This window comes from Tenrec ecaudatus, chromosome 15, assembly GCF_050624435.1.
Source record: "Tenrec ecaudatus isolate mTenEca1 chromosome 15, mTenEca1.hap1, whole genome shotgun sequence".
Taxonomy (NCBI): Eukaryota; Metazoa; Chordata; class Mammalia; order Afrosoricida; family Tenrecidae; genus Tenrec; species Tenrec ecaudatus.
The window spans coordinates 116053079-116157238 of record NC_134544.1 but is presented as its reverse complement, the minus strand read 5'-3'; the positions used below and the strand labels follow the sequence as shown (position 1 = coordinate 116157238).

At 39.5% G+C, this 104160-nt stretch overlaps 1 protein-coding gene across 2 annotated transcripts; it reads right to left on the bottom strand.

The window, feature by feature from the left end:
- Nucleotides 1-33909: 33909 nt before the first annotated feature.
- Nucleotides 33910-102776, bottom strand: VAPA (VAMP associated protein A). Of its 2 annotated transcripts, XM_075533158.1 has the most exons (7): nucleotides 102458-102776; nucleotides 71302-71454; nucleotides 69853-69956; nucleotides 69446-69526; nucleotides 48198-48332; nucleotides 43797-43970; nucleotides 33910-35622 (listed from the first exon to the last, which is right to left on the bottom strand). In XM_075533158.1, the coding sequence occupies exons 1-7, from the start codon at nucleotides 102534-102536 to the stop codon at nucleotides 35464-35466; spliced, it is 885 nt and encodes a 294-aa protein (XP_075389273.1). In that variant the 5' UTR covers nucleotides 102537-102776; the 3' UTR covers nucleotides 33910-35463. The 2 variants fall into 2 exon arrangements, with proteins under 2 accessions (XP_075389273.1, XP_075389274.1); XM_075533159.1 differs by lacking the exon at nucleotides 48198-48332 and having other exon boundaries at nucleotides 102458-102772.
- Nucleotides 102777-104160: the final 1384 nt, after the last annotated feature.

Genomic DNA, 104160 nt, shown 5'->3' with positions numbered 1-104160 from the left:
CATATTCATTCTTCAGTAACAGTAATCTATGGGTAAATGCATGACTAGACACATAGGCTTAACTAGTTTGGGAGAGAGAGTGGTTGTACACAATGAATATATATAGATTTGACAGAGGATACTTTTATGTAGGTATTTACCTTTGCTACAACATATCCATGAATGTGGTGATAGAGGGGAAAAGTTATGAAAATTTTTTAGACAGAATCAAACACCTGAAGGAAATGAGTCACTGGGCCAGGGGGCTCAGGACCATATTCAATAGACACCAAAGTCAATGGTTATAACATAATCCACAAACATAGTCGTACTTTGGTACAACTTCAGTAAATCAGACGCATGGAAACAATTAGTCAAATGACCCCAAGACCAGAACTACAGGGTGCCCAAATGTTCTAACAGGGACCACATTCAAAGTTCTTGGATAGAGTAGGCGAGAAATATGGACCAAAAGACAAAATCATGACAGAGACCTGGATTGCTGGTCAGGCAGTGACTGGTAGAACTCTCACACATGGCCTTTGGTCAGTCGTTGGGTCTGGAGCTGAACTAATCCCTATGGCACACATTTACACCAAACAACAGACAAGTCTATTAGGGGAAAGCAAAAGGACTGAGGTGTGTACATCTTAGAAGAATCTGGGATAAATTTGGCAGCATTTTGCAAAAGTCAGTAATAACGGTTAGAATAGAGACCTGAAACAGAAAGATGGTGGGATGGGTAATTAAACATATGTACAAATGTGCTTGATACAATGGATGTATGTATGGATTGTGGTAAGAGCTGTAGGAGCCCCCAATAAATGATTAAAAAACAAACTGTGTTGTGTACGGCTTCTGCCAAAGATGCAGGTCAGATTTTATTTTGAAGTTCATTGGCTATTCTGAGCTGATTTCCAAAGTTATCTAGGGAGCATACCTCTGGAAGTCTGCAGGTGATCTCTTCTCTTCCTCCTACTTCTTACAGTATGCTTCCAGAAGAAGCATTTATCCAGACTGCTCTTGGAAATATCCATATTTTAAGCTGTTCAATGACTCAAAGTTTATGATTAGCCAAACGTTTAAGGAGTCTTGTATTGTCTTGTAACTGTTAAAGAATGGTTTTTACAAATGTCAATCAGAAATTTTTTGTAAGTTCCTAGATCCTCTATATTTAAGTTCAGAAAAGCTTTCTGCTTGCTGTAGTACTTTGGTGAATCCACGCAAGGTACTGCCTGATCCTGGATTGTTTTGTTCAACAAATACTTTCACTTTAACAGAAGCTCCTGTATGTGCATTGATAAAGGACAGGGTAAAGATGCAATTTTAATACATGATTATTATATACCAGATGTTATGCTAGATTCTTTAAGATATCCCACATGTATTCCTCACTACAACCCTAATAATGTTATAAAAGAGAAGTTTTAAAATTTGGGCTATGCAAATGTTGACCACTGGAGATTCCCCTAATAGAGGGGTTTGGGAGAGGAGATGGGTCGGTCAGGGTGTAATGTAGTACCGATGAAGAACACAGCTTTCCCCGGGATCCTGGATGCTTTCTCCCCCAACAACCATGATCCAAATTCTACCTTGCAGGACTGGATGGGGCAGAGGTTGTATACTGGTACATATGGGAGCTGGAGGCACAGGGAATCCAGGGTGGATGATACCTTCAGGACCAGGGTGTGAGGGGCAAGGCTGGGAGAGTGGAGGGTCAGTGGGTTGGAAAGAGGGAACTGATTACAGGGATCCACATGTGACCTCCTCCCTGGGAGAGGGACAGCAGGGAAGGGGGGGAAGGGAGACTCCGGATAGGGCAAGATATGACAAAATAACAATCTATAAATTAACAAGGGCTCGTGAGGGAGAGGGGAGCGGGGAGGGAGGGGAAAAAAAAGAGGACCTGATGCAAAGGGCTTAAGTGGAGAGCAAATGCTTTGAAAATGATTAGGTAAAAGAATGTATGGATATGCTTTACACAATTGATGTATGTATATGTATGGACTGTGATAAGAGTTGTATGAGCCCCTAATAAAATATAATAAATAAATAAATATTTTTTAAAAAGAAATGATGACACAAGAGTTGAACAGAAAATTTCAAAGGACAACATATGAAGACAAAATAAAGTACTAGAGTGAAATGTGCAAATAGCTGGAGTTGGAAAGCCCAACATGAAGAATATGCACACCATTCATCAACCTGAAAAAATGAAAAAAGTAGTGAAAGCCTCACGTTTCAATATTGAAAGCTTTTCAGGGGCAAAATTCTACTGGCAAAGTCTCTGGTGGGAATCAGATCAGGGACAAAAAATGTTGGTTCAACATTTGAAAAATAATTAATGTAATACACCAAAGAAAAAGACAATGTGTAAGAATTCATGATAATAACAATAAATACCAAAAAAGCATTTGAAAATATGCAATAGGCGTTTCTGTTATAAAAACACTCTGGGAAATAGGAATAGAAAGAAATTCATGAACATAATAAAGCATAAAGCCATATATATACTAAGAAATAAAGGTCAAAATCATGCACAAAGAGAAAAATATTGAAAACATTTCCCTTCAGAACCAAACAAGACTATCCCGATCACTACTCTTATTTAACACTACTCTTTTGGCTAGAAGTCTTAGCCAGAACAATTAAAAAAGAATTAAGCCATTAAAAATCAAGGGAAAATAACTGGGCCAAAAAAATGAAGTAAAACTCTTAACTATTTATAGATTATATGCTTCCATATATAAAAAATAACATGAATTCTCCAAAAAGATTGTTGGAATGAATGGAGGTATTTTGGAAAACCTGTGAGATTAATAAGTAAAAATATATTGGATTTCTGTATACAAGTCAATAGAGCCCTGAAAAAGTTATTAAAAAGCAATACCATTTATCAAAGTTATACAAAGATGAATTACTTAGTGATAAACCCAATTAAAGAAACAAATGACTATCCAAAGTAAACTAGGTGACTTTATTACAAGAAACCAAGAGACCTACACAAATGCAAAAGCATCCAATGTTCATGGATATGATGACTTATCATTGTGAAAATATCAATGCTACCCAAAGATTTTTATAAATACAATGCAATTGCAATGCAAATCCCAATTTCATTCTTTATGAAATTGAAAAAATAATTACCGACTTCATTTGGAGATATTAGAGACCTAGGATAAGCAAAGAACTCCTTAGAGAGAACAACACAGAAAGTCTTACGCTACCTACCTCAACACCTATGACAACCACATTACTCAAAACAGGCTTGTAATGGTGTAATGATAGATGTATAGACTAATGCACGAGGGGGAAAAAATGCCCAGAGAAGTAAACCCATCCAAATACAGGCCAGTGATCTTTGACAAAGGACCAAATCCATGAAAGTGTTACGTGACAGCCTCTTCAACAAATGGGGCTGGAGAAATTGGATCTCCATCTCCATGTACCAGAGGACCCCTCCCTAATCCAAGGCACACAAATGAACTCAAGATGGATTAAAGACATGAGTTCAAACCCCAGAGCTATGTGGATCATCAATGAGAACACTGGGAAAACCTTCACAGTTCTATTGCAGGGCATACACAGACTACCAAATATAATATAAAGGAAAGCGCACAAAGTGGGAGACAAAATAGATAACTGAGACCTACTGAAAATAAGTTGCACACATTAAGACTTTACCAAAAGAGTAAAATGAGAGCCCAATGTACTGGGAATAAATCTTGAGCAAAGACACAACAAACAAGGCCCAGATTACTAAAATCTATACAATTGTGTAACACCTCAATAAGGGGGAAATCCCATTCAAAAGTGGGCAAAAGACATAGTACACCAAAGATGACACTCACGTGGCTCACAAACACATGTAAGAAGGCTAATAGTGATCACTAATTATCTGAGAGATGTAAATTAAAATAAAGATGAGATCTCACCGTGAACCCATGATGATAGCCAAATAATGTTCAGTTTTGATAGTGTCCCAGGGTGTCCTTTAGACAGCGTCAGCCATGGAACAAATATCTCAGCAGTCAGCAATCGCCATTCTCAGGAATCTGCCAGATCTCCTTGACGTTTTGGATAACTTCCGTAACAGGACAGGGTCGCATCACATATCAGCTTCTCTCCTTTCTTCTGGGCCTTGCTCTCAGAAGAGAAATCTACCTTTCTCCTTTGCCTGTGAAAATATAAACAAATAGCCCCTCTCTCTGGGGAGTCATTAACCTGAAAAAGGAATTATGATGAGTAGTGGGTGGCTTCTCCATATCTTCCCTGTCCATCTTTCTCCAAACATGGTTGCATCCTTCTAAGGAGAGGCCCACAGCTTTCTTCTGTAAAAACATAATTGCATAGCCTTTTCTCCAGGTGAATGGACCTGGATCCCAAACGCGGTTTCCATCGTCTTCGGATTTCTTAGGATTAATTTTCTCTGTAGAATTGAAAACGTGTTTATCTGCACTCATTTTGTTACGCACTTTTAGTAAGGAGAAAAAAATTTTGGTTAAAATCACTAAATGAAATTTGTCACACATGAGATTCCTCTTTCCCCCCTTCTGTTTTAACAATGCAAATATTATAATATTGCTAGCAGTCTCAGTTACCTGGCTAGGTCTTGAACCAGTGAAACTACTTGTTAGATAGCCTCCATTGTTAAGTGAATCTTGGCTTTCGGCTCTCAGAGAATTAAGAGAGCTAAATTGAGAGAACTTCTTACCATACTTTGAAAGACTGAAAAAATTCTTAAGAAATTTTGTTCAGCTGTTCTTTAAGTAACTTACCAAACAGACTTTTTTTTTCTCTCTCTCCAAGTTTACCAATAAGGTTGTAGGCTCAATTAAACCTCTTTGCCCTTCAGGCTTCTTACACAGTATGATTTTACAATCTTGCAATCGTCTCTCTTGGTTAACTTCACTCATTCCTTCCATGCTGGATTTAGAGGAAGTTAATGGGAGGGTCTTAGGCCCTCCTGAATGCCCTAAAGAAATGACCCTGTATCCAAAGTTTAAAACCATTTTCCCTTCAATCTCTAATTCCGTGGGGGGTTGGGGGGTGGGCAGCGCTGTCATTTCCCCCCAACAGCATTCCAAAAGACCCCTTGATTTAAAGGGTTGTAAGACTTCTCAAGTACTCTTTCCTGATAGACATACAATTTTACTCTAGGAACGCAAGGAAGCCAAAATTAGCTTAAGCGATCTTCTTTTATAAACCGTGATACATCAGAATTCATCACTGCCTTAACTTTTTCATAATCTCGTTCAATAATTCCAGCAACAATCAGAACACCTTGAGGATTTACATTAGACTTTCCTAATCGACATCCTATAGTTCTTTTAGATAGTGAACCCCAATTACTGCTCTTAATAATTTCTGATATAATCACAGCTTTTGGCTTTACTTCACAACTCTGATCGACTCCAGTATCAATTTGAATTTCTTGAGTACTTAGGTTAAAACTTCCTGATAAAAACTATTACTCTTTCAATAAGAGGCTCCTGTTCTTTAGCATCAGCAAACTGCTGTGAGGGCTCCTGAGCCTTCTCTTGGTTAATCAAGGTTATAGCAGCCAGAACAGGGGCTGGGGTTCTGCAAGTTTGGCTAGGTCTGGTCTCCTGCTGTGAGATTGGGGGATGCCTGCAGCTTCTCTTGAAGATCTTTGCTCGGGCCGGCAGACACCTTGCCTCCCATGTTCTGCTGGGTGGGGTCTGTATCAAGCTCCTTCCTCTATTACCTGCGCCCCGCTGCCCGTTTCTTGGCTTGGCGTTACTTCCAGGTAAATGGCCTCAATTGCTAATCTTTGAATGACCACCCTCTGCCCAGTGACTACCTCTCTCGCAGCAGGGGCAGAGTCCAGTTGCCTCAGACTCTCTCCCTGGATCTTCTCCGCTGTGAATCGTCCTGTTCTTTGGCGACATCCGCCTGCAGGCTCTCTGGTAATGTCCCTCAGCTCCAGGTGGGCGTGGTCACGTGCGCAGGTTGGCGTTGTCAGGTTCGCCGGTTGGCGTGGTCACGTGCGGAGGTGTCTGCGGGCATTGCTCAGGCGAGCGTGATAACGTGCGCAGGTGGGCGTGGTCACGTGTGCAGGCGAGCGTGGTCGTGTGCAGGTGTGCGTAGTCACGTGGGCAGGTGGATGTGGTAACGTGTGGAGGTTGGCGTGGTCACGTGCACAGGCGAGAGTGGTCAAGTGCGCAGGTGCGCATAGTCACCTGCACAGGTTGGCGCCTTGAGCAGGTTGGCTTGGTCCCGTGTGCAGGTGGGTGTGGTCACGTGCGGAGGTGGGCATGGTCACGTGTATAGGTGGACGTGGTCACTTGAACTGGTTGGTGTGTTCACCAGCGCAAGCCAGCGTGGTCACGTGCGCAGTTGCACGTAATCACGTGCGGAGGTTAGCATAGTCACGTGCGTATGTGGACGTGGTCACGTTCGCGTGCTGGTGTGGTCACGGCCCCCTTTCCCTTGAACCCTTAATAGTTTATAAATAATTATTTTGTCTTACCTTACACTGCCCGGCGTCTCCCCTCACCCACCTCCCCATTGCCCATCTCCCAGAGAGGAGGTTCCCCATACATCCCCAAGACCGGTTCTCTCTTTCTACACCCCCTTGCCTCCCGGTGTCGCCACTCCCACCGCTGGTCCTGAGGGGTTCATCCGTCGCAGGGAGTGACCAAGGCCAAGGTAACTGAGAGGAATTAGTGAAACCAGAATGAAGGCTGAACATGGTATAGGTTGTAACTCTTAATGGGAGCAGAAAGCCTCATTTTTCTTTCATGAAGGGTTGGTGAGTTTGAACTGATGACCTTGTGATTAACAGTGCAATATGCTAAATCAGCTAATGAAAATTTTATGGTTCATAATAATCTGATCTGCAATTACTTGTTGGAATAGAAAAAAAGAAAGAGGATAAAGCTGGGACAGAATGAATGTGGTTAAAATAACCAAAACAAAGCAACAAAAAAAAATCCCTCCTACAAATTCACAGCCATCAAGTTGATTCAGACTCATAGTGATCGTGTAGAACAGAGCAGGACCTCCCTCTTTTTCCCAGACTATAAATCTTCAGAGGGACTGAGGTCTCTCTCCATTTCCATCCCACTGGGATTGAGTAGTGGATTCAAACTGCTGCCTGTGGGGTTTGTGGCTCAAATCAGAAAGTATTGTCTAAAAGTTTTAGTCTACTGGGAAAATATTTTAATGTAAAATAAATAAATAAAATTGATAAAACAGATAAAAGGAAAAATTACAAATAAAACAATTCTGGGCCTAACCAATTTAATCAAAGTGAGCAGCAATTTGAAATACATATAAGGAAAAGACCTTCAGATATTATTCATTAAGGTATGCCGTATGAGAATTTTCACTGAAAATAATTCCATAAGTTACTTTCTATGAACAGTAATAAGTAAGATCTTCTCTCAGAATATACCTGAAGTTATAATGCAATCAAATGACTTGAAGGAAAATGAAATGTATGTCACCTGGAAATAATTCTCAGAGAATTCTAAGATGGAGCAATCCAAAAATCAGAGCGAGAACCCTCATAAAAGTTTTGTTGCATATATATAAATATATTTTATTGATGGGTCATATTACACATCTCATTTGTATGATAGTATAATTACTTTATCATAAATTGCATATAATTCCCCTTGCCTAGAGTAGCATATGTCATTTTCAAATAATCCCTTTCTGGGTCAAGGAATCGTAAAAAATTCACAAAGAGCCTTGTAAAGAATGATTTTTGGATAGACACGTGGAGAGTGCACAGCTTAAACTTTTTTTCACTAAACAGAAAAAGCAAGGTAGGGATATTGTTTTACAAATGTTTCATTGAAAGAAGTATATCTTTTTGAGCCTGAAATACATTAAATTTATATATTTTGGGAATAATATACAAGGCTAAACAGAATAAATATGAAAAGTTAAGAAGCTCTACAAAAAAGATGAAAGTGAGTGTGTTAGGCCAGGTTGACTAGAGAAACAAACCCAGTAACACTCATGTATGTATAAGAAAGAGCTTTCTATCGAGAAGCATTATATATCAAGAAAACATCCCAGCCAAGGCAAACTCAAGTTCCTAAGTCCTACACTAGTCCATAAGTTCCTCTTTAGACTCACAAAGCCACATGAAACAATGCCGGATGCAGGAATATCACAGGCCAGTGGGTGCAAAGTCGTGTGGATCCGATGGCTGTGTACACATCACCGGAGCTCTTGCATCCATCGGGGTCAGGCAGCAGGAATGAAGGCAGAGAGATAGGAAGAGGTTCCCAGGGCCTTCCTGATGAGAAGGCCATGCCCACAAGGAGGTACCACTATGCTGTGACCTGATTGACAAGCTAGACTCCACTCCTGTCCTTTTAGAAATCTTCAAGTTGACACGAACTTATGTAACTAGCACAGACCACCCCTTATGAACGCCTTTCCACAACTCTTTGACCATATATAATTATAAAACAAAACAATCACAAAATCATAGTTGTATCTAACAGTATCAAACTAAAATGCATACTACTCAAAATGTGCCAGCCTCATTTAAATACTATAAGTAAACAAAACAATTTAAATACTGTAAGCAGACCATTTAAATTCTATAAGTAAACAAGACAAAAATATTCTATGCCTAACATTGCAATTATGGGAACACCTCCATCATCATTCTATAATCCTATCAACATTTCCCCCCACCCATCCACGTTGGTAAGCCACCTTCTTCATGCCTTTGTCTTCCACATTCCGGGTGTCCAATGTCTCTACTGCACCTTCTATCAACCCAGTACTCTGAGGATACAAGCATTTTCATTGATGTGAAGAATCTCATTCTAGTTGGCACCTGTGTGTCTGCATCCATCATTAAAGTCAAACCAGGATAGGCCATCCATAAAGTCAGCAGGGAGATGCACCAATTCACAAGCTCAAAAATCTTTTCTTCATTTGGTCAACTCATTGTGGGCCACCTCACTTGGCCTCACTCAGGTGCCCATGGGCTGTCTTGACTTTTGACCAAGAGTCCCTGTCACAAATACTCACCCACCTTAGTCCCCTTGTGCTAAGTCATGTCATAGGCTCAGGTTCCCACAGCTCTTTCAACTTGAGACCAGGCAATCTGCTCTTGTTTGCAACTCTACTCCCTGTGAACCAGGTCCACAGGTGTCAGTGGCCAGATGCTCTATTCATATTTCCCACGAATCATTTCTATGATGCGTTATAGCAATAAAAATAGATAGAAAAGATCGATGTAATCCTAACACAGTCAGCTACTAAACACATTCTGAAAACATTCCAATTGAATCCTTTATTATCTCAACTATCCCATTCACATGCATTATGGTCTTAGGCCTCTGGTGGCACCAAGCTAGGACCAGGCCTTTGGTCACCCAGTTTGACTAACCAGTATGGCCTCAGAGAAGTTTGAAGGATATTTTTGCCCCCTGAACTCAAAATTTATACCTGTCACATTCATTTTTACACTTTCACACAGAAATAACCAAATACAACTTCTGGGCATCAGAACCTTCACTTCCCATGTCCTTCCCAGAAGAGAACAAGTAAGATACATGACTATATTTGACCTCCAACTAGTCAAAGAGAAAAGACTATCAGAAAGCAGAGGTCAGGCAAGCATCCTCTCTCCGCCTTCATGATTTGTTTCTCTAGTATTCCACTCCCTAGGTACCATATGGTGTAAGGCCAGGTTGACTAGAGAAACAAATCCAGTGACATTCATATATGTGGAAGAAAAAGCTTTATATGAAGAAGGAATTTTGAATCAGGAAAACATCCCAGCCCAGTCCAACTGAAGTCCATAAGTCTAATACAGGGATCCACATGTGACCTACTCCCTGGGAGATGGACAGCAGAGAAGAGGGGGAAGGGAGACTCCGGATAGGGCAAGATATGACAAAATAACTATCTGTGGATTATCAAGGGCTCATGAGGGAGGGGGGAGGGGGAAGGGAGGGGGGGGGAAAGAGGACCTGATGCAGAGGGCTTAAGTGGAGATCAAATGCTTTGAGAGTGATTGGGGCAAAGAATGTTTGGATGTGCTTTATACAATTGATGTATGTATATGTGTGGATTGTGATAAGAGTTGTAGGAGCCCCTAATAAAATTTTTAAAAAAGAAAAAAAATTGGGCTATGTTAAAGATGAGAAATTTGAGACACTGAAAATAATTAAACTCAAATAATTTGTTCAAATAATTTGTTCAAAGTCACGTATCTAGTTAAGGGCAGAATGAGTTTCAAATAACAATTTGTTCCCTAAATCACACACACACACACACACACACACACACGCCTGTTTTAGGCTGTTTTCTAGAGAAACAAAATCAGTGATATTCATGTATGTATAAGAAGGAACTTCACTTCAAGAAAAAATTTATACCAAAGAAGTGGCCTAACTTAGTCCAACTCAAGTTTATGCGTCAGATGCTAGTTGGAGACCCCTTAAACTCTGACAGATGCTGGCGAGTGAAGCAGAGAGGCGAAGCAGGAAGCTGAGAGTTAGTCAGCTGGTGGGCGAAGAGTTACATGGATCTAAGATTGGCAGGGTGCCAACAGCTCCCAAGGTCAGCCAGCCACATGAGCTGCCAGTCCCAGAAGCCAGACACAGGACCCCAGCAAGCACAAAAAGTGCCAAGAGAGACCACTTCTTCAGTCTCTTATAGGTAGGACAAGCTCCAAGGAGATGTCATTAGGCTGCCTTCTGATTAAGATGTTGGATTTCACCCAAAGCTTCCCACAGGAGTAACTAAGTTGACACAAAACCTAATCATCACAATGCCTGCACAGCAAATGGTGTTGAACTGACAGGTAGTGAATGCCGTGAACTGCAGAACTGGATATCTCATATAAATTTTTTATAAATCATTTTATTGGAGGCTCGTACAACTCTTATCACAATCCATACATCCATCCATTGTGTCAAGCACGTTTGTACATTTGTTGCCCTCATCATTCTCAAAACATTTGCTTTCTACTTGAGCTCTTGGTATCAGCTCCTCATTTTCCCCTCTCTCCCCACTCACCCCTCCCCCATGAATCCATGATAATTTATAAATTATTATTTTGTCATATCTTACACCATGCGATGTCTCCCTTCACTCACTTCTCCGCTGTCTGTCCCCCAGGGAAGAGGTTCTATGTAGATCCTTGTAATCAGTTCCCCCTTTCTACTCCACCCTCAGTATCGCCACTCTCACCACTGGTCCTCAGGGGGTTCATCTGTCCTGGATTCCCTATGTTTCCAGTTCTGATCTTCACCAGTGTACATCCTCCGGTCCAGATGGATTTGTAAGGTAGAATTGGGATCATGATAGTGTGGGGTAGGAAGCATTCAAGAACTAGAGGAAAATTGTATGTTTCATCATTGCTGCACTGCACCTTGACTGGCTGGTCTCCTCCCCGTTGCCCTTATGCAAGGGGATGTCGAATTTCCCACAGATGGGCCCTGGGTCCCCAATCCGAACTCCCCCTTATTCACAATGAATTTTTTTTTTTAGTCTTTGATGCCCGATATCTGATCCCTTCGATGTCTCGTGATTTCACAGGCTGGTGTGCTTCTTCCAAGTGGGCTTTATTGTTTCTCAGTTAGATGGCCGCTTGTTTATCTTTAAGCATATAGAACCCCAGACTCTATATCTTTTGATAGCCGGGCACCATCAGCTTTCTTCACCATATTTGCTTATGCACCCTCTTTGTCTTCAGCGATCATGCCGGCATAGGCTGGTGTGCTTCTTCCTCATATAAATGTTTAACCCAAGCAGATAACTGCCTAATTTTCCACTCCCACGTGCATTTGTGGAGCATTTGTTTTGGGGCAAGTTCTGCTCTAAGAGTTATACCTACCGTATATACTCGTGTATAAACCGAGGTTTTTCCAGCACATATTTTTTATTTTTTTAAATCATTTTATTGGGGCTCATACAATTCTTATCACAATCCATACATCCATCCATTGTGCAAGAACATATGTACGTTTGTTGCCATCATCATTCTCAAAAACATTTGCCTTCTACTTGACCCCCTTAATATCGGCTACTCATTTTCTCCTTCCCGCCCCACTCTCCCCAACCTCATGAACCCTTCATAATTCATAAATTATTATTATTTTGTCATATATTACACTGTCCAATGTCTCCTCCTGCCCTCTTCTCTGCTGTCCATCCCCCAGGGAGGAGGCTATACGTAGATTCTTGTAATCAGTTCCCCCTTTCTACCCCACATTCCCTCCACCCTCCAGGCATCGCCACTCTCACCACTAGTCCTGAAGGAGTCATCTGTCCTGGATTCTCTATGTTTCCAGTTGCTATCTGTACCAATGTACATCCTCTGGTCTAGCCAGATTTGTAAGGTAGAATTGGGATCATGATAGTGGGGGGAGGAAGCATTTAAGAACTAGAGGAAAGTTATATGTTTCATCGTTGCTACCCTGCACCCTGACTGGCTCATCTGCTCCCCACAACCCTTCAGTAAGGGGTGTCCAGTTGGCTACTGATCCAGTACTTTTTTTAATGCAGTTTTTGTGGTAAAATTAGGTGCCTCCGCTGATATTTGGGTCGGCTTATACTTGAGTATATACGGTATTTATCTCTTTTATGTCCAACGAAGAAGTTAGGTTATCAGTGTAGAGTAAGAAAATGGAGGAGAAAAGTAAACTGCCCACAATCAAACAGTAAACAAGTCAGATTTCAATGACCTCTTGCTAGGTTTAATAATAGAAATTACAATACCAAATACATCTATATTGTTTTAAATTATGGCTATATGATTAACATTCTAGCAGTAGTTTGGAATTCAATGTATGAGAATTTTTTAATGTATTTATTTTTATTATGTTTTTAAAAAATAGATCATTTTATTGGGGCTCATACAACTCTTATCACAATCCATACATACATCAATTGAGTAAAGCACCCTTATACATTCTTTGCCCTCATCATTCTCAAAATTCGCCTTCCACTTGGGTTCCTGGAATCAGCTCATTTTTCTTTTTTTCCCTCCCCTTCCCTCCCCGTTCCCCGCTCCCTCACAAACCCTTAATAACTTATAAATTATTACTCTATCTTATCTTACACTGCCCGGCGTCTCCCCTCACCCACTTTCCTGTTGCCCATCCCCCAGAGAGGAGGTTACATGTAGATCCCCGAGATCGGTTCCCCCAGTGTGAGAATTTAAAACTAATTTGCTTACACTGCAACTTCTAACCACTAATAGTGTGTAATCAGTTTTAGATACTTGATTTCTTGATTTAACATTTTTCCAGAAGTATGAACAACTCTTAAAAACATACAGTAAGCTCTCGATTTAATCAAGTTGAATCCATTAAGTCATTTTCTCTAATTCTTGACAGTGAAGGGTAACAAGTGTGAGACAAGACTTGTCTCTGCCTGGGTACATTGCTCTCCCAGGACATTTCTCATCTAAGGCCAACATTTGAAACATTACTCACACAAAGGGACTCCATGTTTTTGCTTCTGTTTCAATTTGACATGTTTTGGATATTCTGAACTTTATCTTTCATTTACAATTGTATACCTAAAGATATCCTTAGATCACCATATCTGGAACTAAATTCTAGTCTAGTCTTACTCCACCTTCATTCCTTACAGTGCCCCGCTAAGGTGAACTATTCAATATTTATGAAGACAAATAAAAAGCTATTGCAACAAAACCATAGAAACCTGTATTAAATATAAAAACACAAAGCTTTAATTTCTTAACATACTCGCTATCTAGGTCTACATACTTCTGAAGGTAGTATTTTCCTGTGTAAACCTTTTTTAAAGAATTAGATATTCCTTGATTCATATCAAGACAGTAGTTTTGGCATCCTCAAAGGATTTAAACTGTGTAATTTTAAAATCTTCTTTGCAGATTAGGAACAAAAGAATGTGAAGTGGAAATAATGGGGTTTAGCGTGCATGAGGCAGTTTCCCAATGGAATGTTTACAGGATAGCCCTTGCTACCTACCCTCAAGGAATTAGCAGGTCAATTAGCACAGTGGAAACTCCAGCGCCAATCTCAAAGCATTTTTCAAACCAATGCAATTTTCAATTTTCTTAGAACTTCTTCCTAAATTCCTATAGTCACCCTGGGTCCTCAGTGCAATCTATCAGTACCCTTGGGAGTCTCAGCTGAGTTCCACTCTGATGCATTTTACTGCCCAGCATATCCCCTTAAAAGTCAGTTTTGAGTTAAAAAAATTTTTAAAGTAAGTTTTGATTGAACTTTTGTTTCAATTTTATTTTTGAAGGTACTCTGAAAAGTGTATTCCAGAGAAAATTTGTTTGTAGCCATCACTAATAATGCTGTCTGGAATAAACCTATGCGTATATGAACTGGAAACCTAGTAGCTATGCCTTTTTATTTATCCTCAGACTAACACATGATCTTATTCAAATGAATACAGGGGTTATCCAGGCACGAGGTAAGTCAAGTGGTGTGTGATGAGGAGTTGTGGGTTCCACTGTTGCTCAGTTTCCATAAATACTTGCCATGTGGCAATACAACCACTGTGTTCCAAATCTTTCATTTCCATTATGAATTCCAAATTTCTGCAACATGTATCCACTTTCAAAACATGCTACAACACCCACACCAAAAACATAAAAATTTAGAACCAGATTTAAAAAACCACACACCACAGCCCATGAGTACAGAAATAGAAAAGATGAGCAATGTAAAGATTTCACATATTATATGTATACCTCATCTTTTTTCCTTCGTATTACTTATTCATGTCTGAAATTTTGTGTGTGTACCTATACACACACAATGACAACAGTTGATTTTTAGGGCCAACCAATTGTCCTCTGACCAGCTTTCTTGAGTTCTAAAGATTCAATAAAAACAGAACTAAGGCATTTCTGCTTAATGTCAACTCCATCGGTAACAGAAGTATTGAAAAGTGCCACTTTCAACGGGCCCTAAGGACTGAATTCATAGGATTCGGCAATAGTGGCAAGAGCTTTTACTCGATACTGTTGTCGTCATCCCAAGTTTAGCATTAGCAACAGGAAACATTAATACGATGAGTCCAAAATGATACAGCAGAGAAAAATCAAGCACTTATTAACGACGTACACAAGAAATCCCAAGAGAATACTTGCAAGGTCGAAAAGCTGCTATGGGTGAGAGCACAATGAATGAACACTGCTATGGCCCTGGCTCATGGGGACCCTGTGTTAGTCCAGGTAGACTACCTAAACAAACCCAGGGACCCCTGTGTTAGTCCAGGTAGACTACCGAAACAAACCCAGGGGGACTCAGATGTGAATAAGAAAGCGCCTTTCCATCTGTTTTAGATATCGCCAGATCGATTTCCATAGTGGTCATACATACAAGTTCACCAGCAGTGGATGAGAGTTCCTGTCTCCCCACAGCCCCTCCAACACTTGTTACTCTCTGATTTTTTGCATTAGCATTACCTTTGAGGGTGTTAGGTGGTACCTCATTGTTGTTTTAATTTGCATTTATCTTATGACGAAAGATGGGGATCATTTTCTTTTTTTATTTATTTTTTATTTATTTTAACAATTTATTGGGGCTCATACAATTCTTTTCACAGTTCATACATATACATACATCAATTGTATAAAGCACATCTGTACAGTCTTTGCCCTAATCATTTTTTTCTCTTTTCTTCTTTTACATTTTATTAGGGACTCATACAACTCTTACCACAATCCATACATATACATACATCAATTGTATAAAGCACATCCAAAAAATAAAAAATAAAAAAAATAAATAAAGCACATCCATACATTCCCTGCCCCAATCATTCTCAAGGCATTTGCTCTCCACTTAAGCCCCTTGCATCAGGTCCTCTTTTTTTTTCCCCCTCCCTCCCCATTCCCCCCTCCCTCATATGCCCTTGGTAATTTATACATCATTATTTTGTCATATCTTGCCCTATCCGGAGTCTCCCTTCCCCCCTTCTCTGCTGTCCCTCTCCCAGGGAAGAGGTCACATGTGGATCCTTGTAATCAGTTCCCCATTTCCAACCCACTCACCCTCCACTCTCCCAGCATCGTCCCTCACACCCTTGGTCCTGAAGGTATCATCCACCCTGGATTCCCTGTACCTCCAACCCTCATATGCACCAGTGTACAGCCTCTGTCCTATCCAGCCCTGCAAGGTAGAATTCGGATCATGGTAGTTGGGGGGAGGAAGCATCCAGGATCTGGGGGAAAGCTGTGTTCTTCATCGATACTACCTCACACCCTAATTAACCCATCTCCTCTCCTAAACCCCTCTATGATGGGGATCATTTTCTCATGTTTGTTGGCTATTCAGATTTCTGCCCCTGTGAAACTTCTGTTCAGGTCCTTTGAGGAGGTGTCCTCAGTGGGCAATTAGTGTTTTTCTTTTTGGAAGCTGGCAGAGTATTGTAGATTTTAGTAATAAGGTCTTTGTCTCATGTGTCATTGCTAAAGATGTTTTCCCAGTCCATGAACTCTTTTATTACTCTCTTGATGAATTCTTTCTATGTACATAAGTGTTTTATCTTCAGTATATCCCATTTGTCAATTTGGGCCTCCTCTGTGTTTGTGTCCTTCCCTATTTCTGATAGCCTATGTATTCCCTGTGCCAAAGTTCTCAAGTTGGTCCCAATTCCCTCGTTGATGGCCTTAATAGTTAGGCGTTTAACTTCAAGGTCTGTGATCCACCTTGAGTGTATTCTTGTGCATGGAGACAAGGATCTTACTTCATTTTTCTTCAGTAAATATCCATTTTTTTTTCCAGCACCACTTGTTAAAGAAGGCATCTGCTTTCCATTGGATATTTTTGGGGCCCTTATCAAAGATCAGTTGTCTGTATGCTGATCACTTTATTTCTGGATTTTCAGTTCTTTTTCCTTGGTCTGAGTATCTGTCAGTGTACCAATACCATGCGGGTTTGACAACTGTGGCTATATAGTATGTGGTAAAGTCAGGTAAAGCAACCCCTCCCACTGTGTCCTTCTCCTTGAGGAGTGCTCTGTTAATTCTGGGCTTCTTCCCTCTCCATATGAAGTTGGTAATCAATTTTTCCATTTCCTTGAAGAAAGATGAGGGCAATTGTATCAGGATTGTATTAAATTTATATAGTGCCTTTGGCTTAACTGACATCTTGACTATATTGAGTCTTCCAATCCAAGAGCATGGGATATTCTTCCATTTGTTGAGATCGCTCTTGGTTTCTTATAATAGTGTTCTGTAGTTTTCCCTATATAGATATTTTGTTCTTTTAGTCAGGTATATGCCTAGATATTTCAGCTTGTGCTTGGCTATTTTGAAGGATACTGCCTTCTTGATCTCCTCTTCTGTGGTCTTATCTGATGTGAGGAACAGGTAATATGGCAGGGACCAGACCAAATACAGGGATACACATGGTAGACAACTAAAAAGGAGGTGGGGAAAGGAAAAAATAATAATAACAAAGAAATGGGTAGCAGGGGCACAGGACACTAATCTCCACAGGGAAAGAGGGACCAGACTTCAACCCAGTGCTCCAAGATATGAATACAACATGCAGGCGTGGAGTAGGGAACCAGTGGAGAGGTCTGGGGGACCGGCCCCAATCCCAACTACTAAGTGGACACCTGCTCCCACCCCGAAGAATTTACTTCAAAGGACGACATTGACTCTGAAGCTCCGGAAGAGGGACATGTCTGATCAGAGGAACAAGGGAACAGATGAAGGGGAAGGAGGAGAGAGTGGAGCACATCCTGGCCCACCAGGCTGTGAAGATGATATTCCCAATTAGAGCAGCCAGTCGACAGAGAGGACCACATGGCCAGCCCCACTATGAGACATGACACCCCTCACTGACCCATAACCCTAAAGGGGACAACACCAGAGACAGTGTGAGAATTGTACCCGATCTGATCCCACCACACTGAGGCAAAACACCAAGGGGGTGCAACAGAACAGCAAGGGAATGGAGCGGTGAGGTCTCCAGGGAATACTGAAGGTGGACTTTGGGGCCAGGGTGTGGTGAACCAACAGACTGGACTGGAAAATACTCCTAAAGGCCAACAAACAATCCTTGAACTAACTACAAGCTTTTCTTTCTTGTTGTGGTTTTTTTGTTGTTGTTGTTCATTGGTTTGTTGTTGTTGTTTTGCTGTACATTGTTGCTTGGTTTTGCTCTGTCTTGTTTTTGTGCATGTTATTATCTCTGCAGGTCTGTCTAAATAAGATAGGCTGGATGAAAAATCTGGAGGAGAAAACAACGGACCGACAGTTCTGGGGAGACATGGGAGAGGGGGACGTGGGGGGAAAGGTAGTGGTGTTAACAAACCCAGGGACAAGGGAACAATACGTGACCCAAATTGGTGGTGTTGGAGGCTTGGTAGGGCATGATCAAGGTTAATGTAACCAAGAGGAATTGCTAAAACCCTGGTGGGGACTGAGCATGATAGTGGTTTAGGAGGAAAATCAAAGGAAAAAGAGGAAAGAGCTGGGAGTCAAAGGGCATTTATAGAGGTCTAGATAGACATGTACATATGTATATATATTTCTATATTAGGATGGGGAAATAGATCTATGTGCATATATTTATAGGTTTAGTATTAAAGCAGCAGAAGGATTGGGCCTTGACTCAAGCACTCCCTCAATGCAAGAATATTTTATTCTATTAAATTGGCATTCTATGATGCTCACCTTCCCAACACAACCGCTGAAGACAAAGCAGGTGAATAAGCAAATGTGGTGAAGAAAGCTGACGGTGCCCGGCTATCATAAGAGATAGCATCTGGGGTCTTAAAGGCTTGAAGGTAAAGAAGTGGCCATCTAGCTCAGAAGCAACAAAGCCCACATGGAAGAAGCACACCAGCCGGTGCGATCACGAGGTGTTAAAGGGATCAGGTATCATGCATCATCAGAAAAAAAAATCTTACCATAGTGAATGAGGGGTGGGGGGAGTGTGGAGTGGGGACCCAAAGCCCATTTGTCGGCCACTGGATACTCCCTTACAGAAGGTTCTTGGGGAAGAGATCAGCCAATCAGGGTGGGATGTAGCAATGATGAAAAATACAACTTTCCTCTAGTTCCTAAATGCTTCCTCTTCCCCCTCACCCCCATCATAATCCCAATTCTACCTTGCAAGTCTGGCTAGACCAGAGGATGTACACTGGTGCAGATAGGAGATGGAAGTGTAGGGAATCCTGGGCGGATGGTCCCTTCAGGACCAGTGGTGTAAGTGGCGATACTGGGAGAGTAGAGGGAGGGTGGGTTGGAAAGGGGGAACCGATTACAAGGATCTGCGTGTGACCTTCTCCCTGGGGGACAGACAACAGAAAAGTGGGTGAAGGGAGACATCAGATTGGGCAAGATAGGACAAAATAACAATTTATAAATTATTACGGGGTCATGAGGGAGGGGGGATGTTGGGAGGGGAAAAATGAGGACCTGATGGGGCTTAAAGTGGAGAGCAAATGTTTTGAGAATGATGAGGGCAACAAATGTACAAATGTGCTTTACACAATTGATGTATGTATGAATTGTGATAAAAGTTGTAGGAGCCCCTAATAAAAAAGAAAGCGCTCATTCACTATGGTAAGTTTAAAAAGCGCTTTATATAAAGCATAATTTTATATTAAGAAAAACATCAGCCCAGTTCAGATCAAGTCCATAAGTCTAATATTAGATAAGATATCCAATACCAGTCTATAAATTCCTCTTCAGATTTATGCAACACATGCAATGATGCCGGACGCAGGAAGATCACAGGCCAGTGAGTAGTAAGTCTTGTGCATCCTGTGGCAGTGGCAGCATCTCACTGCTGGCGGGGGTCTCCATGTGGCTCCTCCAGCTCCAGGGCTCTGGCTCCATCAGCATAGCTCCATGCAACCTGTCAACAGGAATGTGCAGCAGAGGGTGAGGGTGTCTGGCCTCCAGTGAGCTATTTATCTCCATTGTGCCTCCAAACGAGGTCATCAAGCTGCAACCTGAGCGACAGGCTAGACTCTACCCTTTCCTCAAGTTGACAGTAGATTATGTAACTGCCACACCCACTTATGTTCCATTGGAGCTGAACGCCGTGGTTTTCTTTCTTTTTTTTTTTTTAACAATTTATTGGGGCTGATACAATTCTTTTCACAGTTCATACATATACATACATCAATTGTATAAAGCACATCTGTACAGTCTTTGCCCTAATCATTTTTTTCTCTTTTCTTCTTTTACATTTTATTAGGGACTCCAACAACTTTTACCGCAATCCATACATATACATACATCAATTGTATAAAGCACATCCATACATTCCCTGCCCCAATCATTCTCAAGGCATTTGCTCTCCACTTAAGCCCCTTGCATCAGGTCCTTTTTTTTCCCCCCCTCCCTCCCCTTTCCCCCCTCCCTCATATGCCCTTGGTAATTTATACCTCGTTATTTTGTCATATCTTGCCCTATTCGGGGTCTCCCTTCCCCCCTTCTCTGCTGTCCCTCTCCCAGGGAAAAGGTCACATGTGGCTCCTTGTAATCAGTTCCTTTCCAACCCACTCACCCTCCACTCTCCCAGCATCGTCCCTCACGCCCTTGGTCCTGAAGGTATCATCCACCCTGGATTCCCTGTACCTCCAACCCTCATATGTACCAGTGTACAGCCTCTGTCCTATCCAGCCCTGCAAGGTAAAATTCGGATCATGGTAGTTGGGGGGAGGAAGCATCCAGGATCTGGGGGAAAGCTGTGTTCTTCAACGATACTACCTCACACCCTAATTAACCCATCTCCTCTCCTAAACCCCTCTATGAGGGGATCTCCATTAGCCGACACTTGGGCCTTGGGTCTCCACTCTGCACTTCCCCCTTCATTTAATATAATATATATATACACATACATATATACATATACACATATATACACATACATACACACACTTATATCTTTTTTTTTTTTGCATGATGCCTTATATCTGGTCCCTTGGGCACCTCGTGATCGCATTGGCCGGTGTGCTTCTTCCATGTGGGCTTATTTGTTTCTGAGCGAGATGGCCGCTTGTTCACCTTCAAGCCTTTAAGACCCCAGACACTATCTCTTTTGATAGCCGGGCACCATCAGCTTTCTTCACCACATTTGCTTGTGCACCCATTTGTCTTCAGCGATCCTATCATGGAGGTGTGCAGTCAATGATATGATTTTTTGTTCTTTGATGCCTGGTAACTGATCCCTTTGGGACCACTCGATCACACAGGCTGGTGTGTTCTTCCATGTGGACTTTGTTGCCTTTGAGCTAGATGGCCGCTTGTTTATCTTCAAGCCTTTAAGACCCCAGTCACTATCTCTTTTGATAGCCGGGCACCATCAGCTTTCTTCACCACATTTACTTGTTCACCCACTTTGGCTCCAGCCGTTGTGTCGGGAGAGTGAGCATCATAGAGTTCCAATTTAATAAAAGAAGGTATTCATGCATAGAGGGAGTGTTTGAGTAGAGGCCCAAGGTCCTTCCGCCACCTTAATACTTGACCTATAAATATCGACACAAAGATCTATTTCCCCAACCTCCTATATATATTTGCATGTACATGTCTTTGTCTAGACCTCCATGAATGCCCTTTGACTCCTAGCTCTTTCCTCCATCTCCCTTGACCTTCCTCCTGCCCTACTACCATGCTTCATCACCACCTGGGCTAGAGTATACCTCTTCTCTAAGCAACCTTACCCTTGATCATTTCCCATCAGGCCTGCCACTCCCCCTTCTCTACCCTTTGGGTTCCCATGTTTTTCCCTTGTCCCTGGGTTTGTTAACACCACTTCCTTACCCCCCCTACCCCCCACCCCAAGTCCCCCCGGAACTGTCGGTCCCGTTGTTTTTCATCCAGATAGTTCATCCAGCCTGTCCTATTCAGACAGACCTGTGGAGTCACTAACATGCACGAAAACTAGACAGAGGAACACAAAGCAACAGTATACAACCAGACAACAAAACAACCAAAACAAACCACTGAAAAAGAACAGAACAAAACAGTTCACAAGAGAAAAGCTTGTAGTTAGTTCAGGGATCTTTGCTGGCCCTTAGGAGCGTTTTCCAGTCCAGTCTGTTGGGGCACCACGCCCTGGCCCCAAAGTCCACTTTCAGCATTCCCTGGGGACCTTGCCACTCCATTCCCTTGCTGTTCCGCTGCACTCCCCCAGTGATTTGCCTCGGTGTGGTGGGATCAGGTCAGGTGCAATTCCCACACTGTGTCTCCGGTGCTGTCCCCGGTATCGCCCTTAGTCACTGAGGGGCATCATGTCTCATAGTAGGGCCAGCCATGTTGTTCTCTCTTGAACGCCGTGGTTTTCAATGATCATCTTCTCAGAAGTCCATCAACTATCTTCTATATGATCTCTAGACAGACTCAAATCCTTAACGTTTCTGTCAGCGGCCAAATTCTTAACCATTGGCACCACCCAGAGCTGAGGGCAGAGAACAAGAGGATAAAATTCTAAGTAGGGAACTGATTGGCCACATGTGAAGGGGTCAAGCACCATAAATTGTGATGACATGCATTTTAAAGAGATTGCAATATGTATGTACTTCTGGCTATAGCGTTTACATGAGAAATGTGGTCTGTGGAGAGTGGGTATAAAGAGGGCTTCAATTACACATTTTTGGAATTACATATCTATGAGAGCACTTCATAAAGTCCTTGGGACTAATGGAATTAAATAATTTTAAAAATTGAACTTTCTCAACATCAGCTTGACCAAGGCCAAGACAATTTCATAAGCAATACCAGCCACCTAGTCCCTCCCTGAAGAACTGAGACCTTAGAATTTAACCAGGTAAATACAATTTAAAGGTAAAAATCATCAATGGAAGAAAAATAGGTGCCTTTTAAATATCGTTTAGATTAGGATGCTTAAAGAAGTCTGAAGAAGCCAAGTCAGTTCTAACGGTGGATGCCAAGTGATTTCCTGAGAAATGCTAACTTGCCCTTCTTTGAGGAAGTATTCAACAGGAGCATTGTAGCTAAAGACACGCTAATCCTTTCCCAGGCATTTTTTTTCTGTAAAGCTTTGACTGATTGTCCCCAAACACTCTCCTAATAAGCAGATGCTATTATTCTTTGCCCTCCCCACTCAGGAAGCCAACAAGAAAAATGCCTCGAGTATCCCAAGAAACCATTGCTATGACCTTTGCTCATGCCTAGTCTTTTGCTTTGTCTTCAGGATCATATTGGTAAAATCATGTTCATCTTTAGTTACAATTATTCCAAGAAATGCTTTGGAATCTTTATTCCACTTATTTAGGTGCCCATTAGACACAAAATTTTCACAAATCTTTCCATCAGAATTGTGAAAGTGTGAAAGTATTGGCTTGAGATGACGATGAGGTGTTGTACTCCCCATAAAGATTTAGTCTCAGAAAACCACACGAGTAGTTTTGCCTCGTACACGATTGCTGTCAGACTACACCTGGTGGCAGTAAGATGGTGTTGGCTATTGTTTTTGTTTTCCATGCTTAACTCCAGCACTGCCAAGTTTGTCTCTTTATAAATCACAATAGATGACATACCATTATGTGCTTCCTCTTCAACATAATTTTCTCTTCTTAAAATGAATTATGCACTTACAAACTCATGGTTTCTTTAGGGGGCAGCTATCGGTTTCACCCATCTTTCTAAAAGGAACTGCTTTACCCAATTATAAAATTTCAAGATTTTTATTAAAGCATTTCTCCATTATAAAATGTACATTCCTAGTAGGAAACTGATTTGTTGAAACATATTAATAAATTTCTCAGTTGATAAATTTGATCAAGAGCTCAAAATGTTAAGAGCATTTTCCTTTTGGGGAGATGAGAATTCACGGATAGTACATTATATATGATCATTAAACTTAGAAAAAGAAATTCCAAACTTTAATAATTACATCAATTTACTTGCACAAAACATCCAAAGAACTGGGAGAGTAGAGGGATGGTGGGTTGGAAAGGGGGAACAGATTCCAAGGATCTACATGTGACCTCCTCCCTAGGGAATGGACAACAGAAAAGTGGGTGAAGGGAGACGTCAGACAGGGCAAGATATGATAAAATAATAATTTATAAATTTCCAAGGGTTCATGAGGGAGGGGAAGCGGTGAGGGAGGGGAAAAATGAGGACCTGATGCCATGGGCTTAAGTGGAGAGAGCAAATGTTTTGAGAATAATAAGGGCAATGAATGAACAAATGTGCTTTATACAATTGATGAATGTACGGATTGTGATGAGTTGTATGTGGCCCTAATAAAACGATTAAAAAAATCCAAAGAAATACTGTGAACAAAAAATTTCTTTGATTCAACTTTTTAAAAAAGTGAAATATTTCCCCAGTTGTAACTCAAAGTAGCTTAATACAAACCATTATTTACTCATCTCCATATCATTTTTATTATATTTTTGATGAAATAGCACACAACAAAAAATAAACTTTGCTTGCCCCACATCTTTCCAATATATTAAAATTCTAAAGTATAATTCCTACAAAGATTATAAATTACTTACCAGAAAAGCTGAAAAAAATTTCCATAGTCATTTTAGATGCTGCAAAGTGTTAAAATAGAATCCTTTAAAACACATTCTGATTTTTTTTACTTGCACCCAACATATATGAGTTAAAAAACCTTTGTGTTCTGGCAATCAATAGATAATAGATTTTACTGAATTTCTTTTTTAAAACCACTAAAACGGGTTATGAGATTATAATTTTTGTATATTAAATGATTTTTTAAAAAAACCATTTCAGATCTGGCCATGGTATTTAAGAGCCCATAAAATCAGTGATACTGGCTGTCAATGAAAATGACCACAGCATCAGAAGAAACTTTGTGACCTGAGGTCACCACATTGGCTACGTGAATTGTCACTAGCGTGTAAAGTTGCTCAGAGTATGTTCTTCCATAGTTGAATACCACCACTGAAAACAAACAAAATGGAGTTCTCCTACTAGCTTATTTTATTTCAAGAGGGGTATAATACATACAAACGGAAACATACTTTAGGGCAAAATAAACGTCAAGTAGATATACCAAAATCAACTCACTGCCAGTAAGTCAAGGTCAGCTCAGACAGGGGAGGGTAGAACTGGCCTTTTGAGTTTTCAAGAACGTAACTTAAAAAAAAATTATTGACATTTAATTTACATATCTCAAAATAGTGTAAAGATATTTATACATTCATCACTACAATTTTCTAACTTTCTACTTTCTTGTACTCATTGCTATTAGTTTCCTTTTTATCCCCACCCCCAATAAACTATCAATCCATTTACTAGCTCCATAGATGTGCCTATCCTGAATTTCAAATAAAGGAAAACATTTGATAAAAACAAAAAAAAAAAACCAATAGCAAAATAAAAGATAACTCTCAGTTGAAAAGTATATATCTAAATTTCCGAGGCGTTTCCAAGAAACCGTTTTTAACTTAAATTTACCGTAGATACTTGAGTATAAACCAACATGAATATCAGCTGAGGCACCTAATTTTACCACAAAACTGCATTAAAAAATGTGCTGAAGGGGCCAGCCCCAATCCTAACTATGTGGACAACCCTCCCCCCACCCCCAGAAGAATGCATTTCAGAGAACAGCACTGGGCCTACAGCTTGGGGTGAGGGGCACATCAGATTAAAGCACATGGGGGAACACAAAGGGATGGAGAGGGAGGAGATGACATCCTGACCCACCAAGCCCGCTCAGAGCAGACACAGGGAGGACCGTAGGACTGGCCCCACCATGGGGCACGGTGTCCCTCACTGAACCATGGCACTGCAGGGGACAGTACTGGAGATATAGTGTGGGAATAGTGCACAGTGTGGCCCCATCATGCTGGGGTGAGGCACTGAGGGCATGTAGAAGAGCAGCAGGGGGAGCAGACTGATGAAAACCCCAGGGAATACAAAAAATAGGCTTTGGAGACAGAGTGTGGCACCCTATCAGACTCGACTGGAAAACACTCATAAAGGTCAACAAACAGACCTTGAACTATTTATAGGCTTTTCCTTTTTTTATCAGTGGCTGTTATTTTATTGTTGTAGCTCTTGTTTTGTTGGTTTTGATTTCCCTCGCTGTTTTATTTGTCTTTCCCTGGTTTGCACATATTAATGTATCTTCATGTCTATCTAGATGATAGGTGGGAGAAATAATTCGGAGATAAAAAGAATGGGACCAATGGTTCAGGGTGGGGGGATAGGGTACGGGTGGGAGAAAGGAAATGGGTAGGAGGAAACAACCCAGGGACAAGGGAACAACAAATGAACTAAAATCAATGGAAGGAAGGTTATAGGATGCCTAGTGGGGCTTAATCAAGGGCAATAGCAGTGAGGAATTACTAAATCTGAATGAAGGCTGAACATGATGTGGGGCAAGAGGAAAGTAAAAGGAATTAGAAGAAAGAGCCAGGAGGCATAGGACATTTATAGAGGCCTAAATACAGGCATGTACATATGTAAATATATATATATATATATAACAAGAGGGGAATAGAACTATGTACTCATATCTATATGTTAAGAATTAAGGTTGCAGATGGTCATTGGACCTCGACTCAAGTACTCTCTCAACACAAGAATACTTTGTTCTAACAATCCGGCATTCTGTGATGCTCATCTTCCCGATACAATCACTGAAGACAAATGGGTGCATAAACAAATGAGAAAAAAGCTGATGGTGCCCGGCTACCAAAAGATACAGCGTCTTGGGTCCTAAAGGCTTGAAGATAGACAAGTGGCCATCTAGATGAGAACCAACAAAGCCCACATGGAGGAAGCACACCAGCCTGTGTGATCATTAGGTGACGATGGAATCAGGTATCAGGCGTCTAAGACCCAGAACAAAATCATATCCAATGTGAAGGGGGTGGAGACGGCATGAGTGGAGACCCAATGCCCATCTGTAGACAATTGGACATCCCCTTACAGAGGGGTCACAGAGAAGAGATGAACCAGTTAGGGTGCAGCATAGCACTGATGAAACACACGTTCCTCTACTATCATGACCTCCATTCTACCTTACAAATTGGATTAGACTAGAGCATGCACAATGCTACAGATAAGAGCCCTCACCACAGAGAATCCAGGATAGCTAAACCTCTCAGGGCCAACAATGTGAGTAGAGATACCAGTAGAATTAGGGGATGGTGAGGTGAGAAAGGGGGTATCTATCACAAGGAACAACCTATAACCTATCTGACCCCTGGGGGATGAATAATGGAAAAGTGGGTGAGGGGCAACCGAGGACGATGTAAGATACGGAAACAGTAATCTGTAACTTATCAAGGGCTCGTGAGGGAGGGCAGGTGGGGGAGGGTGGGGAAGAAATGGGGAGCTGATATCAGGGCCTCAAGTAGGAAGAGAATGCTTTGAAAATGATGGCAGCATATGTGCAAATGTGCTTGACACACTGGATGAATGTATGGATTATGATGAGATGTAAGAGCCCCCAATAAAAGTATTTGGAAAAAAATGTGCTGAAAAACTCAGCTTATACACAAGTATATATGGTGCATATACATAATCAATGGGAAAAGAGTTGCAATTCTCCCTCCCCCACTTTTTGCCAACACTTGTTATTGTCTGTTTTATTAGTTTTGAAGTGATGGCTCAGTGTCCCCACCCCCCACATACTATTTAATTATGCCATCATATTAAGATTTGTGCAATTTAGGAACATTTTCTTCACAGTCATTGTAGTTAATTCCTCATTTCTCCCATCTTTCCCTGCCATGCTCCTATCCAATTACTGCCTCTATACATTGGTCTATCTAGGATTTCTTACACAGAAAACCATACAAAACATAACACGATCATACAAATTCATACAAAGCAAAACCAAAAACCAGTAAATACTAAACAAAAGAAAACCTCAAAGAAAGCAGAGAATATTAAAAACTTAGGTAACTTTCAAATGGTATAAAAAGATCAAATGATAGGCTATTAACATTTCAACCTAAGTATACTTCCAGTTGGCTGTACCGTGGCCTTTAATAGCAGGGTTATTCGTATCCATTGACTAAGGGCAGAGGGGATTCAACAGAGACTAAGTCTATGTGCGGATCCTCTGAATGGATTTTAGAGTGCTACTGCCGTTCATAGCCTTCTGTAAACTGGGTGCTCACAATTTGAAGTTCAGATTTGGACTTGATTATTTACAACCCTTGGATCACACAGGCTGACGTGCTTTTTCCCTGTGGACTCAGTTGATACCTCAATTACACGGCTGCTTGTTTGAAGACAAGTCTTTAAGATCCCTGAAGCTAGTCTGATAGCCAGAAAGTATCTGGTTTCACCACCACTCTGCGGCTATAGCACTCATACTTTTAGTGATCTCTTTGAGGGCGAGCATCAAGCAGGGTCATGTCTTAAGAACTAATTGTTTATAAATTAAGTCTAGTATTAGCTGTGAGCCCTAAATCCATTCCTTTTTCTATGATTCACATATGAGGGGGTACCCCCCTAAAAACAATTTTTTCAAAGCTATATATTTAAATTTTTTTAAATTTAATTTTAAATTTTTTTTATTTTAACAATTTATTGGGGCTGATACAATTCTTTTCACAGGTCATACATATACATACATCAGTTGTATAAAGCATATCTGTACAGTCTTTGCCTTAATCATTTTTTTCTTATATTTAAATTTTTTTACAAAACAACCTTATCACTTTCCATTAAGTACTCTCCATTACCCTTTTTACATTTCTCAAATCTGAGATTCTATTCTCGGAAACATTTTCCAAAATCATTTGTTTGGGTGGCTAACAGCATCCCCCTTTATCCTTCACCTCTTCTACATAGCCAAATTACTCTTTTCTCATTTCTCTTCATTTGTGGTAAAAAAAAAAAAAAAAAAGATGTTGCATGGAGCAAGGTTAGGTGCATGGGGCAAGAGAAGCATGCTGTCTTTTGCCAAAAACTGGTGCCCTGAGATAGCTGTGAGCAGGCGCATTGTTGTGGTGGCAAAGCCAGTCCCCCATCTGCCACGAATCAGGCCTTTTCTTGTTGCACACTGTTGTGCAATCATTTCAGAAGCTCTAACTAGAAAGCTTGATTAATAGTCTGACTTGGTGGAACAAACTCTAAATGCACTACAAGTTGACATTTTGTCTGTTTGGAAAGTTGACGGACATCTAGTATGAGGTTTGTCATCAATCGACTTTTCACCTCTTGAGACAAGAAAACCACTCGTACACTTGTTTCCCCCATAGTGCTGTTCTTGCAAGCTGTGTTCAACCTCATAACCTACTATTCCACTACCAAAGTTCTGCTCAACCCTGAGCAATTCCAGTTCTTTTTTTGGATCTCCTCCTATCAGGAAGAATAGCATCTGGGGTCTTATTAAAGACTTATTTCCAAACAAGCAGCAGCTAAGTGAGACGTCAATTAAATCCACATGAAGAAACACACAAACTTCTGTGATCCCAGAATTGTAAATTATATAATCCAGATCCAGAGGGAATATGAAAGTATGCCCATGGTTCAGTTTAGAGATATCATTATCATTTTCTGATAAGAAACATTATAAACCATGCTCCTCGGGCTTAAGGTAATTCAACTGATAGTCTCATTAGCCAAAGGCATAGAATTTGAAACATTGTCGAGAAACTATACAAGTATAGGCCAAGTTCAGAATGCAATACATGAATTGTTGACATATAAAATAGGGGTTGGTGATAGGGCAAAACTTTCAGCAACATTCACAATGGCAGAATCATGCTGACCAGCTTTGTCACAAGGATGGAGGGCTCATCAAATGGTAAATATATGAGAGTCTGGGCTAGCACTCATTGGGAATCCTCAAAGCAAAGGATTCAAACCACAGTCCAACCTCCGCTTCCATAACCGTGGGACAGCAGTCATTATCTCACACTAGGCATTTCACCATCAAGTCCAAGGAAGTGTGTTAGTTTGGTTAATTTGCTATAGTTGAGTTTGAGGTAAGCCCAGTTTAGTGCCGCTTTCACACCAAATCTTTCGAGTGGCCTATGATGTGTGGCCCAAAGACAGTCTAAAGTCCAATCCATAGCACACAGCCCAGGTCACCAAGGGCTGGATACAGCTAGGTCGTGTCCAATTAGGAATATACCAGGCATACTCTCCCTGTGGGTTCTATGTGTTTTTCTTATGGAAGGTGCTTTTCTGCTGGCTTACCCACTCTCAGTAACGTGACTGACTTCTCCAAAATGCACATACCCACCCCTACCCCCTGGATTTCCAGTAAGGTTTGTGATCACTCATGTCTATTGATTTGGGGTGGGTGACCTTAGCACAATGTTGTATGGCAGCAACTGAATGATTTTCTCCCTGCCCCCATCTTGAGAAACTCCTCCAAGTTTTTAAAGATATATGATACTCTACCATATTGGTTGGGAGACAAGATACAGTTATAAGAACTGAGAGCAGAAGCCTGCCTTTTTCTTAGTGACAATGAACACATACATTAATCCTTCTGGTTGAATAATTTCACTCAGCCTGTTTCCAGGTCCCCTCCATGTTGGTTTCATTGCTTTGTAGGGATGCATAGTATTCCAGATATATATATGCTTTTCTTAGCTATTCCTTGATTAATGGGCATTTGAGCTGTTCCCAGTATGTTCTATTTCTTTGGTGTCTACACCCAGAAGAGGTATTTACTGGGTCTTAGGGTATTTATAGTCCCTTGTTTTAGGTGGCACCATAGCTTGTGCTTCCACACTTATGGGCTATCAGTTTTGATTTGCATCTCCTGGTGGCTAGTGATTATGAGCCTCTCCTAATATATTTTAACCACCTACTGTCCTTTGTGAACTGCCTATTCATGTCATTTGCCCAACTTGTAGTTGGACTACATTTTTCTTATTGGAGTGGTAGTTTGTCTGTTGTGTCATTGCTGAAGATTATTTCCCAGTTAATTCAAGGGCTGTAATTTTAGTCTTCCAATGAAGTCTTTGGAATGTGCACGTGCTTTAAAAGGCCCCATTTTGTCTTCCACTGTATCTGCTTCATTATATTTGGTAGTTTGTGTATGCCCTGCAATAGGGCCTTTGTCTCGATTTTCTTAGCTCTGGGGTTTCCAATTAGGTCTTGAAACCATTTTAAATTCATTTTTGTGCATGAGGCATGGTGTATTGGTTAATTCTTCTGCTGATGAAGAGCCAATTTTCCTAGCACCATTTGTTGAAGAGGGGAGACTGCAACTCCAGGAGTAGAAAGCCCAGTGTTTCTTGCTGGAGCAGGTGGTTTTGACCTGACTTTGCAATTAACAGCCCAACGTATCAGGAGCCCCGACATAAGTGGGCATAGGTACTTATAATGGGAATTACCAGCAGAAAGAGCAATAATGCTTTGTCAGCTAAACAAGAAACAAAATAGTAGGCATATAAAGTGATTAAGACCACCAGGGAGGTATGCGCTTAGACCAGTGAACCATTTGAGAGCAAAAGAGCACTATTAACAGCAGGCAGGGTTAGGCGAGGAGGAATGGAAATGGAAACCATGGCTGAAGATGAGTGATGTTGAGGGAATCACAACCAGTGACATGAAACAAAATGTGTAATAGCTTAAAGGAAAAACGGAAGGACCCTGTAAACCTTCCTTCCACACAAAGTAAATACCAAAAAGGTTCAAAACCATCCTTTTTATATTCTTCTGTAAAGGGAAGTCAGGATGGATGGGTTTATGAAGACAGCAACTGGATTAATAATTACCTGGGGACGTGAATGGAGAGGTTGAGGAAAGGGAGTCAACAGCAACGGACACATTAGAAAATGTTGATTGTGGTGATGAATACACAGTCCGTTATGACTGAACTATTGAATTGTATGACATGCTATCTATATATCAATATAACTATTTTAAAAATCATAAAAACAAAAATATTTTCAGGCACTAGGTTCTTAATATGACAACTGATAAAAATACAAGATTTATATATATTTTGTGATAATTAGTATTAATATACAAATTAACATATGGACCAAATGTTCATAGCACAAGGTAAAACCGAAGATTTTTTTGTAACATTTTAAAAATGAATGCTTTCATTTCTATAATCAGTAATGTGGGAAGGGTAAAAAATGTCCTATCCTTAAAAGGGTATATTTAAACTTATCTATACGAAACCTAGTGGGCTGCTCTACATTTCTGCATGTATCAGGCTGTCCTCATTACCCACTAAACAAATATTCCTTGTTAAAGTCAAGATCACTACGCATGTGAGACTGTACTATTAGAATTCAGGTTTCTGTTGAAATTTAGCTATTAATGCTTGTCAGAAACACAGATAGGCAAGCCATCATATTCTGAAGCAAAATAGTTTTGTATTTTGAAAACAAAAATGACACATCACCACATTTTTAACAGTTTATTTATTCACGCAATATTTTATTTTCCCTAACTGCTATAAAATAAAGACCATTTAAATTTATTTTGTTGTTTTTCCATATGGTAAGCATTGCTCTTTCCTTAACTCCTTATATTAATTAAAAAACAAAAAAACTATGCACACACCAAAACCATTAAATAGGAATGTGCAAAGCTCTAGGAAAATGATTACTTATGTTTCTAAAGTAGCACACAATTTGGGGATATGCTCTCTAATAATGGTTTTCTTTTTAACTCTATTAATAAAAATGTTTAAGTTGTATATTTTGAAAGATAATCCAAAAGTAATTTCCAGATAATACTAACTTTAGGTTTTGTAAGCAAAGATACTTAAAGGAGAATATGATTTTTTTGACCAGAATTCCTGATTTTGGTATTTTCATTTCTTAAAAAAGAAAAGTTAACATACTATACACTCAGAATAAAATTCTTAAACTTGTTTCTTGTAAATACAAGAAAAAGTTAAGGTACATTAGTTATAGAAAGAAAGAAGGAAGGTAGGTAGTGCATTTAGCGTCACATATAAACTTAAGGCCTTAGTTATTTGATTGTGATTAGTATTAGTAACAATATTATTTCCCTCATGCTTACATACACAAGTAAGCAGGCAACGCAAAAATTTCTAAACATATAAGGAATGAAGGCAAACAATTTAAATCTATATATTATCACTCAATACAGTTATACTGTACTCTTTTAAAGTAACTGCTGGTTGTAAAACTTGATTGATCACATTTCATACGGCTATAAAAAATAATAGAAATTAAAAGCTGCTATACAATCAGAATATCTTCTGGTATGTAAAACAGTTAAGCCCATGTACACTTTTATTTTGCTACTGAGACTTAATATATCTCAAAGCCAACCATTGCATGATACATTAAAAAAACAAATAACACCTAAAAATACACTGTATGGGCAACATTCCTAGCCTAAACACTAACCATACACACACATGATACTAATTAACCATTATCCTGTAAGGAAATCTCATGATAAGCAAACTTCACATATATTAAATAGTATCTTGTATTATATTTCTGTCAAATTAGGCCTTTCTCTAGAAATTATCAGTAAAGACACTAGAGACAGGATAGCATATTCTAGTTCCAGCACTGCCTCTCTACCTACCTGTGAGGCAAGGGGAAAGTTTTCTCAATCCTCATTAAGGCCTCATTCCACAACTATTAAACAAAATTAATTTGAAGGATCATTCCCATAAAACGGGATTTGGCTAAATTCTTGAGAACTTAGTGAAAAGGAAAAAAAAAGATGGCTATGAAATATCAAGTTTGATACACACCACCAATGTTGATTACAGAGAGCTGTATGCCAAAGAATTACTAACTCTGCATTTACAGGGTGAAAATGCCAGGCATTTGTTAGCATGCGTTTCCAGTTATCCGAAAGGTAAGGAACTTTTACAATGGTAGTACAGCACCCGACAATGGAAACCTTAGCCACCCAATAGCGGGTAGGCATTACTTGTGTTTTAGTAACTTTCGCACACAAGGGAGATTTTATAAAAGTTACCACCACAGAGCACAATGACACGATACATGTGATCTCACGAATTCAAAACACACTTGAAATGAAAAGGCAACCAAAATACAGAATTTCACTTTTTGGTAAAATGTGCATGCACATAAATTTGGGCCTAACATACTTCACTGCACCACATCAAGTCCAACGTTCAATTTGACTTTCAGGTAAAAGTGTTCCTTTTATGAAAACAAACTTCAGAGAATAAAAACTTATTTTTATTAGTTTGAACTCAGTTAAAGAAACTGAGTATGTTTACTCTGGTTATGAAATGTCTTTTCCTAGTACAAGTGGAGTACATACAGACAAAAAGACTAAGTGCAGGAAGGTATCAGACCCTACAATGCATATTTATTCTGAAAATGTGCTTCATGAGGTTAACAGAAGGGTTTCAAAGGACATTTCACACACTCACACACACACACACACACACACACACACACACACACACTCACATACTCTCTCTCTCTCTGGCTTGCTCAATAATAAAACATTTCCATCATGGAAATTTGAGTGTCAAATTAGACAGAAAACAACAAAATCTAATTTTAACTTTTATCATGAAATCTTTCATTATAGAAGTAATTCATAAAATTAAAAACTAGGCTGGTTAAATACTTGGCTAGAACAAAGGAGAATTAGTCTTCTTTAAGAAGATACTAAAACAATCAGATAAGAATGTGGTAAATTAAATGTAACATAGCCAAATGGTGTATATACATAAGTGGACTACAATATACTATATTTTTATGTTGATGGCATTAGCTTATTTTGCACTAACTTGAAGACAAAAGGATTATGATCTCCAAAAATACCATTAACTGGAAATGTTATCAATTCTTTTCCTTAATACATGAAGATTTTTGAATTACAAATATGTAATAGCTGTTACGTTTCAATGTGAGAAAGATGATATGCCTGATAAATTTCAAGTGACCATATTGTAGTTTCCCTGGTATCCCCATCTAATATACAACAAACACAAGCTATTGAGCAAGAATCTGTTAACAGTTTTATTAATTTTTTTAATGTTAAATACCATGGGATAGGATTGTAAGGATGAAAAACTCAAGTCAACAACTGCCTCACAAGGGATAAGAAAAATTCTGCCATGATATTAGCAAAGGTAAAGGAGAAAATTTACACTGTAAGAGGCACCATTTCCCCCACAAAATACCTCTTGACATTTCCTGAATGAGTGGGATTAGCAATCTAAATAAATCATATTTCAAGAGGTAACTGCAACAGGTAAAATTTAAAGGGATTAATTAAAATAACATTTACAAGACTGAACAATTCTTCAACTCTTATTAAAACCACAAAGAAAGAACAATTCTTTATTTATGAATTTCATAAAGGATTGAACTGACATCTGCTATTGATGATCCCGTTATATACAATTTGTCCAGTAGCCGAACAGTTTATTTTTATTGTTTTCTAAACATAAGAGATCATTAAAGGCAAAGCCTACATGACGCCACACACACACACACTCACGCACACATGCACACACGCACACGCACACAAACATGGTCACCATGGGCCATACTACCAATGAAATGGTAGGTAAACAAATCTTTTTCTGGTCAAGAGAGAGGAAAAAGAAAAAGTAATAGCACTTTGCATGCTTCACTCTACAAGATGAATTTCCCTAGAAAGAATCCAATAAAAATGGCTGCAATCACAACAAGAAGTGAGGGAAGAGGGCTGGTGACGTTATCTCTGAAAGATGCAACCGAGGTCGATCCAGGTTTATCCGAATGTGCCACCTTTCTGAGCCTCAATCCTTCATCCTAGGAAACACAAAAAAATAAAAATAAAGGTTTTAAAACAATATTCATATACATACAGAGACGACTAGAACCTTTGGTTAAAATTGGAGCTGAAAATCTATAGACACAAAGTGGTTGTCCAGGGCTGGAAATGGAAAAAGGCAGTAACTATTAATCAGCGTAAGAAAACTTCCTTCCTGGAGTCATTTAAATATTTTAAAACTGCAATGTGGTGGTTACACAACTGTGTAAATTTGTTTAAAATGACTGAATCATACATTTACAAAGCATTCATTTACTTTGTAGTACATAAGCTATACCCTAATAAAGCTGATGCAAAACACAAACAATACACTTCTATAACCCAGCAAATATGACATGGCTATACTTACAAGGATAAGCAAACAGTGCAGTTAACTCTAATAAGTCACTAGTAACACAGTAAAAGTTCCAGTTCATACCTGCATGGGTTATTCTCCCCCAAAATGTGATCAGGGAATGGTTGTACGTAAGTTGTCTCAGTAAAACACTTATTAGGATGCCTTCAAAAAAAAAATTAGTACTTTGGGGCCATGGGGTGGCAGGCAATTTTGGTCAGAGCTATTATCAATTTAAAAGAAACCGCATGTAGGCAGCTTTCCAAATCATGGCTTCTTTCTAACAAGTTTATTTGAATGCTGTCTCATGATCAGAAGTTTAAAGGAAGATAGGAAGATCTCCAAAGTGAGTTATGAGGGGAGATTGTAAAGTTCAGTGAAGAAAATAATTGGAAGAAACTGATAACTATCTCAGAATCAGCATGGATACAATAGCTATTAAAATCGGGTTCTCTGAAGATTCAGCAGTTCTCAATTTTAAGCAAGCACATTGGCTTCAGCAAGCTTTTGGCTGGGTAGGCATCAAAAGCCTATGAAGCAACTACCTCGAAGAGTTGATTTCTCCATGGACCCTTTAAGCCAGTAGTTCTCAACCTTCCTAATGCCGCAACCCTTTAAATACATTCCTCATGTTGTGGTGACCCCAAACAAAACCAGTTTCGTTGCTACTTCATAACTGTAATTTTGCTACTGTTATGAATTGTAAGTATCTGATATGCAGGATGGATTTTCATTGTTACAAAAAAAAACAAAGCATAGTGATTAATCACAAACACAGTATGTAATTATATATTGTGAAATATTTGTTTTCTGATAGTCTTAGGCGACCCCTGTGAAAGGGTAGTTTGACCCCTCCCAAAGGGGTCACGACCCCCAGGTTGAGAACCACTGCGTTAAGCAATGTGGGAGTTAATGATGACAATTTTATGGAATGAATCATAATTGAGGATGAATCTTGAATTTACAAATACAATTCCGAGATCAAGGTCCAAATGCTAGGCCACTTAAATTCAAGACAGAGGTTAAGGTTAACTGTTTGGGGGGATTGCAAAGTGGTAATATTGACAGATTTTCTCAATGGGCACAGGACATTACAACAATGCACCAGCTCATACTTGGACAGTAAGAATTGTTAGATGCTCTGTCACTTGACAGATTGCTGAACTGTGGTGGCCCGCATGTTTCTGTGATGCTGAAAGCTATGTCACTGGTATTTCAAATGTCTGTGGTGTGACCCAAAGTTAACAGGTTCAGCGGGGCTTTTAGATTCAAAACAGACAACAAAGAAGGACTTGGCTCCCCACTTTGCAGGAATAAGCCCACTGGAAATGTTATGCATAGCTTTGAACAGAAAAGGGGGTGAAGGGAGACACCGGATAGGGCAAGATATGACAAAATAATAATTTATAAATCATCAAGGGCTCATGAGGGAGGGGGAGTAGGGAGGGAGGGGAAAAAGAGGACCTGGTGCAAAGGGCTTAAGTGGAGAGCAAATGCTTTGAAAATGATGAGGGCAAAGAATGCACAGATGTGCTTTATATAATTGATGTATGTATATGTATGGATTGTGATGAGTTGTATGAGTCCCTAATAAAATGTTTAGGAAAAAAAAAAGCCTAAACAAACAGAACACTGTCAGAGATAGTGCCAGAGGACTTGGTTATTAGGAGTGGAGTTGAGACTAGTGATGTGAGTTGGGTCAAGCTTGTGGAGTGGAACATTTGGGATCTTCATTTGCTGATGGAGCATGACTCACGTTAAGGAGAGGCAGCTGCAAATATTTGCTTATGATAGGACTTGGAATGTAGGGAAACTGGATGCCGTCAAAAATGAAATAGGCTGCACAGAGATTAATATCATAGGCATTAGTGAGCAGAAATGTGGACTGGTATTGGCCATTCTGAATCAGAAAGTTGTATGATTTACTATGCCAGGAATAACACAACTTAGAAAAATGGCATGACATTCACTGTCAAAAAAAAACATTGTAAAGTCAATCTTGAGTATACTCCTTCTGTGATACGATTGTCTTCATCCACCTTTAAGGAAATCCCATAAACGCAATTATTATCAAAACCACAAATGCTCAGACACACGGAGATCTCCGAGGGATGCAGGCACCTCAGATGTTGAAGAGACCAATACTTTCTATAGCCAACCTGTTGAACCTTATTTTTTTAAACAGCCACGTCTACATTTCTTTGTCCTGTACCTCAAGGAAGACAGAATAACGTTCTCTTTGTAAAGCCAAAAAAAAAACCAAAAACCCCACAAAAGCTAGTGATGAAGAAATTTGAAGAATTCTGCCAAAGCATTCATTCTGAAAGGATCAAACATGCCATCAAAATACGTTGATAATTATTGGTCATTAGAGTCTAGACTACAAAAGTCGGAAACAAAAAGGAACAGTAGTTGGAAATAGGGTCTTGGAGATAAATGAAGCTGGAGTTTGCATAATAGATTTTTGCAAAACCAATGACTTATTCAGAGCAAATGCTGGTTTTGAACAACATGAAGGCAATACTTATACACTTTCTTTATACAGAGACTTCCCCAGATGGAGTTTAGTATCACTGGCAGAATGTGGAACAGATCAACAGTTCATATGTAAGTTTAGGATAAAAGCTGAAGAAAAATTTTACAAGTCCAGGAGAGCCAAAATATGACCATGAGTTGTAGTTTGAGTTAAAGCATTGAACACACATGACAGAAGACCTGATGAGCTAGGGGAAGACAAGACCATCATTGATGAAGAAAGTCAAAGGTCACGAAGAAGACTGTAAACAAAGAGAAGATCAAAGTGGGTGTCATAAGAGACGCTGAAACTGGTTCTTAATTGGAGTGTAGCTAAAGTAAATGGAGTAAAGGATGAAGTCAACGAGCTTAAGAGAAAATTCCAAAGTGCAGCTTGAGAGGATAAAGTCAAATATTATAATGGAATGTACCAAGACTGAAAATTAGAAACCCAAAAGGGAAAAAGATGTTCGGCATATCTGAAAGAGAACTCAAGAAAAAGATTCAAGCCTCGAGTTGAAATCTTAAAAAGATCCTATGAACAAAAATACTGAGCGATGCTGGAAGCATGGAGACACAATGGAAAGGACACAGTCATTGTACAAAAAAACCACACCCTAGTCCACATTCCACTAAATCAGGAGGTAGCATATGAGTAAGAATCAATGGTGCAGAAGAAAGAAGTTCAAACCGTGCTGAAAATATTAGCCAAAAGCAAGGCGTTACTTATAGGACTAAGGTGTGCCTGACCCAAACCACAGTATTTTCCATTGCCTCACATGCATGCAAAAGTTGGACACTGAATAAGGAGTGAGACTGAAGAACTGATGTATTTGAAATGTGTTGCTGACGAAGACTTTAAAGTATCAGGGACCGCTAAAAGGACGAACAGATATGTCTTGAAAGAAGTAAAGCCAGAGGGCTCCTTAGAGGCAAGAATGCCAAGACCTCAGTTTACATACTTTGGACAAGTTTTCAGGAGAGGCCAGTCCCTGGAGGACCATCATGCTTGGTAAACTGGAAGTGGAAAGAAAAAGAGGAAGGCCCTTAACAAGATGAACTGACAGCGGCTGCAACCATAGGCTTGGACACAGGCACAATTTTAAGGATGGTATAGGTCCGTGCAGTGTTTCCTTCTGCTGTGAAGGGTCGTTATGAGTTAGAACCGACTTAATGGCACCTAACAATAGCAACCACAACATTCTTAGATGCTAGCCACCAAGGCTCTCCTAGAATTTCATTCAGAAACCTTAGCCCTTCAACACCCCCCCCGACTTTTTATAAAATTTAAAGACCAGTTAAAAGGAGTATGATTTGGATAGTCCCAAAGTGCCATTGTGATATGATGTATACCAAGGGGCACAGAACTCATTGGGAAAGGGTTACAGAGATGGAAATACCACCTTTGAAACTATATAGACCTACATGAAGCCTATGTTTAGAACAGCTTCAGTTTTGATATTGTTTAACAAAGGTTTCTACAACTTTTAAAATCATTTTATTAGACGTTCATACAACTCATCAACATCCATACATACATCAATTGTGTAAAGCACATTTGTACATTCATTGCCCTCACCATTTTCAAAACATTTGCTCTCTACTTCCCTGGCATCAGGTCCTCATTTTTTCCCCCTCCCTTCCTGATCCCTCCACCTCCCTCATGAACCCTTGATAATTTATAAGTTATTATTTTGTCATATCTTGCCCTGTCTGATGTCTCCCTTCACCCACTTTTCTGTTGTCTGTTCCCCAGGGAAGAGGTCACATGTAGATTCTTGTAATCGGTTCCCCTTTCCAACCCACCCTCCTTCTACCCTCCCAGTATCACCACTCACACCGCTGGTCCTGAAGGGATCATCCACCCTGGATTCCCTGTGTTTCCGGTTCCTATCTGTACCAGTGTATAATATTCTCTGGTCTAGCCAGACTTGCAAGATAGAATTGGGATGATAGTGCAGGGGGAGGAAGCATTTAGGAACTAGAGGAAAGTTGTATTTTTCATTGGTGCTACATTGCACCCTATCTGGCTCGTCACCTCCCGGAGACCCCTCTGCAAAGAACCCTCCAGTGGCCTACAAATAGGCTTTGGGTCTTCACTCCGCACTCCCCCTCATTCACTATGCTAAGATTTTTTGTTCTGATGATGCCTGATCCCTTCAATACCTCGTGATGGCACGGGCTGGTGTGCTTCTTCCATGTGGGCTTTGTTGCTTCTGAGCTAGATGGCCGCTTGTTTACCTTCAAGCCTGTAAGACCCCAGACGCTATACCTTTTAAAAGGTGAGCACCATCGGCTTTCTTCGCCACATTTGCCTATGCATCCATTTGTTCTCAGCTATCGTATCATGGAGGTGTGCACCCAATGATAGGATTTTTTGTTCTTTGATGCCTGATACCTGATCCCTTCGGCACCTCGAGATTGCACAGGCTGGTGTGCTTCTTCCATGTGGGCTTTGTTGCTTCTGACCTAGCTGGCCGCTTGTTTACCCTCAAGTGTTTAAGACCCCAGACGCTATCTCTTTTGATAGCTAGGCACCATCAGCTTTCTTCACCACATTTGCTTATTCACTCGCTTTGTCTTCAGCGGTTGTGTAGGGAAGGTGAGCATCATAGAATGTCAATTTAATAGTATTCTTGCATTGAGGGAGTACTTGAGTGGAGGCCCAATGTCCTTCTACTACCGTAATACTAAACCTATACATATATGCACATAGATCTAGTTCCCCATCTGCATATATACATGTCTTTATCTAGGCCTCTGTAAATGCCCTTTGCCTTCCAGTTCTTTACTCTATTTCCCTTGACTTTCCTCCTGTCCCTCTTGTGGGACAGGAGGAAACAAGAGGGTTTCAGCAATTCCTCTCGTTACATTACCTTTGATCATGCCCTACCAGGCCTCCCACTCACCTCACCACCAATTTGGATCACTTGTTGTTTTCTTGTCCCTGGGTTCAACACCACTACTTTTCCCCCCACCTCCCCTTCTCCCACATCCCCCGGTTTCTATAATTTTATGTAGCCATAGTTTTTTACTTACCTTTGTACATGAACAGGAAGAAAATAAAAAAACCACACTGAAATTAATTCCTCGCATAAAAAATGTAAAGCATTTACACTTTTTCTAGTCCAAGGAGACTTCTAAGAACAAATCTGTACTGACAAACATAGGTACTGTCTAAAAGTTAACTTTATTTTGCCAAAGGAAGAGGATGTTATTATTAATAGGATCTCAGGGAATGGGAAAAAAATATTTTTTTTCCTTCCCAACCCTGGAATGGGAAAATTTTAATCAAGTGGTGTTTAATAGACTCAAAGTAACACAGTGCCATGGCTAAGAGTGGACATTACGTCTGGCTTATAAATGAGCCAGAATCTTGACCCTTTAGAATTGCAAATGAAAAAAAAAAAGAATTACAAATGAAGACAAATATGGAATTTTGCCTCCTTCTATCCCCGACTTAAAGCTGAGGCTGCCTTTCTCTATCAAAGTGATTTACATCCTCTAGACAAGATTGGGAAACTTCATTCTTACTGCCATGGTTTTATACAACAAAGTTCCCTGATAATCTATGATTTAGGGGAGATGATTTTTAAGTAAGAAAGTAATAGATGTTTTACTAGCTATAGCATGAACTCAGGAAAATGTCTTTGAGCTTTATAGCTGTCTTACTTGCATTGCTGAGTTTTCTATGTCCTGCATTCTTGTCCTAAGTTATGCAGTGAAAGCAATGGCTACCTAGAGAAGTTTTTTATAAATAGTTTTATTGGGGGCTCTTATAGCACTTGTAACAATTCATACATTGTATCAAGCACATTTGTACGTGTGTTGCCATAATTTTCATAACATTTTCTTTCTACTTGAGCCCTTGGTATCAGAGCCCCAACCCCCGCCCCACCATGAACCCTTGATAAATTATAATGTTTTCATATCTTACAGTGTCCACTGTCTCCCATCACCCATGTTTCTGTTGCTTGCCTGCCTCTGGGGGCTACCTGTCCTGGAGTGTCGAGAGCTCATATCTGTACCAGTGTACATGATCTCTGGTCTAGCCAGGTTTGTAAGGTAGAACATGATAGAAGGGGTTAGGGGGGATGAGGAGGAAGCATTAAAGAACTAGAGGAATTTGTTTCATCATTGCTATACTGCACTCTGGCTGACTCACCCCTTCCTTATGAACCTTCTGTAAAGGGATGTCCAATTATCTACAGATGGGCTGTGGGTCTCCATTATGACCCCACCCCACTCATACACATCAGTATGATTGTTTGGGGTCTTCTGATGCCTGATATTTGATCCTGTCAACACCTTGTGATCACATGGGTTGTTGTGCTTCTTCCATGTGGGCTTAGTTGCTTCCCTGCTAGAGGGCCGCTTGTTACACTTCAAGCATTTAATATCCCAGACACTCTATCTTTTAATGGCCAGACATCATCAGCTTTCTTCCTAGCGTTATAATCTTTTAAGAACTATATGGGATCAAATTGACAACAGTAATTCAAAAATTCATATAGAAACCTTAGAATGAAGCAAGTTTAAATTAACGAAGGAAGAACAATTCAGAAACAGAATGGTCTCACAACTCAAAGAATGCAATCAATGCCATTAAATAGCACATATAGAATTAATTGTTTATGCCTGGTTGTGTGTATTCTGAACAAAATAAAACAGAAATAAAGCACAAAAAACCCCAGTGAAATTCATTTTAATAATTTGTTTTTAACCCAATATATAAAAATTATTTTAAATTTTATTTACATTCCTGTTCTTTTTATGTACCAAGTCTTTTTGTGTATCACTGTGCAATTTACATTCACAGCACAGCAACTGGAACCAGTCACATTTCAAGTGCTCAACAATCACCTGTGACTAATGTCATCATAGAGGACGGCATAGCTCCAGGCAGTTCAGTATGACTGAAAATAGGCATTGAAGATTTCATAACATGGTGAATATAATTAATGTCACTCAATAATCTACGGAAAAATGACTGAAATGTCTGTGACACTCCACCACAGTAAAAAAAAAAACAAAAAACAACCAAACAAACTTTTTAATGAGTAAGCAACTTATTTGCCACTGGTTTGACCGCTATGTAGAATAGAACAAAACGGTAACTCGATTTCAACGACAAGCCATAGTAAAGATTTTTAGGAGATTGGCAGTAGGGAGGACAAGCTAGGACATCATGAATAGAGAAGTGCTCAAGGTAAATTCCTAAAATGATTTATAAGATGATCTATTAATAGTCAAATAACATATACCTCCATTTCACTCTATTTATCCTTAAAGAGCAGAACTTACTCTCAGGTGTCGATTTTCTTCTGATAATTTCATCATTTCTCCCTGAAGTCTTTTACATTCTTCCATGAGTTTCCTTGTTTCGGTATCATTGAGTGAAACACTATGCGGCTTTGGCATCGGTCCATCTTGTTTAGGTGTATTCAGTGGAGCAGCTTTGCTAGGTTCCATATCATTCTGTATTATAAGAATATTGGAAATACTTAAATATTTAAACTGCATATCCTATTCTTTCCAAGAGATTTCAAATGAAATGTTGCCAGCTTTCCATTTCACTTTTAACTTAAAAACAAAAGCATTGTGACCTGCGAATCATTTTAAAAGTCTTAAGTCAGTAACTAATAGTAGTTACTAGGTCAAGATAAGCAGCCCCCTCCTTCCTCTGCTCCCATATCCCTTTGCACTTACCTCTACCATAGAATTTATCAAATATCCTAGTAATTTATTTTTGAAGTTCTCTCCTAAATACTTCAAAGGTTGAGAGAGCAAGAGGTATTTCTTATAATTCTTTGTCATTTATCCCTAAGCCCAGCACTCTGGCCAACTGTAGTTACTCAATTAAAGTATGATGAACGACTGATGCCAATCAAAATCATCCAAATATGAAGTTCATTTTCAATGCTGATTCTGCAATTCAAATGAGGTTCTGGAGGGAAGGGGTAGTATAATCATTCTAATGAAAATCTAACTTCTAATCAGAAATACAACTGCGGGATATAAATATTGAAGGGGAGATAATGAACAAAAATACACAAATGACAATAAGAGGCTGAAAAGAAGTTAGTGATCTCTCACTAGAAGCAAAAATGAGCGATTTCAAACAATAATAATACTTGAACTTAATTCAATATGGAATCACAAAAGTATCGTGATTACCTTTAAGCCTGTAAGTCCAGAAATTTTATTCTTCCCAAATACCAAGTAGTAAAGGTCTGAATAAAAATACTTAAGAACATTGCCCAAGTATTCATGAGTCTGCATTCTAAAGTCTTCAAAATTTTTTATCCCATATGCCTTAACACTACTAATGCCATCTTCTTTGAAATGTTAATTAAAATTCATGTTTGTTAAAAATTTAACTTTTTAGATTAAAACATACAATGCTACCTCATATATTTTACACAAATAACACTTGCAATACTTTTTTGGCACTCCATGTAGTTTCGTATGCACGTATACTATGTTTACTCACATGTATACAAATGCACAAGATAAGCAGTCCACTCCTTCCTCTGCTCCCATCCCTTTGCACTTGTTGTGTTTGTATTTTTATACATGTGACGAGGTCTTTCAGACACAGACTATCTAAATAAGGTGCTAAGTAACCATTTACAAAGTTAACTTTATAGCACCCTACAGTAGTTATAGACCACACACCCACCCCATCCCATCATTCCAACTGCCAAATTTATATAAAAAAATGAATACAAGGACCAAGGAACAAACTTGTTTTATCAGTATGTCTAAACCCATGGGAAAAAAATCAAGTACATTATAATGAGGTTTAGATGCACAAATTGTACACAGTTGACCTGTTGGCATTTGAATTTTCTCATTTCTACCGCCAAAGAGATGTCAATGGATGTGAAAGCTTACATTGCCTCCACTGGGTTTCTCTCATTAGCTTTCTATTGTTCACCTTACCTTCCCCCATCCCCAACGAATCCCACTTGCATCTATTATTAAAAAAGCCTGCTTCACATATAGTTTGCTCTCCCCACCAATACTTTCCCCGATTCTGTTCCTTAAAAGTAATTAGAATGCATTTCAAAATATTTTTTCAAGTGTGTTTAAGTTCTATCCAAGAACAACTTCTGAAAATGATGGTGGTCCCGTGCCTTCCTCTGCAAACAACACAATGGCTGTCAATACAGTCCCTGAAGAATTTTCAGGAGTTTATTAAAAATAGTGGGGAAATACCCTAATGATAACAGAAAGTTGCATAAAATATTAAGAGGAGTTACATGAATTCAAAAGTGAACAAAAAAATACTTGAAGAAATTTACCAAGTACTTCATAATTGGTCTTTATTTTTAAATAAAATATTAAAACTCAAGAAATTTACAATTGTGGGTACGTGTGCATGGGAGTTACCTCAATTTTTCACTATTGTGGAGCAACTATTTTTATCGTGGTACTTATTATTTTTATATGTATATTTAATCAGCTAAAATCAACATGCAGAAACCCACAGGGGCGATTCTCCCTGCCCTGTAGGGTCGTTAGGAGTTAAAAACAACACGAAGGCATTGAGCCGAGTTTGGTCATTCCTTGTATGCACATCCTTTAACTAACTACCATTTAAAATAAAACAGTGCTACTAAATATTCTATTTTGTGCTTTACAAAATGTACTTTTAACACTCCAATCATGTTAGACACCGAGGTAATATCTAACTGGAATTTTGAATATGCATGTCAATGATTATCTTCTTGTGGTGGTAGAAGAATTAGGATGTTTCTTTTTGGAAATTTTTCTTAATGTTGCTTTTAACAAAAGGGTAAGGAAATGACCTATCCAACTTGCTGGAGCACCAACTTAATACTATTAATACTAGAGGGCAAAGAGGATGTTGAACCTTAACCACACTTCAGAAGTGAGCCAATCAAGTCGTCATGAAATGAATTCCAGAGCAGGGTTATATCACATACTGTCTTGGCCCCCTACAAAGCAGTCAACATACAGAACAGATGAAAAGGAATCTAATTTATTTCCATAAATTTAAGGTAGAATATAAAATGTGTAATGTGTTGAGCCATTCATGTAGTAAGTAAAACTCCGAAGAGCCTGCTAGGAAACACTAAGGCAAGTGTGACTTTAGGTATCTACTTCCATGCAGGAGGCCCATTAGTGAGGCTTGGCTCCAGGAAAACAGCTTGCTCTTGAGAGTTGCCTCACACAGGTCCAGAGAGAGGAGACTGGTTGCTCTGAGAACCATGAAACGAGCAAACTAAACGGATTCAACAAGCTGTGACTCTTAATAAACTGATGCATTAACATTATATTTAACACTGCAACTTAGAATAAACGGAAAGGTGAACGCAGTGATCAATAAAGACATAATAATATAGCATTATTTTCACATTTTCCATTCTATGTTATTTAGGCTATCTACAATAACTCTTAACTGAATTTTAATTTACTTTTTGTGTTCTTTCTCACCAACAGAATTTCAATTCCAGTATTCCTACTGGAGATAATTAGAAAAACAAGAGACAGGAATATAGGGTTGGTATGAGCTAGAAATGACTTGATGGCAGTAAGCGTTTTTTGGGAGTGGGGGTGATTGGAAATAAAAGGGAAATAGTAAAACATAAGGCAGAGCAATCGATCTAGCTATAAAAATTGTGGTATTTTGGATTTTTTAAAAAAACCCCACCACATTTACCCCTTAGAAAATCACACGCAATGCCTAAGTCAAAAGCTATGGTTTCAAATAGTCAAGGGCATCATTAAGGCTTAACCTGTTAATTATGAGATGGTATTTGCGTAAGCAAGGTTACTCAAAAATTATATCCAGTTCAAACAACAATTTATTCTATTTCTCTAGGTTCAAGATCCCTATAAAGGTAAAAAATTCCAAATCATAGAATAAAAATAACCAAATATGTCAGCAAGGTCAGATTCCTTTTATAAGTCTCAATACACCTATTATTGGCAATGCCAAGTAAAGATATTAAGGAACTTGGCAAAACTCTTAAGGTTCCTTAAAGTTTTCAGACAGCAAGAAATAGTTACCATACAATATCCATCACACCATCCAAAAATCACTGTTTTGTTTACTAATGTGCTGCCATTTTACTTGAGTGATTTGTCAAAACACACACTCTCTATGTATCTATACATGTACACACACACACACACACAAATTAAGTTCAATTATGACTTAAGGTCTTTAATCACTATTTCTCCCACCTTAGGGTATTTTAAGTAACAGTTAACGATTAGAGTTAAGGAATGCCTTGAGAATAAAAAAATTTGTTGGTAATTTGCTGTATCTATTTAAAATATAAAGAGCACCACCTGAGAAGAAAGTTTGCCAGGTCCTATCTTTACTGCTATAAAAGCTATCCTATTAAAAAAGGCTATAAGGTTGCCTGGTGGGGCTCATTAAAAGATAATAAATCAGGAAATTCTTGAAGCATGTTCCCCACTCTCAGTAACAGGAAAAAAAATTAGAAATTTCTTCATAATGTTCATGCTTACATTTGCCATGTGTACTGTTGCAATAATTTGTTTGCTTGCAAGCTTTTTAAGTTTCTATTATACTCTGAAACACATCGGAAATTGTCACATTTACTTCATATACCACTTTACCAATTAGCTGAGAGGTATCTACATTAACTTTTGTTTTAATCAGTAATACTAGTTGACTCCTAAATCTATGAGCTCCCTAGGACAAACCTTCTGCTTCTCCTGTTTGTACAGATTGAGTCCCCTGGGGTCATTCTTCGTGTTAAAACTGGCAGGAGTTGCAACTGTGTTGACGGTGCTGCTCACTGAAGTGATAGCCGCAGCAGTCCCTGGTGCTGTTATACCCTGAGGTAGCATGGGAAACATATTCTCAGATTCATACCAAATTCTGATTTCTCCTGCAGGATACTGGGAATGACTAACACAAAAAGCATTAAGCTATAAAACATTCACATTTTATTCTGTAAAACTGTGCTCTGTACAAGAAATAATACTAACAAATAGCCATATTTAAGAAAAGACACAAGTTTCTGATCTTTTATATTTTCAACAAAAACAGTTATGAAGAACTTGCTAATTTTATATAATGTCCTAAATTACACTAATTTCATTTTATCCCCAAATAAATACTTTCTAAACTACCGTTGTGGCACTTAGTGTTGTCCCTAAATATTTAAACATCTAAAAAAACAAGCACTTTCATGTTTTCTTATCCTTGCTAACATTAGCCGGAATACTGATTGTTAAGAATAAAATTAAATTGCCACTTACAGTTAAAAAGTAATATAAATCCCCCCAAATACACACATAAATGGCCACTATACAAACTTAAAAACTCATAAAATATCGTGGTATACCGTGATCTCCACGGTTCTCTTCTTTTAGTTATTATCAACTCTGTATTCCTTTAAGAACTACTTTAACGTAGAGAAAATTATTAAAAAGTTAGATATCAAGCGGAAATAAACCAGAAAAATGTTTTAATAATTCACTCTCATATGTTGTATGTTTTTATGTCTTTATAAATATAATGTACATTTCAATCACACATCATTATACATAGGACTCCTGAAGTTCCTCAAAAAGACAAGTCAGCTGTTTTTCCTAGAAAATGTATCGTCACCAAATGGTAGATGGAGAGAATAAATAAAAACCAATACATCTGTGTTAACAAACCCAGGGGCAAGGGAACAACAAGTGATCCAAATAGGTGGTGAGGACGATGTAGTAGGCCTGGTACGGTGTGATCAAGGGTAATGTCACCCAGAGGAATTACTGAAACCCAAATGAAGACTGAGCATGAGAGTGGGACAGGAGGAAAGTCAAAGGAAATAGAGGAAAGAGCTGGGAGGCAAAGGGCATTTATAGACGTCTAAATAAAGGCAGGTACATATGCAAATATGTCTATAAATCTATATATGAGGATGGGGAAATAGATCTATGTGCATATATTTATAGGTTTAGTATTAAGGTAGCAGAAGGACATTGGGCCTCCACTCAAGTACTCCCTCAATGCAAGAATACTTTCTTCTATTAAATTGGCATTGTCTGATGCTCACCTTCCCAACACAACTGCTGAAGACAAAGCAGGTGAATAAGCAAATGTGAAGAAAGCTGATGGTGTCGGTTATCAAAAAATATACCATCTGGAGTCTTAAAGGCTTGAAGGTAAACAAGCGGCCGTGTAGCTCAGAAGCAACAAAGGCCACATGGAAGAAACACACTAGCCGGTGCGATCACGAGGCATTGAAGGGATCAGGTATCAGGCATCATCAGAACAAAAAATCTTATCATAGTGAATGAGAGGGGGAGTGCGGAGTGGAGACACAAAGCACATCTGTACACAATGGAACATCCCCCCACAGAAGGGTTACAGGGAAGGAATGAGTCAACAAAGGTGCAGTAAAGCATCAATGAAACATACAATATTCATCTGGTCCCTTGATGCTTACCGCTCCCGCCCCCCACCCATGACCCCAGTGCTGTTTCTCACTTCAGACTAGACCAGGGCATGTACACAGGTGTAAGTAAGAGCTCGTAATACCCGGAATCCGAAACAGGAATGGGAATAGCAATACTAGAAGGTTAGGGGAAAGGAAGGAAGGGGGAACAGACTGCAATGATCGACAGAAACCATGGGGGAAGGGAGAGAGCGGTCGGTGTGAGATATGAATAATTTATAATCTATCAAGGGGCCATGAGGGGGGAGAGAGGGAAAAAAGAGGAGCTGATACCAAGGGTTCAATACAAAGTACATGTCTAGAAAAGAATGATGGATTGTAATAAAAGTTGTAAGGGCCTCCAACAAAATGATCTTTTAATTGGAAAAAGAACATGTCATTAAACAATAGAATTAATAAAAACCTATCACTAACTGGACATTTGACTTCATAATAAGGAGTCAATAATAACTAAACAAAACCAATAATCCTCATCTACCTCCAGCTACCTACGCTCCATCTTATTAAAGAATATGCAGGTTGGCTCTCACTACTAGCAATAAAAACAAGATATTATCAGCCATTCCAAACCAAAACAAACTCACTGCTCTGCGTCAGAATCAACTCAGAGTTATCACAACTGTGATAGCTATTATGGTATCTGCTTAGGATATGAGTTAAAATTTTATAAATTAATAATTAAAGATAAAGTCTGATGACCAACTCTGTAAAACAAATGAAGCCAGAGATTCCCCATAGGGACAGGTTAGAATTGCCTCTGTGGGTTTCTAAGACTGTAACTCTTCAAAGGAGTAGAAAGCCGATCTTTCTTCCAGCTCGAGGTTTTGAACTGCTGACCTCTTTGGTTAGTAGTCCAACCCATAACCACTATGCCTCCAGGAATCTTCTTTATCAGTTATTAATTAATTAAAATATACCTAAAGGCATGAAAATTCTCTAGAAGTAGGGTGACTGTGTATGTTAGTGAGTTGATGGGCAGTATAAGTTTATACTTATAATTTACAGCATATCCTTTTATTCCAAAATATAAGGATTCCTGGGCTTCCTATTACAACCTAAGGCAAAGAGTTCCGATTACAAGGATCTACATGTGACCTCCTCCCTGGGAGATGGACAACAGAAAAAGGGGTGAAGGGAGACGTCAGACAGGGCAAGATATGACAAAATAGTAATTTATAAATTATCAAGGGCTCATGAGGGAGGGGGGAGCGGGGAGGAAGGGGAAAAAAGGGGAGCTGATGCCAGGGGCTTAAGTGGAGAGCAAATGCTTTGAGAATGATGAGGGCAAAGAATGCACAGATGTGCTTTACACATTGATGTATGTATGGACTGTGATAAGAGTTGTATGAGTCCCTAATAAAATGTTTTTTAAAAAAAGAAATTCACACAATAATAGTGGTTTAAATAAATTCGGTTATGACATCACTTAAAAATTATTAAGTTTTAAAAATAGACTTAAAAACTTTTTTTATTCTATATACATCAAGAACATAGAGATGATTATAAGTCTTGGATCCAGTCATAATACCATTTTGAGGAATTCTTATTAAATAAACAATATTTTTTAAAAAAGAAACACTATGTTCCACATTGCTAATGACAATGCTATCAGTTAGGAAAATCTTCCATTACTTTATCAGTAACCAGTAGTTAATTAGATTTTAAATCACCTTCTTAACAGGGTATTATATAATTTTAAAATGATCATTTTGAAGGCAGTGTGGCTACATGAAACATCTAAAGTTAAGGGGATGCTTCAAATCATCAAACACCGCCTGCAAGCGTGTTTAGCGATTCTTAATGGAAATTCAAGTCCGGGGGTACTGGGCAGGGTGGGGTGGGGTATGTCTGTCTTGGAGAAGATGATTTCACTCCTGTTGGTGGCAAAACCAGGTGGAGCAACACGCCATTGGAAAAAGCGCTTAGCATTACCTATGTAGACTTCCAATGGGAGAGTACACCTGGTATGGATGTTCCTAATTGGGCACTTTGGATCTAGTTTCCACCCAGCGACTTAAACATTCACTCCTTTCTTACCCTACAGGATGATCACAAAACTTCAATCATCTCTTACTTATAGATTCAGTATCAAGGCCCTAAAAAAGCATAATGAATCAACTAAACAATTATTCTTACTGTTGCCAGACTGTAAATACCTGAGAAAAGCATACCTAAAAAAAATTAAGAGCTTTAAACAGATGGGACATACTTCTTTTTAGAGGAAGTTATAGGTGAAAGAGTGGGTTGGGTGGTTAATTTAAGACACGCTTTTTCAACATCACAAATTTAAACCTGCTATCTATATCACCTTAACAACTGATAGCTATTATGCTTAGGATGAAAGTCAAACTTTTCTTATGAACTAAGTGTCATAAATTCTGATGACCAACTCTTTAAAGTAAATGAGAAAAAGGTTTTAGCTGATTATAGATGTCTCTTATTGTTCCAAACACTATAGTTCAACACAATGTACATCTAGTGGGAACCTAAACCTCACTGCCATCAAGCCAATTCTGACTCATGGAGACCCTTTAGAACAGTACAACTGCCGCTATAGATTTCCAAGACTAACTTTGTATAAGAACAAAAAACCTCATCTGTCTCACACATCTATCTACTGGCAGGTGTGTTTAAATCTTAAATTGTCACCAGCAACTCAGATAGCAACTAAACTGAATTATGTTTAGGTAACATACTTTTAAAAATATATATACTAATTTATAAACAAAATAAATGATAAACAGACTCCAAAGAATTCACTGCTTCACAACTAAATCAGAATTTAACAAAGGAGTGCCAATTTTTTCTATCAATTTATAAATCAGGATCCAGCATCATACAGCATTTGATCAATTTATCTGAAGTAAATTTATTTAGGTATCACACTATCCAAGAATGCCCTATTTCTTCTTTTTTAATGCCCTATTTCTAAAAAAGTTTCATATTGATTCAAGTTGACACTCCAACGTTAAAGTTTATGATTTGATTGTGCCATGGACTGGTGGTGAAACAGACCATCAATTGCTCATATGTAAGTTTAGTTGAAGCTGAAAATTAAAACCAGTCCACAAGAGCCAAAATAGGCCCTTGAGTATATCTAACCTGAATTTCGAGACCAGATTTAACACACTAACAATGACAGAAGACCTGCTGGGTTGTCGGATGACATCAGGAACATCATAAATGAAAAAAACAAAAGCTTATTAAAAAAAACGAGTAAAAATAAAAGATCAGCATGGATGGTCAGAAGGGACTAGAAACTTGTTCTTAATTGAAGAGTAGCACTAAGGCAAATGGAAGAAATGATGAAGTCATGAGCTAGAAAAGTTCAAAGAGCAGTGTGAGGAGATAATGCATTATGGAGAAATACACAGAAACTCAGAAAACAAAAGCACTCTTAATATGTCTTAATCTGAGAAAAAAGAAAGGAAAAGAAAAAAGGCAAGAAAAAAATGCAAGCCTCATGTTGAAACATTCAAAGATTCTATGGGCAAAATACTGAACACAGTAAGTACCAAAAGAAGATGGAAAGAATACACAGTCGCTTTATCAAAAATCACTTCATTTCATGAGGTAGCATGTATTGAAGAACTAATGGTACTAAAGTGATGGGTGACCAATGGAAACATTGCAACACAACCTGCAACAATGGAAGCACCCACTTGTCTATACCAAGAATTTGGAAGGCCAAGCTGACTGAAAGAAATCCATTTTTGGTGGCCATTCCAAAACAGACCACCACCACAGCTATCAAACATAGGTAAAACTTTGCTGAAGATCATCCAACAATGGTTAGGGCAGTACGTACACAGGGAATGGCAAAGATGTTCAAGAAGATTCTTGGCTCACGAAGCAGAAAATATGAGAAAGGTTTGAGTGTTTTACTGACTATGCAAAGGCATTCAACTGGTGGATCATAACAAACTATGGACAACTTTGAGAACAATGTGAATTCCAAAACACTCGATTATCGTTATCATAGATCACAGAACCTAACCATGGGCCAAGAGGCAGTGTATGAAAAGAACAAGGAAATACTGCGTACTGACAGCGGGAAAGGTGTGCATCACCTCACTATGTAGTCAACCTGTATGTGGAGCAGTCTGAGAAGTGGGACTGTATAAAGAAGAAAGTAGCATCGAGATTGAAGGAAGCGTTAGCAGCCTTTCCTATGCATACGACGACATCTTGCTTGAAGAAACGTGAAGAGGATTTGAAGCATTTCTGATGAAGATCAAGGACTGATCAGGCCTTTATATGGATTACAAATTAATATAAAGAAAATCGAAATCTTTACAACTCGTTTGTTAGGCGCCACTGAGTTGGTTCTGACCCACAGAACACTGCCCGGTCCTTGTGTCACCCGCACAATTTTCCCTGTGCTTGAGCCCATGAGCACAGCCATAGTCTCAGTCTCCTCGAGAGCCTTCCTCTTTCGCTGGCCCTCTACTTTACCAAACTTGGTGTCTCTACGGAATCTTTGACCAACTGCCTCCTTTGCCAGAATAGAACTAGATGGTGTGCCCAGCTACCATTACTGACCATTTTGATCAAAGATTCTAAAGAAGAATTCTATTTAAAAATAGAAACTGAAGAACGGAAATTAAAATGCTGACAGACTGCAGATTTTCTGAAATCATGAGGGTGGAACCTTTGAAATGCCTACTTTGATATAACCTTAAATCAAAATTATCCATTGAAGCCATCTTAAAACAATGTTTGGTGCCACAGAGTTGACTCTGACCCACAGCGACGTTATTCACAACAGAATGAAACCCTACAAGGTCCCAATTTATCCTCCCAATTGTTCTTATGCCTGAGCTCACTGATGCAGACACTGTTGTCAATCCATCTAACTGAGGGCATTCCTCTTTTCTACTGCCCTTCCACTTGATGTCCTTCGGACTGGTCTCTCCTGAAAATATGACCAAAGTATATAGGGTGAAGTCCTGCCATCTGTGCCTCTAAGGAGAACTCTGACCTTACATCTTCTAATACATATCAATTTGTCCTTTTAGCAGTACATGGCAATTTCAACATTTTTCTCCAGCTCCAAAATTCAAATGCATTCAAATTAATGTCTTCTTTATTCAATATTCAACTTCCACATACATATGATGCAATGGCTGTGGTCAGGCAGACCTTAGTCCTCAAAGTAACATCCTTGGTTTTCAAATACTCTGAAGGAGTTCCTGTGAACCACATTTACCTAATGCAATTATGTCCTTTTATCTCCTTGCTGTTGTTTCCATGAGTATCAAGTGTGGGTCCAATCCCTGACAACTTCAACTTTTTCTCCATTTATTGTGATGTTACCAATTGGTCCAGTTGTGAAGATTTTGGGTTTCCTTACATCAAGCTGTAACACATACTAAAGCCTACAATCCTTGATTTTCATCAGCAAGTGCTTCAAGTCCTCATATTCAGCAAGCAAGGCTGTGTCACCTGCATACTGTAGGTTAATAAACCTTCCAATCTTAATGTCACATTCTTAATATAAAACAACTTTTCTGATATGCTCAGCATACATATATGGTGAGAGGATACAACCCTGATGCACACCTTTCATGAGTTTAAACCACACAGTATTCATTCCCTTGTTCTTTTCTCACAACAGCTTCTTGATCCATGTACAAGTTCCAAGTGAGCACAATGAAGTGTGGTGGAATTCTCATTCTCTTCAGGTTACCCATGGTTTATTAATGTTCAACACAGATTAATGCTTTGGCACAGTCAATGAAACACAAGCAGGCATATCTTTTGAGGTACTCTCTTTGAGCCAAGATCTGTCTGACATCAGCAATGACATACTCTGTTCCACGTCCTTGTGTGAAGCTGATCTCAACTTCTGGCACTTATTGTCCATGAACGGCTCCAATTGTTGTTGCATGCTCTTAAGCAAACTTTTACTCATGTGGAATACCAATGACATTGTTCTACTGTTTGAGGACTCTGTTAAGTTACCTTTTGGGGAATAGGTACAAATATGTATTTCTTCCAGTCAGTTGGTCAAGTAGCCAACTTCCAAATATCTTGGCATAGACAAGTGCTTCTTCAAACATTTCAATGGATATTTCATTGATTCCTGGACTGTGCTTTTGGCTAATGCATTCTGTGGTTTGAACTTCTTCCTCCAGCACCAATGGTTCTTGCTCATACGAGGGGGTACCCTCCAAAAAAGACTTTTCCCCCTAAAGTTATATATTAGATTTTTTTTACAAAGCAAAACCTCATCACCTTCAAAGTACTCTCTATTACACTTAAATACATTTGTTATATCCATAACAAATGCGATTCCATAATAAGTTAACAAAGATCTGTCTTGATCATTAGGCTCTTTTAAGAACCACCTGTGATGGTAAGGGAAAAATAATTGCCACTAGAGGTCCGGTGTTTAAAAATGTCTTTTCAATCAATAGATTGCTGCAGACAAGCTCCCTTGGGAACACATTTGTCTTACTCTCATTAGGGTGCTTAAAAAAAAAGTTTTACTCAAAAGAGTGGCTTTCCAGGGGGCAATTAAATTCAAGGCAGAGAATTCAGCTCAGAAGATAGTGGCAAACTGTTTTTGGAGATTTCAAAGGGATGACATCTTGGTAACTTTTCTGGAAAGACACAGGACAATCACTAGTGGAGAAGTTTCTAAGAAAACAGCAATGATGCGGGGGGGGGGGGAGGCCTGGAAAACTGCTGAGGATCTCCTCCCCCCACCCTCTGGCACTACGAGAATGCACCTGCTCATTCTTTGAAGGTATTAAGAGCTGCCCTGGGAGAATCATATAGATAAATCTTACCCCACTCATCCTACCACCCACCTTGATTGCGACTCTTAAGACTTTTTCAAAGAATAGTTGAAAGGAATATGATTTAAATTCCTTGAGGATGTTAAAACTGCCATTAAAAAAATACTGCCATTTTGACATGGTGTATATGGAAAAGCACAGCATAGAATTCTTTGGGGAAGAGTCAGAGAGATGGATAAAGGGAATTCAGAAGTACATAGATGTAGATCAGCGGTTCTTAACCTGTGGGTTGTGACCCCTTGGGGGGGGGGTGGTTGTCAAACGACCCTTTCACAGGGGCCATAACAGTAGCAAAATCACAGTTAAGAAGTAGCAATGAAAATAATTATGGTTGGGTGTGTGTGTCACCATAACATGAGGAACTATATTAAAGGGTCGTAGCATTAGGAAGGTTGAGAACCACTGATCTAGATGGATGATATATCAAGAAACATTAACTTCATGGTCTGATAGCATTATAAGAAAAAAATAAAATTAATGACTGACAAGGGATTCATTACTAAAATCTATAAAAATTCCCCAGGGATGTCATATGAGGAAATGCTCATGATCACTAACAATCTAGAAGATGCATATCAAAACGAGATACCACCTCACACCCCACAATGACAGAATGATAGCCCAATTCAAAAAGTAGAAAACAAAAATGCTGGAAAGGATTTGGAGATTGGAATTCTTCTATACTGTTGGTAGGTTTGTAAACACATGCCTACAACAGCAGGAAGAGAAATTCTGTAGAGCCCAGAAACACCTCTGTTGGGCACATACCCCAATGACATAAGACATGGACATATGTTCTCCCATATTCACTGCAACACAACTTACAACAGCAAACAGCTGGAAACAGCCTAAATGCCCATTAGAAGAAAAGATAAACTGGTACAAATACACAACAGAATACTATTCATTCCTTAAAAAGTGATGAAACCAGAAAACAATTTATGATATGGATGAACCTGGGAACCATTATGCTGAAAGATATTAATCAATCACAAAAGGGAAAACATTTGACTCCACTACTATAAGGATACACACTAAGATGAAGGCAGATGTCTATTCTGAGGACATGTACTCTTCTAATCTAGTCTCCTAAGTAACGAGGTAGTGAGCTTGCCTGGCGCCCATCACTCGCTTTATTTGTACATCTTAAAAACCACTTTGACAGGGGGGCCTCTGTCAACTGGGGTCAGTTTCTCAAGATGGGGAAAGAGGGAGAAGATCAATCAGTTGCGACCATACTCCAAGTCAACAGACAAGCATACAAACGTGGAAAGCGAGCCTTACTGGAAATTCAACTTCAGCTTTGTGTGGGAGTGGGTGGGCTGGGGGCGGGGGGCACAGAACGGGAACTATCTGACTCAGAGAAGGCAATTACACTTCTGTTGGTGGGCAAACCAGGTGGAACAACCTGCCAATGGGGAGGAAAAAAAAAAAACGCTCAACAAACAAACAAGCCCTCCTCTGTGTCCCCCTGCTGCCCCCCCCGCAAAAAAAACCCAGAATTTTTTCCAAAGCGATGTATTTAAATTAACAAAACAACCATTATCATCTTCAAATTAGTCTCCATTACACTTAATACGTTTGTCAAATCTGTGATTCCATCCTTGGAAACATTTTTTCACACTCATCCGGATGGCTGACATCCTTCTCTTTTTTTCTTCACCACTTCTACATCATCAAATTACTATCCTTTCATGTCTCTCCTCTTCATTTGCGGAAACCAAAAAGTTGCAAGGAGAGAGGTCAGGCTATTTTTTGTCCAAAACTAGTGCATTGAGATGGCTGCGTGGGCAGGTGCATTGTCATGGTGGCAAAACTAGCCCCGGCATGCCACCAATCAGGCTTTTTTTAATCATACACTGTCACACAATCTTTTCAGACCCTCTAAATAGAAAGCTTGATTAAGTCTGACCCGTTGGAACAAATTCCAAATGCACGAGTGGACATTTTTGTCCGTTCGAGACGTTAATGGAGATCCACAACGAGGCCTGTCATCAACTGACATTTCACCTTTTTGGAAAGGAGAAAACCACCCTCACTTTTTTCCCACAGCGCTGTCCTTGTAAGCTGTGTTCGACATCGAAAGTTTCTCTGGCATTTTTCCCAAGCAGGAAACAAAACTCAGTCTCATGATGTTCTCTTAAAATGGCCATCACAAAAAATGAGGTCTGAGGGAAACTGCTTTTATGAGAAAAATCCACTGTGACCAGAAAGAACCTTCCCAGGTGAAGCCACTGGGTACACTAACTCAGAGTGAGTTGCTCGATGCTTGCCTAGCAAGAAAAAAATGTATACTACGAAAAATGGGAGTGGGAAGAGGAGGTACCTCCTAGTACAATGACCCCCCTCAAAGGTAGAATCTCCCAGGTGTTATGTTTCTAACCAAACACTTTGACCTAGTCTCTAGGTGAACCAGGCCAAATGTTATAGACAACTGGAACCACAGACTCTATCCTTTCAAGGCACAAGACACCCTTCATAGGCCACACCAGAGGGATCTGATTTGGAAAACACCACTAAGTAAATTGGACTTTACCTTAAACTCACTTTAACAAATTTAAGGAAGTGACATTCTTTCTTGGACTTAAGATAAAGATTCTAGTATGAAAGAACCAGAGGACTGAAGTTTCAAGGTTACAGAACTGGTAGTCATTGAACTGTGGTTTAGCTCTCTTGATTTGAGGATTCCCAATGAATGGTAGCCTGGGACTACAATATACCATATATACTCGTGTATAAGCTGAGTTTTTCAGCACAAAAAAAGTGCTGAAAAACGGGTTTGGCTTATACACGGGTCAGTGGTACCCCAGCGAGGTGTAACATCTCGCGGGTGATTGCCGTTCCTCCACTGTTCAATCAAAACCCCGGTGACACTGCAGGGCTTTGAATGTTTGTTTACTCACATCACTCCATGATGTGGACGGCTCCAATTCGTAGAAGCACCCGTAGTGGCAGCTGAACTGGTAAGGGTGTGTCTGTGGCTGCACTCCATCTCTCCCCTCTGGGTTAATTCACATCCTGAATTTCCCACCCTAGGCTTATACTCGAGTCAATCAGTTTTTCTGGTTTCCCAGGTAATAATCAGGCACCTCGGTCTATACTTGGGTCGGCTTATATTCAAGTATATGCGGTACGTATTCTTTTTTATTGTCTTTATTTTTTTATGGCATGTGTTAAGAGTCTGGCAGACATGGTTCTGCCTTGGTGAATGAGTGTTACTGAAAGTTTTGTTCTATTCCCAACCCTCAATGTTTGTGTAAATAGCGTCTAGCCAACTAAAATTCTAATCTGTAGAAGCCAACAATTCATGTATAGTGATCTGAATAGCCAGCCTATGCATGTATTATTTTCTTTTCTCAACAGTGTTTTAAATTTGATACCAATGGCTCATTTAATCACACTATCAATAGAATTAACTTATGCCCCACGGGATGTTCTCTTTTAAAAATGATAATGAAGCCTCTAGGGTGCACCAGACACATATAATAAACCATAGTCAAATGAGTGGCTTTTGACCTTATAGTATAATCGCAGCCCTAACCTAAGAACAATTAGTTCTTGTCATACAAGCCTATGAAGAGATCACTGGAGATACAGGTGCTACAGCAAAATGTAGAGAAATCGGACAGTCCTGGCTCTCAGAAGGAATAGTGCTTGGGATCTTAAAGGCTTATCTTAAAACAAGCAGCCATCTAAATGAAGTATCAACTAAGTTCATAGGGAGTTGCATACCAGCCTGTGTGAACAAAGGATTGTTTAAAAAAAAAAAATCCAAATTCAAAGGAGTGAATGGTATCAAAAAGTGACAGAGGAATCCCAAAATCCATTTTTACTGCCCCCATGTGGATAGGACCTCTGGGTGAATCCTCTGACGATAGGAGGAAATAAATAGCCTTGTTAGCTGAGAGAGCACTGTGATGTCAGTTCTAGCAAATGTAGGGAAGTCAATATGCAACACCTTATTATTTTAATTTTGAACAATTCTAAAGTTGTTTCAAGTTTTTAGTATTTTCTGTTCTTTTTAATGAGGCTTTTTCCTGCGCTCTATAATTATTTTTTTTGCTTCATATTTTTTATTTTCTGCAGAACAGGTAAACTACATACAGGAATTAGATCAGTAATGTCCTAGAGGCATGGCATAAGAGAATGGAGGGAGCTAACAAAAATTAGTACAATAAAGAAGAAAATGTTTTTAAGTTGATTGTAGTGATGACTGCAAAAATTCATTTGAAAATGTTAAATCTAAACATAACTATACCTGCAGTAATCCACATTCCAATGTGCTATCTATGGAAAAAACCATTATACACATCCCTAATCAATGGTCTAAGGCAGTGGTTCTCAACCTTCCTAATGCCACCACCCTTTAATACAGTTCCTCATGTTGTGGTGACCCCCACCACCACCATAAAATTATTTTCGTTGCTACTTCACAACTGTCAGAATCAGGTGATCCCTGTGAAAGGGTCGTTTGACCACCAAAGCATTCGCGACCCATAGGTTTTGAGCCGCTGGTCTAAGGGAATTCAATGGAGGCTTAATCCACATGACTGTGGGCTTTCTGCAAACCAGGGGGCTCAGAATTTAAGCTCTGAAACAACTATTATACTTTAGGAAATATTGCCTTATAAAAGTCCTGAAGTAGGGCATTTCAGCCCCATACTTTTTAACATATATTGTAATTAAGGCTACTTCTACAGTTAGACATTGTGTATAGTATAGTCTCAATTTCTGCACATGAACTTACATATATTTGAAATGGTGATGCTGAAACATGTAAGTCTCATTTTATATGAAAAACTTCAAATGTGAAATTCAAACACTTAAAAATAGTTAACAATCATGTTTATCATGAAGGCAACAACTCTTCAGCTGATTCAGAAAAAAACAGTTCATCCTTGCCAGAAAACAGGGTTAGATTTTGCAAGTTTTAAAACAGTCAAGAGCCACAAGAAAATAGTTATCCTAAAATGCATCACAAGGAAAAAGCAAAAACATCAATAATCAGTGTGGTAAAGAAATCAGATGGTGCTTGGCTATCAGGAAATATAGCATCTAGGGTCTTGTCTTAAATCAAGCAGTCACTGAAGTGAGGTGTCAGGCAAGTGAGGTGTCCACATGGTAGGAGCACACCAGCTTGTGTGATCCAATGACTACACATAAGAAAAGCCAAGATTGGGGAGGAAATTGTTTGAGAGCTTAATTGTGAGCACCCTGTTTGTAGATGACAGTGCAAGCCACAAACCCATTTGCAGAGTCCCCATGTGGATTACACCAATGAATGCCCTAGGACCACTGACTAAGGCTGTGAGCAAGTTTGTCTAAGAAGAAAGCACTGGAGAAAGTAGGTTACTGCCATATAGTTAGGTTAAAATTGAACATTTTTATCATTTATTTTCCCTTTTGGCCCATTTTTATTTTGTTCAACCTTCTTTTGTCTTCGGCTTTTTGGATTGAGGTTCTGTGTTTCACTTTGTTGTCATTGTTTGGAGTTTTGAATGATTTTCTTTCTCTGAAATCCAAGATAGGCAATTCAAAGAGATTGTAACTAGACTACTAGTTCTTTAAGGTTATAACAGCTCCAGCAGGTTAGAGGGAAAGCAATGGGGAGCTAGTAATAGTGGGTATAAAAATGTTATAAAATTGTGGGGATGATCACAATGCTTTTTAATAAACTACTGAATTATATGCCAATGAAATTTACAAACTAAAATGATTACTTTTTGAAGATAAGCATCTTTTGTGTTAATGACATGATTTTGTCATTAAATTTCTATCATTATAGAAATGCCTTGGTCTGTGATGACGTGGCCTGGCTTAGGTTGAGTGGCCCTCCCGGTCTTCCTAGCGGGAAGCTAGCCAGTGAGTCTGAGCTAAGAGACGAGAGGGAAGCTAGCCAGCAGGGGGAGATGCTTTCCTAAGCCCGGCCCTCTGAGACCCGCAGGGCTCCAGGTTGGAGTGCTGTGTGCACCCAAGGGGGCTGTTCCTACACCTGTGGTGGGGGGGGGCGAAGCACAGCCCTCCCTCCACCACTGCCTTGTCCCGGGAGCAGTGAGTTTCGCTTTCTGGGAACACGGACACAGGGCAAAGTCTGTGTACACAGAACTTCCGGCCTTTGCCCCAAACTCCTCGGTCTGTGGGGTGAGGGGGTTCCTGAGTAACCCATCTGGGTAAAGGACACGCCAATGAGCTCCGTACACCAGCGTAGATTCTAGAGAGATGCATTTGTTCAACCCAACATTCAATCATAATGATTTAGAAAGTTTTCGAATAAAGGGTGCAGGGAAAATGGGGGGAAATGAAACGCATGAAAAAAACGCCTTCTAATGACAATTGGGGCTGCACTCTAATCTTGGTCAGTAATAAAGTGGTTTGATAGGAATTTTGACACCAAAGTCAATGTCTTGCCTCAGTATTTAGGCTGTGGTCTTGAAATATCAGCTCACACTAAATGAAACCACAAATTCTTACAGGAAATAAATGGCTTATTTGGGAACGTGGTCTAATTTTCTTTTTTTTCCCACCATATTAAATGATAAAAGAGCTATTACTGAAGAGTGATAAGGTTAAAAACAACAACAACAACAACAAAAAACAAACAAACTTAGGAGCCAACTAGAAGAGGATGATTTTATCTGCCAGGGAGCACTAAAAATATCTGGAAACACTTTGGTCGTTATAGCTATGTTGCATGCATGTGAAAGAGGGGGCAGTTGGCACATGGGAGTATTAAAGGCATCTTATTGCTAGAGGTCTTGGGATGTTATTAAATATCCTCCTATGCACGGGGAGGTTCTCTGTAACAAACAATTCTTTGACTCAAAATGTATTAGTGAAAAAGAAACCAAAATATACAACTATTACTGAGTTGCTACGGACTTCTAGTGACCCTGCAGACAGGGTAGAACAGCCCCAGGCGTTTGCAAGACTGTGACTGTTCCAGTCTTTCTGCCTAGGAACAGCTGATGGTTTCAAATTGCTGCTCTTGTGGCTAGCAGCCTAACGTGCAACCACTATACCACCAAGGCTCCCCGACTTGGGTCAGCAAAAAATAAGAGAAGCCATGGAACGCGCTGAGAGAAGTCCAAGAGATCAAGGCAACGGGGGCAAATACTGTCATCACACAGTTCTGCAACAGCGGCCACCATAGACTCATGAGCTGACCTCTCTGCCTTCAATAATTGTCCTAGCAGATCCCCTTGTAAGCCAGTCGTGGTGTTCTTTTTGTTCCAAAAGCACTCTAACAAGACTAAGAGAATTGTACTACTAAGAATTTATCTGCAGCCACCCACTGATCTTAGACCCATGTTTTTAAGTATGCTTTGTTTGGAATAAGACAGTGCATGTATGAACCAGAAGCTTAGTAGCAACAGTTTTTGTTCTTTGTAAAATTTACCCTTGTTATGTGAGTTGGAGCATAGTAGGGTCTAAATGAAACAAGACAAACAGTAAGTTAACAAATGTTAAAGCTAGTGATAAGTTCACAGGAATTCATTCCTGCTTACTTTTCTACATACATGAGAGTTCCCAAAACTGAATGCCTAAAAACAGACAAACCAACATTACCTTTAGATGTTCCTTAAAACCGGGACAGGAATTATTCCATGGGTCCAAAAAGTTTAATTAGAAGTACGCATTCTGTGGCTATAACATCCACACTCAACAAAAGATATTATCTAATATTATCTAAAGAAGTCTTTAGATTACCAATAATACCAGCTCTGAAAAGTTTTCAGTTCCAAACTATGTTCCTTTATGTAGGAATTTGGGGGACTCCATTTAAAGCACTGTAAGAAGCCCTAAAAGCGCTTTTATGGGCAAGTCTGGGCTGTCTCTTATGAAGAAAATTAAAAGAAGTTCCTAAGAGCCAAGATATAACCTTGAGTCTACCCCCCACCCAAATTGTGAGAGCATCTCAAGAACAGATTTGAGGCAAAGAACACTAATGAGAGAAGACATGATGAGCTGTGGGAGGACATAAAGACCACCATTAATGAAGAAAGCAAAAGGTCATTAAAAAGATAGAAAGAAAACTATCAAAAGACTCTGAAACTTGCTCTTAATTTTAAGTAGCTAAAGCAAATGGAAGAATAAAATTAAAGAGCTAAAAAGAAAATTTCAAAGGGCAGTTTGAAAAGACAAAGTCCAATTATTATAATGAAACGAGTAACGACAGGGATATAGGTCTATGAAAATATATTGATAGGTTAAGTATCAAGGCAGCAGACACACAATGGACCTCTACTCAAGGACTTACTCAATGCAAGAAAACTTTGTTCTAATAACCTGGCATTCTGTGATGCTCACCTTCCAGACATGATCGCCAAAGACAAAATGGGTGCACAAGCCAATGTGGTGAAGAAAGTTGATGGTGCCCGGTTATTCCAAGATATAGTGTCTGAGTCTTAAAGGCTTGAAGTAAAACAAGTGGCCATCTAGCAGAGTAGCAACAAAGCCCACATGGAAAAAGCACACTAATCCCTGTGATCACAAGTTGTTGATGGGATCAGGTATCAGAAGACCCAAAACAACCATTTTGATGTGAACAAAGGGGCTCAGAATGGAGACCAAAAGTCCATCTGTAGACAACTGGACCATCCCCTCAAAGAAGGCTCATAAAGAAGGGACCAGCAAGCCAGGGTACAGTACGACACCCATGAAACACACAACATTCTTCTAGTTCTTTAATGCTTCCTCCCCCGTACTATCATGACCCAAGTTCTATCTTACAAATCTGGCCAGACCAGAGCATGTACACTAGTACAGATAAGAGTTCTCAATATCCAGGACAGATAAACCCCTTAGGATAAGGTGACCAGACGTTCCGTTTTTGAACAATTTTCCCGTGTCCCGATATTCGGAAAGAATGCACGACAAGCTAGGGTATGCAGTTTTCGGCTGCCATGGGCTATTTCACCAGGATATGAGTTTTATCAATGGTGTCCCACTGGTGTCCCTTTACCAATGTTAAAATCTGGTCACCTTACACCAATATTGAGAGTAGCAAAACTATGAGGCTAGGGGGAAGGTGAGGGGAGAAAGGGGAACCGATCACAATGATTGACATTCAACACCCTCCCTCCATTGGCGATGGACAACAGAAACATGGGTGAAGGGAGACAGCGGATGGTATTAAGATAGGAAAATAAATTATCATGGGTTTACGAGGGTGGGGGAGGGAAGGGAAAAGAGGAACTGATACCAAGTACCAAGAAAATGATGATGGCAACATATGTACAAATGTGCTTGATACAATTGACCTATGGATTGTTATAAGAGCCCTCAATAAAATGATTTTTTTAAATGTACAAAGGCCTAGAGTTAGAAAACCAAAAAAGAAAAAACATGTTCAGCGTATCTAAAACTGAAAAAATTCAAGCCCCAAACTAGAATCTGAAACGATTCTATGGACAAAATATTGAATGACAAAGGAACATGAAAAGATGGAGAGAATACAGTCACAGTACCAAAAAGAAAGTCACCATCCCACCATCTTAGGAGGTAGTATGATGAGCAAGAACCAATGGCGCTGAAGGAAGGAGTGAAGCTGCAATGAAGGCATTTGCCAAAAACAAGGTTACCAGGAACTGATGGAATACCAATTAATATGTTTCAATAGCAGATGAAGAACTGGAAGCACTTATTTGTCCAGGACAGGAAATTTGGATGACGGCCACCTGACTGGAAGAGATCCAAATTTGTGCTCATTCCAAAGAAAAGTGACCCAACAGAATGCTTGAATTATAGAATATCCTTGATGTCACATGTAAGGAAACTTTTTCTGAAGATCACTCAACAATAGTTGCAGCAATACATTGACAGGTGCTACCAGAGATTCAAGCCACATTCAGAAGAGGACATGGAACAAGAGATAACAATGCTGATGTGAGATGGATCCTGGCTCAAAGCAGAAAATTCCAGAAAGATGTTTACTTTTGTTTTACTGAATATGTCAAAGCACTGAATTGTGTGGCTCATAATACACTATGGATAACCTTAAGAATGGGAATTCCAGAACGCTTCATTGTACACATGAGGAACTTGTATATGCATCTAGAGGCAGTTGTGTGAAAAGAACAAGGCAATACTGCATGGTTTAAACTCATGAAAGGTATGCAACAGGGTGGTATCCTCTTGGGATACTTAATCTGCATGCTGAGCAAATCATCAGAGAAGCTGAATTATATGAGGAAGAGTGTGGCATCGTGTTTGGAGGATGGCTTATTTACCTGCAATATGCATGTGACACAATCTTGCTTACCGAAAGTGAGGAGGACTTGAAGCACTTGCTGATGAAGAGCAAGGATTTTAGCCTTCAGAATGGATTACAACTCAATTTAAGGAAGACCCAAAGCCTCGAAACTGGACCAAAAGGTAACTTTATGACAAATGGAAAAAAAGCTCAAACTGTGATGGAGTTTGGGTCCACGATCAATGTCCAGGAAAACAACAGTCACAAGATCACAGGATGATCTGCTTTAGGTAAATCTGCTGCACAAGACCTATTCAGAGAACTGTAAAGTACGGATGTTACTTTGAGGACTACAGTGTGTCTGACCCAAGCCATGGAGAATACATCGCACCATATGCGTACGGAAGTTGGACAATGAGTAAGGAAGACTGAAAAACTGATGTATCTGAATTGTAGTGCTGGAGAAAAATAATGAAAGCAACACGGCCTATCAAAGACAAACTGTCTTAGAAGAAACATGGCCAGGGTGTTTTTTAGAGAAGGATGGCAAGACGTTGTGTTACATGCATACTCTGGACTTGTTTTCAGGTAAAAACCAGTCCGTATAAAAGGGCATCATACTTAGTAAAATAGAGGGGCAGTGAAAAAAAAGGAAAGCCCTCAATGAGAAGGTTTGACAGTGTCTGCAACAATGGGCGTAGGCATGGAAATGACTGTGAGGATGGCACAGGATAGGGCGGTGTTTCACTCTGTCGGGCATATGGTCACTATGGGCTGGAACTGACTCCATGGCAATTAACCACAATACTGTATGTACATATGAGGGGTATCCCCTCCCCCCGCCAAATCTGGAATTTTTCCAAAGTTATGTATTTCAATTTTTTTTTTACAAAACAACCTATCACCTTCAAAGTACTCCACAATACACTTAATATATCTATCAAATCTGCGATTCCATTGTTGGAAACATTTTTTCAAACTCATCTATTTGGATGGCTGACAGAACCAGAACCTCCCTTGTTGTTTCTTCACCTTTCTCTATTGTCTAATCGCTGCCCTTTCATGTCCCTCTTCATTTGCAGACGCAAAGAAGAAATCGCACGAAGGAAGGTCAGGTGAGTAAGGTGTGTCGGGCAAGAGGCGTGCTATTTTTTGCCCAAACTGGCACACCGAGATGGCTGTATGAGCAGGTGCATTGTCTTGGTGGCAAAACCAGTCCCCATCTGCCACAAATCCGGCTCTTTATGATGCACACCGCTAAGCAATCTTTTCAGAACCTCTAAACAGAAAGCTTGAATAACAGTCTGACCTGTTATAACAAACTCCAAATAAACTAACCGGCTCACATAAAAAACAACAACAACAAATGAGCATTGTCTTGATCTTTGACTTCACTAGATGAGCTTTTTGGACTGAGGTGACAATGGCGTCTTCCACTCGCTTGATTGATGTTTACTTCCAGTGTGTGTCCTAAGAATAGCACATCTCATCACCAGTAATGACCTGGGGAAAGAAATGTCTGGGTCGCTTTGGAGATATTCTTTCAAAGCATGTTTCCACACAACGCTTTTTTTCCTGGTCAGTCCGAACCTGCAGCACAAATTTCGCAGTGACCTTTCTCATTTCCAAATCTTTTGTTGAAATTCACTGAACTGAGCTCCAAGATAGTTCAGATAGCTTCCCCATCTCTTTAATGGTCCGGTCTTCGAGCACAAGTGCACAAAGTATGTAGATATTTTCGTCCATTTGGGAAGTTGATGGACATCCAGAACGAAATTTGTCATCAATCAACATTTCACCTTTTTTGAAACGAGAAAATAGCCATACACTTAAGTTTCCCCCAGTGTTTATCATCCTAAGAGTTTCTGCGGTATTTTTCCCAAGCAGAAGACAAAATTTCAAAGCCACACGCTCTTCTCTTAAATCAGCCATCACAAGAAAACAAGGTTGGCACAAACCTGCTTTCACGAAAAAATTCACTGTAACCAGAGAGAACATTACCAGGTGACACCACTGGGTGAACTAACTCAGAATAAGTTGCTGGATACTTGCCTAGTGGGAAAAATGTGTACTATGAACGCTCCAGCTAGCAGAAGTTTTCCCGTTTTTTGGTTTGTGTGTGTGTCGCCCCTCGTATGCATATACCATGGGACTTAAAAAATGAAATTAAAATATAGCGAAATTCATCTAGTTTACATTAAGAAGTAACTTCTTCAAGCTCCCTCCTATGTATCAAAACCAAGAATCTTTTACGTGGTTAGCAGTAAAAATTCCACAGAATTAAAAGATTCTTTCTTCAATATACAGTGTTTCTTCTTGGATAAACAAAATGCTATAAATGAGTAGAATAAGATATTAAACTTCAGTTCAACACCGAGTCCTGTAAAGTGAAAACAGCCATATTACACATCTTCTAAAGCCAAACACCGAACCCAAACTAATTTGAAACGGATCTAGAATGAACAGCTCCTATTTTCCTTATGATGGTACACTCCTACTTACCAGCTTGTCATTTTCATTGGGCATTTCAAATACACATCTCAATTTAGAATCCATTAATTCATCAGGCTTTGCCTCTTTCCACTAGAAACAAACAGAACTGCATGTGAGACACGGGATTAGTAGCAGCGGTGAGGAAGAGTTCACAGGGCTGGCTCAGTGAAGACTTACTGCTCCACTCTGAGGGGATTACAATATTAATCAGTAATACAAAAAAGAGCGAACAATAGTCTCTTAAAATCACATGAACATTTCTAGAGATTAGAGGACTGTCTGCTTAATAGTGGCATTTTTAAGTCATTTTTGAGAAATTCTATTTCAAAATTAGTTTTCTCTATGAGGGGTAAATAAAAAATATACAATTTAAACATTATTTCCCCAAATAAATTTGGTCCAAACCCTACACTTACCACAGCTTCCATATCTGAAGTGTTTGGTGGAGCAAAAATTGTCTGTACCATAAACTTATGTTTACTCTTCTCATTTGGATCATAGTCAAAAGGCTGCAGCATTACTAAAGAAGAAAGAACACATCATTGTTTTCTCTGTTTATCATTCCTATTTCACAAGGCAGATGTTCAATAAGGGGCTTATGTTAGATAAAGTACTTTTAAATGTACAGTATTTCTTAGAAAATACTAATAAAATTTAAGCGATCCAGAACCCTCAAAGAAAAAGCCATCCATCCTATTGTGAAAAGAGTTGTATGAGCCCCTAATAAAATAATTAAGAAATTAATAAGAAAAAGAAAAGGTCATCCTAAATAGTTTTATGTATTTCTAGAGCTGTAACTGACCTAAAAACGGTTTTTAATCATACAGCTAAATATAACTCTATCTTCTGCCAATTTAGCTTAAAGCTTAAAGATTTAGAGAATACCTTACTCTTATCTAGTTTTCCCCAGGACAGCTGAGATGTATTAAGGTATCATAACTTAACAAATATGAAGCATTCCTCAAAGCCCACCTAAAAACATCGTTGCTATCTAGCGCTGAAGTTTTAGCCATATACCCCCTGAGGGAGGATTCACTGTCATCAATAACTTCAAGGGCTATCTTTTATTGCCTTTGTAGGCAGTCTATATTTCTACACATGCTCATGATGATCCATCCAGGCAGGTTTTCTTTTTCATGTCAAGACCATGCCCTCAGAAATGCTGATCTGGGAGAGGTTCAATTGACATTTCATGTACCCTTACTATTAGGACAGACTTGGAACTGAGAACTACAGCCTGAAAAAATAAGACTAATTGGTCTCTGCACACAACAAACTTGCTCATACTGGTTTCCTATTTCTCAACTTTGTGAGATGATATGGTTATGTCAAAGGAAGGAAGAATGGCTTATAACCGGTTCCAAGCACAGACTTCACAGCAGGAGTGGGACAAATCAAGAATACTTCAACTACAAACAAACACGAAGGATGCACTAAAAATAAAGTTTCCAAGTGCAGGACACCACCAGCATTTACAATAAATGGAAAGCAGAAAGATACACTAGGCAATAAAGGAAATATTGTTGATTTTTGAGTAAAAGAATTGTATATGACACACAGGAAGCTAGAGATCTGAATGACATCAAGCAAAAATATGGCACAGTGTCTCAAAGACAAAATAAGGGCAAACATTGTGGTACAATATTTTAACCAATGAGAATTACTTATAAACTGACCAGAAGGATTTAAGATGAAATTTTTTTCTGTCACGTCGCTTGCTTATGGGAGGGCAACAGAACACTATTAAGAGCCAAGTGAGAATAAAGATTCATTTCTTTTTCTCCACATTAAATCCTATTAGTTAACAACTAAACTAAACAAAATCATGAAATGCCAGAACAGAAACTAAGAACAGGATTTGCTACCTGAAACCGTTACAGATGACCCGGGGTCAATAATCCCGCTGTTGGGCCTCACACAGTACCGACGAGGAGCTGTAGTCTTCACTTTAAAACACACTTTTCTATCCGATGGATTTCTCAATTTAAGATTTGTAGTGACTACATCTGTGAAGGGCCCTGTAAAAATTTTAAAAACAAAAAGAAATTAAAAATTGTATCCACACCTTTTCAATTAGAATCCATATCTGAATCTACATATCATAGATACTCAAATATAAACCGACCGAGTATCAGCCGAGGCACCTAATTTTACCACAAAAACGGCATTACAAGTTTGAGGAAAAACTCACCTTAAAAACGTATATACAGTAACCCCAATTTTATTTAAGTATGAATTTAAATACATATCTATAAATATGCTTTTATCCTTAAAAATAAGCTGTTTTTTCTTCCTTACATGCCACTTTTCACAAAATATATACAGTAAACATATATTGTTTCTTAACTAAAAAAAGGTCTTAAAAAAAGTTCTATCTAATTACTGGATATATATCAGGATTTTCCAGTGGTCTACAACCAGCCTAATTTCATTTTACTAAAGAACCCCGCCCCACACAAAAATGAACTCACAAGTCATCAAGCAAGTTCTCTCTCTTTTTTAAGAAGGCAAAGTTATAATAATTTTACTTTTGGATAAAAAAGGGCTTATAATTAGATTTCACAGATTCATTTGTACCACAAAATTAGTATCTGTTAATTAGGAGATAAAATGTAAGCTAAAAACATGCAACAATGGAAAACAAAATCATACACACAATTTTGTTACTAGGATTACAATTTATAAATAAATGCCTGAGTCTATTCCAGAAAAACATGGTTAAACACATCTCTGCAGTAAGTGGATGGCTTCAGATAAGTTTTTTCAGTAATATCCTTGTTTTAGTCTCTCGATTAAAAACAAAACAAAAACTTAAGTTCAATAAAACAGTTTCTGAGGGGATGTTAGATCACATAAGTTCACTGCAGAGAGGTCAACTCAGAAGATTATAGCAATTGTTCTGGGACTCTTGGTTAATCCTGGTAAAATTTCTCCAAAAACCCCACAAGACAATTATTGGAGATTATGAAATAATTTTGAGACAAATTAAAACTGCCCTAACGGGGGTGGGAAATGTTGAACCAATAAATTTTTTTCTTATCATAACAATGCTTTCTTTGAAGATAGGCAAGTAAAGGTTGCCCTCGAATTTTGTTGGGAAACTGCCTCAAACACCCTACAAATTTTGTTCACTTTCCAAAACTCACAGAGCATTGGAAAGGAACTTAATCTGAGTCCCTTGAGGATGCCAAAACTGCAGTTTTGATATGGTATGTAGAGGAGAGTGTGAAATTCTTAGGGGAAAGGTCACAGATGGACCCTGCCTTCAGAAGAATATAGACCTAGAGGATGTACTGAGAAGCAATGGCATCATACTTTGCTAGTTACGAAAGATTTCTATTATCTTATAGTAATGTTTGCAAAAGCAATTTTAAACAATCTATACACAAGCAATTCATTTTCAGGTTTTTTTTAAGTTGGAAGGTTAAAACCACAGACAATCATGATAAATGCAACTTTCAAATATCTTTTCTTAAAAAGGCTAATCATGTCTTTTAAGATGTTAAAAATTGATCTATCATGGAAACTAGATTAAGAAGTCTCCAACCACCTGCTATTAGGTGGTGTGGAGTTAATGTCAACTCACAGCAACCCTATACAACAGAAAGAAATGCTGCCCAATTGCACACCATTCGTAACTGCTGTTATGCTTCAATTCATTGTTACAGCCACCATCAATTATTCCAGAGGTTTCTTTCCCATTTTTTGAGTACTGAAAAATTATCTGAGACAAAACCTTGGAAGGGTGATAAAAAACACAACCAAACAAAAATGGCCATTAGGGAGAGTGCAGAAAAAATTAAACATCTGCCTAATGTACCAACAGAATTTTTTCACAAAGCAAGACAATCATTAAAATATACTTATTTTCAACATTACCAGGTGAAATGATGCTATCTTATGCTTAATAAGTTTGTGAGCTGTAAAATAATTTCAAAGAAATAAATATTTGAAGCTGTGATGAAGCCAGAAATTAAAGATAAAATTAGAACAATGTATTTGTAAAATAACCATCTAAAACAACATGTGGAAGACAGCCAACTGATCCTATGGAGAGTGAAACCCTCTCCAAGAACCAAGAAAAACAACAACAAAACCATCAGGAAAGAGTGAGGCACAAGCAGTCCATACATCAATCCAATTCTTAAGTGACCCAAGCTCCACTCCTAAGTCCAGGGCTGGTGGGAGTTCGAGTTCCAGAAGGGGAGATGTCTAGCCCTTCCTCCCACTGGGTCAAACCGCCCAATTGCACAGCAGACCCCAGAGACCACTGTAACTCCCTAGCTGGTGTACCCTCCATACACCTGGCCTCCAGACTGCCCACATAACCCTAATCACCCCCGTTCACTGGTGGGCACCTTTCGGCAGTCAAATACTCCGTCATATAGGTGCCCCTGGACTGAGGCGTGCCCTTCAGCTGAGAAGGGTAGGTAGGCTACAACACCTGACAGAGCGCTGTAAGGCACCAGTAACTGCCCTGCATCCCAGCTAAAGTGCCTGCTAGCCTAGGTACCACGGGCCCCCAACAACCCAAGTCTCTCCAAAGCAACAATGTACCCTCTAAGAAGGTACCAGGTACAACTCCCTTTCTTCCACCCCCCCACACCCCTTGGGCAACCGGCACCACCTGAGCAGTGTATCCCACCTACTCATACCTGGGCTACCTGAGCCCTTATTCCTTTAAGACAGCCAGCTACAATTTTAGCCTCACTCGACAACAGTGGTTCTCAACCTTCCTAATGTTGTGATCCTTTAATACAGTTCCTCATGTTGTGGTGACCCCCAACCATAAAATTATTTTTGTTGCTACTTCTTAACTGCAATTTTGCTGTTATGAATTGTAATGCAAACATCTTGACATGCAGGATACATTTTCATTGTTACAAATAGATCATAATTAAGCTTAAAGTATAGTGATTAATCACTACAGTATGTAATTATATATTGTGAAATGTGTGTTTTCCGATAGTCTTAGGAGACCCCTGTGAAAGGGTCGTTCGACCACCAAAGGGGTTGCCACCCACAGGTTGAGAATTGCTGCTCTGCAGGAATTTCAGTCTCTTAGCTCCAGAAGCCATCTTGTCCCAAACTCCTCAACCTAGCCCTGCCAGTCTAAACACTTAAAAGTGCTGAGCCACTCACTCCTCAGTACTGCTTCCAATTGCTCAAATGATCTCTGCCCTGTACAAGTTTGATCTCTCTCAGGGCAGAGTTTAGACCCCCAACTGTTTTTCTTTTCCTCTCCTGTGCTATTTTATAATCCTTTAATTAGTACTATCCCATTTTCTTAACAAAAATATTTCTCATCACTTCTACCATCCTCAAGTTAGCAATACTCTCATCTCCCAGAAAGTACCTCATTTAGACTACTCATCTCCTCCCTGCCCTGGGCTACCCAAGAAAGGTGTAAAGTCCAGCTACCTCCACCCCATGCTTCTCAGAGGCCCCTGCCTCTTGGAAGGTGGGAGCCCTACCCCCACTTCACACCCACTCAGCCCAGGACAGCCTGGAGAAACTTCTCCATATCCTGCCATTACCCTCAAGCCCCTCTTCTACAAGCCACTGCAGAGCATAAACATATTCCAGGCATCCCAAGAACCCTACACCAGATGGCATCACAGACACTGACTGCAACTACCATACTGACCCTCACCTTTTGTATTTCAAGCACAGGCCCAGAATCTACGTGGGTGTAGGTTCACCACTCTTCTCCAGGAAATATGCCTTTCTCTCCCCACATCAGCAACACTCTTGGACAGAGCTTAGAACCCAAACACCAAAAGCTCTCCCTTTGTTTTCTTTCCTCTCTTCAAGACAAAAGTTCACACTACTCTTACAATTCTCTTCATCAGTCAACAATACCCCTTCTTTCATCCTTGTCAAATAAAAAATTTTTCTTTTTACCTTTTCCTATAACCCACCAATTAGACTACCTGATTCTTGCCCCCACCCACTTTTCTTCTTCTAATACAGAAATTCTCAACCTGTGGGTCACAACCCCTTTGGAGGGGGGGTGTCAAACGACCCTTTCACGGGGGTCACCCAATTCATCACAGTAGCAAAATGGCAGTGATGAAGTAGCAATGGCTGGGGTCACCCCAGCATGAGGAGCTGCATGAAAGGGCCGCTGCATGAGGAAGGTTGCGAGCCACTGCTCTAATACTTTCCCTTCCACTTTTATCTTCCCCTAGGTCAGGCAAACTGTTGCTCTTTTGGTATGTACATGTGGCTCTGGAGTAAAATTGAGAAAAAAAATAAAACCACTATAGAAGAAAATAAAACCAAAATAAAAATTTCATTTATAAAAATTTTAAAGGGTATTATTCAGATAATGGTGCCCCCTTTCTTCAGGAGAGCAGGCTGGTGGTTTCAAACTGCTGACCTTGTGAATCACAGCCCACACATAACCACTACGTCACCAGGGATCTATCCTCTATTTAAGAAGACTACACATTTCTGAAAGTGGTGTTTCCATCACTCAAAGCCTTCCTTGAAACTTTAACCTACAACATTGTTAAAATAGCAGTTTTGGTATCCTGGAGGGACTATCAAATTAGGTTCCTTTTAAGAGCTGTTTGACTTTTGGGAACAAAAGAAGTCCAAAGGAGCATGATTAGGGCTGTAAGTTAGATAGGGCATGTTTTCCCAATGAAATTCTCCCAGGACAGCCCTTGAAGAATGAATGAGTTGTATTGTCAGGATGCAAAAAAAAAAAAAAAAAATCCCTCTGTGCAATTTTCCTGGCTCCAATCATCATCCTTTATACTCCAAGAAAATCTATCAAGATTATCTCTCCAGATTCTTAAAAGACATTTGCCCTGACTTCCAAGCTAACCTCTCAGTCTTGAATTTAACTGCCCGAACAGATCTTTCCCTCGGAAGCTACACTTATGAAAGTATCTCTGTGTGTGTTTTAAAGAATCTTAATGAAATCAAGGCAAGCATATTAAATAAAGAATTTATCCACAGTAACCTACTGATTATAGAGACATTTGTTTGGAATAAACTATGCATGTATGAACTACAAGTCTTAGCATTTTTTTTAACTTAACCTAGTATATAGGAGGTTCAAAGGCTTCGTGGAAAACACGCAATCAAAAAATAACAGAAGTATAAACTTTGCCTGGAGACCCAGGTCAAGTGTCATAGAACATTGGGACACTGAAAATTGGACCTCCAAGGTGCACAAAACGTGCCCAAAATTGCACCATTGAAATCCGATGTGGAAACTCCACTAGGTGAACTGGATTTTGCCTCAAACACACCTGTCACGTGAGGACTTGACCGAAAATTCATGGTTTTTGAAGCAGCAGAAGGCAGCTATACCGAAGAGTAATGTACTGACCGTAGCTGGGCAATCATTGACTTACTACATCAATCCCTTATTTGATGTAGTAAGATATATTATTGTCTCATCAAACCAGAGACTGGCATTCCCAGTGAATAATATTGTAAATTTTCCCTGACAACCAACTCTCATTGTTTGAATAAATAGCATCTAGCCATGAAAGGACTGATTCTATACAAGTGAATAATTCAGGTATTGCAATACGAAGTTAGCTTCCATGGGCCCAATAGCCCTCTCAACTATGTTTTATAAAACAGTACCAGGGGTTAAACAATGACAACATTAAAAGAAGATCTTTATGCTCCAGGGAGATGATCAATAAGATTCTCTACCATAAATTAACAAAGGTCTTGAAAGGGAGCCAAAGGCAGAGGAGAAAACAACATAGATCCAGGAATAAGTTTTGAGCTGGCCCTAAATCCTAGCTCCAATTTAAGAACAATTACCGAATATACTCATGTATAAGTCGAGATTTTCAGCACAAATGATGTGCTGAAAAACTGGGGTTCGTCCCTAATAAAATGTAAAAAAAGAAAATGATTAGGGCAAAGAATGTACAGATGTGCTTTATACAAGTGATGTATGTATATGTAAAGACTGTGATAAGAGTTGTATGAGCCCCTAATAAAATGTTTAGAAAACTGGGGTTCGGCTTATACACGGGTCAGTGATATCTCGTGGGTGACTGCCATTCCTCCGCTGTTCATTCAAAGCCCCTGTTCATTCAAAGCCCCGCTGACACTGCAGGGCTTTGAATGTTTGTTTACTCACATCTAACCAATCAGAGCCGTCCGATGACGTGAACGGCTCCAATTTGCAGAAGTACCCGTAGTGATTCACTTACGCAGGCAGCTGAACTGGTAAGGTTGTGTATGTAGCTCAGTCTCTTCCCTCTGTCTCTGTGTTAATTCACATCCTACATTTCCCACCCTAGGCTTATACTCAAGTCAATCAGTTTTTCTGGTTTCCCAGGTAATAATTAGGTACCTCAGCTTATACTTGGATATATACGGTAGTTCTCTTTCTTGGCAAGTAGTTCTTACATCATGGGCCTGCTTGATACTCACCCTTAGGAAGGGAACACCGAAGATATGGGTGCAAAGTGTGGCGAAGAAATTATATGGCACCTGACTATCAGATAAAATAGCATCTGGTGTCTTAAAGGGTTGCTTCCAAACAAGCAGCCATCTAAGTGAAACGTTACCATATCCACGCAAAAAGCAGCACAGCAAGGATTGTAAATCATATAATCTGATGCTTAAGGAGGAACAGAATCAAGAGCTTAACTTGTGAGACTCTGGTTTGCAGAGGCTATGGACGACAATAGGAGCTCAAGAGCCATTTGTGAGCTCTACACAGGAAATAAGCCTCCAGTGATTTCCCTCAATCCTTAATGGAGAGATGGGAATAAACTAGTTACCATTGGAGAGATCAGAATGATAAACTTGACTTGACTGGTTAAAACACGGTCAACTTGATTTCCCCAACACCCCCCACCCCCCAAACATCGCACCCTGACTTACTCATCTCCCCTAGACCCTTCTGCAAGGAGATCTCCAGTGGACAACAACTGGGCTTTGGGTCTCCACTCTGCACTTCCCACTTCATTCACTATGGTTAAGATTTTTTTTTCTTTCTGATGTCTTATATCTGATCTCTTCGACATCTCATGATCGCACAGGCTGGTGTGCTTCTTCCATGTGGGCTTTGTTGCTTCTGAACTAGATGGCTGTTTGTTTACCTTCAAGTCTTTAAGACCCCAGACACTATACCTTTTGATAGCCGGGCACCATCAGCTTTCTTCACATTTGCTTATGCACCCGCTTTCTGTTCAGCAATTGTGTCGGGAGGGGGAGGTGGGGAGAAAGTAAGTGGTGTTAACAAACCCAGGGACAAGGGAACAAGTGATCCAAATTGGTGGTGAGGTGAGTGTAGGAGGCCTGGTAGGACAAGATGGTTTGACACACAGTGGTTGCAACAATGAGCTGAAACAAGATCAATTGTGGGATGGTGATGGACCATGTAGTGGTCCATTCTTTTATACACAGTCACTGAGTTACAACTAACTCAATGGCAGCTAACAAATGAATTTGAGATTTTGTACTCCACGTGCCCCTCTAACCAAGTCTCTCAGCAGACAATTCAGAGTCTGCACCCATTGGCCTAGTTAAAATGAATAATCAACAAGTACTAGGAACCATTAGTAGGGCACTGTCAAACCAATGTTACACTGCTAACTGCAAAGATGGCAGTTCAAACCCACTAGTTGCTCTTCATGAGGAAGAGCAGCTCATCAGCTGTGACAACGATTTACAGCCTCAGAAACTCTATATAGGGTTCACTGGGAGTTGCAATGGACTAGATAGCAGTGGATTTGGGGTTTGGGTGGTCCTTAGCACAAAAACAACCTAATTTATTATATAGGAAGAAACCTCTGGTCTACTTTTGTGGGTCACAGATCCCTTTGGGGAATCTGAAGGAAATGATATCTTAACTCCAGAAAAACACATAAGCACAAAAATTGGCACTAATTTTTGATTGGGTTAAGGATGAATGAAGTTGGGAAATTGTGGGAGGGGTTGTAACCTCATGAATCAGCTGGTTAAAAATTTTGTATGATATACACGGAAAAATCTTCCAAAGAGGAAAAGTTATGGACGTTATTGAAAGAGCTACAAATAGAATGCTTAAAAAGCCTAGGGTGATGTTGTGAATTAAAGAGAGGGTATTTTTGCTGGAGTGCTACTGTTGGGTAAAAAGGGAACAGTACTGGGGCAGATTCAAACAACACCGCACCCCCCACTGCCTCCTTTCCCATCCTGAGAAATATTCAAATACCCTACTGTAAATTCATGTTGGTGAAAATTTTCTTTATAATAATTTCAGCATGCTTTACTTAACTTCATTTTATACTTAAATACATGTTGATGTTTTTAGGTACACTGACTTCTCCAGGATTTCACTTACTGTGTAAAACAAACAAAAGCTGTTCTGTAAAAAACTTCAAAAGGTGAATGCATCATTTCCATTTCAGAAAGTTGGTACTTGAATCAACGGAACACATATTAGTCAGCAAATATTAATATGTAACACATTCACATGACTCATCTATATAGTTTATTTGCTCTCACTTCAGTGTTAGAGAAAAACTGTCAACAATATTCAGATTGATCGTCTTATTTCACTTCAATACAAACTTAGAAGTAGGAACAAGCATATTGCACTACTTCATTATGTCTTCTAGTGTTATGCCCAAGCAGTTACACATTAAAATACCAATTTCAATACGAAATTGCTTTCATTTTATTTCTCCTTTATGTTACAGTTAAGGAATGCTAACTTTTAAAATATTGGTAGGCACTTTCATATAAAAATTTCATTTTAGAATAGTAAAGGGAATGTTACAAAATATAAAATTAGGGTACTGGGTTAAATAAGGTTAAAGAACCACTCCATTACAGAAACTATATTCTGCCTTATTAAAGTTTATCCTTTTAAATCTTACTTTTTTGTGATATTACTTCACTATCATGTAATTTTAAAATAGAGTATTTTAACAAAAGTAAATAATATTCACCACTTGTAGGCATCATCAAGAATTAGTACATATTTTATATGTGACAGATGAATGAAATTTCACTGACTACATATAACAATATTTTTAAACCTAGTACCACTGAGTAGATTCTGACTCATATTAAATTTCCCGAAGCTATAGATCTTTACAGAAGTAGGTAAGCCTCATCATTCACCCAAGGAATGAGTGACAACACTACCATGGCTATCATTTTATATAAAATGAGAAAAAGTTCTACACAACACAAGTTACATACTTGCACTCTTTAAATGAGAAAACAAACAAAAACAAGCACCACAATCAAGATAACTTTGAATTAAAGGGCTTCTCCTTCGTCTCCTTTGACGTTAAGTATTCTATCCGAACTCTATTGCCCAAACCAAAACAAACCCACTGCTACCCGAATGATTCTCTTATCTAGTCCCAGCCCCAGATTCTTAGTACCAGACATATATAACATATCTAACATACACAAATGTGCCCATGTGCAAACGTTTGGGCAAAGGTGAGCAGTATGGGAGTTCAGAAATCATTGTTTTGGGGACAGAATAAGCTTCTGTTGTACAAATGATCGAGAGCACCACTGAATTATACATACAGAGTACTAAGATGGCTAAAATGTATATTACATATAAATTTACTAGCTAATGAATTAAAAATTGGGCCAAAATTAGAATGGACTTCTTTAAAGATGGTCTTCTATCCTGCAGTGAAGATGATAAACAACTACCTAAGCTTTTGGGGGGAGCAGGGACGGGGTGGGGGGGAGATGAGGAGGGGGGGAAGTTTCAGGAAGGAGACTAGCGGTACAGTGATTTAAGTGCTCAACCCTGTGTTAACCAAAAGACTGGTTGTTTAAACTCACCTAGTGGCAGTCTAATTTCAGGAAATGAGATAGCCTAAATACTCCTATAGGGCAGTTCTACAGTTCCCACAAGGTCACTAAGTCAAAACTGACTCAATACCATCTACCACCAGTAACAAACATTTTAAGAATATCTTCATAGTATTTTGATACCAGGACTAAAAAACTTGGAACTAAAATTTCAAAAATGTCACAAAAGTTTTCGACAGCTGAACAAAAAGGACGACCCCAGTAGAAATGGCCTGTCTTTTTGCCTTAACATATTTTTTCCAGAATGAAAGGCACTTAATATTCATGCTATTTTCTAAAACTCAAATGCCAGAGAAAGGATTTCTGTTAAATAGTGGGACTTTATTCCTCAAACTTTCCAAGTCCGTCTTCAAAGGAATGGAATCCAGCTGAAAGTACATCTGCTGACCAAAGAAAACTTTCAACGGTTATCATCTATCCATGTTCTTATTTGAATTACTATTAAGGTCTTCTTAAAATGTTACATTGGCAGTTGCTTAATTCAGGATATGCAGTAGTATGCGGAGTGGAGCACTTTAAGAGCTAGAAAAAGACTCAAAGATTCAGAATAAACCGGCAAAGCAGAGATGATGTGCGATCAGAAAAGTTTCTGAACGTTAATTTTTGAATTTTGGAACACTTGTTAAGGTTAGCAATTCAGAGACCAGTCAGGGGACAATCGTTTACAGGTTTCTAGCAATTCCACATATTTTATGAGCAGAGGTACTGGCTTCCTTTTATTCAAGACTATCTTTTCAGGATTTAAAAATAAGCGAGCAGTCGTGGGAAATATTGTCTCCCTGTTTAGGAGAAAGGGCAAGTTTACTCACTGTCCAGGACAATAAAGAGAAGGGCTTTCTTCAAGAACAAAGGCCAGGCACGTTTTCATAGTCTATTTTAAAAATACATACAGTCCTCAACTAATGACATATTTAATTTACAGTGAACTTGACTGTCCTTTTATTAATAATATATACTACTCTCATTCTATGTTGCAGCATAAAATTTGTTGTTATTCTCATGTCTACCTATATAGGCAAAGATCAGATTTATAAAGACACTGATATTAAAATGAAATAGTGAAAACAAGCAAACAAAAAACATCTCCAACTTATGTCAGGCCTGGCTTACACACACACCCAAGCTCAGTTCTTTCCCACATACACAATACCCATTTGACCAAATTTGGGTGTGTTACCCCAAAGTCAAAGGGTCAAGAGAGAACAACACTAAATGTAGTCCATGTTGCATGCAGTGCTGTGAATAATAAAATCCTTTGTCCCTAACCCAGGAATCTGTTTTCTTCCAGCACCCACAATGTTGCAGCAGGGTAAAATTTTAGACCCTTCAATGTGGACAGGTTTTTCTAAGTTCCTGGCTATGCAGTACCAGGTGAGTGGCACCTGGCTGTGTAAGAGAAGGAAGTAGTCAATTAAATACATATTTGACAAGGACGTGATTAACCATACAATTCACACAGCATGTAATCTACACCTCATCTAATAGCATTTCTCACAGTCTATTTATTGAAGGAGACCTTGTGACCTACCGGGTTATAAACTGGATAGTTAACCACAGCGTCAGCCAATCAAACTCATCAGCTGCTCTTCAGGAGAAAGATCAGGCTTTCTGCTAACATTGAGATTTTCAGCCTAAGAAACGCATAAGGGCAGTTCTACACTATAGGTCATAGAGTCAGTATCAATTCAATGGCAATAATTTGCAAGTTGATTATTTGAAGTATGGATGAGTGGCTATATGAATTTTATTGAACAAACATGCAATGAAAAAATCATAAGCATATTAAGTTTTGTTTCAAATGCTATGATGACTCAACTCAAGGCCTTCATGAATCAATTCCAACCATCAGGTTGGAAGTAGTAGTTTTACTCCTTCAATCTACTTCCCCCTTTTAGTGTAGAAATGGCAAAAACCCTAATGAGGAAAGCTGGATGACTACTACAATAACGTAGCTGTAAGCAAGGCAGATGATGACTACTTCAATACATTTACACAGACTTTAGCAACTTAACAGACATACCAAAAATAGCAACAACAAAAAGTTTTACAGTAACAAACATTGAGCACTCATTTTACAAGAACTATGCCATAAGGCAAGTATTTTTATTACTACTGTCTGTACTGTATTTTAGTCAATGCTAACTCACAGAAATAAATATAATTTAAAAGTAATGGATAAAGGATATTGTGATTCTGTTAAGGGGGATGAAAAACAATGGTTGACAACCTAAGATGTTACTGAATTGTATATAAAAATGTTGACTCGAAAAATGTTTTACAACAAAAATGTTTATGTGCAGGTATGCATACATATATACACAAGCATACATACAAACACATATACAAGGGGATTTTAAAAACTTGTGGAAAAATAGAACTAAAAGATCATTGAATTTTCACACAATTTTATTGTATAAACGTGATATGAAAGTAGGAAATCCTATCAGGTCAGCTGGATTGGTTTTGAGATCATAAGCATTTATACCTATTTCTATGTTTTATGTAAATTGCTTATTTGTATTTATGTTCTCCAGCACTTGTCTGTTAGTTTTTCATACTGTGGCGGCTTGTGTGGTACTGTGATGCTGGAAGCTATGTCACTGGTATTTCAAATGCCAGCAGGGTCCCCCAAAGTGAAGAGGGTTCAGCAGAGCTTCCAAACTAAGAACAGACTACCAAGACAGGACAAGCTGTTCATTTCTAAGAAATTAGACGCTGAAAACCTCACCAATAGCAGTGGAACACTGTCAGATAGACAAATAGGAGAAGAAAAACTAGACAGCTGAGAGCTCCTAAAAATTAAACACGTGTACTCAGCGAAGGATGTTTCTAAATGAGTAGAAAGAAAACCCACAGACTGGAAACACAAAATTGGCAAGGATACACCAACAAGGGATTATTCTCTAAAACTTACAGAAAACTTTCAATTCATCAATAAAATAAAAATCAAGTAAAAAAAAGTGGCGGAGTACTTGCATAGACATTTCATCAAGTGTTCTATATCTTATGCTGGTGAGTAACAATTGGGATCTTAAAAGACTCCAGGAAAAATTTAGTCCAATGGATATGTAAATCACAGTCTTCATTAGTCTAAGTCTAGAAGACTTAGAGGAGATCAAAACTTTCTTATCAGCATCACAATAGAAGGTTCTGGATGTAGGACAAATTTCAAATTCATAAAGACCAGACTCAACTTGTCTGATAGGAAATGGTGGGAAGCCCGAGACTGTGGTCCTTAGGGTAACTCTCCAGCTTAGAGGTGAAGCCATCCCCAAAGATTATTTTTCACCGTAAAAGACGTCCCTGGTTAAGTAAACAAACCAGGGAGGAATGTTTTTCTTGGTATAATCAACCAAGAGATTAAATGGAAACACTTGCCTGAAATAAAATGCAGGAAGGAGCAGGGAAGAATGAATGGAAACCCAGGGAGCAATTGGGAAAAGTGCTAGTGCATTGAAGAGATTTGCAAGTAATGTCATGGAACCAAATGTGTGCACAACATTGAGTGGAAATCTAATTTGCTCTGAAAACTTTCAACCAAATAACAATTAAAAAATAAAAAGCATACAAATTTTGGAGAAACGTAAAGCAATCATTTTAGTACCATTTACAGCTCTAAAGATTTTTTTAGCTTCAATAGAAAATATTTACAAGAGAAAATGATCCCAGTAATATTATCTTTAAAAAAAATACAGGAGAACTTGAAGAAATTCAAGGAAGGACAAGTATTGTATGATCTCTCATATTAATTAAATATCTAGAATAGAAAATGAGTAGGAAAATGGTCAACAAGGATTGGGAGAAACAAAGAAAGGGAATTATTGCTGCTTTGACACAAAGTTTCACTCGGGTGATGTAAAACTGTTGGAGATGGAGGGTGGTGATAGTAGCACAATATAGTAGCTATAGCTAATGTCACTGAATTCTACACTTAGAAATTATGAAAATGGCTAACTTTTCAGTATATACATACATACAAAACCAGGATGTAAGGGTCCAGTTATATACAGAAAACACTTAAAAGAAATGTATACCATGCTAAGAGGTTATTTCTAATGATAAGAATTGAGTACTTAAATAAACCATTTTATTGGGGTGTTCGTACAGCTCTTATCACAATCCATACATACCATTGCGTCATGCACATTTATTGCCATCATCAGTCTTAAAAAACGTTTGCTTTCTACTTGAGTCCTTGCTATCAGCTCATGTTCCCCCCTCCCTCCCGAGCCCTTGATAATTTATAAATTATCATTATTTTTTCATGTCTTACATGGTCCGATGTCTCCCTTCACCCACGTTTCTACTGTCCGTCTCCCAATGAGGGGGTTATATGTAGAACATTGTGATCAGTTCTCCATTTCTCCCCCACCTTTCCCTTACCCTCCTGGTATCACTGCTCTCATTATTGGTCCTGAGGGGTTTATCTGTCCTGGATTCCATGTTTCCACATCTTATCTGTATCAGTGTACATCCTCTGGTATAGCGGGATTTGTAAGGTAGAAATGGGGTCATGATAGTGGAGAGGAAGAAAGATTAAAGAATTAGAGGAAAGTTGTATGCTTCATTGGTGCGATACTGCACCCCGACTGGCTCATCTCCTTCCTATGACCTTTCTGTAAGGGGATGTCCAGTTGCCTACAGAAGGGCTTTGTGTCTCCACTCTGCACTCCCCCACATTCACAATGATATAATTTTTTGTTCACTGATGCCTAATACCTGATACCATTGATATCTCGTGATCACACAGGTTGGTGTGCTTCTTCCATGTGTATTTTGTTGCTTCTCAGCTAGATGGTCACCGGCTTATCTTCAAGCCTTTAAGACACCAGAAGCTATATCTTTTGATAGCTGGGCACCATCAGCTTTCTTCAACACATTTGTTTATGCACCCACTATGTCTTCAGCAATCGCATGGGGAAGATGAGCATCATGGAAGGCCAGTTAAATAGAATGGTATTCTTGCATTGAAGGAGTACTAGTAGCCGTAAGAAAGAAATTTGATCACATTATATTACAAATCAATACATTTAAGACCCCTAAAACAGGAAAGTCTGTGAATGTCAGCACCTATGTAAGAAAGGCACGTGTCAAAGAAGGAAAATATGATTATTTTCCACTCATGGAAAGAGACAGAAAATTAGTTAGGACTCCATTCTATTAAAGACAGAATACTTGTAAGATCCTGAAAAACAAGCCAGTCACACCACATTCCAGCTCTCACAAATTCCCCTGGTATTATCAAGTTAAATTTACATATCCACTTTAAAACATTATTGAGTTTAATTAGATTCTGATAAGGAACCTTGAGGGTACTGGGTTTTGCATTGGGCTGCAAGGTCAGAAGTTCAAACCCAGGAGCTAAGACAGCTTCAAGCATGAAACATTCTGTTCCCATATTTATAGCAGTGATCCCAAAGTGGGTACCATCCCCTGGGTGGGTGGGTGGCATTGAAACCATCCAGGGGCTGCACAAGCAGGTACCTACACTTTATCCTGGATTACGGTGTATAACACAAATTGTTTTTAATCACCATGGGGGGTTGGAGTAATTTTTTCTGAAAGGCGGTTGGTAAGCCCAATAAGTTTGAGAACCTATGTTTTACAGTTTCAGAAAAACACAGGGGCAGTTCTACTCTATGCTGCAGGGTCACTATTTAAGTCAGAATGGACTTAATGACAGTGAGTATAAGTAGATCCTTAAATTGTTGCAATGTCCCGGCTATCAAAAGATATAGTGTCTGGGGTCTTAAAGGCTTAAAGATAAAAAAGCAGCCATCTAATTCAGAAGCAACAAAGCCCACATGGAAGAACACACCAGCCTGTGTGATCACGTGGTTCCGAAGGGATCAGTTATTAGGCATCAAAGAACAAAAAAAAATCATATCATTGGGTGCACACCTCCATGATATGATTGCCAAGGACAAACGGGTGCATAAGCAAATGTGGTGAAGAAAGCTGATGGTGCCTGGCTATCAAAAGAGATAGCATCTAGGGTCTTAAAGACTTGAAGGAAAACAAGCAGCCATCTAGCTCAGAAGCAACAAAGCCCACATGGAAGAAGCACACCAGCCTGTGCGATCACAAGGTGTCGAAGGGATCAGGTATAAGGCATCATCAGAACAAAAAAAATCTCACCATAGTGAATGAAGGGGGAAGTGCAGAGTGGAGACCCAAAGCCCAATTGTCGGCCACTGGAGATCCCCTTACAGAGGGGTCTAGGGGAGGAGATGAGTCAGTCAGGGTGCAATGTAGCACCGATGAATACAGCTTTCCCCCAGTTCCTAAATGCTTCCCCCCTCCCCCCCCAGCATGATCTGAATTCTGCCTTGCAAGTCTGGATAGAGCAGAGGATGTACACTGGTGGAGATAGGAGCTGGAGGCACAGGGAATCCAGGGAGGATGATCCCTTCAGGACCAGGGGTGTAAGTGGCGATACTGGGAGGGTAAAGGGAGGGTGGGTTGGAAAGGGGGAACAGATTAAAAGGATTTACATGTGACCTCCTCCCTGGGGGATGGACAACAGAAAAGGAGATGAAGGGAGACATAGGACAGGACAAGATATGACAAAATAATAATTTATAAATTATCAAGGGCTCATGAGGGGGAAGCAGGGAGGGAAGGGAAAAAAAGAGGACCTGATGCCAAGGGCTTAAGTGGAGAGTAAATGTTTTGAAAATGATGAGGGCAATGAATGTACAGATGTGCTTTACACAATTGATGTATGTATGGATTGTGATAAGAATTGTATGAGCCTCTAATAAAACTTTTTTTTTTAATTGTTGCAATGTCAGGTAAGCTCCTTCCTTTAAAAGTCAATTTTTAAAAGGAAAAAAAAGTACCAAATGCTAATAATTCTAGTTACAAAAAACATCCTAAATGTCAGAGAATAGCAGCTAAACAATCCATAATATATCAATGGCACATACTTTATGATTTATCTACGCAGATGTTTCTTTCACAAAAATCTAAGACACTGGTCTAGATTTTGTAAAATAAACTGAAACCCCTATGACAAAGTTTAAAATATTTCCAGAAATTATAAAGCCCAATCTTGTTTAAACAAACATTTTAAATCTTGAGGAACAGAATCCTGTTATTAGGTCCCATCGAAGTCAATTCTGACCCTTGGTGATCTTATGCACCACAGAACAAAACACTGCCAGGTTTTGCACCATTCTCACAATTGCTCCCACGTTTTTTTTTTATTTTAAATAAATCATTTTATTGGGACTCACAGCTCTTATAACAATCCACACACCAATTGCATCAGCACATTTATACATATGTTGCCATCATCATTTCCAAAACATTTTCTTTCTATGTGAGCCCTTGATATCAGCTCCTCTTTTCCCCTCTCTTCTCCCATCCAATGTTTGAGTCAACTGCTGACGCCAATGTGCCAAGCCCTCTCCTTGAGGGACCTTCCTCCTTTTCACTGCCCTTCTACCACACATGATGTCCTTCTCCAGAGACTGGTCTCTTGACAACATGTCCAAAGTAGGAAAAAGAAAGTCTGGGCATCCTTGCCTCCAAGAAGCACTCTGACTGTACTTCCAAGGCATGGCTTCAAACCATCATCAGATATTGAAGGTCAACCATGGGGACGTGAGTCAAGTAAAGCCTGGTAGAGGGGAGACTTCAGGGTCTTTTGCTAAGAGGGTGTGATTCAAGGAGAAATCTAATGGATGGATCTTGGAATGTGGGAAGTATGAATCTAGGAAAAGTGGAAGTTCTCAAAAATGAAGTGGAATGCATAAAGATCAATATCCTAGGCATTAGTGAGCTGAAACGGGCTGGTGTTGGCCCCTCTGAATCAGTAAATCATATGATCTACTGTGCTGGGAATAACACAATCAAAAAGTATGATATGGCATTCATTGTCTAAAAGGACATTGCAAAATCAATCTTGAAGTATAATGCTGTGTGAGGTGAGATTATATCTATCCCCACCACTCAAGAAAATCCAATTTAATTATTATATGAAATTTTCTGCAACCAAACAATTGAAGAATTCTGCCCAAGAATTCAGTCTGAAATTGATCAAACACACATTCAAGATGCAGTGATAATTATTGGCAATTGGATGCGAAAGTTGGAAGAAGGGAAGAATTGTTGGAAAATATGATCTCGGTGATAGCAATGAAACTGGAGAGCAGATGGTAGAATTTTGCAAAACCAACAACCTGTTCAAAACAAATACCATTTTTCAACAGCATAAACGGTGACTATACACATGGACTTCTCCAAATGAAAGACACAGAACAGAATCTTACTTAGGTATTAATAGATGACCTCAGGATGAGGTTGCGCTTGAGAGGCTAATCCTTGTTTATTTCTGCTTGAGTCACTGTCTCCAGGTCTATATGGCCCTAAGGATCTAAAGAGTAACATCACTTGAATGTCACGTTGTTAGGCATCGTCTCCCCTCTACCAGGCTTCACTTGACTCACGTCCCCATGGTTGACCTTCAACAGAATAAAAGATTGCTGGCTATGTTATCCTCAATTTTGTTCCTCTGCTTGAGCCTATTGTTACTGCCTCTCTATCACGCTATCTCACTGAGGGTCTTTCCTTTTTTTCCCCCCTTACCCACTGGCCTTACCAAATATGATAGCCTTCAGGGACTGGTCTCTCCAGACAAAATTATATCCAAAGAACTTGAGAATGAATTTCTCCATCCTTGCTTCTAAGGAGCACTGACTGTACTTCCAGATTTACTCACTTTTTATGGTATATCCAATGGCCTTCATCAACACCTTTCAAAGGCATCAATTACCCTTTGGTTTATATAATTCATTGTCCAGCTTTTGCATGCCTAAAAGGCAACTGAAAATACCTTGGCTTCGGAATTACCCTTTAAAATGACTTTAACACTTTAAAGCAGTGGTTCTCAACCTTCCTAATGCTGCACCCTTCATAAAATGATTTTTGTTGCTACTTCATCACTGTAATTTTGAAAACTATTATGAATCAGGCAAGCCCTGTGAAAGGGCCGTTCGACCCCCCCAAAGAGGTTGGGACCCACAGGTTGAGAACCACTGCTTTAAAGCAACAGTGATGAATGGCCTGCAAAGTATACACGGCTTGCTAAATCATCAATACCAGCTAACATTATATGTCTCAAAGAGAAGGAGTTCCAGTGATCACATTCAGGGTGAGTTTATTATTTAACTAAAATGGCTGGGGAAAGATGATATAAAATCCAAAATGACCCTTGGCAGAAAAAAAAGGTTCCTCGCCCCTGCTATAAAGTATTCTTTCAGAAATTTTCCCAGTGCAAACGGCTTCATTTCCTGACTTTTGCTTTCATGGGGATGGATGACGGTTGCAAATAAAATAAAATCCTTAACAACGCCAATCTTTTGTGCATTTATCATTTTTCTCACTGGTTCAGTTGTGATAACTTTTGTTTTACGTTGCGGTGTAGACGATATTGTAAATTAGATGGTCGTTGACCTTCATCAGTAAGTGCTTCCAGTCCTCTCAATTTCAGAAAGCAAGGTTGTGTCATCTGTATAGTGAAGGTTAATGAGTCTTCCTCCATTTCTAAGGCCATGTACTTCTCACCTAGTCCAGTTTCACAGAGTATTTGCTCTTACTGCATACAGCCTGAAAAAGCACAGCGAAAGGATTCCCCGGACACAAACCTTTTCTGATTTTAAACGGATTATATGCCATATACCCTGGGGTTCCATGAGCATCATTAACTGCTCTGGAATTCCTATTCTTCACAACAGGAATTGTGAACTTACTTAGAGTATATTCTATGCCAAAGGTTGGCAAACTTTTGAGATGAAGAGTCAATCCTGCCCCTCACAATAATTAAAAATTATTCGAGTCATAAATATTTTAGAAATGAAATAACCATTAGCTGAATAATATCCTTTACAAATTTTATAAATAGAACTATGATAGGCTTATTTTTCATTTTCTATTTCACTTCAGAGCCATATGTATGCATCAATTATGGTTTGCAAGCCAGTTGCCGACCCTTGGTCTCTGCCACTGCACATAGACTAAAATCATAGGTAAATAAACATCTTCTGGTATCCTCTAAAGGAGCTCTGGTGGTGTAATGGTTATGCATTTGGCTGCTAATCACAATTACCAGAAAATCCAAGGGACAAAGATGGGATTTTCTACTCCCATAGAGAATTGCAGTTTTGGAAACCCACAGGGCCATTTCTGCACTGGCCTATAGGGTTGCTATGAATCAGCATGGACTCTCAATGGCACTGAGTTTTGTTTTCTGGTTGGTATCCTTTGCTTTCAGACAAGAACTGATATCAGTAATGATATCTATCTCTCAGTCCTCATGCCCTCTTTGGAATACAACTCAAAATTTCAGGCAGTTCCTTGTCAATGTATTGCTGTGCCCATTTTTAAATTATCCTCTGCAATTTTTTACTTTTGTGTAATATTAGTGATATTGTTTGATGAGTCACACATTGTTGGATAAGCTTTTTTTCCCTGAATGAGCAAAAATATGTATTTCTTCCTATCTGTTGGTCACGTTAGCTGTTGTCCAAATTTTGAATGAGGTGGAGTGTACTGTGGGGACCCAAAGACCATCTGTCGGTAATTGGACATTCCCTTACAAAAGGATCCCTTATAAGGACATTCCCTTACAAGTCAGTCAAGGTACAGTATAACACCAATGAAACATACAACTTTCCTCTAGTTCTTTAATGCTTCCTCCCACCCACTATCATGACCCCAATTCTACCTTACAAATCTGGCAAGACCAGAGTATGTACATAGGTACACATAAGACCTGGACACACAGGGAATCCAGGACAGATAAAACCCCTCAGGTCCAATAATGAGAGTAGTGATACCAGGAGGGAAGGGGAAGGTGGAGAAAGTGGAACCAATCACCATGATCTACATATAACCCCCTCCCAGGGGGATTGACAACAGAAAAGTGGGTGAAGGGAATCATCGGTCAGTTTAAGACATGAAAAAATAATAATTTAAAAATTATCAAGGGTTCATGAGGGAGGGAGTGTGGGGGAAGGAAGGAGAAAATAAGAAGCTGATACCAAGGGCTCAAGTAGAAAGAAAATGTTTTGAGAATGATGGTGGCAACAAATGTAGGAATGTGCTTGACACAATGTATAGATTGTGGTAAGAGTTGTATGAGCCCCCAATAAAAAGATTTTTAAAATAAATAACTTGTGTATATAAAATCCAGGATAGGTAAATCTAGAGCGATAGTGACTGAACTTGTAAGTTCATAGGAGAAAGGCAGGGAAGGCCTGGGAAGAAATAGGAAGCTAGCAATGAGTCTAAGAAAATGTGAAACTGATGGTGATGACGATTGCACAACTCTTCTTAATATGACTGAACACTTCAATTGTATAATGTGATGTAAATGGCAATAAAACTATTCTAAAAGGTGGAAAGGGGAAACCAATTACAAGGATCTACATGTGACCTCCTCCCTGGGGGGCGGACAACAGAAAAGTGGGTGAAGGGAAACGTTGGACAGTGCCAAATATGACAAAATAATAACTTATAAATTATCAAGGGTTCGTAAGGGAAGGGGGAGCGGGGAGGGAGGGGAAAAATGAGGAGCTGATGCCAAGGGCTTGGGTGGAGAGCAAATGTTTTGAGAATGAGGGCAAATGAATGTACAAATGTGCTTGACATAATTGATGTATGTATGGATTGTGATAAGAGTTGTATGAGCCCCTAATAAAATGACTATAGATAAATAGATAAATGAAGAGCAAAAAAACCCCAACTATTTAAAAAATAACAAAAGTTTTATTAACTGTTAGGCTGGGTTGTCTAGAGAAACAAATCCACTATTCTGTGTTAAGAAGTTTGTGTCAAGATGTAATTTAATATTAAGAAGCGCTCTAGCCCAGTCCCACTTAAGTCGATAGGTGCAGGGCTAGCCTTAGCCCTCTTCAGACCCACAAAGCTGCAAGCTGATGACAGGAAGAATGAAGAGGATTCAGAAAGGTCATAGGCCAGAGGGAACAGAGTTGAGTGAATGAATTCAAGGTCAGTGGATCCAGGGCACTGACAGGGCAGGACACTGACAGTTCTCCTGGACAGGAGGCCCTGGAGGCAGACAGAGTCCCAGGAAGAACAAGAGAAAGTGGTATGTGTGTGGGCTTGTAAAAGAGTTCCCATGTTTCTCTTATAAAAAGGCTACACCTCCCAGGAGGCATCATCTGGCTGTTGTCTGATTGACAGGTTGAGCCCCACCCCATCACAAGTGTAAATTAACAAAGTCTAACTACCATACTGGTCTTCCTTGTATGCAAATAGCCATCATCTTACCACTGACATGACTGTCCTCTGAGATTGATCTTGAGATGTCCTTTTCAACAGTGAATGCAACACTCATCCTCTTGAATCTTTCATAGGATTTTCTGATTCAAAATGGCCAATTGCCTAGAGTATCAATGTTTACTCATTTCACTTCATTTTTGCTTACTTCCAATTTTCCTAAAGTCATACTTCATGCATTCCATGTTCTGATTACTTATGGATATTTGCAGATGTTTCTTCTCAATTTGAATCATGTCATATCACATCAGCAAATGGAGGCTCCAAAGGTTTTTACTCCATTTACCTCTTTAAGGTTGTCTATTTTGAGAAGATAGTGCTTCCCTACTTATATTTTGAGTGCCTTCCAAATAAAGGAATTCAACCTCCGCCACTGTATCCGAGTTCTGCTGTTATTCGTTAATATTATCTGTGGTAAATTTTCAAAAGATAGTGCTAGCAAATACGCTGAGAGAGCTACTGCTAGAGAGAGAAATCAGTTTGGTAAAAAGTAGAGGAAAGATGGAAAGATAATGACATGAATTACGTAATAAAACTGCCCAAACACTAAACTTCTCTTTGGGTAACACACCCATGCAACCAAACCCCCATCTGATACTTCATTAACATCTAACAAACAAAAACATTAGATATGTTCAGGGCCTTTCAGGATATTCATATCTAACATACATACGAGGGGAGACCTCCCCAAAATGGGATTTTTTTTCAAGGCTATTTAAATTTTTTTTTACAAAACAACCTATCGCCTTCAAAGTACTGTATATATTTGAATATAAGCAAACCTGAGTATCACCCCAGGCACCCAATTTTAATACAAAAACTGCATTAAAAATGTGCTGAAAAATTTGTTTATACACGAGTATATACAGTACTCTCCAATACACTTAATACATTTGTCAAATCTGCTCTTCCATTCTTGGAAACATTTTTCAAACTCATCTGTTTGGAAGGCTGCCAGCACACCTCTTGTTTTTTTCTTCCAAGTCTTCAAATGGCTGTCTTTTCATGCCCCTCTACATTGTAGGAAACAAAAAGAGGTCCCACAGAGCGAAGTCAGGTGAGTAAGGTGCGTAGGCCAAGAGAGGCATACTGGGGTTTTTTGTTTGTTTTTTTGAGAAAAACTGGCATACTGAGATGGCTGCGTAAGCAGGTGCACTGTCCTGGTGGCAAAACCAGTCCCCTGTCTGCCACAAATCAGGCCTTTTGGTTGCACAGTTATGCTATCTTTTCAGAACCTCTAAACGGAAACTTTGATTAACAGTCTGATCTTGTGGGATGAACTCCAAATGCACTATTAGTGGGCAACCATTTGGCAAGTTGCCAGAGTTGAGGGATGTCCAGAATGAAGCTTGTTAACAATCGACATGTCACCATTTCTGAAACGAGAAAACCCACTCATACACAAGTTTTTCCCACAGCACTGTCCTTATAAGCTGTGTTCAATGTATTCAACATCACAACAGTTTCTGCGGCATTTTCCAAAGCAGGAAACAAAATTCCACAGCCTCAAGCTAATTCCTTAAATTGACCTTCACAAAAAATGAGGTTCCAGTGAAAATGCTTTTATGAAAAAAAATTCACTGTCACCAGAAACAACCTTCCCAAGCAACGCCACTGGGTGCACTAATTCAGAGCAAGCTGCTCAATGCTTACCTAACAAGAAAAATTTGTACTGTGAAAGCAAGCTTCGTTCAGTGGAGCTTTTTCAGCTTTGGGGGGAGGGGGGGTAGACAGGGGGATGGGGGTTACTCTCTTGTATGAGATCATGATCTTCCTCTTAGTCTGCTCCACCAAACTCACTGCCATCAAGTCAATTCTGACTCATAGTGATCCTATAGGACTAAGTAGAATTGTCCTTTTGGCTTTCAGAGACTTTTCCAGTCTTATAGGAGCAGGCAGCCTCATTGGTTCTCTATTGGGTCAATGGGTGGATTCAAACTGCTTTATTTGTGGTTAGGAGTTCAAGGCAGCCCACTATGCCACAAGGGCTCCTTGGCCAATTCCACCTCCCATACAAAGCACATTTAATCCAGTGTTTCCAAGCTCCCTAAATAGCACCACCATCCTTCAGTTAAGTCAGAAATCTAAGACACATCCACAACATTGCAAAAAAGTACCACGGATTTATTTTCCAATTTTTCTCTATCTCCAATACCATCACACCTCAGTCCATGTTGTCTGTCTTGCCTGAAGTACACCTGCCTAATTTTATCTCAATTCTTAACCAAAAGTACAGACTTGACCTATTAAACCAGTACCACACTCCTATTGGCTAGCTCTACTAACACCCAACGGCTTTTGGTCTTATATGTTTCATGTTCCCTCCTGTCACAGGATGTTTAGATATATTGTTCCTATTGTATTTTCCTTTCTTCTTCACAGAGATAATTCATCTTTGGAATCTTGGGAAAAATGTGAAAGCCTTCCCTGATCAGTCCCAGTTCCCTGTTCTGCATTCTTATAGCACCACCTACATTCATAGCTACATGATTATCTAAGTGTATTTCTCCAATTAGAACTGTCCAATTAAAACAAGGCTGTTTTGCTCACAATTGTAATTCCAGCACATATTTTTTAAATCCTTTAGAAATTAAGATGATTAGAGATACTTAACTGACTATCATCAAGTCAATTCCAACTCCTAACGACCCTACAGGACGGGAGTAGAACTTTGCTAGTGGGTTTCCAAGACTGTACAACTCTAAAGGAGTAAAATGCTTCCTCTTTCTCAAGGAATTAGATAGAAGAGTCAAGAAATATCCCTGGGAAGTAGAATTCTTGACTGTGCAGAATGTTTCTTGTATTAATAACAATGCCATTACAATTTTTAAAATTCAAGACAAATTTATGAATAGTCAAAAACCAACTGAGATGCTGAGTTTGAAATGCCTCAGGAATACCTAAATCTACATAGTAAGTTGTTGTGTTCTAGTGTCTGAAGTAAATATGGGTGTGTAACAATGTGCGCTGATAGGAAAAGGAGCTCTCAATGTAATGAGAATCAATAAATTCATGGAATAAGACAAAAATCAAATCAAATCAGGATCTCAGAAATACTCACATTTAAGAAAAATATGATAATAAAAGAAAAATAAAAGACAATAGTAAATAGTATCACAGAAATAAAGAGAATTGAATTGTGTTTTTATTTTTAACGAGTTGTCAATAATGTCAGGTACCAAAGAGGATCAAAGATGATATAAATTGGAAAAGTTCACTGCAATTGGCAATCAAGTAAGTTATCAGAAATTCTATCAAGGATAGTTTTGTTTTTAAATGAGTAGAGAGAACAAAAACAAAAGGGATGGAAAAGTGAGTAAGAAAGGAGGCACTAGAGTTAGAAGCCTGAACTCAAAGGAAGTGAAGGACAGAGCAGGGCATATTCTAGGCATATCAAGGAAGGACCCTTGGTAGCACCGTGAATTAGACGGGCTGCTAATCACAAAGTCAGCAGTCCAAACCATCAGAGAAAGATGAGGCTGTCTGCTCCCATAAAGATATAGTCTCAGAAGTCCCGTACACTGAGGGGTCACTGAGTTAGATGGTTTTGTTTTTTGTTAAGGGAAGAAGGAAGTAGTTTGCTTACTTGTTATTTGAACGAAAGACTTGGGTGTATTTATATGTTAAAAGGACTAAGTTGGTGGTTGAAGACATAAGATGAAAAATAACTGATGGAACATAGTTTTAAGCATGAGCCATGAGGTAGTTCACATTGACCAGCAAAAAGAAACAAAACAAAAAACGTTGGATATAAGAGTGTCTCGCTTATTACCTCCCTGATATGATCGCTGAAGAGAAATGGATGTATAAGCAAATGTTGCGAAGAAAGCTGATGGTGCCAGACTATCAAAAGAGATAGCGGCTGGGGTCTTAAAGGCTTGAAGGTAAACAAGCGGCCATCTAGCTCAGAAGCAACAAAGCCCACATGGAAGAAGCATACCAGCCTGTGCGACCATGAGGTGTTGAAGGGATCCGGTATCAGGGATCATCAGAACAAAAATTCTTAGCATAATGAATGAGGGGCAGGAATGTGGAGTGGAGACCCAAAGCCCATCTGTAGGCCATTGGACATCCCCTTACAGAAGGGTCTTGGAGAGGAGACAAGCCAAGTCAGGGTGCAATGTAGCAACGATGAAACATAAAATTTTCCTCTAGTTCCTAACTGGTTCCTTCTCTTCTACTACCATGATCCCAATTCTACCTTACAAATCTAGCTAGACCAGAGGATGTATGTATACTGGTACAGATAGGAACTGGAAAACACAGGGAATCCAGGACAGATGATCCCTTCAGGACCAGTGGTAAGAGTGGCGATACTGGGAGGGTGGAGGGAGTGTGGGGTGGAAAGGGGGAACTGATTAGAAGGATCTACATATAACCTCCTCCCTGGGGAATGAACAACAGAAAAGTGGGTGAAGGCAGTGGGTAAGATATGACAATAATTTATAAATTATCAAAAATTCATGAGGGAAAGGGCAGTGGAGAGGGAGGGGGAAAATGAGCTGACGCCAAGGGCTCAAGTAGAAAGCAAATGTTTTGAGAATGATGAGGGCAACAAATGTACAAATGTGCTTGATACAATGGATGGATGTATGGATTGTGGTAAGAGTTGTAAGAGCCCCCAATAAAATGATTTTTTAAAAAGAAATGAAAAACAAACAAACCATAAATCTCTTTTATCCTCATTTAGTTGCTTATGAGATGTGCTACTATTCAAATATGCTCTGGTTGACACTGATATCAAGTATTCAATCCCTAAGAGAGCTTACTTTTCTTAAGTAATTTGGTATTGTTATCAACTACCTTCAATTCAATGATTTTGGTCTATTTTCTGATCTCTAAGAGTCCTGGTGGTGTAGTGGATTACTCATTGGGCTGCTAACCAGAGGTCAGCAGTTCCAATCAACCAGCTGCTCTGCAGGAGATGAAGATTTCTGCTCACAGCAAGATTTAGAACCCCCCAAAACATAAGGAGGAGCTCGATACTGTCCTATAGTAGGGCAGGAGGAATTATATAGTCAGATTTATTTTAGCATTTCCTAAACTGCCTTCCTCAAAATTTTCTCCCAACCTACAAATAGGAAATATAAAATGTTGTATAACAAAAATAAACAAATTATAGAAAAGGAAAAAGTTAAGAACGACAAAAGATTCTCTTTCATATACAATATGAAATCGCAATCTGAATAGGTCAAATTATTGTCAGATTTTAACCAAATCTGAAAGTATCTTTTTTTACTTACTCAATGTTTACTTCAAGCTTTATTACATCATTACAAAAAGTTTTATACATTAACCAAATCAAACTCAAATCACTGCCTAAAAGAATAAAATAGCAATATTTTGTATAAAACATTGAGGGTCATACAAAAATGTATTGAACTGGTATTGGTTCTTCCAAAATTGTGCCAAGTGCTGATAATTCATACGAAGACAATTGAGTTAAGCCGAAAAAGTCACCACTGAATCTCAAATAGAAGCATCACTCCAAAAGAATTTTCTTCACTAAATAAAAATAATCCTATAAAAAATGACCCAAAAAAATTCAAAACTATCTTTTAGTAGATTTTCACTTAAGCTAAGAGTTACTGGTGATTTGGGATCAAGCAGATTAAGTGAATTTTTTATATCAAGCTAAGGAGTAAGTAAATTATTGATTTTGAACTAGTCCCGACTTGGTGTGAAACTGTGCATTTGAATAAAGAGGTTTCCATCAAAGCAAATTATTTCCTTTAAGATAAAACTAAGGATGAAGAAATCAAATAACTCAAATGTCATCTCCTAATTTCATTTACACTCCTACTACCCTCAATTTTAAACCAAAGCACACAATAACCTATAGGACATTAATCCCTTTGTTCTCCTTCAACTAAAAGCCAGACGATTCCTAGGGAAAAAACAAACTCACCGCCACTGAGTCCATTTATGACTCAGAGTGACCCCATGAGGACAGGGCAGAACTACCCCTGTGGCTTTCTAAGACCGTAACTCTTCGTACCCTAGAAAACACCCTGATACACCGAGCTCCATCCTCCCAGATGGGTCCCCAAGCTTCCCTTACTGGCCCTGGAAGCTCTTCGGGGCAAGATAAAACCCACACACTGTATCATTTGTTTGTATTACCTTGCTTACCACTGAATCTTCAGATATAAATTAATACCTGTTGAACAAATTTCTCATTATTTAATACCATTAATTAAATGCAGGTAGTCGCCCTCCCCCCAACTTCCAAGAGCCCAGTGTCTACCACTGTGTACTAAACCAGTTCTGACAAGGTTGAATACCTCATTCTTTTTGTTTTTATTATCATTCCCTTTTATTATCAGCGTCTTTATAAACTCAGTCTTTGGGGGTTAGAAATATTACACTTGAGAATGACAGCATTTAGCAAATTATGTGCTGCAACATTGTTTAGTATATATTACTAATAAGAAGTACAAAAGGGGTGGTAAGGAGATTGCAGTTAAGTACAGCCAACTTGAATTCTCAGCAAATCCCCTGTATAGGTGATGGCACAAAACATTCACTCTATGTTTGATAAGTAAGTGGCCTAGGTAAATGCATGCTCCTATATGCTTTTCAATAAATCACTTTTAAAGTCTGATAAGAGAGTTAGTCAGTGATGTCCCAACTTTAAAAAATTGTTTTGATAAGAAAAAAACTGTGCTTTTTAATCAAAATCCTTCAATATTCCAAAGAAGTGAAATATAAATTGCAGAAGGGTTTTGTGGTTTTTGTTTAACTTGTTTCTCCATTATTTTTAGTCTATTACTATGGCAACATCATAACTACTCCAAGGTTACAATCTTCCTACTCAGTTGACATTTCCTGACTTAATACTGGTTTATCTTCTAATTTCCCTATGACAATACACACATGGTTTTCCAACAGAGGAATTTCCCTCTGTAAACTCAAGCTTTCAAAAGGTAAAATCACAATACTAAACACTCTAGAATACTATATACTTATTAAAATAACTTCAACTTAAGATATGAAATTAGATTTCAAGATCCGCAAAGATTTTTCTCCTGTTATAATTATGTATAATCATTTAGAGTACACAAACTTGCCACACTAAAATGCACACACTGTACCTCAAAATATTTCAAGAGTTGCCGTAAAAAAAAATCTAGACGAAATAGTTGCTCACAAACTGCAACAGAGGATGTTTTTGTCATTTAGCAGTGGAATTGCTACCCATCTCAGAAAAATTATTCTCAATATAGTTACTGAAAATAGAAATGTGAGACTGGCTTCTAAAAGTATATGCATTAAAGATAGGTAAGAACCTGCCTTTTCAGATCTTCACAAACTTGAAGTACATTCCCCTAATGAAAATGTTCCATTCAACTCTCTTCCCCAACTCCCAAAATAAAACTCATTGCCATCGTGTCCATGCCGACCATAAAAACACTATAGGAATGGGTAAAAGTAAACCTGTAGGTTTTCGATACTGTAACTGAGTGGAAAGCCTCATCTTTCTACCGCGCAGCAGCTGGTGGTTTCAAACTGCTGACCTTGCTGTGTGGTTAGCAGTCCAATTCCTAACCACACCACCACCAAGACTTCCTTTCCCCAAACAAAGTACCCAACATATTGAAATCTAAAAGAACCAAACAGTATCGAGATTCCCCAAGAATCTAAAATTAGACTAGTAAATCTATCATAGGTAGTACTACAGATTAAATCATAAAAAGTCCCTAAGCTGGGTGACCCCTTTATCGATTGTACGGGGATGTTGGAAAATCGCCAACCTTAAGTCGAAAGTCACAAATACTGAAGATGCTGCAAAAGAGCAAAGCCAGAGGGGCAAATAAGAGCACATAAATAACAAGTTGCCCTCTCGGTGAATGGTAAGTAAACTGAATTGTTTACCAGAACTCTCCAAAGTGCAAGCTCATCTCCATCGAGTCCGACCCATGGTGAACCTAAACTACGGGGCGACGCAGAGCTGCCCTTGTATGTTTCCAGGACGCCAAAGCCTCGTCTTTCTCTCGAGCAGCGGCTTGGTGGTTTTGAACTGCTGACCTTGGGATCAGCAGCCCAACAAGTAACCACTACACCACCAGGGCTCCAGGCGGCCATCAAGCCAACTGCCAGACCTTTCCCCGACTTTAGACTATCAACTCTCAGGCTGACGCACAACTTTCCTCCCAGCACCCGCTCAGGCCCCACCTAATCCAGCCAGGTAAGCGAGCACTTCAGGGTGCAGTAGCTCCGGTGTTCAGCAAACGGAACAGCCAAGTTATGAACTCAATTAAAAAGATCTGACCCCACCCAGCTCCCCGCTAGGGCCGTGCGGGACGCTTCTCCCCCAGCAGAGATTCCAGGAGCCGCTGCACCACTCTCGCCTCCCACGATCCCTGACATTCGGAAGCAGGAGGCGATGCAGCATGCGCCACCCCGGGTATCCACTTTCAATCACAGCCGAGAGCGCCCGCTCTAAGGTCACCACCCAGCCCAACCTCAAAGCCAAAGTCAAAGCACCCCGTGAGACCAAGGGCTTGACCAGGGGAGCCCAGCCCTGCGAGGACGCCCAGGGACCCAACGTTCGGGAGCCGCTCCTGGGGCCCAAGATGGCGGCGGCAGCACCAGGTCCCGGCTCGGCCCTCCCCGGCCTCCGCTCCCTCCCGCCCGCCCGCGCGCGCACGGGGCGTGTGTGTGTGTGTGTGTGTGTGTGTGTGGGTCCAGCAGGAGGGAAGAGGAGGCCGGTGGGAGCGCCGAGAGGAAGAAGCCTGGAAATGTAAGTGCTTGGGGGAGGGTCAGGCCCGTCAACATTCCCTCAAGCACTCAACGCCCGACACCCGCGACCACCACCCAAAACACAAAACCCCGGCGCTCTCCACTAAGGGAGACAAGCCCTGCCGGCCCTCCCGAAGGTCGGTGGTGTCCTACCTTTGAATTTGAGGTCTGTGGGAGGGTCGAGGACCAGGATCTGCTCGTGCTTCGCCATGGCCCCGGAGGCGGACGCCATCGAGAGGAGGGCAGGACGGGGACGCGCCCGCGGCAGCGGTTTGCTGGTGGGGGCGGGGGACGACGGCGGACGACGGCGGGAGCCGAGATGCGGAGCAACTCGAAGGCTGCGCCAGGCTCACGGAGGGGAGCTCGCTTTCACCCTCTGGCTTGTCGCCCCGTGGCCCGGTGGGTCAGCAGCTCTGGATCTCACAACTGACTCAACCCCACACCCGCCGCCAGGGCCGCGCGCGCTGCGAGCCTCGGCGTCCACGTGACGCCACTGCGTGCCTCCGTGCGCGTCCCCGCGCGGGGTCCTACAGCCTTGCCGGCCGGGATTCCAGGCCCGGCGCGGCGAGATGCGAATGCGCCTGCGCGCTCCCAGCTTAGTCAGTTGCAAACGCAGCTGTCAAGGGAACCGAGTGTGGACTAGGGCGTGGCCCAGCCTCACGGGAAGGGCACCAGAAGGCGGGAGAGGACACTCCTTTGCGTGCTTAGTTCCGAATGTGAAACAAGAAAGCCTGATCTGAAAGAGGATCAACGTTTTCCAAGTGTTCCCACTTGGAGGTTGCCAATGTGAGAAAAAAGTTGTAGTCGTTAGACCCCCGTGAACTACAACTCCCAGCATGTCCCAGCCAATATGGAAGTCCAGGAAGGGGCTCGTGCTTTGCATCTCACGCGATGCATTCTGGGAACTGTAGTAGGGGCCGCTGGTGGCGGGAAGGAGATTGAAGTCTGAGACTCGGACACGCTTACAAAGAATGCCGAATTTATGCTGAAAAGGGAAAATAAAAATGGGAAATGACTCGAGGATCTCTGAGTAGTAAAATAAAAATATATACTCTTTAAAACAGACCAGGCTTTATCAGTAAGCGCTCTAAAAATACTCATCTATTGATAGGTACCACCTCTTCTGCTTACTAAATTATATCCAGTGATGCTAAATCAGATGAGAAAACACGCCTCTTTTAAGAACAAATGCATCGTTCAGAAACTCGAACAGGCTATTCTCCATCAACCTTGAAATAGAGGTAACATTTTACAATGTTGCATTCAGTTACTGTGGTTTTACTCTATAATTTTGATTAAGATACAAAGGTATTGGACAAAAAAATAATTTGACAAGATTAAGAAAAATTATTTTTAAGTTTAAAAATATGAAGTCATTGTTTCTTAACATATCCTCTATCAAATCTATGTACTTCTGGAGGTAGTGTTTCCATCTCTACCTCTTTGCACAAGAATTCTGCCCTCCAATTAAAAAAATTTTTTTATTCACTAACCAATATTTATTTAATTAAACAACCCATATACAGTTATCAAATAATAAAATAATCACCAGTAATTATTTTAATCAGCTGTACAATTTCATAAACCTTAAAATAAATCATTATATTATAATTATTTGGTATGTCTTTTTTGCTATTTTTAAAGGAAGATTTACTGCCATATTAATTCGCATATCATACAATTTAATAGTTTCAATCATATTAAGAAGAGTTGTACAGTCATCACCAGAATCAATAACAACATTTTTTTTCTTTCTCAAACTCTTGGTTACCTCACCATTTCCCCACCACCTTCTATCATGCTCCTAGATAACTATTAATCCAGTTACTGCCTGTATAGATTTACCTATCCTGGAT

Excerpts from the sequence above, each read along its gene's own strand:
- VAPA (XM_075533158.1), bottom strand. The coding sequence starts at position 102,536 with ATGGCGTCCGCCTCCGGGGCCATGGCGAAGCACGAGCAGATCCTGGTC. Across the intron at positions 43,971-48,197 it reads ACAAACAGGAGAAGCAGAAG|AATGATATGGAACCTAGCAA; the intron begins GTTTGTCCTAGG and ends CTTATAATACAG. Across the intron at positions 35,623-43,796 it reads AAGAAAATCGACACCTGAGA|GATGAAGGATTGAGGCTCAG; the intron begins GTAAGTTCTGCT and ends TGTGTTTCCTAG.